This window comes from Bufo bufo, chromosome 2 (assembly GCF_905171765.1).
Source record: "Bufo bufo chromosome 2, aBufBuf1.1, whole genome shotgun sequence".
Taxonomy (NCBI): Eukaryota; Metazoa; Chordata; class Amphibia; order Anura; family Bufonidae; genus Bufo; species Bufo bufo.
The window spans coordinates 247,882,497-248,026,675 of record NC_053390.1 but is presented as its reverse complement, the minus strand read 5'-3'; the positions used below and the strand labels follow the sequence as shown (position 1 = coordinate 248,026,675).

Below are 144,179 nucleotides of genomic sequence, written 5' to 3'. Positions count from 1 at the left end.
GGCTGTGCCCGGTGATACAATCTTTCTGGCATAAAATCCATACGTTTACCACCACCCATTTGACATCAGCATATATGGGCCATCTTTGGGTACATTGACCTGACTAGTACACGCTGCACCCATGGTAGTAGGAAATTGTTATGTATGATAGCAGCAGGAATCAAGACTATCCTCCACATGTTGATCGACCCCCACCGTTTAAGCTATTTCTTGAGGAAGTCTCCTTCTTAATGAAGATGGACTGGGTAGAGGCGTCTTCCAGGAAGGAGATTCATGTTAAGCAATTCTTTGCATGCTGGGAGAGCTTCATAGATATACTGCCGCTCCAGGTTAGAAGATGCATCCAGGAATGTTTTCAACTCACTTCTTGGTATCAGACGCGTGTCTTACTAAACGATCCGCCAATCTCAGGGATATAATCCTCCTTGAGGGCTCAGCGGGGGGCCCTGAGTGCTTGCTTGGATTCTAACTCCACTAACTGTGGAGGAGAGGTGAACATGTTGGGCTACTGTTATGTTCTATTCACCTTGCGGTTTGCAAGGAGTCATGGTATGGTTTTTGTACTACTAATCGCCCATAATTCATCCCTTCCCCTTTTCCGCTCACCCCCCTTCTAAAAACTGACTGGTGTCGGAAGGTTGACGTAATAGCTCCTATATACTAATCTGATTGTCTATGTTGGGACTTTTACCGAAAGACTTGCTGTAAATGATGCTGTAAAGTACTACTTATCATATCACACTGAATGTACTCCTTTATTATTTCAACCTTAAATAAAAACATTTGAAAAAAATTTACTTTACTGAGTGTCAGGAGGGGGGACAACAGCCGAAGGCACCCCAATCCAAGGATACCAGAACCGACCAAAAGTCCAGTAACCAGAACCAAGCAGAGTTTAGTACAGCAGAGAGAAAGAAAGCATAGTTATTAAGCAAGCCGGTCAGCCCAGCAGAGAAAGAGAGAAAGCACAGTTACCAAGTTTGCCTGCTGGAACAAAGAAAAATCCTGAATATTGTCTGGAATCAAGTTTTCCCAAGTAAAGCTGCTGTTAAAGTTTACCAAGGTCTGGACTCAAGTTATTCTTCATCCCCTAACTCAACTATTCCCCTTTATTTGCTTCGGAGCCTAAGTCGGGGGTCCCGCTGTATCCAGGGAGGAGAACCGTGACTCATATAGGCCACACCACACCACTCGGCATTCGACTAAACCTGGGATGCGGTAGGGCCCTGGGGGGCAGCACGTTGCATTAGTAGTTTACAGTACATTATCTTCCTTCATCTAGCATTGGGTGGACCAGGCACAATGCTGGAATCAGGGGGCTCCAACAAGGTGAGTAGTGTTTTTTTATTTTCAGCCTTTGCCCGGCCACCCATAATTTTTTTTTGAGATCTTCGACAGCCCCTTAATGATGTCATATTCCTTTATTTAGAATGATTAGTGATTGGGACATCTCTAGAATACTCATTGATCAGTATTAAATGACTAATTGTTAAAATGTTAATCATATGTTAAATGACTACCCTGCATGATGAGTATTTTTGTTCATGTGTACACTTTATTGTAAATTGCAAAAACTTTATTAAAATACAACTTGATTGAGTGGTGCAACATGAGATTGTGCAATAAATGTATAATGCCTTTAATGCTTGATAAATAGTGTGTTTTCTGTGGGTACTTGTCAGTATGTGTGGATGTATGTAGCCATACACTATTTGAGGTTCATTCGGACATGGTGATGTCACAGCTGATGGCTCCCAAAACTGACAGCATGGGTTTGAAACGGCTAGAGATGTCATATAATGAGAAGCAGAAGTGCCAGTATCATTTAGCTTCTTGGAGCCTGCCTAGAAGATCACTGGGCTGATGTCCTCACATTTAATTAATATCACTTGTATATAAGTCACATAATATTCAGAATAGATCAACTGCAGTCACACTTCAAGATCAGAATTCAGTGACCACCTTTTAACACAGTAACTACATGTCTGCTATTGGGCAGACTAGATGGGCCAAATGGTTCTTATCTGCCGACACATTCTATGTTTCTATGATTACTCTTAGGCCTCATGCACACGACCGTTGTTGTGGTCCGCATCCGAGGTGCAGTTTTTGCGGCTCGGGTGCGGACCCATTCACTTTAATAGGGCCGCAAAAGATGAGGGCAGCACTCTGTGTGCTGTCCGCATCCGTTGCTCCGTTCCGTGGCCCCGCAAAAAAAATATAACATGTCCTATTCTTGTCCGTTTTGCGGACAAGAATAGGCATTTCTACGATGGGCAGCGTGTTCCGTTTGGCAAATTGCGGAAGGCACACGGCCGGCTTCCGTATTTTGCGGATCCGCAATTTGCGGACCGCAAAAAACTGAACGGTCGTGTGCATGAGGCCTTAAGAAGTAAGGCTAGTTTCACACTAGTGTTGTGACATCCGTCAGGGAACAGCCTGCCAGGTTTCTCTGGATTCAGCATTGCCAGAAGCCACTGCATTCCGGTCCAGCCCCACTAAACTACAAGGTGGCACACAAAAAAGTAGCCTGCCACCAATATCTCCAAATCGAACTGCCTAATAGTAAATCTGGACTCATTGTCCATATCAACCAATCAGAGCTCAGCTTTCATTTTTTCAGAGCCCTGTAAGAGCTGAAAGCTGAGCTCTGATTGGTTGCTATGGGCAACTAAGACAGATATATTATGAATCCGTTTCTTGGTTAGAAGAGGACCAACAAGCTCCACCAGGGAGAAGATATTAAATTACCTGCTGTACATCCTCCTTTTCTCCTGCAGAATCACAGTATGTAAAAAAAAACATACTTCGTAGTTATACCCATATCAGACATTAATGACATATCGCCAGGGTATGCCATCAATGTCAGATAGGTGCACTTGCCACCTCTGGGACCCGCTCCTATCTCTAAAAAAGGGCCCCTGAAGTGAAGAAGAGTGCACATGTGCACGGTGTGCTCTCCATTCACTGCCATGGGAGTTACGTAAATAGCTGAGAGAGTGCACTTGGATATTTTTGAAAGTCCCATATCGGTGATGAGAAATAGTGCCATGCATGCACAGTCACCCGGAAATAGCTAAGCCAAAACATTTAAAATGCTGAACTCTCCTTCACTTTCAGGGGCCCATTCTGGACATAGGAGCAGATCCCAGAGGTGGGACCTACACCTATCTGACATTGATGGCATATCCTAGAGATATCCGATCAATGTCTGAGATAGGAATACCCCTTTGATGGAGTGGGTATGACCATTGTGCATGCTCTGCAGAAGTACACCACCAATACTTGCAGTTAATTTGGGTGATACATACATAACTCTACAGTCTCACTTCAGCAAATGACATTTATCATGTAGAGAAAGTTAATACAAGGCACTTACTAATGTATTATGATTGTCCATATTGCCTCCTTTGCTGGCTGGATTCATTTTTCCATCACATTATACACTACTCATATCCATGGTTACAACCGCCCTGCAATCCATCAGCAGTGGCTGGGCTTGCACAATATAGGAAAAAGTGCCGGCCTCCCTGGTGGCCAGGACCATGGGTGCGCACATAGGCCAGTGCCTTTTCCTATAGTATACAAGCACGACCAGTGCTTTGGGTATGCCATAAATGTGAAGATGGGACAACCCCTTTAATTAGTCGAATAACTCCATACTAAATACTGTAGTTGCAATAGGTAACTCCAGTTGATTTTTGTCCAGGTAGGTACTACTTTCCTTCAACTTAAGTTTCACCAAGAGCTATACACATAACTTACTATTTTAGTCAACTGGGTGCGGTTGCAACTCTAGTCACAGGTTACATTTTTGAATAGCAGTTGCGCCTAGCTTTTGGCCACGTATTGGGAGTGGTGTATCATGGAATTCACAGCTCTATAAGTTATCTGCTTCAGTTATTTCCTTCATAGAAGGAAAATGAAATGTGTCACAAAATAAATCTTCTTAAGATCTATAAGCTTCATTGCATAAGTCCATCCATCCACAAAAGGAAGCAGGCTTATTCCTCATTCACATTCACAGTGTTTGATAATTGATGTCCATCAGTGATTTTGAGCCAAAACCAGGTGCGAGGCTTCACTACTGGTTTTGGCTCACAATCACTGATGGAAATCACTGACCGAACACTGAAGTGCGAATGAGGCTTTAGAAGACTCTGATGCAATTAGTTATAAATGCACAATAATTTCAATATACAGCCATTATTCATCCAACCAATCTTAGGGTCTGTTCAGACTGAATATTTTTTTTGTTCAACTTTATGTTTATTAAGCAATTTTTGGTATACATGAAGAACAGTCTACAGTGACATATTTCAAAGGTATCTTTAAATAGTACAAAAACATAGGCATATAATGCTATTGCACCTACTTATATCACAATAAACAAAACAGGCGAGTATAATGTGCTAAAATAAAAAGGGGGTGGGGTATAAAAAGGAATAAGTAACAAATAGTTCTCTCCTTCGGTCTACAAGTGCAAGTAAATATGATCCCAAAGGGACCAGATCTGTAAAAACCTGTCTACATTCCCTTGTGATAGAGCTGTGTAATATTCCAGTGAGCGTATTTCCTGAATACGGGAGTAATAATTCGCCTTGGATAGAGGAGCAGTTCTCTTCCAGAAAAGTGCTATAAAACATTTCGCCGCGGTAAGTAAATGAGGGAGCAGCCTGGAGATGGGGGAACATTTAGTAGGTACGTAAGTGGGTCTAAAGTCACTGAACAGCCCAGAACCTCCTGTATTACAGAAGCTACCATACTCCAGAAGTGCGACACCAGAGGACACTCCCCAAAAATGTGATAGATTGAAGCTCCATTAGCTGAGCATCTCCAGCATACATTGGGGATAGTCCTGTTTAGGGTGTGCAGCACCTCCGGGGCATGATACCAGTGCATCAGCAGTTTTTTTTGTTTTCTTTATATATTACACAGGATGAACTAGTGAAAGCCCTTGACCATATCACACTCCAAAGATCCACAAAATAAATCTGGGAGGAGAGCAAATCATATATATCAGAGATGAGGCCTTTAGCTGATGTACCTCGTAGGCATATTTTCTCAATTGGGGTAAGAGAAGGTATTAATCCAGAGGCAGTGGCAGAGCGACAATAATGGGCTATTTGTTGGTAATGAAATGCAGAGGAAGAGGGGAGATTATATTCACTTTGTATTTCTGGAAAAGATAATAGTTGGTTTGTTAACGGGTTACGTAGGTCATGGAAACGATAAAGTCCCCTTTCAATCCATGGTCTAGCCCTATGTGTTTCACTATTGCCTAAGTGTGGGGTGAATAGAAATGGTGTAAGAGAAGAATTCAGAGTGGAGAGGTTGAATTTAATCTTGCAGGTTAGCCATAGTGTCACTACAGAAGGGAGGGATAAGTGCTGCCCTAAATTCCACCTCACCTCTGTCCCTGCCTACTTGCACGGCCCGTCCTAACCGACGGCGTACAACTTGGCCGCAGTCCCTCGCTTAGATACGTGCAGGGGCCTAAGAAGATAAGAGGAATACCGTAACAGAGTCAGTCAAGAAAAAGTCAAAGCCAGGAGGTCACACAGGTACACAGGGAGCAATACAATAACGAGGTCAAAACACAATCCGGAGTCAGAAGCCAAGAGGTCACGTCAAATCCAGGGAGGTCATAAGGTCGAGGTCAAAGAACACAGAAATGCACAATAGGAAACTGCTGGTGAGGGTAGCAAGACCAATCACAGGCAACCTGTGGCCAACAGGTTACCTGTTTAAATAGGTCCTTCTGATGGGTCATGCAACGTGGCCAGCGTCACATAACCCGTCCCCCGGAACTCAGAACAGCTGAGCGCCGACTCATCAATATCGGCGCTCAGTTCCCCACGTGCTCGTTGCCTAGGGGATAGAGGACGCCGGCCACGCCGAAAAAGCGTGTGCGGCTGGGTCCTCCGAGCCCTCTGGTTGCAATGGAGATGAGGACGCCGGCCGCGTCCTCGCTCCTCTTCACTAGTGGCGAGTGGGATGCCGGCGGCGCTGCAGAGGGGAAGAGCTTCGCCGGCTCCCTGTTACACAGATTTCTAGTGAAGGTCATGGGACCTAGCAAATTCTGGGGCAAGATATCAGCTGGGCGACCCCAGATCATAGCACTCATATGTATCGGGGCTAACCCGAGTCATTCTGCCTTTGTCCATTTATTGAAGGAATGTAATGTAGTCCAAGAAGCTACCGTATTTTTCGCCCTATAAGATGCACCAGCCCATAAGATGCACCTAGGTTTTAGAGGAGGACAATAAGAAAAAAATATTTCTCATTAGACCTCAGATCAGCAATCAGACTCCCAATGTTAATCAGACCTCAGCTCACAGCCCCACTCAGATCCCCAATATTAATAAGATCTCAGATCAGACTCCAATGTGAATGACCCCCAATCAGACCTCAGATCAGAGCCCAATATAAAGAAGACCCCCAATCAGACCTCAGATGAGACCCCCGTGCCTCATATCAGCCCCCAGCCATATGTGAGCAGCCCCCAGCCATAATTCAGCCTCAGATCACAAAATAAAAAACCCACTTACCTCTCCTGCTCCTGGACGCCACCGCTCCTCACATCTCGATCCTCTTCCTCCTGCTGTCGGCTGTGCTGTGAACTGGCGTGCACAGCGTGAGGTCACAGAGCGCCCTCATGCTATGAGCAGCCTTCACAGCTGACAGCCGAGGACCAGGAAGCGGTGAGTACAGAGCCTTCACCGCTTCCTGGTCCTCCGGTACTAATGAGCAGTTCCATAATGGAAACGCTCATTAGTATTCGCCCCATAATACGCAGGGGCATTTTCCCCCCACTTTGGGGGGAAAAAAGTACGTCTTATGGGACGAAAAGTAGGGTAAGTGTCTGAGATGTGTGGCGTAGTAGTAGAGGGCTATATCTGGTAGCGAGAGGCCCCCTTGGGATTTCTTAGAGGTTAGGACTGACTTAGCAATACAATGTCATTTATTATCCCACATTAATGTGAGAAAGGCAGACTGTATCTTGCGTAGGATCCCCATAGGAACTTTAATTGGGAGCGTCTACCAATGTTGGTGAGTACCAGGGGAAAATTCGCTCCGTATAAAGTAGGATAAGTTGAAGTGATATAGACCCCTAAGTATTATATAGAACAGGTCTGCCAGGAGTAGTTGTAAGAAAGCTGCAAAGCTTTTAATGTTTTAGGTGGGTTATTTAGGGGTAAGGCTTCCGTTTTTGTATTATTTATTTTCTGTCCTGATAATCTACTATAGCTAGCAATAGTGGCATGTAAATAAGTAGCGAGGTGATTGGGTTTGTTAGTGTTAAAAGGACATCATCCGCCAATAAAGATATGGTAAAGGATCAGTCTTTTATTTGGATGCCCTTGATGTTTGGATTTGCCCGAATCCGACCGGCCAGGGGCTCAATACTTAATACATATAAAAGCGGATATAAGGGGCAACCCTGCTGGGTTCCATTTTTAACACGGAAAGCAGAGGAGCATGCGTGGGGCAAATTGACCCGTGCTGTTGGAGTCGAGTAAAGACCTCTAAGTGCTTGTAAAAATGGGCCTTTAAACCCAAATCTCTGTAGCGTATAAAACATAAAGGACCAATTAAGGCGGTCAAAAGCTTTTTCTGCATCAAGACTAAGAAGCAGAGCTTCAGTCGACTCCTTATTAACCACATCAATCAGGTCAATTACTCTTCGTGTATTATCCCCCGCCTGTCGGAATTGGACAAACCCAACCTGATCCTTATGGACCATCCCACTGCTGCCACCAATATGTGATGAATGCCACACCTCGTGCCCGATTGACGTCAACTACGTCGAGCTCACGAGACGTGGTATGGTCACAGGTCTACCAAAAACGTGAAGTTACGCCCTCCAGTGGAGCACGTAAGGTCAGGTTGGTATAGCTTACACACAACTCCTGTCCACGCGGGCACAGAGAGGCAACAAGCTAAGAGAGCCTTTTCACTGCCGCAGTGAACCAGCGCCTCCTCAGCCTGGGTATCTGCCACCAGTTCTCATTTGATATAAGCTCAGTCTGCTAACGGGATTATATAGGGTCAGAAACCAACCCACGGTAGCTTATAACTAGGACGTAGGGATTCGTGATCGAGATACAAGATAGCGCAAGATTAAATTATAGATTTAATCGCTGTATGGGCACACTAGATTTAACACAATATACACAGACAATAAATATAGTGGTCTGAGGTTACAGATTACAGGTTATATGGTTACAACAGGGTTAAGCAGTGTAAAAGTCAGTTACCGGGTAAGATGAAAGTTCCTTTTAGTTGTGAGATGTTCTTTGCTGGAGTCCACATGAAGGGCCATGATCTCAGCTATTTCCTGGGTCCCTCTAAACACATTTGTAGGATGTGACCCCTCTTCAGAGAAAAGACCCGCCTACTTGCTGGCACCAGACTTTTAACCTGTAGCCGGCCCCTCCCCTCCCGGCCTCAGGGAGGGGTCCACTCCCCTCTTCTGGGCTGACAGCAAATGACCCACAAAACCCTTTAGGGTTCATAGCTCCATACCAGAGGGTCACAGGGAGAGGGTTCTAGGACCAATGGACCTACCTGGGTCCGGCTACAAGTAGAGTCCAAACCTGGTACCGTTATGTGGTTTCTATGGGGAGATATGGATACCTTCCTCCCCTGACCTTGTCCCATTAAACAAAGACCATGGGCACGTACCTTGTGGCCACCGGGACACAAATATGTATCCGGTTTGCGCCTGCGATGGCCAGGCGATTCATAATTCCTTATGAAAGGTAGGTGCCAACATGTCTGGGAGGTCTCATTGATCCTGGAAAAGGGCGGATACCCCATGCTGGGGGTTTTCCTGCAGGATTGAGCTTGGTCCCAAACTGGTGGACTGAGGTGTGACCTTCTCCTTGAAGCCTGAACCCCCTGGGGATTTCTTCCTTGCCAACTGACACTCATATGGCGGGGGGTGGGAACTAATTTTGCATGTACACTGAACATGCCAAGAGGTGCATCAGATGACAATCAGGGCTGGGGCTTTGAAGCAGGGCCCCCTGTGGAGTTCACTACCTCCGCTATCTGTCAGCAAATGGGGGTGTGAGGACATGGCTGACAGTAAATATTAATACATATTCCTCACAAGGTTTATTCCCAAATTCAAAAAAGCGCTGTCTGGAGTATCGCAGAAGTTTCTCTGTTTTGTTAAGTGAGAGGTTTTTTAATTGGTTTCTGAGGTCAAGAATCTTCCGTAGAAGATGTTTTGATGGTCTGGAAGCCAGTTCCTGTTCGGCTCGGTGCAGTTCCGCCAGACATTTTCTGTGATGACTATTTTTATCCTTTTTGACCCGAGATGCTGTTGAAATACAACACCCCTGGAGGACTGCCTTATGGGCCTCCCATAATATCCCAAGTGAGGATACTGACGGCTTATTAATCTGGAAATAATTGATTAAGTGAGATCTTAGTTCTTCACTTGTAATTACATTAGTCAGAAGGGTTCGATTTAAACGCCAGTGGGTACGTTTCGGAGAGGAATCTGCCAAATCCAGGTCTATGTTAAGAGGGGCATGATCCGACCAGGTGATAGGGCCCAAAAGTGCTGAGGACAGCAATCGGAGAGTCAGTATGTTGCCAAAAAATAAATCAATTCTTGTATGTGTTTGGTGAGGGTGGGAAAAATAAGAATATTTACATGCAGTGGGATTATCTATTCTCCATAGATAAAGGGAATGTGAATGTATACGTTTACAGAAGCTTCTAGACAAACGGGAAGAGATTTGAAAAGGGGGGTGGAGAGTATGGTTAGTCTATCAGCCGTATCAGAGAAATGGACATTGAAGTCGTCCCCCCCCTAGTATTAGAGCAGAGTTATAGTAGGTCTTTAGGATAGACAGAACAGAAGAAAGAAAATAAATCTGACCTGAGTTAGGAGAGTATATATTGCATAGAGTTAACCTCCTTCCAGACAAAATGCCATTGAGGATGAGAAAGCGACCATTTGGATCGGCCTCTGTCTTTTCAACTTGCAGGGGGCATGTCTTGGCTATCAATATAGCAAATCCCGCTGTTTTGGTTGGGGCGTTTGCCATGTAAGATGTAGGGAACTAGTGTTTTGCAAACTGTAATGACCTTGCCCCTGAAAGGTGTGTCTCTTGGAGAAATATTATCTCCGCCTTAGTCCTATGCATTTCTTGAAGAGCAAGTTTTCTTTTAGAGGGGGAATTTAGACCTTTAACATTTAAGGATAGGAACTTAACCATATTGATCAAGAACAGACCTTAACCACATGTGATGAGGGGGTCTATATTCAGCATCCCACACACCAGGTCTTACCAGGGTCGTCTCCAGGCTGCTCACTTCTCCCACATCCGACCACATACTTATATAGATTAAGCTAGAAAAAAACTTCTGGAGAGCGAAGGAGAGAACAAAACATAAGATAAAAACTAAATCTTAATAAAACCACTATCAGTGTATATCACATCAGTAAACATAGTCTGAATAATATGAGATCTTATCATCTCGATATAGGGTTCTCTTTGGAGTCTTAGTACAAGGCCCATAAGTAATATTAGGCCAAAGACTAATAGGCTCCGCCTCCTGGGGGGGAGCCTGACGGGAGCCACTGAGGACCGTAGTACAACATTAGGAGACATCTAACGAAGGCTCCAATAAGAATGGCTTTTGTAAGTCTCATAAGGAAAATGCTATGGAAAGAGAGAAGAAAGGTTATGTCCTGTGAGGGTGCTGGTCCAACAGACATAATTCCTCGGAGGTGCCCTCTCTTTTGTACAATCGAAAAAATGTATATGATTTAGCTACAGGGAAAAGAAAGAAAATGCATGTTTAAAGAAGGCGGCCCGACAGGTGGATCCTGAGGGAAGGTAGGAGAAGGATAAAAAAGTCAGAAGCATAAAGTAGAAGTCATCTGGCTTTAGTCACATAAGCAGGTTCCCACAAAATAGGGGCTACAAAAAGAGGAGAGAGTGAGTGTGTACCACTGAGGGGATGGCCTGAAATGCTCAACTCCCCTAAGGCGTACCCCTCCTGCATAGGCGGAGGAGTTTGTAAGATTCAGTAAAAGGGGAGAAAGGAGAATGTACTTAAAGAGGAGGTAATCCCAGATGGGGTTTAAGAGAAGACAGAAGAAGGATAGAAGAGTCAAAAGCATGAAGCAAAGACAGACTGGTTATAGGCACAATAGTAAATTATCTGCATGAGAAGTCCTTCTCTGTCTAGTTGGTGAATTCGGTTTTGGTTCCTTTAAGGTTTCCCCTTTACTGTGGGGGATAATATTGCATTTAGGAGTGATCAGAGGGCCGTAGATGTCTCTTCCTTGGAGGAAATGAACAAAAAAGAGACGGAGGTGCGCTAACCTGGCTTTAGATGATCACGGAAGCACGGAACACGGAGGCAATATCCAAAAAGAAGAACAGAGATCCAGCTTCCATGACCATGAGTAAGGATCAGTATGCCATGATCCAAAACGCGTAGACATGGACTTCTTTTTTGGTTTTTAATGCACTACTTTAATAAAAGCTGCCACGGTTTGTATTGGGAGCTGGATCTCTGTTCTTCTTTTTGGATACTTCCTTGGAGGAACTTTCGACCAAGTAGGCGAGATCAGAGGGAATAGTTGAGAGGCGGTCCAATCTGACAGTAAGGTTGTAGGTAGACCCAGTGGGGAGCAAAGAAACGGGTAGATCTTCTGGGAAACGCAGTGTGTATATTCTACCCTCTTTTCTAACCAGAAGACTGAAAGGGTAACCCCATCGGTAGGTAAGATTATGTTTGCAGAGAGAGTCCAACAGGGGTCGGGTGGCCTTTCTTTTCTGGATGGTTATCAATGATAGATCTTGGTATATCTGTATTGAAGTTCCTTGATACATCACTTGACGCATGGAACGTGCTTTGACCATTAGGGGTTGTTCGGGTTCAGAGCTGAACCCGGACATACCCTTTTTTTCACCCAGACAGCCCCCCTGAGGCTAGCATCGGAGCATCTCATGCTCCGATGCGCTCCCGTGCCCTGCGCTAAATTGCGCAGGGCACAGGCTTTTCTGTTTTCAATAACACACTGCCGGGCGGTAACTTCCGCCCGGCAGTGTGTTCGGTGACGTCACTGGCTCTGAGGGGCGGGCTTTAGCTCTGCCCTAGTCGTTTTCCTGGCTAGGGCAGAGCTAAATCCCGCCCATCAGTGCCGGTGATGTCACCGGGGTTCCTGTCAGCCCCATGGAGAGCCCCGGTACGTCACCGGAACTCCTAAAAATGCCTTTGCCCTGTGAAATTTAGGTCAGGACAAAGGAAAGCATCGGAGCATGAACTGCTCTGATGCTCATGTCAGGGGGGCTGCCGGGGTGAAAATTGAGGGATGTCCGGGTTCAGCTCTGAACCCGGACAACCCCTTTAATACTTCTTTGCGGCTGTAATAGTTTATATAGCAAATAATATCTCTGGGGTTTCCCATCCAGGGACTTAGGTCAAAGTGCTCTGTGAGCTCTATCCATTTTAATGGCAGTCTCTGCAGGGCGTTCAAGTATGAGATTAAAGATCTGTTGTCATATGAATATTATATTTTCTTCATTTTCTGACTCCGGGACCCTCTTAACCTCACATTGTGTCTGCGCCCTCTGTTATCAAGGTCCTCCACATGACGCTGAAGGTCTTGTAAAAGGTGGAAGTGGGTTTCGGGTTGTTCCTGTAAATTGCGTACCACTGTTCTAGATTCATTATGGTCGTCCTCCAGCTGGTCTAGGCGCTGTCCTATAGAGTGCACCTCTCTCTTGTTACAGTGTTTAAGGTTAAACAATTCTCTGTGAGTTAAAAGGAGTCTGGCACCAGTTTTTCACGTTCTACACTGCTTACAGTGCCTTCTTGTACACACACACACACACGATCATAACGGTACCTTTGTTGTTTTAGTCCGATTTTCTAAAGCTGCAAAAACAAGGTTTTAATGGTATGCAAATAAGGGCTCGCCTGTGCCCAGGGTCGGCGTTCTGGCTGTAAGTGCCCAGGCCCCTTGGCAATTTGCGCTCCTAATTTCTCCCCAGCCTCGTCTGGCCAGCCCTTTAATCATCTTATGTCATCCTCTCAAGCTCCCAAGATCCCGCACGTGCACAGTTCACCATCGGGCATGCACACTCCGATAACCACTGATGGCATCGACTTCGTTTGCAGCAGTGCACATGCCTGGGCCCGGCGGTGACCTGCCGTGTGGATTTTCAAATCTGCAGCAGGTCAATTATGTTTGCAGTTTTAGCTGCAAATATTATCCTTTTCAAAATAAGGATGAGATCTGCAGTAAAACCACAGCAAATCCACAACAAAAAACGCAATTAGAAATTGCGGTTTTTGGTGCAGTTTGGATGCAGAAACGCACAGATATCTGCAGGGTAATTCTAGCAGATCTTCTGCACACGAGTGCAGGTACCCTAATATTTCATCCTCCTTAGGGCTCATGCGCACAACCATATGCATTTTGCGGTCCACAAAACACGGATCCGCCAAAAATATGGATGACATCTGTGTGCATTCCGTACACAACTGGCCCCTAATAGAACAGTCCTGTCCTATTTTGTGGAACGGACATACAGAAACCGAATGCACACTGAGTAACTTCCGTATTTTTTGCGGACCCACTGGAATGAATGGTTTCACATACGGTCCGCAAAAAAAAGTAACGGACATGGAAAGAAAATACATTCGTGTGCATGAGCCCTTATACTTCTCTAATAATCCACTAGTTACTATGAGCCATGAAATGAACACATTTAGTCCCTTACATGCACTCTAATAAACAGTGGGAAGATTTTTTTTAACAGTGGAGGGGCTCCCTTACCTTCTGCTGTATAGGTTTCATATATAGTCTATCCTCCCCTGGGGTGGATTATAGACATAGCCTAGTTGCTCCTGTAATATAGCTGTGCTCATTTAGGTGTGTTTTAATATTCTCTGACTTGGTGTGAACGTTCTCAGTGAGGAATGCTTAAATACCTAGATAAGAGATCCTCCTTCTCTAAGCAAAGCATATCTGAACTGAAGGTTATACTGAAGAAGCAGGAAGTTTAGATAAGTAAAGCTCCTAACATCTAGAACTAATTTTGAAGGGAACCTGTCACGGTCAAGGAGGCAGTCATATCAGTGATTGACAGCCTTCCCTCTATGACTGTGAATACACATACAGTACAGACCAAAAGTTTGGACACACCTTCTCATTCAAAGAGTTTTCTTTATTTTCATGACTATGAAGGCATCAAAACTATGAATTAACACATGTGGAATTATATACATAACAAACAAGTGTGAAACAACTGAAAATATGTAATATTCTAGGTTCTTCAAAGTAGACACCTTTTGCTTTGATTACTGCTTTGCACACTCTTGGCATTCTCTTGATGAGCTTCAAGAGGTAGTCCCCTGAAATGGTCTTCCAACAGTCTTGAAGGAGTTCCCAGAGATGCTTAGCACTTGTTGGCCCTTTTGCCTTCACTCTGCGGTCCAGCTCACCCCAAACCATCTCGATTGGGTTCAGGTCCGGTGACTGTGGAGGCCAGGTCATCTGGCGCAGCACCCCATCACTCTCCTTCATGGTCAAATAGCCCTTACTTTCAAAGTTTTCCCAATTTTTCGGCTGACTGACTGACCTTCATTTCTTAAAGTAATGATGGCCACTAGTTTTTTTTTACTTAGCTGCTTTTTTCTTGCCATAATACAAATTCTAACAGTCTATTCAGTAGGACTATCAGCTGTGTATCCACCTGACTTCTCCTCAACGCAACTGATGGTCCCAACCCCATTTATAAGGCAAGAAATCCCACTTATTAAACCTGACAGGGCACACCTGTGAAGTGAAAACCATTTCAGGGGACTACCTCTTGAAGCTCATCAAGAGAATGCCAAGAGTGTGCAAAGCAGTAATCAAAGCAAAAGGTGGCTACTTTGAAGAACCTAGAATATGACATATTTTCAGTTGTTTCACACTTGTTTGTTATGTATATAATTCCACATGTGTTAATTCATAGTTTTGATGCCTTCAGTATGAATCTACAATTTTCATAGTCATGAAAATAAAGAAAACTCTTTGAATGAGAAGGTGTGTCCAAACTTTTGGTCTGTACTGTATGTCAAACACTGATAGGACCACCTACTTGTCTCCAAAACCCAGAATGAGCAGTAATTTACATGAATGAAAGGATAGGATTGTGGAACATCTAAAATCCCATGGATTGCAAGATGAAAAACAACATGGGTTTACTTCAGGGAGATCATGTCAAACAAATCTTATAGATTTTTTTGACTGGGTGAATAAAATAATAGACGGTGGAGGTGCAGTAGACATCGCATATCTAGATTTTAGTAAGGCTTTTGACACTGTCCCACATAGAAGACTTATCAATAAACTGCAGTCATTGAGCATGGACTCCCATATTGTTGAGTGGATTAGGCAGTGGCTGAGTGACAGACAACAGAGGGTTGTAGTCAATGGAGAACATTCAAAACAAGGTAATGTTACCAGTGGGGTTCCACAGGGATCTGTACTGGGACCGATTTTGTTTAATATCTTCATAAGTGATATTGCAAAAGGCCTCGCTGGTAAGGTTTGTCTTTTTGCTGATGACACAAAGATATGTAACAGGGTTGATGTTCCTGGAGGGAAACGCCAAATGGAAAAGGATTTAGGAAAACTAGAAGAATGGTCAGAACTCTGGAAACTGAAATTTAATGTGGATAAGTGCAAGATAATGCACCTGGGGCGTAAAAACCCAAGGGCAGAATATAGAATATTTGACACAGTCCTGACCTCAGTATCTGAGGAAAGGGATTTAGGAGTAATTATTTCAGAAGACTTAAAGGTGGGAAGACAATGTAATAGAGCAGCACGAAATGCCAGCAGAATGCTTGGATGTATAGGGAGAGGTATAAGCAGTAGAAAGAGTGAAGTGCTTATGCCGCTGTACAGAACACTGGTGAGACCTCACTTGGAGTATTGTGCGCAGTACTGGAGGCCATATCTCCCGTAGGATATAGATACTCTAGAGAGAGTTCAGAGAAGAGCTACTAAACTAGTACATGGATTGCAGGATAAAACTTACCAGGAAAGGTTAAAGGACCTTAATATGTATAGCTTGGAAGAAAGAAGAGACAGAGGGGATATGATAGAAACTTTTAAATACATAAAGGGAATCAACTCGGTAAAGGAAGAGAGCATATTTAAAAGAAGAAAAACTACCACAAGAGGACACAGTTTTAAATTAGAGGGGCAAAGGTTTAAAAGTAATATAAGGAAGTATTACTTTACTGAGAGAGTAGTGGATGCATGGAATAGCCTTCCTGCAGAAGTGGTAGCTGCAAATACAGTGAAGGGGTTTAAGCATGCATGGGATAGGCATAAGGCCATCCTTCATATAAGATAGGGCCGGGGGCTATCCATAGTATTCAGTATATTGGGCAGACTAGATGGGCCAAATGGTTCTTATCTGCCGACACATTCTATGTTTCTATGTTTCTATGTAATACAAGGTTTACTGAACCTTTTCCCAGAAAACTGTATATCAATCTGCTCAGCTCCTCCTGCTCTATACCGTGCTTGCAGATTGCACTGCATTTGCATGGTGACAGGTTCCCTTTGAAGCAGTGTTCCTCAAATCCAGTCCTCAGAGCCCACCTCCTGGCCATGATTTAAGAATATCCCACAAAATGAATACCTGGGGTAAGTTCTGATGCATGGACACTAATTATATATCCTACTTAATAGTAAGTGTAACGGACCGTTTCCGCAGACAAGGGGTTAAAATCCGTTTAGGCGATAAGCCCCTTTCTGAGAGACAGGCACAGCTCCTGCAGGATACACCAAACTCCCGAACTGGATACAAAGTAGCACTCCAAACTGGAACCTCACGAATAGCTGCTAGCAGACGAACAGGAATCAGCTTACACTTCTGGCAATCGGTCTTCTAACAGCATACAGTGAATCCCCCCAATAACGAGACAAGGCTCTGTGTTGAGGGTCAAGCAGTGGTCTGAGGTGCTGGCACACCCAGCCTGGTTTTTATTACAGTTGTTGCAAATACAGGTCCGCCCACAGGGGTTTGAAATACAGCCAATCAATATGTTACAACACATACAATGTAAGTACACGCCCCTAGGGGACCAGAAGGAAGACTTGTGACATAGGACAGATATGCAGCACTGTAGGATACACAGAGACAATACATCCCCACAATGCATTATGGTTTCCTCCTCTCTGTCCCGGAGACAACCGAGGCGTAATCCAATTATCTCTCAAGACAAAGAGAAGTCACCAATACACATGCGCAGACAACAGGACAGACATCACCCTTTAAACACACAATGGGACAATGGCACAATAGAAACACACCCAGCATTTTCCTCCCAAGCTGACAAGTTACACTTATTATAAATTGTTACAACTTTGTGAGTTTCCATTGGCCATACATATAACTTACATTAATTTAAACAGTATAACTTGGGGACAAACCTATCCAAAATTCACTTGAATAGGTTCAAGGGTTTAAAAGTTAGTATATAGCCCATAATCCTGGGGCAAGAGGCCAGCAGCCATGCCCCTCCAAAACCCAGTGGCGAGGTTGGTTCCGCCACAGTAAGGAAATCCTGAAGTATGACTGGCAGGTGGGCCCTGAGGACTGGAGATGAGGAACACTGCTTTAAAGGACAGAACTTCTAAATTCAAACCCAAACTAACGTAAATGCTGTTATATGTGCAAACTATCTGTTGGTATTGTAAAACTTATTTCCCACAATATTACATGCATATTTCTGGGTAATGACAGAACTGACAGAACGGCAATTTATCTACCAGCTTTCCAAATGAAATTCAAAAAGGAGGAGTTTTTTTCAAGGACTGTAAGGAGGCAATCAATATGGGTCCATTAACCTGTTGGGGACATATGACGTACCGGTACGTCATGATGTCCTGGTACTTAAGGACACATGACGTACCGGTATGTCATGTGTAATTCAGATCACCGCCGCGCGGCCAGCGGTGATCGGAACTGGGTGCCTGTTAAAATTAATCAGCAGGCACCCTGGGACAATGCGCGAGGGGGATCCTGTGACCCCCCGTATCGGCGATCGTCGCAAACCGCAGGTCAATTCAGACCTGCGGTTTGCGGCTTTTACGGGTGGTTGCGGCGGGCAGTCGGCGGTGCCATCGGGTCCACGTGCGGCTGTAATGGGGACTCGATGGCATGGAAGGCAGCGCGATGCCTTCCTTAGGCATCGGCGCTGCCTTCCGGTGAAGAGCCTGTGAGATCCAGCCCCCTGGATCTCACAGGCAGGAATCTGTATGAGTAATGCACACTGTATTACTCATACAGCTAATGCATTCCAATACAAAAAATAAAGTGAAAAAAAAGTTGAAAAAATAAAGTCACCCCCCCAAAAATCTAAAGTTTCAAGTAAAAAAAAAATAAACGTAATTTCCCCCAAATAAAGTAGCCAAAAATTGGTAAAAAATAGGGAAAAATAAAAAAGTTGACATATTAGGTATCGCCGCGTCCGTATCAACCGGCTCTATAAACATATCACATGACCTAACCCCTCAGATGAACACCGTAAAAAATAAAAACTGTGCTAAATAAACAATTTTTTTGTCACCTTACATCACTAAAAGTACAACAGCAAGCGATCAAAAAGGCGTATGCCCACCAAAATAGTACCAATCTAACCATCACCTAATCCCGCAAAAAATTTGCCTCTACCTAAGACAATCGCCCAAAAAATAAAAAAAACTATGGCTCAGAATATGGAGACACTGAAATATTTTTTGGGTTTTAAAAGTTTGTGTAAAACTTCAGTAAATTAAAAAAACTATACAGTGGGGGAAATAATTATTTGACCCCTCACTGATTTTGTAAGTTTGTCCAATGACAAAGAAATGAAAAGTCTCAGAACAGTATCATTTCAATGGTAGGTTTATTGTAACAGTGGCAGATAGCACATCAAAAGGAAAATCGAAAAAATAACTTTAAATAAAAGATAGCAACTGATTTGCATTTCATTGAGTGAAATAAGTATTTGAACCCTCTAACAAAAAAAGACTTAATACTTGGTGGAAAAACCCTTGTTTGCAAGCACAGAGGTCAAACGTTTCTTGTAATTGATGACCAAGTTTGCGCACATTTTAGGAGGAATGTTGGTCCACTCCTCTTTGCAGATCATCTCTAAATCCCTAAGGTTTCGAGGCTGTCTCTGTGCAACTCTGAGCTTGAGCTCCCTCCATAGGTTTTCGATTGGATTAAGGTCCGGAGACTGACTAGGCCACTCCATGACCTTAATGTGCTTCTTCTTGAGCCACTCCTTTGTTGCCTTTGCTGTATGTTTTGGGTCATTGTCGTGCTGGAACACCCATCCACGACCCATTTTCAGTTTCCTGGCAGAGGGAAGGAGGTTGTCGCTCAGGATTTCACGATACATGGCTCCGTCCATTTTCCCGTTTATGCGAATAAGTTGTCCTGTGCCCTTAGCAGAAAAACACCCCCAAAGCAAAATGTTTCCACCCCCATGCTTGACGGTGGGGACGGTGTTTTGGGGGTCATAGGCAGCATTTTTCTTCCTCCAAACACAGCGAGTTGAGTTAATGCCAAAGAGCTCTATTTTGGTCTCATCAGACCACTGCACCTTCTCCCAGTCACTCTCTGAATCATTCAGGTGTTCATTGGCAAACTTCAGACGGGCCTGCACATGTGCCTTCCTGAGCAGGGGGACCTTGCGAGCCCTGCAGGATTTTAATCCATTGCGGTGTAATGTGTTTCCAATGGTTTTCTTGGTGACTGTGGTCCCTGCTAATTTGAGGTCATTAACTAACTCCTCCCGTGTAGTTCTAGGATGCTTTTTCACCTTTCTCAGAACCATTGACACCCCACGAGGTGAGATCTTGCGTGGAGCCCCAGAGCGAGGTCGATTGATGGTCATTTTGTGCTCCTTCCATTTTCGAACAATCGCACCAACAGTTGTCACCTTCTCTCCCAGCTTCTTGCTAATGGTTTTGTAGCCCATTCCAGCCTTGTGCAGGTCTACAATTTTGTCTCTGACATCCTTGGACAGCTCTTTGGTCTTTCCCATGTTGGAGAGTTTGGAGTCTGCTTGATTGATTGATTCTGTGGACAGGTGTCTTTTATACAGGTGACTAGTTAAGACAGGTGTCCTTAATGAGGGTGACTAATTGAGTAGAAGTGTCTAACCACTCTGTGGGAGCCAGAACTCTTAATGGTTGGTAGGGGTTCAAATACTTATTTCACTCAATGAAATGCAAATCAGTTGCTATCTTTTATTTAAAGTTTTTTTTTCGATTTTCCTTTTGATGTGCTATCTGCCACTGTTACAATAAACCTACCATTGAAACGATACTGTTCTGAGACTTTTCATTTCTTTGTCATTGGACAAACTTACAAAATCAGTGAGGGGTCAAATAATTATTTCCCCCACTGTACATATTAGGTATCGCCGCGTCTGTAATAATATGCTCTATAAAAATATCACATGACCTGACCCTTCAGATGAACACCGTAAAAAAAAAAACCTGTGTAAAAAATGTCATTTTTTGTCACCTTACATCACAAAAAGTGGAATAGCAAGCGATCAAAAAGTCATATGCACCCCAAAATAGTGCCAATCAAGCCGTCATCTCATCCCGCAAAAAATGAGACCCTACCTAAGATAATCGCCCAAAAACTGAAAAAACTATGGCTCTCAGAATATGGAAACACTAAAACATGATTTTTTTTTGTTTCAAAAATGATATTATTGTGTAAAAGTTACATAAATTTAAAAAACTATACATTATAGGTATCGCCGCGTCCGTAATAATATGTTCTATAAAAATATCACATGACCTAACCCTTCAGGTGAACACCGTAAAAAAAAAAAAAAAACGGTGTAAAAAATGCCATTTTTTGTCACCTTACATCACAAAAAGTGTAAAAGCAAGCGATCAAAAAGTCATACGCACCCCAAAATAGTGGCACTCAAACCGTCATCTCATCCCGCAAAAATCATACCCTACCCAAGATAATACCCAAAAACTGAAAAAACTATGGCTCTCAGACTATGGAGACACTAACACATGATTTTTTTTGTTTAAAAAATGAAATCATTGTGTAAAACTTACATAAATAAAAAAAAGTATACATATTAGGTATCGCAGCGTCCGTAATAACCTGCTCTATAAAAATATCACATGACCTAACCCCTCAGGTAAAAAAATAAAAATAAAAACGGTGTAAAAGCAATTTTTTGTCACCTTACATCACAAAAAGTGTAATAGCAAGCGATCAAAAAGTCATACGCACCCCAAAATAGTGGCAATCAAACCGTCATCTCATCACCAAAAAAATGAGCCCCTACACAAGACAGTCGCCCAAATATTAAATAAAACTATGGCTTTCAGAATGTGGAGACACTAAAGAATCTTTTTTTTTTTTTATGCTTTGTTATGTAAAACTCAAACAAGCAACCAAATCATATTTGGTATTGTCGCGTCCATGACAACCTGCTCTATAAAAATACCACATGATCTAACCTGTCAGATGAATGTTGTAAATAACAAAAAATAAAAACGGTGCCAAAACAGCTATTTCTTGTTACCTTGCCTCACAAAAAGTGTAATATAGAGCAACCAAAAATCATATGTACCCTAATATAGTACCAACAAAACTGCCACCCTATCCCGTAGTTTCTAAAATTGGGTCACTTTTTTGGAGTTTCTACTCTAGGGGTGCATCAGGGGGGCTTCAAATTGGACATGGTGTCAAAAAACCAGTCCAGCAAAATCTGCCTTCCAAAAACCGTATAGCATTCCTTTCCTTCTGCGCAATGCCGTGTGCCCGTACAGCAGTTTACGACCACATATGGGGTGTTTATGTAAACGACAGAATCAGAGTTATAAATATTGAGTTTTGTTTGGCTGTTAACCCTTGCTTTGTAACTGGAAAAAAATTATTAAAATGGAAAATCTGCCAAAAAAGTGAAATTTTGAAATGTTATCTCTATTTTCCATTAATTCTTGTGGAACACCTAAAGGTTTAACAAAGTTTGTAAAATCAGTTTTGAATAATTTGAGGGGTGTAGCTTCTAAAATGGGGTCACTTTTTTGGAGTTTCTACTCTAGGGGTGCATCAGGGAGGCTTCAAATGTGACATGGTGTCAAAAAACCAGTCCAGCAAAATCTGCCTTCCAAAAACCGTATGGCATTCCTTTCCTTCTGCACAATGCCTTGTGCCCGTACAGCAGTTTATGACCACTTATGGGATGTTTCTGTAAACTACAGAATCAGAGCCATAAATATTGAGTTTTGTTTGGCTGTTAACCCTTGCTTTGTAACTGGAAAAAAAATATTAAAAAGGAAAATCTGCCAAAAAAGTGAAATTTTTAAATGTTATCTCTATTTTCCATTAATTCTTGTGGAACACCTAAAGGGTTAACAAAGTTTGTAAACTCTGTTTTGAATACCTTGAGGGGTGTAGTTTCTAAAATGGGGTAACTTTTTTGGAGTTTCTACTCTAGGGGTGCATCAGGGGGGCTTCAAATGGGACATGGTGTCAAAAAAACTGTTTAGCAAAATCTGCCTTCCAAAAACCGTATGGCATTCCTTTCCTTCTGCGCAATGCCGTGTGCCTGTACAGTAGCTTACGACCACATATGGGGTGTTTCTGTAAACTACAGAATCAGAGCCATAAATATTGAGTTTTGTTTGGCTGTTAACCCTTGCTTTGTAACTGGAAAAAAATTATTAAAATGGAAAATCTGCCAAAAAAGTGAAATTTTATCTCTATTTTCCATTAATTCTTGTGGAACACCTAAAGGGTTAACAAAGTTTGGTCCTTAAAAAGTGGGTTTTTGAAAATTTCTGAAAAATTTCAAGATTTGCTTCAAAACTTCTAAGCCTTGTAATATCCCTAAAAAATAAAATGTAATTCCCAAAATGATCCAAACATGAAGTAGATATATAGGGAATGTAAAGTAATAACTATTTTTGTAGGTATTACTATGTATTATAGAAGTAAATTGAAACTTGGAAATTTGCTAATTTTTTAAAAATTTGGTAAATTTAGTATTTTTTTATAAACAAAAATTATTTTTTTTTACTCCATTTTACCAGTGTCATAAAGTACAAAAAACAATCTCAGAATAGCCTGGATAAGTCAAAGCGTTTTACAGTTATCACCACATAAAGTGACACTGGTCAGATTTGCAAAAAATGGCCTGATCCTTAAGGTGAAATATGGCCGTGTCCTTAAGGGGTTAAGGGCCTTCTGCCCATTCCTGTCTATTCTACCTATTCTTTCACTTTTAAAAAATGCCTTATGAAAAAAATATTTCAGTAAAACTGGGGAGATTGATTTAGTGATGATGACTGTGAATCTGCATCACAAGACAATTTTTGGACTTGGAGACACTGGATGTCTACAGAAAATGTACATCATATTTTTCAACAATTTTTTTTTACTTCTACAGACAATAACCGTAGAGGCTGATATGAGGTGACTATAAATATTTCGCACAGAGAGGATATGGACAGATTTAACCGAATCACGTTATAAATAGAATTAAACTAAGCATAGGAAACGAACGTGACTTAAAAATACCTTTAATGTGAAAGTAATGGGTATTGGTACAACGGTACCTATTAGCTAACAATATGTGATGTAATCCTCCAAGGGAAATATATTAATAATGGTATGGCAACGGGAAAAAGATAAAGATAAATCAGAGGAGGAGGATAATCAGGGGACCACAGGGGATACTATCCCTGTAATGCCCTAACCTATCCTCAGCCCAGGGTTGCCCCCTAATGGTGGAGGTTCCCTGTCCCCGTGCCTAATCCTAGAATATCCCTGTTAAAACCCTATAGAAGGGGAACATTACAAATAATCAAAAAATCAGATAAGGAAAAAGGATGATACATAAATATAAGGATAATGTCTGGTGTGCCACAGATAATCATACACCAACACTTCCTAAGACGAAAAGAAAACCCCTACGCGTTTCACCTAAGGCAAGGATCATCAGAGGGTGAAAAGGATAACACAGTAATGAAAAAATGATAATATAGATTTTTACTTAGCTCCCCGTCCGGATACACGGAAACATTGGTCTAGGCTGAATAATGATATCCTAAAGGTATCAAAAAACACATGTCATCCAAACAGTGCCATACAGAATGATGCCAGGTGACATACCTTAGATTACTTACATGCTGCCAAGAAATTGATAAACCAATGCTCCAGGGAAGCTGGGGAGCTGCCCAGCCTATTACAAACCATTTATATTCTATTATTCCCGTCGCTGTACTGAGATCCGGACGCCGTATGCGTCACTTCCGGTGCCATGGAACGCCCTGGTGGAACGCATCACCTGTCTGCGCGGCACTTTCGGTGCTTTGGAACGCACTGTGGAACGCATCAGTCGATTGTATGCGATCGGGAGGTCCCAGGGAGGCGCAGTTAATGCGCATGACTGAGACTTAAAGATGCGATCCCAGGTATTGGGCGAAGAGGCTATCTTGTAAGGTAACTTAAGCAGACACTGCCTGATGAATGCAGTGTCATCATGAAGGCCTATATACACTGCGTGCAGAATTATTAGGCAAATGAGTATTTTGACCACATCATCCTCTTTATGTATGTTGTCTTACTCCAAGCTGTATATGCTCGAAAGCCTACTACCAATTAAGCATATTAGGTGATGTGCATCTCTGTAATGAGAAGGGGTGTGGTCTAATGACATCAACACCCTATATTAGGTGTGCATAATTATTAGGCAACTAATAAATGGCAAAATGGGTCAAAAGAAGGACTTGACAGGCTCAGAAAAGTCAAAAATAGTGAGATATCTTGCAGAGGGATGCAGCACTCTTAAAATTGCAAAGCTTCTGAAGCGTGATCATCGAACAATCAAGCGTTTCATTCAAAATAGTCAACAGGGTCGCAAGAAGTGTGTGGAAAAACCAAGGCGCAATATAACTGCCCATGAACTGAGAAAAGTCAAGCGTGCAGCTGCCAAGATGCCACTTGCCACCAGTTTGGCCATATTTCAGAGCTGCAACATCACTGGAGTGCCCAAAAGCACAAGGTGTGCAATACTCAGAGACATGGCCAAGGTAAGAAAGGCTGAAAGACGACCACCACTGAACAAGACACACAAGCTGAAACGTCAAGACTGGGCCAAGAAATATCTCAAGACTGATTTTTCTAAGGTTTTATGGACTGATGAAATGAGAGTGAGTCTTGATGGGCCAGATGGATGGGCCCGTGGCTGGATTGGTAAAGGGCAGAGAGCTCCAGTCCGACTCAGACGCCAGCAAGGTGGAGGTGGAGTACTGGTTTGGGCTGGTATCATCAAAGATGAGCTTGTGGGGCCTTTTCGGGTTGAGGATGGAGTCAAGCTCAACTCCCAGTCCTACTGCCAGTTTCTGGAAGAGACCTTCTTCAAGCAGTGGTACAGGAAGAAGTCTGCATCCTTCAAGAAAAACATGATTTTCATGCAGGACAATGCTCCATCACACGCGTCCAAGTACTCCACAGCGTGGCTGGCAAGAAAGGGTATAAAACAAGAAAATCTAATGACATGGCCTCCTTGTTCACCTGATCTGAACCCCATTGAGAACCTGTGGTCCATCATCAAATGTGAGATTTACAAGGAGGGAAAACAGTACACCTCTCTGAACAGTGTCTGGGAGGCTGTGGTTGCTGCTGCACACAATGTTGATGGTGAACAGATCAAAACACTGACAGAATCCATGGATGGAAGGCTTTTGAGTGTCCTTGCAAAGAAAGGTGGCTATATTGGTCACTGATTTGTTTTTGTTTTGTTTTTGAATGTCAGAAATGTATATTTGTGAATGTCGAGATGTTATATTGGTTTCACTGGTAAAAATAAATAATTGAAATGGGTATATATTTGTTTTTTGTTAAGTTGCCTAATAATTATGCACAGTAATAGTCACCTGCACACACAGATATCCCCCTAAAATAGCTAAAACTAAAAACAAACTAAAAACTACTTCCAAAAATATTCAGCTTTGATATTAATGAGTTTTTTGGGTTCATTGAGAACATGGTTGTTGTTCAATAATAAAATTAATCCTCAAAAATACAACTTGCCTAATAATTCTGCATTCCCTGTAAGCTGGGGAGATATGTGGATTAGAATAATAACACACAAATAAGGCATCATTAGTTTAATTAGGATACCAGGATATAAAGAATATATACAATAACCTCAAAATTCCGAGGGGATATAAAATCCAGTACTCGTACCTAAAGATAAGGCGATTTGATATACTATCGCCTATTACACAATGATGCTATTTCGCATCGATGAAACCAGTTACAGGTCAATTATCCCAGTGACTGATAATTGATCATAAGATTTACCGGGCACAAAGATCGTAAAAGTATTTTTGAATCAGATAAAGCAAGTAAATGTGAGTCTTTAGTTTAGACCACCAGGTGATTGGGAGCGGAAACTGTAAATCTATTCCGTCTCCTTTTGCAAGATTTTTCTATCCCAATCACCTTTTCTCGGAGAGGGGGGGACAGTTTCCAGGGCCGCGAAGGAGATAGATTTCAGGTCTCCATTGTGATGTTCATTGATATGGTGGGCCACAGGGGTGTCGTTCAATTTGACAATGTCATTAATATGCTCACAGATTCTTCTCCTGAGCTCTCTCTTCGTTTTGCTGACATAATCCTTTGGGCAGGTACACTGGCAAATATAAACGACACCCATGGACCTGCAATTAATGAAGTCCCTGATGGTATAGGATCTTTGCGTGGTTGAACATATCACAGTTTTTGTTTTCTTAATATAATTACATGCTTTGCAAAAGCCACATCTGAACATCCCCGTTGGTTTTCTATCTAGCCAACTACCTTCTTTTTTGGGGCTCACATAATGACTATGGACCAAACGATCCCGAAGGCTTCTACCCTTCCGGTAGGTAACCTGTGGGTATATATTGATGGCGCCTTTTAGTTCGGGGTCCATAGTGAGAATGGGCCAATAGGTACGAAGGGTAGATAAAACTTCTTTATTAGCAGTGTCAAATGTGGATATCAAACGAATCAACTTATTATCTTTTTGATCTTTTAATTTGGGGACAAGGAGATTTTCCCTGTTACTTGCCTCCGCCTGTCTCAAAGCATCTCTCAAAAGACCCTGTGGGTAACCCCTTTGTGACAGTCTATTCTGCAACTTTTTAAGTCACGTTTGTTTCCTATGCTTAGTATGAGGTGACTATATATGGCTGATATGAATATATATGGCTGATATGACATGCTATATATGGTAAGAGTGCCATATCTGGGCTGAGCTGCAGCCTCTTCATCAGCACCCTACCAAAATAGCAGGTAGACTGATATTTACACCATAGTACTGCATGGGGTAACTAACATACACTATATGGACACAAGTATTGGGACACCTGTACATTACACCTACAAGAGCTTTTATGACATCCCGTTCTAAATCCATAGGCATTTATATGGAGTTGGGCCCTCCCTTTGCAGCTAAAACAGCTTCTACTCTTCTGGGAAGGCTTTCTACAAGATTTTGGAGTGTGTCCGAGGGAATTTTCTGCCCATTCATCCAGAAGAGCATTTGTGAAGCTTTCACTACCCCAAACCTGGGGGTATATGCAAATTGTTATATTGTTATGTATTTTTCATATTTTGACCATACCTTCCAGTAAGAGATATGGTTGGCAAATGGTTGGCAGGAGGAACAGGGCTAACCATCCTGTTCCCCTCCTCTTGGTAGGAGTGGACTGGTCCTGCTTCCTGCCATCAGGGGGAGTTGCTGATTATATACAGAGAGAGTGGAAGCAGACTGCAGAGCTCCTGCTCCTGATAGAGACTTTTCCGAAGAGACCAATTCATTTCCAGTCTCAAGCAAATACTTGAGAGACCAGACAGCGGGATGAACAGCTAAAAACTGCATTACTGACACTTCTGTAAGGTGAGGGATTAAGGCTCAGACACCCATCACTCAAGACTACCATTAGGCCAGTTAAAGCTCAAGTCTAGACCTGATAGTGGACATCTACACCCCCAAGTTCTAAGTTGAAGCCATTCAACCTGCCTCCATACATCCTTACTGGTGCCAGAAATTGCACTTTGAATCCACTGCTATTGAATGTACCAGACATTGCAGTACAACAGGACCTTCCTCCGCGGTTATACTGCTCTTGTGCAAGATGGCGTAATATGAAGGCGTCATCACCTTATGCCATCTTGCACAGGCACACTATACATTTACAGATGCTGGGGCTCCCAAGCACACGATCCAATATTATCCCAGCTAACGTATCCTAGCCATAAGCACTGAGGAAGGTCCTGTTGGACCAAAAAGTCAGTTTTTAATATAAATTGTGGTGTTCTCGGGATCCATTATACATATTTGGATAGTTTTTTGGATGTTGATTTCACAATAAAAATATATATTAGCTACATGGAACCTGAGTGCTGTGAATTTTTTAACTATATTATTGATTGACTGACAAGTCCTTCGGAAGTACCAACTTATACAAAAATGTAGACCTCAATCTTTATTAACTCCTCACTTCCCCTAGCCAAGTTAATATAATGATCCGATGCGCTCACTGTTAATTAACGCTGGGAGCATCAGGTACTTATATACCTAGCGGGTAACTGCAGGTGCCCTCTTGAATTCTATTGTATCTCTGTCCTCAAGATGGTGATACAGTTGAATGTTGTGGCAGGGCATGGGTGTTCATGCTGTTCCTTGAATGCCATTATATGTGGCAGTGTACAAATGGTGCAGGGGCACAGGCCGCTCAGGCTGGAAAAGGCCTGTGGCCTTTACCAGAGATGGTGACTTGGAACAGGACTCAGGTGTTTTTTGTTCTTTCCTTGACCACTTGGGGAGCATACTGCTGGAGTATTATAGGGATCATTATTAGAGGAAGTCCAGGCAGCCCCTTAATTTTCATATCTTAATTAAAGACAAGTGAGGACAAAATGTGATAACTATTGATGGCCACCACTGAGGGACAGCTTCTAAGGAGGTATTTTGTGCTGCATTACTGAATTGTTGACATCGCCTACTTGTGCTGGTCCCATCTACTTGTGTTGGCCTTATCTGGTGGGGTTTCCCCGCTTTTTGACAATTTGAACCTACGTACGGCCATTTAAATTTTTTTATTTTTTCAGGGTCACCTTAATTTCCAAGTCTGCCCTGAGAACAGCCACTCTGGAACAGAAAAAGGCCTTCCCAATACTGTTCCTACAAGGTTTAAAGCTTTCAATTGTCCAAAATGTTTTAGTAAGCCGAAGCATTGAGATTTCCCTTCACTGGAACTGAGGGGCCTAGTTTAATCCCTGAAAACCAGCCCTATAGCATTATCCCTCCACAACTGTACAGTTGACACAATCCAGTCAGGCATGTTGTTTAGGCAGTAGGTGTGGAACCACTCTGTCAACCATTTAACCATTTAAGCTAATTCTAAGGTCGTTATCCTGGCTGTCCCCTGGTTTTCAGCCTTTAGCCACTTTAGAGGCTACCTCCATAAGTAGTCTCTTTGTGATTGAAAGCTGACCCACGGGAGCCAGAGACCCATATACAGAGCATAGAGGGGTCAGACAAAATTGTAGTCATGGACAAGTCGAAGTCAGGGCTGTTGGACTATGTGCAATATGGTAAATAGTCTGAGGTCAGGACGGGCAGTGAAGGGTCAATACAGAGGTTATTCATGGTTCAGTTCAGGCAGAGGAGGGTCAGAATCCAGAAAATGGGGGCCGACGATGTAACAGAGGTAATATTATCCTGCCATTTTCCATATCCAGAATCATCCATCAGTCTGCCAGATAGGGGTGTGGGATCCATTACTGCACAGAACACATTTCCACTGCTCCAGAGTCCAGTGGTGACGTGCTTTACACCACTCCATCTGACACATGGCATTCTGCTTGGTGATGTAAAGCTTGCATACAGCTGCTTGACCATGGAAACTCATACCATGAAGCTCCTGGCTCAGAGGTTTTATGCTGATGTTAATACCAGAGGAGGTTTGGAGCTCTATAGTTATTGTCAGCAGAGCATTGGTAACTTTTATGCACTATGAGCCTCAGCACGCGGTGACCCCGCTTTGTAACTTTACAGGGTCTGCCACTTCATCGCTGAGGTGCTGTGGTCCGTAAACGCTTACACATTACTATAATACCACTCAATTTTGATCGGCGAATATCTAGGAGAGAATACATTTCAATGAGCTCTTTAGAACAGGTCATTCTTTCACAAATGTTTGTAAAGGCAGACTACATGGTTAGGTGCTGGAGTTTATACGTCTGTGGCAATGAAGCACCTGAATTAATTGATTGCGAGGTGTGGCCCAATACTTTTCTCTCTAAGCAACATACCGATACATACAAAGGAATTCCCGTGTTACATTGTATAAATGGGATGTACATTTTTCACAGTAAGCATGTGGTTTCGCTCAGTGTGGACATTTGTCATGCACAGCAACTTTCATTGTGACTGTATTTTGTAGGTTTTTTGTATTCCGTGATCCTATAATTAGGCCTAGTTACTTCATCCCCCTTACTCTACAGTTTCCCAAAATTACCTTTTAGTTATTCTGGGTATGGACTGTCTGGATACAAGAAACCTATGTTCCTGTGTGTAGTCCAGTGCCTAATGCTTCATATTTTTATTGGACTCATTCAACCAAGAGCAGTGCAGTCATGTGTCTACAGAATGTGTCATCTGACCACATGGACATGGTAGCACATGGACACCTTGCTATGTAAGCCGTGTACCGGGGTGGGCTTCCCAGGATACAGCGAAGTCACGAACGAGGAAGCAACTCCAACTCTAGCTTTTGCCAAAACAGAATTTTAATAAAACGTGGTAATGAACACAACCACAAATGCTGGGAACATAAAATAAATTTACATACACGCAGCCCGAAGGCTGAGACCCCTGTGCTGCAGAGCATGGCGCCCTCCGATGGATGCAAGAGGAAAATGCTGTAATTTACCTACTGGCGGGCACAACTAAACTGCCACACCTTACCTGTTATTACCCTAAAAGACCAAGAATCACTGTATGGGTGTGCGGTACGGGCTAGCCTGCGGTGCAGCACAACGGCTTACAAACTTACACAGATCTACAGTATTCACCCTCCCATAGCTGGTCCTGTAGCACGTGCCTGAGTATTCCTTCTGAGCCAAACTCCAGCCTGGCTTGAGTTTGTGGGAATTTTATCAGCTCTCCAATGAGAAATGTCACTTTAAAGAGGACCTTTCACTAGTTTAAAAACGAACTATATCAGTGGGCAGAGCGGCGCCCAGGGGTCCCCCTGCACTTACTAGTATGTCTGGGCGCCGCTCCGTTCGCCCGGTATAGGCTCCGGTGTCGGCAGCTCCCTCTGTTGTACGGGGCGGAGTTTTTGTATTAGGGTTGTCCCTTGCTGCAGCGCTGGCCAATCGTAGCGCACAGCTCATAGCCTGGGACTTGTTTTGTTTACCAGATTTGCACAAATTCTGCCTGCTCTGACCCTGTCTGTTCTGGCTTCCCCGACCTCGTCTTGTCTCCGACTACAGTTTTACCTGATCCCGTGGTGCTCTCCCCATGGGTCAGCAGCCACTGAGCACAGACTACTCCAGGAGGTATTGGCCTGGTGGTTCCCCTGCAGAGATACAGGGAGAAAAACAGAGGACTAGCAGGGCAACGTCCTGAGGAGTAGCCTCAAGTCAAATCTGTTCAGTGGATCCACACTGACTACCATAATACTGGAGAAAAAATATTATGTTTAGGCTACTTTCACACTTGCGGCAGAGAGATCCGGCAGGCAGTTCCGTCGCCGGAACTGCCTGCCGGATCAGGCAAAATGTATGCTAACTGATGGCATTAGTAAGACTGATCAGGATCCTGATCAGTCTTAAAAATGCCTGATCAGTCGAAAAAATGCATTGAAATGCCGGATCCGTCTTTCCGGTGTCATCCGGCAAAAACGGATCCGGCATTTATTTTTTCACCTTTTTTTCAGTCTGCGCATGCGCATACCGGAACGACGGATCCGGCATTCCGGTATTCTGAATGCCGGATCCGGCACTAATACATTCTTATGGGAAAAAATGCCTGATCCGGCGTTCAGGCAAGTCTTCAGTTTTTTTAGCCGGAGATAAAACCGTAGCATGCTACGGTTTTCTCTTTTGCCTGATCAGTCAAAACGACTGAACTGAAGACATCCTGATGCAAACTGAACGGATTACTCTCCATTCAGAATGCATGGGGACATACCTGATCAGTTCTTTTCCGGTATAGAGCCCCTGTGACGGAACTCTATGCCGGAAAAGAACAACGCAAGTGTGAAAGTAGCCTTAGTTAAGGTTATGAATAGAACTCATAACGTCTAGCTCCATTCCAGTGTTCTAGTTTATTTTACTACTAATTTCACAAGAAAACATGCCTAGAAGGGATATAAGTGGAAATCAAATAGTCCCCTACTCAAGTATGGTTGACATCATCCACAACATTGTTCCTTTTCACATCTCATTAAAGGGGTATTTCCGACTGCTTAATTCTGATTGCCTATCCCAGTCATCAGTATCTGATCCGTGGGGGTCTGACACCCGGGACCCCAGGCGATCAGCAGTTTGTAGAGATCACAGCATACCCTATGCCAGATGATCTTTGATCACATGACCGAGGAGCAGCTCAGTACCATTCAAGTGAATGGGGCTGAGTAGCAATACCAAGCAAAGCTGTTATACAATGTATGGCACTGTGCTTGGTAATTATCAGATAAGATACTGATGACCTATCTTGAGAAAAAGTCATCAGTATAACAGTTTGAAAACCCCTTTAATGACCTCAGTTTGACATACGCCAGGAAAAGCTCTTATGGAGACCTTAGACGTATACAACTGTATAGGAATATACATCGCCCATAGGGCCCCATTGTAAAGAAGTGTACAGTATACAGTGCAGTATACTTTTTTGACTGGATACTGTTGTATAGATTAGCATTTTGTACTATGCTATTCCATGCTTTTTCTGCAGTATTCCGATGTATAAACAGCCCAATGGAGGCCAAAAGGTCACATTTTTGGCCTCTGCTGGGTTGATGGAACCCCACGGACACACCTAGTATATATACCAGGAGCTTCTCCCAGCACACACACTGGGCGGAGGCTCTCCACAGGGCCTGATGCACACATAGGGAGGTTAAAGACATTCAGAATATTTGGAATGTTAACAACATACGTGAAAAGATATTTTGTCATTATCCATATAGAAAATATAGTTAGAATGTTATCTCCCATGGAAAAAAATTGAAAAGTTGTTATGAAAAGGAATTTAAATATAATTATTTATCATGTCGGATGAATTCAATGGTCATTTTGACTAAATTATGACATCTACAAACGGAAAATGCAAATGTGATCGCACACTACATCCAGCACTCTGCCCTCCATGCTGGATGAGACATTGGTTTATATTTTGGCCAAAGCATAGTAAGCCACTCACCGCGTCAAGGCTGTCTCATGAGTGGTCCCTAACTCTTGTTCCTACCTGTTCATGGGCCATGACAGCCACATAAAATCCAGGGAATGCAGGTCAGCATGCAAGCCAAGTACACTTTGCTTGTAACCCCGTCCGGTGCCATTACAGCTTTCATCGGATCCAGGGATGCAAGTACCAACATGCATGCTGAACCCACCATATACTTCTCCTGGAGCCAGATGGCTAATGGTAGGTTCTATACAAGCAGACTCAGTTTTATACTGACTTTAAAACCAGCCTCAAGGACAGATTAACTGGTCAGGTGTGCAATGACTCCAAGGAGATCGCCACGCCTCCAATATATACTACAAAGAAAAAAATAAGGGGTTGGGTCAGCACAACCTGCCTGTAGGTGCACATCACTATGGCGAAATACATATACAAACGGAAAATGCAAATGTGATCGCACACTACATCCAGCACTCTGCCCTCCATGCTGGATGAGACATTGGTTTATATTTTGGCCAAAGCATAGTAAGCCACTCACCGCGTCAAGGCTGTCTCATGAGTGGTCCCTAACTCTTGTTCCTACCTGTTCATGGGCCATGACAGCCACATAAAATCCAGGGAATGCAGGTCAGCATGCAAGCCAAGTACACTTTGCTTGTAACCCCGTCCGGTGCCATTACAGCTTTCATCGGATCCAGGGATGCAAGTACCAACATGCATGCTGAACCCACCATATACTTCTCCTGGAGCCAGATGGCTAATGGTAGGTTCTATACAAGCAGACTCAGTTTTATACTGACTTTAAAACCAGCCTCAAGGACAGATTAACTGGTCAGGTGTGCAATGACTCCAAGGAGATCGCCACGCCTCCAATATATACTACAAATAAAAAAATAAGGGGTTGGGTCAGCACAACCTGCCTGTAGGTGCACATCACTATGGCGAAATACATATACAAACGGAAAATGCAAATGTGATCGCACACTACATCCAGCACTCTGCCCTCTATGCTGGATGAGACATTGGTTTATATTTTGGCCAAAGCATAGTAAGCCACTCACCGCGTCAAGGCTGTCTCATGAGTGGTCCCTAACTCTTGTTCCTACCTGTTCATGGGCCATGACAGCCACATAAAATCCAGGGAATGCAGGTCAGCATGCAAGCCAAGTACACTTTGCTTGTAACCCCGTCCGGTGCCATTACAGCTTTTATCGGATCCAGGGATGTAAGTACCAACATGCATGCTGAACCCACCATATACTTCTCCTGGAGCCAGATGGCTAATGGTAGGTTCTATACAAGCAGACTCAGTTTTATACTGACTTTAAAACCAGCCTCAAGGACAGATTAACTGGTCAGGTGTGCAATGACTCCAAGGAGATCGCCACGCCTCCAATATATACTACAAAGAAAAAAATAAGGGGTTGGGTCAGCACAACCTGCCTGTAGGTGCACATCACTATGGCGAAATACATATACAAACGGAAAATGCAAATGTGATCGCACACTACATCCAGCACTCTGCCCTCCATGCTGGATGAGACATTGGTTTATATTTTGGCCAAAGCATAGTAAGCCACTCACCGCGTCAAGGCTGTCTCATGAGTGGTCCCTAACTCTTGTTCCTACCTGTTCATGGGCCATGACAGCCACATAAAATCCAGGGAATGCAGGTCAGCATGCAAGCCAAGTACACTTTGCTTGTAACCCCGTCCGGTGCCATTACAGCTTTCATCGGATCCAGGGATGCAAGTACCAACATGCATGCTGAACCCACCATATACTTCTCCTGGAGCCAGATGGCTAATGGTAGGTTCTATACAAGCAGACTCAGTTTTATACTGACTTTAAAACCAGCCTCAAGGACAGATTAACTGGTCAGGTGTGCAATGACTCCAAGTGTTGAAAGTGTTGAAATACTGCCACCTGTGCCACAGTTCAACTGTATAGATGTCCTGAGGACGTCAATACAGTTGAATTCAGGAGGGCTGCTGGCCAGATGAGTAGGAGAGAATCAGATCATTGTGTACCCAGCTTGCGGCCATGAGGTGGGTTTGGGTGGCCCTCCTAGGCATTGGCCCTCTGGTAAATTTCCCTGCAGGGTCTATGGCCAATCCGCCCCTGAGAACGAGGACTTCAATTTGTGGCTCTACCTACAAGGTGCAGATGCAGAGTATACTTTTATTAGTTAAATTGCAACATGTTTTTTAGGACCCTTCATCAAGCATTAACATAGTGAATCAGCTCTGTTTATAAGGTGGAAAAGAAAAAAATGGAACAGGCTAAGCAACCCTCACAACACGTAGTAACCTGATCAAGTGAGACTTGCTTCTGAAATAGCGGTCTCTATGGAAACAGGTATGAACAGTTACATTACCAAAGCATGGTTCCTGTAGTTTGTGTATTACTCAGTTTATTATATTAGTTTAGTATACTGTATTTTATTATTATATGTCTATATTTGCTGTTTGATGCCCTAGGTAGATTAGGCCAACTCTCCCTTTCCCCACTTTGAATCAATTCAAAACTAACTTATTTGAAAACTAATCAGTGATCATATAGCGGTCATATACCAGGTATATAAAGGGGATCTGCTGATTATTATACTGTAAGACTGCAAATAATTCAAGAGAATGCAGTACTGATCAGATGCATTCACAGGCAGAATACAGGGTCAGACAGGTCCACCAGAGGATCCACTGGTGGGCCCAGACTCTGAAGTAATAGTGGGCCCCAAAAGTCCAGAAGAAAAAAATATTTGAAGCTGCCTGTGGAGAGAATCACTTACTACTAGTACTATTTTTTTTTAATCAAAAAACCTATTAGACATTATTGATGATATTAGGGTTGAGCCCTGAGAAAAATTTCATCTGGTAGCCCCAAGGAACCCCAGTCTGACACTGGGAGAATATGTAACAATTGCACCCAGTCAATTACATGTCTTCTCTGTTTGGCGGTGTTTTCTGTGTGGTGTTGTTTCCTTTTCTCCTCCATCTGACCCAGACCACCATGACGACTTTACCTAACTGACCAGAGCAGACCGTCAAAATCAATCAGATACCAGACTAGACCTTAAATGGAACAGACCCCAGACTAGACCCCAAAATTAATCAGACCTGAAAATTAATTCAGAGAACAGATCAGATATCTAAATTTTATCAGACCCCTGGCAACTAAACAAACCATGTTGATTTATGTATCCTGAGAACATTTTTATTTGGAAGCAAAGATAATAATTTTCTTCAATAATAATGTAATTGTCACGGGGTTCCGAAGGTGCACTCGGTCCCCCATTGCCCGCAGACCTGTTGCTTAGCTTTTGGAATGAGGTTCTGTGTTTGACCTCATTCCCAGGGCAGCTTTACTAGCTGGGTGGCTCCCTGCTCCTAGTCTGCCTTGAGCGCCGAGCTGATCACTCGGTGCTCGACTGGTTGGTCTGTCGGTCATGTGACGCTGGCCACGTCACTTGACCCTCACTCCCCACTATAAATACAGGCAGCCTGCTGGCTACAGGTTGCATGTTAATTTTTAGGTTCCTGGCTATTTGTTGGACTGCTGAACACTTACCTGATCCTGTTCCCTGACCATCCTTTTGCCTGCTCCTCCTGTACTGCGCATCTGTCCTGGTATTGTGACCTCGGCTCCCACCTGACTACTCTCTTAGGACTCCTCTTGTACATCTCTGCTCTCCTGGTATTTATGACCCCGGCTTCTCCTGACAATTCTCTGCTTGCTCCATTTGTACTTTGCAGCTTTCCTGGTATTGACTCGGTCCGTTCACGTCCTGTTGTTTGTCTGTCTGTCATCCCTGCACTTATTCCAAGTTAGGGATTGCCGTCCAGTTGTCCCCTGTCATTAGGACTCGCGAGGCAAGTAGGCAGGGCCAGGGGTGAGGGTGGAGCGCAGTGGTCACTTCGCTCCCCCCTGTGTGTGTGTGTACGCGACCCTTACAGTAATTGTACTAACATAACAAAAATGTAGGTGATGCTTTTTTTTAACTAATACTTCCCAGAAGGGTTCAAAAGTGGGTCAATTGTGCTGTCAGGATAACTGAGATGACGACTGCAGCAGAAAGAGAACCTCAAACTTAATAAATAGTAACGAACCTCAAATTCAGCTTCTGTTATCTGTGGCTTTAGATCAGGTTTGAACCAAGTAGCCCTCTTCAGTTTGGGCATTACCGCATTTGGCCCTGACGCCGGTTGTTGTGTGCATGATGCTCCTTCCTTTTACACTTAAGTTTCTGCCTACTGTATATTTATAGTATGTCTAGCATTAGAGTAGGTGCACACTTGTAATTATATTGAAGTAAGGACGATCTTCTCTCTGGCATCTTATTTTCGGCTGATAATTGGGGAGTGACTGTGTGGTGCATATATCTGGTTTACAGTAAATGGACTTGCGCATCTTTTGTGCATGGTGTTAGTGCAGACTGTGCAGGAGACCACCGTCTGACATCTGCTTCCTTGTCAAAGGGTCAGCAACACCAGCAAGGGCATTTTTGCATGGTTATCCATAAGAAGCAGAATGGGACAGAAGTGACAGCCCTCCCCTGTGAGCCTTGTGCACTAGATCGTACAGAGGATACAGCTTTTTCATTGGGAAGATTTCATCTCTATATTTGCTGCTGCCACCATCATCCCAGCACCTAGATCCTTAGTTCTCCTCACCTATACCTGGGGGCTCCAGGACTTCCAGTTCACCGAAAACCTCCATGGGTTGGATTCTGCCTGCAGTGCTGGCTCAGGCACCCACCAGAGAGTTTGAACTGTGGCATCAGTACATTCAGGGTCAGTGGCTTTTAGGGAGTAGAGGTTCCTCTTTTGGACTGAGGAATCCAATAATGTTTTCCTACCCAAATCTCAGATTTCTGGTCTCATCTTACAGCTCAGAAAGCTTATCATAGCAACCCTGAGCTCAAGAGCATGGGAAACCCAACATGGGCGGTCCAATAGATGTGGAAGTTGAAATACCTTCAGGTGGACGTCAACGGGAGAAACTGCCCAACATCTCAGCTTGTCTGAAATTGTACATTGGTGAAATATTTCTGGACTGAGAACATCCATAATACAGTGGGTACTGAATTAGTGTATAGCTACTCAATGTATTTTACTTATTTATATGGCACCAACAATATTCCACAGCACTGAACATAGTTATCATCACTCATCTGTCGTCATTGGGCAGGGCTTACAATCTAATGTCACCTATCGATGTTTTGGAGCATAGGAGAACATACAAACTCTATGCAGATGTTGTCCTTGGTAAGATATGAACCCAGAACCAAGCGCTGCAAGGGATTGGTGCTAACCACTGAGCCACCGTGTATAGGTGTGGGCTTGTGGTTTCTAATATCAAATAATAGTAAAGTCCTCTTAGTTGTATAAAGAGTTATTAAAACATGAGAAAAATGAAGGGATTTTCAGGGTGTTGATACTGATGACCTGCGATCAGCTGTTTGAAGACCTCAAAGCTTACAAGGGGGGTTTGTTCTGCATTTCTATGTTTCAAACTCTTACAGGACATCTGCCACCAGTTTCTTCGCATTAGAACAGGCTGAGCTTAGACCTGACCACTGGTCAGGAGAATCGATCTGATGATCCATCCCGATAAGCGGCCGCATTCAGGGAAAAATGAAGTTTTAAAGTGAACCTGTCACTGCCCATGTCTGTTTTAGTAACTTCTATCATTCCCCAAGTAATAACAATTCTGGGGCATCTATTCTCATTACTCTGTGTTGTGCCGTTCTTCTGCTATTCTTGCTAGAAGTTTATGGATATAGGTACAGATGGGTGTGTGTCCCTACACAGTCTGACAGTATCCAATCAGTGCTGCCAGTGTTAGACTGTGCAGAGACACACCCCCAGCTGGTAACTCCCATCTGTACCTTTGTCCGTCAACTTCTAGCAGGAATAACAGAAGAACGGCACAACATAGAATTATAAGCATAGATGCTCCAGGATTGTTATTACATGTGGAATACAAGTAGTTACTAAAACAAATGTCAGGAGAGGTGACCGCTCCTCTTTAAAGCCTCTAGGAGCAACGCGGGTGTTGCTGCTACTCCTAGACGATCCGTTCTCCTTGCTGCTCCCACGCCCCCTGCACCATGATTGACAGGGCCAGGCTATGTGAACATCAGCACGTCTGGGCCTGACTTCTCATAAAGTCTCCCCCTGCTCCGTGCAGGTCAGTAACTGACGCAGTGCAGGTAAGGGGCTCGTCAGTGGAGCAGACGCCAGACTTTATGATAAATCAGGGCCAGGCACAATGACCTTCAGGGGGCGCTGGGCGCGGCAGCAGACAGATCGGATCCTCTAGGTGTAACGGCAACGCCCCCATTGCTCCTAGAGGCTCATTTGCATATATTAAAATGTATTTTTTTACTGAAATGCGGCCACGTATTGGGATGGGAGGAAGACCTAGATCAATTCTGCTGACCAGCGGTCAGGTCTAAGGTCAGCCTGTTGATGCTATGAAACTGGCGACAGAAGCCCTTTAATAAAAAATATCTTATTAAAAGAAAAATAACAGAACATTGTAAAATATGTCATTGACAACATTCTAATAGTTGGTTCTTATGTTTCAGTTATGAAGGTACATCATATGTAGTTATGGGTTATTCATTTACAGTGGGGATGTTTGGTTATCTGGGTTGGGTCGTCTACTGACATAGTAAAGTCATTACCTTATATTATAAACTCCTCGGTACATGTCTTTTGTCTTGTGTGCAGCTATTAGGTTCTATACTGTACTCCTGTCTTGATACAGAAGTGACAGATGCCCTTGTTTTAGGGGTTGCTCGGTAGATCTGCCCTCAGCTATTCGGTTATATACGGTATCCAGCTTGCCAGCCATATCAGTGAATTAGCAGATAGTGTATCTTGCAGGTGCAGCCTACAGACCGGGGATTACATGTATTTACAGTGCTGTCCCATTGGTCTACATTACAGAAGGCCTTTGAAGAGAGCGCCCCAGTTGTGGCAGAACATAGGGGGCGCTATAGGTTATTGCTGGCTGAATGTGCTTTTAGTGGAGGGTTTCATGGGTCGGGTATACTATTTGCAGGTGCTCCCCCGTACTGAGGTGTAGGACCCTCTCACTTGGCCATTGACACGGCTCCGGACCAGGGCAGACAGCGGGGGGCGGGTCCGTCCTGTGTACTCGCTCCTCCTCATTGGCTGCTCGCTGTAGGCTGGGACAGGCTCAGCCAATGGCAGGAGGCCGTGAGCCCAGTAATGCAGCAGCAGCCTGGTCTCCTCATCCCTAGGAGTCTATTGTAAGGGAGCAGCACAAAGAGCGCACTGCACTGCTCACTGCATCTGACTGGAGAGCGCCGCATTGTGGAAGATGAGCACCAGCATCAGGTACAAGAGCAAGCTGCTGAAGACAGGTGAGATGGGGCCCCTGGGTGCGGGGTGGGGGGCCCGTCTGATCGCATCTCTGACCTGTCTGTTTCCTCTCTCCCCTCTCTCTGCCGGATTCCGTGCGGCCTCTCTGGTCCCCCACAGATGAGAAGGAGGTAAGGGCCCCCGTATTGTGCATGCTGATCGCAGACAGGTATACACTACATGGCATCAGGATCACAAGCATGGCATCGGAGGAGCTGCCAACCATGTCTGGATGATGGCACAGGGAGGGCTGTGGAAGAGCCGGCTTCTTCCCTAGCATTACGGTGCCAGCCATCTCTGGGGCTAGTGGCCTCCTACAGCCCTGTTCTGTAGGAGTGAGGGGAAGCTGTCATCTGGACGAGGATTTAACCCATTCATCATCTGTTAGGGGAGGGAGCAAGACTGGGAGGGATTCAAGCATTCCTAGGATCACTCATCCATGTGTACACAACATGATGGTGGTAATCATAGTGTGTACAGCTATATCTATCGATATCTATTTCTTTATTATACTCACTTATATAGCACTACTATATTCTGCAGCACTTTACTATCTATCTATCTATCTATCTATCTATCTATCTATCTATCTATCTATCTATCTATCTATCTATCTATCTATCTGTCATCTATCTATATATATCTATCTATCTATCTATCTATCTATCTATCTATCTGTCATCTATCTATCTATCTCATATACTATCTATGGCTACTTTCACACTTGCGGCAGAGGAATCCGGCAGCCAGTTCCATCACCGGAACTGCCTGCCAGATTCGTCAAAACATATGCCAACTGATGGCATTTGTAAGACTGATCAGGATCCTGATCCGTCTTACAAATGCATTGAAATGCCGGATCCGTCTTCCCGGTGTCATCCGGAAAAACGGATCCGGCATTTATTTTTTTTTATTTTTTTTCGGTCTGCGCCTGCTCAGACCGGAAGGGCGGATCTGGCATTGTGGTATTTTGAATGCCTAATACATTCCTATGTAAAGAAATGCCGGATCAGGCATTCCGGCAAGTGTTCCGTATTTTTGGCCGGAGATAAAACCGTAGCATGCTTCAGTATTATCTCCGTCCTGATCAGTCAAAAAGACTGAACTGAAGACATCCTGATGCTTCCTGAACGGATTGCTCTCCATTCAGAATGCATGGGGATAAAACTGATCAGTTCTTTTCCGGTTTAGACCCCCTCGGACGGAACCAGGGGCGTAGCTATAGGGGGTGCAGAGGTAGCAGTCGCTACCGGGCCCAGGAGCCTGAGGGGCCCAAAGACCCTTGTGGTGCATAAGAAGACACCAGTATCATAGAAATTGCATGCTGGTCAAGTTACACCTCTGGCTGGAGGGAAGGGGTTAGGTCAAGAATTTGGTATGGGGGCGGGGGGGCCGTTTAAATTTTTGCCTCGGGCAAGCACGAAGGCTATGTGCTTCCTGCCCCTGGCCACAAAGCACTGAGGGACGGGGGGCCCCAACCTGAACCAGGGCCCATGAGCCTTTAGCTACGGCCATGGACGGAACTCTATGTCGGAAAAGAAAAATGCAAGTGTGAAAGTACCCTATCTATTATCTATCTATCTATCTATCTATCTATCTATCTATCTATCTATCTATTATCTATCTATCTATTATCTATCTATCTATTATCTATCTATCTATCTATCTATCTATTTATTATCTATCTATCTATCTATCTCATATCTATCTATCTATCTATCTATCTATTATCTATCTCATATCTATCTATCTATCTATCTATCTATCTATTATCTATCTCATATCTATCTATCTATCTATCTATCTATCTCATATCTATCTATCTATCTATCTATCTATTATCTATCTCATATCTATCTATCTATCTATCTATCTATCTATCTATCTATTATCTATCTATCTATTATCTATTATCTATCTATCTATCTATTATCTATCTATCTATCTCTATCCTATGCACAAACGTATGTTTACACCCCTTTCATCGGCTTTATGCTGCCCTCTCCGAGTAGTGACGGATATGCTGATCTATTATCTGGTCTCTCATGACCTCTTTCACTCTTCATGGATGTGTGCTGTGTTCTCCCCAAACTGCACAAGGATCCATTGACTTTATGTGTTTGTTAACACATCATTGGTTTTCCACTGACTAGGATCAGTGGGGAAACAGCGGGGACATGCACTACTTTGCTCCATGATACAGATCAAACATGCCCCTTGTCCATAAAAACCACCGACAGAACACAGATGGCATCCCTACTCTGTCAGTGGTTTTCACTGGCCTTTGGTAGGAGAGGCTCTGGGAATCCTTATTCAGCCTAGCAGACGACAAAAAAACAGAGCCATAGCAGGATATTTATTAAAACTGGCTTAGGTGCCCATAGCAACCAATCAGATTCCACTGTTCATTTTTCTGAGCTCCTTTGGAAAATGACAGCTGGAATTTGATTGGTTCAGTCAGTTTTCCTTTACAACAGTTTTGATAAATCTGCCCCATGGACATCTTCACAGATAAAACACTGACTGTCATCATGGATGTCACCACTGACACGGATTTGTGAGAGATGCCTTAGGCTACGTTCACATCTGCATCGGAGGCTCCGTTCAGGGCCTGGGTCATAGAGTTTGTTAAAAATAGCGGAGAGAAAAGTCCTACATGAAGGACTTTTTTCTCTTGTAAGAAAAAAAGTTCTCCCACATGGAAACTTAACAGATCCCATTGGTATCCTAAAGTTTAGGCTTCATTCCTGTCAGTTATTTATCGAATCCGGCACTTCTGTTATTGTCATTCTTCTGCTACTAAAATGGAGTATAAATATCTATCGCTGATGTGAAGTGCCCTCAGTGGTTGCTGAGAACCAGCGTTATAATAATCCTCTCATCTTGGGCCTGAGAAGAGTAATGGTTATTCATGAGTGCTCAGCCCCCCCCCCCCTTGCTCTATGGGAAAATACTGTCAATCATCAGCACGTGGGCGGGGAGAGCAGGAGCTCATGAATATCCGTGACTCTTCTCAGGTATCTGGGACTCTTATCCAGACCTGGCCTGCGAAGATTATATTGCTGATTCTCAGCAACCACTCGCTCATGAGTGACAGACCGCTGAAATAAGCATGTCTGTCACTACTCTATACTCGGCAGTGTAAAGTTGATGAGAGGTTCCCTTTAAATCAACAACCAGTAATATTTGCCTCTATGATATCTATATATATATATATATAGTATACAACCTACTATCATCACTGTGTGCAGTAGACACAGAACATATACACACAGAGTAGAATTCCTTATAGATGCGTACCACCCTACAGGGTCCTTGTATACCGCACTGCCATGTACATGAGCCCTAAGGGGAGATTTATCAAAACTGGTTTAAAGTAGAACTGGCTTAGTTACCCATAGCAACCAATCAGATTCCACCTTTCATTTTCCAAAGGAGCTCTGATAATTGAAAGGTGGAGTCTGATTGGTTGCTTTGGGCACCTGAGCCAGTTTTGATAAATCTCCCCCTAAGTGTCTTCTTGATGCATGTGCATACCAGATTGGGATGTAGGCTTCTGTATACCGCTGACCGTCTGTGGATGTCACATCTCAGGAATGTCTTGGATGATGTGAGGATGTAGTGATTGACGTGCAGACAGCAGGGCACTCACACTTGGTGTCCTCCAGTCGGATACAGGTGGCTTGGTGTTGGAATTCTAGTACTAATATAATGCATGTGTTGAGCAGAAGCTCCAGACCATTTATCATTTGCAGGAATGTGAGCCCTTCAGCTATATCACTCATGAAAAGATTGTGATAGGATCAGGACTGGGTGATAAGCACCAAATCCCCTGTAGCAAAGTCACATTATATTACTTTACCAAGCTGTGTAAGATCGGTGGCTTGTGGTGTGATGCCAGGGTTTGATGGCGTGGTCCCTGAGAAATCGTGCGTTTCCTTCTTCTAATGCATCGCTTCTTATAGTCCAGAAGAAGCACTGTCAAATAGTTCTGCTTCCAAGTGCCACCATAGAACGACACCGTTTACACTGCCCCATAGTCTGCTTTGTGGGCAGCATCTCTCTGAAGGAACTGGAGACCGCTGATTTGCCTTTTCTGCCTCCTTAAGGGCTTGTTCACACCACCGTATGTCTTTTTCAGTGTTTTTCGGGCCATTTTTCTCGGATCCGTTTTTCAGTTTTTTTTTTCAGTAGTGTTTCCGGTTCCGTTCCGTTTTTCCGTTCTGTTTTTCTGTATGGCATATACAGTATACAGTAATTACATAGAAAAAATTGGGCTGGGCATAACATTTTCAATAGATGGTTCCACAAAAACTTAACGGATACGGAAGACGTACGGAGTACATTCCGTATGTGTTCAGTTTTTTTGCGGACTCATTGACTTTAATGGAGCCACGGAAGGTGATTTTTGGGCAATAATAGGACATGTTCTATCTTTCAACGGAACGGAAATACGGAAACGGAATGTATACGGAGTACATTCCGTTTTTTCTGCGGAACCATTGAAATGAATGGTTCCGTATACGGAACGCAAAAAACGCCCCGCATACGGAACGCAAAAAACATTAGTGTGAACAAGCCCTAAAGGGGTTTTCCATTCTAGATATTGATGGCCGATCCACTTGAGTGGGAGCTGAGCTGCAGTTTTTCTGCTTCTGGCACTGCACTGTGTTTCTTTCCTGGTAATGGGTGGCTGCTGAGAACAGCTGATTGGTGGGGGTGCGAGGTGTCTGGCCCCCACCGATCAGATGTTGATGGTCTATCCTGAGGATAGTTCGTCAGTAGTGTTGAGCGAACCCCAACTGCAAAGTTCGGGTCCGTACTGAACTTTGGGAGTTCGGGTACGCGGACCCGAACCTGAACTTTGCAGCAAAAGTTCGGGTTCGAGTTCGGTGTTCGGGCACTTAATAAAGGTTGTTGAAAGGCTGCAGGGCAGCCAATCAACAAGCTTTTAAGCTGTGGGCACTTAGAAGCCATCACAGCCATGCCTAGTAATGGCATGGCTGTGATTGGCTGGTGCATCATGTGACCCAGCCTCTGTACAAGCTGGATCACGTGTATCTCCGTCCATCAGCTATGAGTAGTGCAGGGACAGGAAGTAGGCAAAGTGTTAGGAATCTCATCTGGCTTTTTATTCTGTGGGTAACCTATAGTGGGGGTTTTTTGTGGGTGCAATGCACCATCTTTGCACCCCTGGCACAGAAATATAATAATTAATCTGGCTGTTAATTCTGTGGGTGACCTATAGCGATTTTTTTTGTGCGTGCAGTGCACCATCTTTGTACCCCTGATACAAAAATATAATATTTAATCTGTCTGTTAGTTCGGTGGGTGACATATACCCATTTTTTGTGTGAAGTACACCTGCACTGCATCCGTGACAGGGAAATTAATATAGTTAATCCATCTGTTAGATCGGTGGGTGACATATACCCAAAATAATAATAATAATGCACCTCAACTACTCAACTATCCACGGTGGCTCAGTGGTTAGCACTGGTGCCTTGCAGCGCTGGGGTCCTAGGATCAAATCTGACCAAGGACAACATCTGCGTGGAGTTTGTATGTTCTCCCCATGTTTGTGTGGGTTTCCTCCCACAATCTAAAGACATACTGATAGGGACCTTAGATTGTGAGCCCCACTGGGGACAGCCCGATGCTAATGTCTGTAAAGTGCTACAGTATATGTCTGCGCTATATAAGTGCGTAAAATAAATAAATAAACTATCCTAAAACAACACTATAAAAAATTCCTGTTTGTCCTGCATTTAAAGGGGTTTTCCGGGCTTTTACTATTGATGACCTATCCTCCGGATAGGACATCAATATCAGATTGTCTCCCTTCTCTCTTCCTGTCCACCACTGCTTTGCCATAGCAATCTGATATTGATGACCTATCCTGAGGATAGGTCATCAATATTAGGCTGCGTTCACACGGGCGAGTATTCCGCGCAGATGCGATGCCTGAGTTGAACGTATTGCACCCGCACTGAATCCCGACCCATTCATTTCAATGGGGCTGTTCAGATGAGCGGTGATTTTCATGCATCACTTGTGCGTTGCGTGAAAATTGCAGCATGCTCTATATTCTGCGTTTTCCACGCAACGCAGGCCCCATAGAAGTGAATGGGGTTGCGTGAAAATCGCAAGCATCCGCAACCAAGTGCGGATGCGGTGCGATTTTCACGCACAGTTGCTAGGAGACGATCGAGATGGAGACCCGATCATTATTATTTTACCTTATAACATGGTTATAAGGGAAAATAATAGCATTCTGAATACAGAATGCATAGTAAACTAGCGCTTGAGGGGTTAAAATAAAAATAATTTTTTTTTTTAACTCACCTTAGTCCACTTGATCGCGCAGCCGGCATCTCCTTCTGTCTCCTTTGCTGAACAGGACCTGTGGTGAGCATTAATTACAGGTAAAGGACCTTTGGTGACGTCATCACATGATCCATCACATGATCTTTTACCATGGTGATGGATCATGTGATGACCGGAGTGACGTCACCAAAGGTCCTTTACCAAACATGCGCGCATTACAATGTTTTGCACTCGCTCGAAAAAATTGCGGGTGTTCCCGCAACGCACCCGTACATTTTCCCGCAACGCCCGTGTGAGTCCAGCCTTAAAAGCCTGGAGAACCCCTTTAATATTTCACCTGTCGGATCCGGAAATCCGTATGCAAACGGTTATCTTTTTTTTCCGGATCCAGATACGGATCCGTTAGACTTATTCATTGAAATACCGGATCCATCTTTCCGGTATCATCCAGAATAACAGATCCGGTATTTAATTTTTTCAAAGCTAGAAAGAACTGCGCATGCGCATAACAGATCCGGCATTAATATATTTCTATGGAAATTAATGCCTGACACGGCGGCAGTGTTTTGGAATTTTGTCCGGTCAAATACCGTACAAGGGACGAAACGGAAGACATCCTGATGCATTTTGTCAGGTCAAATACCGTACAAGGGACGGAACGGAAGACATCCTGATGCATACTGAACGGATTGCTTTCCATTCAGAATGCATTGGGTTAAAACGGAAGCGTTATTTTCCGGTATTGAGACCCTTTACCGGATTTCAATACCGGAAAAGAATAACACTAGTGTGAAAGTACCCTTAGACAGATTTTTAATGCAGACACATTAGTAACTCTGGGTCTATGTGTGAACCCACTCTGAAGGGGTTTTCTCATTACTACATAGACGTTTTCCCGCCTTGGATCGCTGGAGTTCCTGATATTTAGGCGTAATCTATTTCAATATAAAAGTGAAGTGGTCACTCTTTTTCTACTGTTACACGTGGATTACATGTCTCTTACTAATACATCTTTAGTTCAACTTCTGGGCCATTTTCTAGATTTACGGATGGGAATACCCGGACAGAAAACAGAAGGCAGAATGATCTATCAGTAATCTAGAAAATAGCCCAGATGTTGAAATAAATATGTATTAGTAAGTGACATATAATCCACATTATTTCAACTGTATACTTGTGAATCTTGAAGGGGTTGTGCGGTTTCCCATACTGAGGACCTATCGTCAGGACAGGTCATCAATATCAGATCAGTCGGGGGCTGACTCCCGGCACCTCTGCCGATCAGCTGTTTGAAGAGGCCGGTCACGTCACATTAATCTGTCACATGGCCCAGGTGCAGCTCAGTCCCTTTCAAGTAGGCCTGGCATGCAGTACCAAGCACAGCCACTATACGATGTACGGCGCTGTGCTTGGTATGCTGTAAGGAGGCAGTAGTGCCCACTGGAGTGCCACAGCCTCTTCAAAGAGCTGATATTGAGAACCTATGTTTAGGATAGGATTGTACTCCCAGAAACCAACCTTAGGGTATGGTCACGCACAGCACATTTGTTGTAGACATTTCTGAGAGTGAAAATGTGTAAAATACATGTAAGGCCGGGTTTATGTCACTGTTTAGCCACCGATTAGCTTTTCGTTCTTGCGATCTCTCAGAAGAACAGAAAAAAAAAACATTCGTTATTTTGAGCATCATATATGATCAGTTTACATCGGTTTGTGTCACTTCTGTCAGAGATCCGTTATTTTTGAAAGGAGAAAAAGTTCTGCAAAAAGTACTTTTTCTTCCATCAAAAATAACGGATCTCTGACAGAAGTGACCCAAACTGATCATAACTGATGCTCAAAATAACGAATCCTTTATTTAAAAATCTGTGTAGATAACGGGCACTCAAGTCATAGGGTGTTGCATCAAAAAAGTTTATATAAACATATCATCATAGCATTAAAATTTCCATAGTTAATTTTAATGCTATGATGATAGGTTTATATAAACTTTTTTGATGCAACACCCTATGACTTGAGTGCCCGTTATCTACACAGATTTTTACTTTTCGCTTGTTTATTGGGGTAAACATTTACGTGAGCACCTGATCCTATCTGGATTGGAGGTGAGCCGCCCGTTTACATTTTACACTTTATTTAAAAACATTTTCTCTTCTTCTGACAAAAGAACGGAAAGCTAAACGGTGATGTGAACTTGGCCTGAATGTTTTTTTTTTCAGAAGCATGAAAGTGGATTTGTACAAACCTGACTCTCAGTTGTGTACATAGAGAAGTAAGGGGCCCCTTAGCAAGGATCAAACCAGGCCCCCCCCCACACAGGACAGAAGGGTTACTGCCTAAACCCCTTTTTAATGACCCTTGGGCCATTTTTCCACTGCCTCATTTGCTAAACGTTGTTCCTTTAGGGTCCATTCACACGTCCGTAAGTGTTTTGTGAATCTTCAAATTGCGGATCTGCAAAACACGGACACTGGCAATGTGCATTCCGCAATTTGCGGACTGCACATCGCCGGCACTATAATAGAAAATGCCTAATCTTGTCCGCAATTGCGGACAAGAATAGGACATGTTCTATTTTTTTGCGGAAACGGAAGCACGGATGCGGAAGTGCGGATCCGCAAATGCGGATGCGGACAGCAGAATCCGGCCCCATTGAAAATGAATGGGTCTGCACCCGTTCCGCAAAATTGCGTAACGGATGCGGACCCATTTTGCGAACATGTGAATGGACCCTTCTCCTCTTGATCTCGAAGTTCTCGGTCTCTTCTTTACTTAATGATGAGTTGTGGGCTAAAGGACCTTTGGTGACGTCAGATCACATGCTCCAACGTCACCAAAGGTCCTTTAGCCCACAACTCATCATACCGGGAACTTCGCGAACAAGAGGAGAAGGTGAGTTTATTATTATTTTTTTTTTTTTTTAACCCCTCCAGCGCTATTTTACTATGCATTCTGTATTCAGAATGCTATTATTTTCCCTTATAACCATGTTATAAGGGAAAATAATACAATCTACACTACAACTAACCCAAACCTGAACTTCTGTGAAAAAGTTCGGGTCTGAGTACCAGTGTCGGTTTTTTATCACGCGCGTGCAGAACACATTGCACCCGCGCGATAAAAACTGAACATCGGAACGCAATTGCAGTCAAAACTGACTGCAATTGCATTCCTACTCGCGCGGGTTTGCCGCAACACACTGGGACGCATCCGGACCTAATCCGGACACGCTCGTGTGAACCCAGCATTATAGTGTCTGTGATGTGCGGATCCGCAAATTGCGGATCGCACATTGCAGGTGTCCGTGTTTTGCGGATCCGCAATTTGCGGATCCGCAAAACACTTACGGACGTGTGAATGGACCCTTAGAGGGTAGAGTCCTGACCAAGTTTCAACTCCAGTAGAGGAGGAGATCATCCCAACTAAGACTGGGCCCCCTCTTGCCCTGGGCCCCATAGCAGTCGCATGGTCTGCCGCTATGGTAGTTACACACCTGCTGTATGGAACAGTCTCATTTCCAAATCTGCTGCATGTAAACATAACATTAGAGCAAATGTCTCCAGTATTTGATCCTGGATACCCCAAGGTAGAACATCCTAGCCATAGAAGTAACCTGTGAGAAAGGTCCTAGTGGACCGAAACGTCCAGTTTGATAGATTCTAAAAATGCCCTCAAATATATCATATACAACTGCAGGGATCTCGAGTCTCCCGGAGGTTCAGGGAGTCTCCCGCTATTAGATAGCGGCTCCCTGACACCCGCATGTGAGACAATATATCCCGGAAAGGTTTACTGATAGCAGAGCAGAGAGAGAAGAGAAGTGACAGGACAGAGTTTAGATTACAGGTTGAATTAACCCTTTAGGATCAAATTGGCTTCTCAAGGAGATATATATGTTAAGGCATCCCTTCTTCTGTCTCATTCAGTAGCTATATGACTATTGAGAGAGATGTGTTTTTTTTTTAATACATTTACACATTTAACCCTCCATTTTAATTATATTATTTACCCCAGTGTTAAATTCACACCCCCTGGATGCTTGATTTTTTTTCCTACAGTGGGGTAGATAATTACACACAGGGTTTTAAAGAATAAACTTCCTGACTCAGACCAAGAGCCGACTCAGCGAGTCAGCAAGTGAATCGAAGCTTCCGTCATCCGCGCATGCGCAACCTAAGCTTCGGTTCACTTGTTTCTTGTCAGCTCAGCGAGTGAACCGAAGATTCGATTCATGAATCGGTTCATTTGAAAGATCCGAACTTCCCATCTCTAGTTTACTCGCAGTAAACCTTTCCGGCAACCTGTAGCAGTGTCCCCTTCTCGGCGCGTGCGCACAGTGCAAGAAGAAGCCAATGCCAGCAGTCCGCAATGGCGCATCAGGCTGAGCCTGTGCGCACGCGCGGGATCTCAAAGAGGGAGGGAGAGGCGGCACTGAGGAGTAGAAGGCAGCGCTGGGCACAAACGGCGATGCCTGCGGCCAGGCACCATGCATCCACAGACCTCCCCTGCTTGGGCACCTTAATTCAATGATTGACAGGTTAGTAAAACCTGTTTTTCCGCAGAATAAAGCCACAAATAGCTTTTATAAGGCCACCTTAGAAATCAGAATGCTGCCCCGGACATGAGCATATGTTTAGCTCACAGGGCTTATAGGTGGTGACAGAATCCCTTTAATCATATACATAAATATGATAATTTGGGGCAGGGTAATGAGTCTAGTCCTCCACACCATAGAGCAAAGTGTGCAGATACTGCATATGTTTGGAAAATGTAATAAAAAGTTTGTGAAAGAAAAAAAAAGAAAACCTCCCTGAAATGAGAAGTGCACCTCCCTGAAATGAGTTTTTGCAGGTTGGGATGTCTGCAACTGGATCATTCTTTGGTTGAAGTGAAACATCTGAATTGTAGCAGCAAAAACGCCATAAAAACTCTATGATTCCAGCCTAAAGATGTACCAGATTCATCACAGTGGCTCAGGCCGGATGATAAATTTGGTGCACTTTTGTCTATCTTTATACCACTTATTGGTTGGCTTACTTTGCAACAAAGGTTTGTGACAAATTTTTGGTTCAAAATGGCTCATCTTTAGTCATGCCCTCTTCCCAAGTCACATCCTTTCCTGCTAAACCGTCCAAGGTGCAGAGAATTCTGAGGTGCACCAAATTGCTCCAAAAATGTTGCTCCAAATTTTGGCCTCAATTTATGCCAAATGTGGGCCGCTTTTTCCTGATAATTGACCCGTATGACCACACAGTGTGGTTGTGATGCGGCTCTTCTGTGGTGGAGTGTTGCGTGGAAGTGTGAGCCACAGCGGGCTTTGATTAAACTGATGAAGACCGCACTGATCACTTGGTCTGCCGAAATACTGGCGGCCATTAAAAACATTGACTAAACAGTGCATTTCTAAACAGTTTCATTGCGGCTCCTATGACTGAGCTGCAATCGACTGTAACACTTCCACATGCTGTATGGGGTCGTCGTGCCCTAAATGTTCAGCTGCTCAGACAACAAAGTAATGTCGGCAGCAGGTCGTTCTGTGTAAACAGGGATGTGCTGCCAACAAACAATGAATCTGTAGGGGGATGTACGACTATAAATTCTTAAGGTGGATTTATATTGGCAGATTATCGGGAACGAACGTTCCTGAAAATCGGCCCATCTGAGGGTGCAGCAGATCACCAGATGAACGAGCAAAGCATTGGGTGATCCGCTTTCATCGGCACCTTAATTATCGTTTCTGGGCAGCAGATTGTGCTATCTAAACAGCGATCTGCTGCCCAGAAACAATGCAGATGTATGAGGATGAGCCATCACAGTTGCCATCCTTCATCCTCATACTGTGGAGGTGATCGCTGCATGTAGATGCAGTGCTTCATCTCCTCTTAACCAGCAATTGACTCGTTCCTTCCCGACAATCGGCTTCTCCTCCGCGTGTGTAAGTGCACCTTTCTGTACTCGGCTATCTCATGCGCTCTCATAGAAATGAATGGGGCAGAGGCTTACATTTCCGACGAGCCGCTCCGTCCATTTTGGAGGGCTCCACAGGTTACGCAGCCCCTGCTCTCTTGATCGGTGGGGGTCCCAGCGGTAGGAGCCCCCACCGACCTGTAGATAGAGGATAACTTCCTATTATCGGAATACCATTTTAAGCCAGTTTTTCTTTACACCAGTTTTGATAAATATCTCCCCCAGGATGTCTTACCACTAAAGTTTTCTTCACGCCGCTTTTTTCATTATAGAGAAGGTGTTGGAAGATGCCAACAGCTCCAGCATGCTGTGTTTTTGAAAGGAAGCAAGAAAGACAAAAGCACTACCCAATGAACACAAAGTAGCAAAAAATAACCAAACTTGTGTGCCCTGTGTATCATGTTCCCATAGACCAGGAATGGCCAACCTGTGGCTCTCCAGTTGTTGTAAAACTACAACTCCCACCATGCCCTGCTGTAGGCTGATAGCAGTAGGCTGTCCAGGCATGCTGGGAGTTGTAGTTTTGCAACAGCTGGAGAGCCTCAGGTTGGCCATCCCTGCCATAGACCTTCTGCTAACATCTGGAGCTGAGGCTATTGCAGCAAAAATTCGAAAAAAAAATAAAAAAAATCCCAAATCCTTTAAAAATGCAACAATTTCATGACACTTTTTACAAGGCCCAAAAATGCCAAGAAAAAGCTACAGCTTTAGAAATGATACTTACTAGATGCAGTGAAGCTAAGCAGCCTGTGATACTGTGATGGGTGTGGTGCCCCCGACTAGCCCGTGAATGCTCCCCAGCACACCAGCCCTCCTGCTTACATTGGCAGAGTGGGCCGGGATGGAGCTCCATAGATCATTGCACATATGGTGCTGACACATTATGTACGCCGGGAACATTTTGTATGTAAATAATTGACAAAATGAAAGCGGTTGCGGGATAAACATGGTTTATGTCTGTCTGTTCCACAGCGTTGTTATCATTGGAGGCGTTAGACCTTTCATAGTGTTTGATGGGTCAGAGCGGCTGGTCCTGATTATCCAGCCAGTGCTTGCTGTATATCTGGCGGGGCTGCATTACTCAACCACTTGTTTCATTGTAGTATCTGGAGAACAGCCGGGTAACACCTAGACAGCTCTGCTGGGGCACGTAGTGGAGTCAGACATGTTTTTATTATCAGTATTCTAGAGAAAAGGATATCTACCTTATTATAGGTTACCACCTGTCTTCACTGTACATTGTTATAGACAGTGAAAGAAGATTTCTCAATGCTTTTCCAAGAGATGACTATGAATTCTTTGATGCACAGATTTTTCCTTTTCTGGCAACTTCAGGTAGTGTGTACACAAAATAAATCCTCAAAGTTCATTTATTACCAAAAATAGCCTTCAAGATCTACAACTCAACCACACCAACGATTCATTGGACTATTGTGCACATGAGGCTCTCACAAGTCACCTCTGTACAGTCCATAGAAAATGCAATTTGGACAATTTTATTATTATTATTATTATTATTATTAATAAAGCTCCATTCATTCCATGGCGCTGTAGATATGATAAGGGGTGTACATACAGTACAGACCAAAAGTTTGGACACACCTTCTCATTCAAAGAGTTTTCTTTATTTTCATGACTATGAAAATTGTAGATTCACACTGAAGGCATCAAAACTATGAATTAACACAGGTGGAATTATATACATAACAAACAAGTGTGAAACAACTGAAAATATGTCATATTCTAGGTTCTTCAAAGTAGCCACCTTTTGCTTTGATTACTGCTTTGCACACTCTTGGCATTCTCTTGATGAGCTTCAAGAGGTAGTCCCCTGAAATGGTTTTCACTTCACAGGTGTGCCCTGTCAAGTTTAATAAGTGGGATTTCTTGCCTTATAAATGGGGTTGGGACCATCAGTGGCGTTGAGGAGAAGTCAGGTCGATACACAGCTGATAGTCCTACTGAATAGACTGTTAGAATTTGTATCATGACAAGAAAAAAAGCAGCTAAGTAAAGAAAAACGAGTGACCATCATTACTTTAAGAAATGAAGGTCAGTCAGTCAGCCGAAAAATTGGGAAAACTTTGAAAGTAAGGGCTATTTAACCATGAAGGAGAGTGATGGGGTGCTGCGCCAGATGACCTGGCCTCCAGTCACCGGACCTGAACCCAATCGAGATGGTTTGGGGTGAGCTGGACCGCAGAGTGAAGGCAAAAGGGCCAACAAGTGCTAAGCATATCTGGGAACTCCTTCAAGACTGTTGGAAGACCGTTTCAGGGGACTACCTCTTGAAGCTCATCAAGAGAATGCCAAGAGTGTGCAAAGCAGTAATCAAAGCAAAAGGTGGCTACTTTGAAGAACCTAGAATATGACATATTTTCAGTTGTTTCCCACTTGTTTGTTATGTATATAATTCCACATGTGTTAATTCATAGTTTTGATGCCTTCATAGTCATGAAAATAAAGAAAACTCTTTGAATGAGAAGGTGTGTCCAAACTTTTGGTCTGTACTGTACATAATACAGAAAACTGCAATAAGCATGAACAAGACGAGTTACAAACTGAAGGAGAGAGGGCCCTTCCCTCGAGGGTTTACAATCTACGAGTAAGGCTTTATCTTGCACTTTTTTTTCCCGTTTACGATCCGTTTTTGCATTCAGTATACAAACCGTATACGGAACCATTCATTTCAATGCATTCCGTTTCCGTATTTCTGTTCTGTTCAAAGATAGAACATGTCCTATTATTGCTAGAAGTATAAATATAAATATATAGGGCGGCTCACTAAAACCCAAGGAATGGAATAAGGTGCTCTATCCAAACAGAGCGTACCCAACGCTTGTGTGAAAGGAGTATTTAGAGAAAGTATAGGGATGGCACTCTAGTCATAGGTAATGCATGTAAAAGAGTATTTTATTAGTAATAACTGGCTGGTTTGTGCCGGCTATTGGCAAAAGGATAAAGTAATAAATAATAAATAATAATAAAAGTTGTCTAGATATGTGGTGTTAAACCTAGGTAAAAAATAGCGATCTCCTGGAAGTAAAAAATATAGACAATATAATATCAATGCACAATTTGTGGACTATATGACAACAATGCATAAAAAATGAAAAATAGATTGCTGGCATAGATCAATACGTGGCTAGTCTCTGTCAACCAATATGTGTATAGTTGGTGACAGATCCCAGGCACACAATGACGTTCTCCTTGGAGGTAAAAAAATGTAGAACAATAAAATAACAATGTATATTATATGGTATCAATGCATACAATCAGGTGATGGTGGTAAAAAAAGGAATCAAATGATAATATAAAAGTCAGATGGTGATAAAATGTCAAGTAAACCTATCTGAGGTAGGTATAGGTATCAAGTTCGATGCTGTCATATAGGGAACAGATATATGTGAGATGGGGGCCCTCCTTTTTGAGGGAATTGGTATCCAATCTGAATTTGCCTCCTTTGTTTCAGATGGATGGGGTATTTCACCTCCGATTGATGGTTATTTGTTGCAACAGTTATCCAACAGTAAAGTACTGCTGTTTGGTACGTTACCCTCCTGTAGATGGGACGTGGGTTGGTGAGCGGCTCCTGGCGGGCGGGTGGCGTCCACGTGTATTCTTCCCGCTCAGAATCTTTGTTCTTGCTTACGGAGCTGTATGCTCAGTCCGTCTGTTGATGTGGCTGTTCGTCACTTCCGGTGACGTCACCTGTGCTCGCTGACTCTCCCGCTCAATTCACATCGGCGTTGCACGTGGTATCCGATGGCGGGAATATGAAGCTGCTGCTTTATTTCAAAGTTTAAGGGTGCTCCGGAGCTGTTAAGGATTAGGACCCTTTCAGTTTTTGCTAGCTTGGTATGGGTATGGCTACCTCAAATTACCCCATACGCGTTTCGGAGCTTCCTGCTCCTTCATCAGTGGGAATGGGTAGCCTTTTTTCTTTATCCTATATATATGGTCTTAATTGGATCAATTGGGATTCTGGGGGCGTGGTTATGGACCTTAATTAACGGTGTTTAGTAACACTTGTCCTGGAATTGCAGGAGGAATGGATGAGGTTCAGATGAAACAATGTGATGCTTATGAGGAGACGGACAGGATACGACTATATTCTGTCTCAATATGTCATTCATGATATTTGTAGTTTAAGAATGAGGATAAGAATAAAAACAAAATAAAATTCATAAAATCTGTGTAGTTCTGTGTGTATCAGTACACTTTCATATACATCTGAATATACATATATACATATCATCAGCTTATAGAGGAGTCCATACATTGTATTACGAAAGTAAAATGAATATAAAAACTCTAGGTTGGGAATATTATCAACAGTATTGGAAATATTATACTGAAGATGGATTTGCAAGTATTATGGTTCCCTAGTTCCATAAATATATATAAAGAGCAGGATTGGGGGTCCAGGGATTCTTTAGTTGGATGGTTGTTGTTTTTATTTTTGTTGGGGAGGCTTCTGTCTATATTGTGGTGTGTAAGTGTATCTGAATAAGAACGAAAACCCACAGATAGAACATATGGGTGGGGTGCCCCCTCTGTGATCAGGAGTCGGAGTCAGGCTGTCTACCAGCATTCCGACCCCTCCTCCCAGGTGGGCCCCTCCCCCTTATCCACTTTTCACTCTCCACATCCACTACCTTCCCTCAATCATCACCCTCTCCTAATCTGAAGTGACTACTCAGATACACTTACACACCACAATATAGACAGAAGCCTCCCCAACAAAAATAAAAACAACAACCATCCAACTAAAGAATCCCTGGACCCCCAATCCTGCTCTTTATATATATTTATGGAACTAGGGAACCATAATACTTGCAAATCCATCTTCAGTATAATATTTCCAATACTGTTGATAATATTCCCAACCTAGAGTTTTTATATTCATTTTACTTTCGTAATACAATGTATGGACTCCTCTATAAGCTGATGATATGTATATATGTATATTCAGATGTATATGAAAGTGTACTGATACACACAGAACTACACAGATTTTATGAATTTTATTTTGTTTTTATTCTTATCCTCATTCTTAAACTACAAATATCATGAATGACATATTGAGACAGAATATAGTCGTATCCTGTCCGTCTCCTCATAAGCATCACATTGTTTCATCTGAACCTCATCCATTCCTCCTGCAATTCCAGGACAAGTGTTACTAAACACCGTTAATTAAGGTCCATAACCACGCCCCCAGAATCCCAATTGATCCAATTAAGACCATATATATAGGATAAAGAAAAAAGGCTACCCATTCCCACTGATGAAGGAGCAGGAAGCTCCGAAACGCGTATGGGGTAATTTGAGGTAGCCATACCCATACCAAGCTAGCAAAAACTGAAAGGGTCCTAATCCTTAACAGCTCCGGAGCACCCTTAAACTTTGAAATAAAGCAGCAGCTTCATATTCCCGCCATCGGATACCACGTGCAACGCCGATGTGAATTGAGCGGGAGAGTCAGCGAGCACAGGTGACGTCACCGGAAGTGACGAACAGCCACATCAACAGACGGACTGAGCATACAGCTCCGTAAGCAAGAACAAAGATTCTGAGCGGGAAGAATACACGTGGACGCCACCCGCCCGCCAGGAGCCGCTCACCAACCCACGTCCCATCTACAGGAGGGTAACGTACCAAACAGCAGTACTTTACTGTTGGATAACTGTTGCAACAAATAACCATCAATCGGAGGTGAAATACCCCATCCATCTGAAACAAAGGAGGCAAATTCAGATTGGATACCAATTCCCTCAAAAAGGAGGGCCCCCATCTCACATATATCTGTTCCCTATATGACAGCATCGAACTTGATACCTATACCTACCTCAGATAGGTTTACTTGACATTTTATCACCATCTGACTTTTATATTATCATTTGATTCCTTTTTTTACCACCATCACCTGATTGTATGCATTGATACCATATAATATACATTGTTATTTTATTGTTCTACATTTTTTTACCTCCAAGGAGAACGTCATTGTGTGCCTGGGATCTGTCACCAACTATACACATATTGGTTGACAGAGACTAGCCACGTATTGATCTATGCCAGCAATCTATTTTTCATTTTTTATGCATTGTTGTCATATAGTCCACAAATTGTGCATTGATATTATATTGTCTATATTTTTTACTTCCAGGAGATCGCTATTTTTTACCTAGGTTTAACACCACATATCTAGACAACTTTTATTATTATTTATTATTTATTACTTTATCCTTTTGCCAATAGCCGGCACAAACCAGCCAGTTATTACTAATAAAATACTCTTTTACATGCATTACCTATGTCCTATTATTGTCTGCATAACGTACAAGGATAGGACTGTTCTATCAGTGGCCAGTTGAATGCACATGCACAATTTTTTCAGCGGTTTTTATATATATATATATATATATATATATATATATATATATATATATATAGCAAACAAAAAACAGTAGCAGCACACCACTATATGCGCTAAGAGCTTCTTCACTGCTTTGCAGTAACTATATGGCGTCATGTATTTGACCCTGTTCACACATTCACCTGTTCACTTAGTCTTAGCGCATATAGTGGTGTGCTGCTACTGTTTTTTGTTTGCTTTATTATTGCCGGGTAGCTTGCACCTGCGATTTGTCTCAGGAGGTGCTGTTCCGTTTTTTGATATATATATAGTATAGAGGACTGGGCATCCTCTGTGGAGCTTGGCGCTCCTCGCCCATCCCCCACCCCTTGGTGCTTTTGATCAGAGAAACGGTGGAGCTGGACATTCCGTGTTGGAGTGGGTCCCACCTGATGAGGGGCGGCCTTGCCGTCTGGTGGGTGGGCCCGACATATTTTTGATCAATGATATGCGCTAAGAGCTTCTCCACTGTTTTGCAGTAACTATATGGCGTCATGTATTTGACCCTGTTCACACATTCACCTGTTCACTTAGTCTTAGCGCATATAGTGGTGTGCTGCTACTGTTTTTTGTTTGCTGTATTATTGCCGGGTAGCTTGCACCTGCGATTTGTCTCAGGAGGTGCTGTTCCGTTTTTTGATTGAGATATATATATATATATATATATATATATATATATATATATACACAGTATATATCAATATAAAAAATTTTTACAACTGTTTCAGTTTATTTTTAATTTGTAGCATTTGACTCATGAATTTTGTCTGCTGTTTTGGTAGTCCTATAGAGAATGCTGTGGGAAAAACAACCATACCCAGAGCATTCTGAAGAAAAATGTCACAAACGCTAAAAACACTACAAAAAAAGCCAAGAACAAAAGACTTTTCAGTAAATAGATGGCTGCAGAATTTTTTCCAAAACAATAAAATGCCCAGATAAACGCAATACATGAATGAATCTAGCCTTGATAGACCTGTCTGAGATCCCTGAAACTAATGACACTGTCCAAGCCCTACTATAATAATGATGATGAAGCATGGTGTCAAATGTAACACGTTTCTGGGTTTGTGCGGAGGTGATGTCAGATATGATAACTGTAGTATGCTATTCCAGAGCAACCTGCCTAGCAGCAAACTATCCCTTGAAGTTGTCTTCAGGGTGTGATAAGTTTTTGTCTTGTCATAGGTTTTCAGTGCAGATGTTCGCACAATCCTGTAACCTTCTTATTGCTCTTTTGACAGTTGCTAGAGGGCTGCTGCGCCCCAAGTACTGACATGTCGGATGCATTTTGTAAAGTTATACCAGTAGCATATTACTCCTTGTTTAGAGTAGGTTCACACCTACAGGTTGCCCACAAACTGTAATAAGATTCTGCGCGCTTTCTGGCATGAGTTTTTTTGCTGGACAACCATTGCATTTTGCCGGAAAGCAGCCAGAACATTCTCTGCCGGAACAGTCTGCAGGAGTTCACCGAATCTGGCCTGCTGTTCACTGCCGGACCCCATTGACTATTGTAGGATCTGGTGGGGATCCAGCCGCTTTCTGGCATGAGTGCTGGATTTTGGCTGGACAAAAACCATTGCATGCAACAGTTTTTGTCCACTCGAAAGCCAACATTTTGCCAGGAAGCAGCAGGATCCCATTATAGTCAATGGGATCTGCCGGTGAACAGCAGGATCTACCGAATAACAGTCTGCTGGGTCAGTTAAATGGAGGTGTGAACCCACCCTAACACTACAGTTTATTATCTGCACCATGATCGATCATTTAGCTTGATAATTAAAGTTCCTGAGGACTTTTAGGCTAGGTCTACACGACGACATTTTGTCGCACTGATGTCGCGCGACAATTTTTATAATGATTGTCTATGGTGTCGCACTGCGACATGCTGCGACTACGACTCGACAGTCGCAAAAAATCCATTCGACATGGATTATTCTGCGACTGTCGCATCATGTTGCATTGTGACACCATAGACTATCATTATAAAAATCGACACATGTCGTCGTGTAGACCTAGCCTTAAAGATTGCCGTCCCATGGCTCATATGGTAGGTACCCCACAATAGGCTGACCACAGGGTACTTGCTGCAGGGCAGCCAAATAATGACATCTTACACATGGGAGCCACAATGGAAATAAATGAACTTTTATTATTATCAGGGCCACTATCTGAAATTTTGGAACCCTGTACAACGAGATTAGTCATGGCCCTGGAGCACGGTCATCCCCTACTGAGGAAGCTCCAAAGGCAATGACTTGCGAGAAGAGCGGCTGGCCTGATTACTTAGTCACCTGTACTACGCTGTCCTGCGGACCACCCTGCTCCTTTATCATGTCCTAGTGCTGTGGGATGTAATGGGGACCATCCAGTTTCATTTACGGAAAATGAGCGTGCCCCATTTTCACAAATTAAGAGTTGTTTCCAGATCTTACTGTAAGCTCCGACATATTCTAATGGAGATTTTTAAGACTACTTATAAAAACAATTTTTAGTAGTATTTTTTACTGGTTTAATTGTAGTGTGAGCTTGAAATATTTAAAGGGGTTGTCCCATGAAAAATATTCAACCTTTTCCAAACCAGAATCTAGATATGAATCCTTTTATATTTGGATAGTATAGCCACTAAGGTATTCAGTGTGGCAACGCCTGCCGTTTGATCTTTTCCTTATATCTCTGTGCACGTCACTGAGTTGGTTGCACAAGCTTACTTCCATTTCTCTATTGCCATCAGCAGTATCTACTATTAGTAGCTGTGACGGTTACAGGGAGAGAGCTGTAGCAGAAAGGACATGCCTCCTGAGAAAGAACACCCCCTTGAGCTGCCAATAAAATAATCTATCAGAGCAATTGGAGCAATGAGTGGGGAGATCTCTGGATCCATGTGAGGTACGGGGCTGGTTCTTGCTTTGTTAGGCCTCCTGCACACGACCGTATGGCTTTTTCAGTGTTTTGCGGTCCGTTTTTCACGGATCCGTTTTTTTGTTTCCGTTTGCATTCCGTTTTTCCGTATGGCATATACAGTAATTACATCGAAAAAATTTGGCTGGGCATAAAATTTTCAATAGATAGTTCCGCAAAAACGGAACGGATACGAAAGACATACGGATGCATTTCCGTATGTGTTCCATTTTTTTGCGGACCCATTGACTTGAATAGAGCCACGGACCGTGATTTCCGGGCAATAATAGGACATGTTCTATTTTTCAACGGAACGGAAATACGGAATGCATACGCAGTACGTTCTGGTTTTTTTGCGTAACCATTGAAATGAATGGTTCCGTATACGGAACGCAAAAAACGACCAGTAAACGGGGGAAAAAAACGGTCGTGTGCATTCGGCCTTAGAAAGAGATTGTCATGATGTCTGATTTTCATTTAATTTAATAATGAGATAACCCCTTTCATTAATGATGGTGACCATGTCCCGTGCACACTTCGGGTTATATAGTATTCACATAAAGATAGTAAACCCTTCTGCTTGTACCCAGATGCTTTGCATTCTGTACATGGGTGAAGTAAATTCTGTGTTGTGTTGGTATGATAACAATGTAGGCAGCATGGGGGCCAGTGTGGGAGAGAGAGCATACGTGAGGTGACGGAAAGTGCTTGACTCCAGTCTGTGCATATGTTTATACACGGAGGTCTGGTCTTTGTAGAGTTTCGCTTGGTTTCTATAGTTTCATATTCTTAATTCTTGGGCCTCAGCTATCATGCAGGTGAAAGCTTGATAGTTGAGATAGTTTCATTTAAGCTTGGCGGCGGCTACTGGCATTGACACTCAGTAAGGTTCCACATGTCTGTGGGTAAAGTGTCACTTTGGTAAAATTGCCTGTGGAATACAGTATTGGGGACGTTTATCAAACTGGTGTGAAGTAGGACTACCTTAGTTGCCCATAGCAACCAATCAGATTCCACCTTTCATTTTCCAATGGAGCTGTCAAAAATGAAAGGTAGAATGTGATTGGTTGCTGTGGGCAATGAAGCCAGTTCTGCTTTACACTAGTTTTATAAATGACCCCGTATATTTCTAAAGTCAGCGATGTATGTAGATATTATATTAAAGTCAACTAGCATGAATATTTTTCTTAATAAGTACAGGAGATAGGGCAGCAAAACAGACTTGGGGCTCGAGCACACAAGCAATAGTAAACTCACATGAGTTCTGTCAGTAAAAAACCTGATGTGCCGCCCCATTCAGCTTAAATTTTTTTTGTTTTGGTTTTTCCACTTGATTGTCAGTTTTGATCAGTTTTCATATGTTTTTCATATGTGTGAAAAAATTTGAAAAATAAAACATGGCGTCTCCCATCAACCATTAGTGAGAAACGGAAAGTTCTTCCATGTTCTTCAGTTTTTTATCATTGACTCACTGACTGGAATGGGCAAGCCCTGCATGAAAAATGCAACATACGCATTTCTTTCCGTTTTTTCACACAGGCTCATTTGTTTCTATAGAGTCCTTCTCCTGTGTAAAAAGCAAAGAATAGAACCTGCTGCATTTTTTCACAGAGAGCAATATTGGTGAGAATAAAACCCCACGTGCATAACCCCAATAATGGGGGAGATTTATCAAAACTGCTGTAAAAGAAATCTGGCTTAGTCGCCCATAGCAACCAATCAGATTCCACCTTTCACTTTTCTGAGATCCTTTGGTAAATAAAAGGTGGAAGCTTCCTGTAATGGATCAGTTTTCACTGCGGGCGCTGTCTGCTTTCAATGCGTGTGTGCATGAACCCTTAGGCCTAGTTCACACAGTTCCGTGTGCATTCCGCATCACGGATGCGGACCCATTCACTTCAATGGGTCCGCAAATCCGGAATTGCGGAACAGCCGCACGGAACGGGACCCCTCGCAAGCACTACGGAGTGCTTCCGTGGGGTTGCGTCCCGTACTTCTGTTCCGCAAAAAGATAGAACATGTCCTATCTTTTTGCGGAACGGGCGGATCGCCGGACCCATTAAAGTGAATGGGTCCGCGATCTGATGCGGCTGACCTACGGCCGGCGATCGTGCATTGCGGCCCGCAAGTTGCGGGCCGCAGCACGGGCACGGGTCACACACGTTCGTGTGAACTCGGCCTTAGACTGGGTGCCAGTTAACTCTTTATTTGCTGGACAGGATACAGTAAACAGATATAAACTGTGATGACTTTCACATCTGCGTTTCTGCTGAATCTGTCAGGGGATCAGCAAAAAAGCATCCGGTATATAATACAACTGTCTGCATCCGTTCAGAACGGATCCGGTTGTATTATCTCCCAAATTAACAAAACGGATCTGGCACTATATCCATTGTAAGTCAATGGACGCCGATCAGTTTTTTTTTTTTGTCTGAAAAAATGGATCCGGCAGCATTGACTTACATTTTGTTTCATGTCGGATCCGTCTTGCAGCGTTTTTGTGTGCGTCATGGTAACGAAACGGAACAAAACTGTAGCGTTTTCCTCCGGTTTTGAGATCCTATGACAGATCTCAATACCTGAAAGGAAAACGCAGATGTGAAAGTAGCCTAAAACAGACTAGACGTAAGGCTGGATCCATCAGAAGAACGGGAACAAAAATAAAACGGACTGTTAAAAAAAAGATCCTGTAAACAAATATTTTATTGGCAGTAGTAAATGTTTGGCACAAAATAATAGTATTCCTGTTTTATTGTTAATGCTATCTGACGTACATTACTTTTTTGCCATGACAGCATGCAGTAGCTGGAAGGTGACAACACAGTGTAAGGGCGCATTCACACGACCGTATGTATTTTGTGGTCCGCAAAATGTGGATCCGCAAAAAATACGGATGACACCTATGTGACGTCCGTGTGGCACCTGTTTTTTTTGGGGGGCATCCATTGTAACAATGCCTATACTTGTCCGATAAATGGACAAGAATAGGACATGTTCTATCTTTTTTCTGTGGTTACGGACCAGGCATACGAATGAGATGAATGGATCCGCTTCCTATACGCAAAAAATGTGGATCGGATACGGACCAAATCTGCGGTCGTGTGAATGCACCCTAAGTTCTGTGTTTTCCTAGTGTGTGTTGTCAGCACCGCTATTTTGTATAAATCAAGGTTATCCTTTGAATCACTAGACCTGGATGGGTTACGGTAATAAACAATGGTTTTACAGCCTGGCATACTTCTGAAAAATAATCTGCAGCCCATCCATTCATGTTGGTATAACCAGAACGTCTGCACTTATGCCCACCGTTATCATGAACTGCTGCTTTTGATATTGTACACACACAGCCTCTCCTCTGTACAGGTTTGAATTACAGTGAACATTTTAATGGAATTTGTGACGTTATGTGACTTTTTTTTTTAGAGAAGGTAGGATTTCCTGGCATTCTTTCCCCAGTATATAGATATATAGTAATCCGCTTTCTAAGTTGTCACCCCTTAAGAATGCACTACATAGACTTCCTTAACATCATTCATTCTCAGATGTGCTCATGGGATGAGTGCAAAAGGCAAAACACGCCTCACTTCAAGGAAAGTAATTATTGTACCTCCACTAGTGCTGTGCATAAATAAGGGCTCGTTCACACGACCGTTGGTGTCCCGTGCCCGTGCTGTGAACCGCAAATTGTGGTCCGCAATGCACGGGCACCTTCCGTGGGGCAGGCGCATGGGGATCGCAGACCCATTCACTTGAATGGGTCCGCGATCTCTCCATTCCGCAAAAAGATAGAGCATGTTCTATCTTTTTGCGGTGCGGAGGCATGGAACGGAACCCCAGAAAGCACTCCGTAGTGCTTCCGTAGTGTTCCGTTCCGCATCGTTTCGCATCTCCGGATTTGCGGACCCATTGAAATGAACGGTGATGCGGAATGACAGCGGAATGGTGCCAGTGTATTGCGGATCCGCAAATGTGGTCCGCAATACGGGAACGGGACACCAACGGTAGTGTGAACGAGCCCTAAGACCTAGTTCACACTTCAGTGATTTGGTCACTGATTTTCATCAGTGATTGTGATTCAAAACCAAGTGCAGGTTGGAAGCTCATAACTGGTACAAATCTTTCAATTAGGCCTCATGCACATGAACATATTTTTTTCCGTGTCCGTTCCGTTTTTTTGCGGACCATATGCGGAACCATTCATTTCAAAAAACAAAGTTACTCCGTGTGCATTCCGTTTCCGTATTTCCGTTCCACACAAAAATAGAACATGTCCTAATATTGTCCGCATTACGGACAAGGATAGGACTGTTCTATTAGGGGACAGCTGTTCCATTCCGCAAAATACGAAATGCACACGGATGGCATCCAAATTTTTGCGGATCTGTGTTCTGCGAACTGCAAAATACATATGGTCGTGTGCATGAGCCCTTATACCTTACCTTTCTGTAGGATCTAATTCTGGTATCGGCTCATGATCACTGATGGAAATCACTGACCAAATCACTGAAATGTTAACTAAGGCTGGTTTCACACAGGCGTTGCGGGTGCGTTGCGGGAAAAGATGCGGGTGTGTTGCGGTAACATACGCGATTTCCCCCCGCGAGTGCAAAGCGTTTTAATGCGTTTTGCACGTGCGTGAGAAAAATCAGCATGTTTGGTACCCAGACCCGAACCCGGACTTCTTCACAGAAGTTCGGGTTTGGGTTCAGTATTCTGTAAATTTTATTATTTTCCCTTATAACGAGGTTACAAGGGAAAATAATAGCATTCTTTAATACAGAATGCTTAGTAGAAGGTCAATTGAGGGTTAAAAAATAAAAAACAAATTAACTCACCTCCTCCAATTGATCGCGTAGCTGCCGGTCTCCTGTTCTTTCTTCAGGACCTGTCAAAGGACCTGTGGTGACGTCACTGAGCTCATCACATGGTCCAATCACATGGTCCATCGCCAGGGTGGTGGACCATGTGATGTGCCGTCACCACAGGTCCTTTAGCCGGCAGCTCATGATTAAAGAAGTAAGAAGAGATCGGCAACTACGCGATCAAGAGGAGGAGGTGAGTTATTTTATTTTTTTAACCCCTCCAGCCCTATTTTACTATGCATTCTGTATTCAGAATGCTATTATTTTCCCTTATAACCATGTTATAAGGGAAAATAATAATGATCGGGTCTCCATCCCGATCGTCTCCTAGCAACTGTGCGTGAAAATCGCACCGCATCTGCACTTGCTTGTAGATGCTTGCGATTTTCACGCAGCTCCATTTACTTCTATGGGGCCTGCGTTGCGTGAAAATCGCACAAAATAGAGCATGCTGCGATTTTCACGCAACGCACAAGTGATGCGTGAAAATCACCGCTCATGTGCACAGCCCATAGAAATAAATGGGTCCGGATTCAGTGCGGGTGCAATGCGTTCACCTCACGCATTGCACCCGCACGGAAATCTCGCCCGTGTGAAAGAGGCCTAAGGGTCCATTCACACGTCCGAAATTTAATTCCGCATTTGCGGAACGGATTTGCGGACCGATTCATTTCTATGGTGCTGCCCGGACACGGAATTGCGGACCCGCACATTTCCGGGTCCGCAATTCCTATCCCCAAAAAAATAGAACATGTCCTATTCTTGTCCGCAATTGCGGACAAGGATAGGCATATTCTATTAGTGACGGCAATGTGCGGTCCGCAAAATGCGGAACGCACATTGCCGCTGTCCGTGTTTTGCCGATCCGTGTATCCGCAAAACACGTTACAGACGTCTGAATGGAGCCTAAGGGATGCATAAAGGGTTTCATTACCAGTAAAACTTTCTCCAGCATCGGACTGGCCCACCAGCAGGATCCTCCCGCTGATACCATAGTAAGGTCAAGAAGAAAGGACACATTTGGAGCTGCCTTTGTAGACAGTAACTTGCCGCTACTGTCTATTTCCTTGATTCAAAACCTATTAAACTTTATTGATGATATGTGGGTTGGGCCCCGAGAGTAATTACCTCTGGTGGGCCCAAGGAACCCCAGTCCCTCCCTCACTTTCTCTAATGACTTCATATCTTCAGAATAGAAGCTGTCTCCATGTTACTTCTTAAAAATTTTAATTTGCTGCAATTATAAAATCCATAGCAACAACTATAACTGTAGAGGTAAGCTGAGAAACATTTCATGGTTGCAGGGTTCTTGAAGGAAACCAGTTTTTTTTTTTTAGGGCAGGGCTCAGGGAGAAGTGTTCTCCAGGTGGTTCCCCTCTGGTTTCTTCCCACCCAGTTTAACTGGATTGACAGATTTCTCATCCTATATGCAAATACGGAGAAAGCTGTGTCAATCTAGCTGGGCCTGATGGGGAGAAACCTGCACACGACCGTATGGCTTTTTCAGTATTTTGCAGTCCGCAAAAAACGGATCCGCAAAAAATACGGATGACGTCCATGTGCATTCCGTTTTTTGCGGAACGGAACAGCTGGCCCCTGATGGAACAGTACTATCCTTGTCCGTTATGCGGACAATAATAGGACATGTTCTATCTTTGAACAGAACGGAAATACGGAAACAAAAGGCATACGGAGTACCTTTTTTGCTGATTCAATGAAATGAAGAGGCTAACTCGTTTTGATGCTTCCTGTGGTTAGGACTGCATAAATCTTCTGACAGGTTCCCTTTAAGGGGGTTTTCAGCAGTTTTAGATAGCAGGCATATTTTGACTGGCGTAGTGTATTGTTTTTGGCAGGGAGCTGGAAAAATTGTCTGCCGGAGAAAAAATTAGATATGAGCTGGAAAACCTGTTGAGTAGAAGAGCTAGGTGGATGTTCATACACTGCATACCAAAATACTGTGAATGATTTATCATTGGTGTGTTTGATAAAAATATAGAAGTAAAAAAGAAAGTAAAAATTAAACTATGGCTAGTAACATCTCCATGGAGAAATGGATGCCCTTCTTCCACGTACCAGCAACGTCCATTTTAGATGTGATGTGTAAAAGGCGTCATCCATGATTTCCAGGAGACACCGTTACTATCCCAGATCTAGGCATTCGCCTCATTTCCAGGCTTTCTCTCCATGTCTTATGGATTAAGGGATCCCCACATCCAGCTGCATCTCTTCCTATGGTATGAACGCACACCCAGTAATTAGCGGGGCCACATTACTACTGCCGTTACTCTTTGAAGTCGGCCACTTGTATACAGTGTTATTTATTTGGGAAGTCATTGTTCCTTTGGAAATACTGCCAAGGGGAAGGAAGTAAGCTTTCAGCTCTGCAGGTTCTGCATTCCTCTTGCCGCCACTCGGGGAATGCATGTCTGCCGTCAGAGGAATCTCTGTAGATGTTATGTGCTTTGGGTTGCAAGCATTTGCATATATAAAGTGGTAGAAAAATGTCATTTTGTGTAAATTCTAGATCTTCCACCCAAATAGGCATGAACTCGCCTCAGTAATGGTACATCAGTAGTTCAATCTTGAACAGGATTTCCATTGTGCAAACGTTCACAAATTCAGATAGGTGTAGCATGTTAGGGGTCTTTGCAGTTACAGCGTGCTAACCTTCAGCAAGAACAATGAGTAGAGAATTCCCGCTGGTGAAGAGGGTTTAGCACGGGGTCCTACTTTATTGTTTAGACTGACCTGTTAAGGCCTCCTGCACACGACCGTTTTTTTCCCCCCCCGTTTACGGGCCGTTTTTTGTGTTCCGTATACGGAACCATTCATTTCAATGGTTCCGCAAAAAAAAACGGAATGTACTCCGTATGCATTCCGTTTCCGTGTTTCCGTACTTTTTAAAGATAGAACATGTCCTATTATTGCCCGCAAATCACGTTCCGTGGCTCCATTCAAGTCAATGGGTCCGCAAAAAAACAGAACACATACGGAAATGCATCCGTATGTCTTCCGTTTCCGTTCCGTTTTTTGCGGAACCATCTATTACTGTATACTGTCTATGCCATACGGAAAAACAGAAACGGAAACACAACGGAAACAAAAAACGGAACAACGGATCCGTGAAAAACAGACCTCAAAACACTGAAAAAGCCATACGGTCGTGTGCAGGAGGGTTAATGAGTTGTTGAGGTTATTTCGGTCGTGGGAATTCCTAATAAGTGTATTTTTTTATTTTTTTTTTGCTTTTGCACAATAAAATGTATTTTATGAAAAAGAATTGCTTATTTATTATTATTTTTTGCTAGCTTTCTTTTATTAAACCCATTAGACTAGGCCGCCTCATTTTTACAGCAGAGTAGTCTAAGAGCTGTATGGGTCTCCTGTGCAGCGGAGATTGGGGGTTTAGCTCTCACATGAGATCTTGGCAGTTTAACCCCTTAGATGCCATAATCAATAGTGACCACGGCATTTAAGCGGTTTAGAGGGAGGGGGCTCACTTTGTCTCCCATTGGAGCCCCACTAATAAAGGTCCCAGGCCTGCCGTCAGTATATCAATATCAGGCTGTGCCTTTCTGTTGCAGCGTGCTGGTGCCTATAAGTATGGCACTGACAGTATAATACTTTACACTGCATAAGCAGTGCAGGGTATTATAGAAACAATCCAAAGATCACCTGTTAGGCTACTTTCACGCTAGCCTTAATGTCCGTCATAGGGTCTCAATACCCGAAAAAAAAATATTCAGTTTTGTCCCCATTCATTGTCAATGGGGACAAAACGTGACTGAACAGAACGGAGTGCTCCAAAATGCATTCTGTTCCATTCTCATACCGGAAAGCAAACCGCAACATGCTGCAGTTTGCTTTCCGTCATGGGATGCGGAGCAAGACGGATGCGTCATGACCCACAATGCAAGTCAATGGGGACGGATCTGTTTTCTCTGACACAATAGAAAACGGATCCGTCCCCCATTGACTTTCAATGGAGTTCATGACGGATCCGTCTTCGCAATGTTACAGATAATACAACCAGATTCGTTCATAACGGATGCAGATGGTTGTATTATCAGTAACGGAAGCGTTTTTGCTGAACCCTGCCGGATCCAGTAAAAATGCTAGTGTGAAAGTAGACTAAAAGTCCTCTTGTGGGCCAAGGAAATTATTTAAAAAAGTTTTTTTTTTTATTAAAAAAATATCCAAGTTAAAAAATATAGCTATTTACAGCTTTAGTTAAAGGGGTTGGTGGCATATCAATAGGATATGCTACCAATGTTAGATAGGAACAGGTCCCAGAGGTGGGACCCGCACCGATCTCCCAAATGAGCCCCTTAAAGGGAACCTGTCACTGGGATTTTGGGTATAGAGCTAAGGACATGGGTTGCTAGATGGCCGCTAGCACATCCGCAATACCCAGTCCCCATAGCTCTGTGTGCTTTTATTGTGTAAAAAAAACAGATTCGATACATATGCAAATTAACCTGAGATGAGTCAGAGCTTGAAAATATGACTCTTCTCTGGTCACACAAGTAAGATATGACTCTTGTATGTTAATTTGCATATGTATCAAATTTGTTTTTTTTACACAATAAAAGCACACAGAGATTTGGGGACTGGGTATTGCGGATGTGCTAGCGGCCATCTAGCAACCCATGTCCTCAGCTCTATACCCAAAATCCAGGTGACAGGTTCCCTTTAAAGTAAAAGAGAGCTCTACATTCACTTTTGTGGGAGTTCCAAAAGTTCCAGGGCAAGCGTGCTTAGCTATATCCGGAACTCCCATACAAGTAAATGCACCGCCACCTCTCCATTTACCTCTACGAGTGTAGGTTTCTCAAATCCCCACCAAAAACAGCAATACTGACAGTGAGTTTTTACATTACATATAAATTTTGCAGTGTTCATTTTTTTTGACATAACATAACTGTACTCTCTGGGTAAGTACGATTACAAAAATTCCAAATACATTTAGGCCCTGATCAGGGGCATACATAGAAATCACTGGGCCCCATAGCAAGAGTCTGAATTGGGCCCCCTAACCCTGCCCACTACCCACCCCTTGCCCATCCCATCTCCTGTTCTGCCAATAAAGAAATGTATACATATGTTCGTACGTATTCGTACCGACCTAGAGAATGAAGGGCACAGGTCAGTTTTGCAGCAAAAGGAATGCTGTAGGAACAAAACCCTGTGGTATCTGAATCTATGGGACTCCTGTGGCTATTCCACAAAAGTTTTATCTGCAGTCCTATGTAACACTACAAATAACACAGTGATAACTCTCTGAGTACAGATAATGTGGTAGATGTCACCTGTAGTCCTACGTAACACCACAAATAACACAGGGATGGCTCTCTAATTACAAAAAATGTAGTAGTGTTACCTGCAGTCCTATGTAAAACAACAGATAACACTAGTGCTGATAATGTGGTAGTGTTACCTGCAGTCCTATGTAAAACCACAGATAACACTAGTGTAGATCATGTGGTAGTGTTACCTACGTCCTTAGTGTGCCTTCCTATGTCTCTCCCACAGACTCCTTGCTGGCGGTGCTGCTGCCTCCTCTTTCTTCTTCTTCTTCCCCCGCACAGAACGTCCTGATGCAGCAGCTCCAAGACATAGGAACACTATGGTGATGGTGACACACAAAAGGGGAAACACATACATACAATAAATATGATCACCAACATATTTCCTCCCCAAAAAAATGAGTATATATATATATAGGCACATATAAACACATGCATGCATAGATAAATATAGACACATATACACACATGCATACCTAGAGATATATATAGACACATATATACACATATATATATATATATATATATATATATATATATATATATACACACACATAACAAACACAGATTGTTCACTTATCTCTGCAGGAGAGAAGCAGTCAGGAGGCACGGAGGAGGAGGGGGAGCACGGAGGAGGAGGGGGGCTAATATTAACATTAGCCCATATCTATGATTAAACTGTCTGTGCAGAGTAGGGGGCGGGGCCTTCTATGCGCTCCGGGCCCCCCTTTGCCGCAAAGGAAAACTTGATTAGTTGACCATAGCAACCAATCAGATTCCACCTTTCATTTTTTAGAACTTCTTTTTGAAATTGAAAGGTATAATCTGATTGGTTGCTATGTGCAATAATGTCAGTTTTCCTTTCTCCATTTTTTTTTTTTACATTTTACTAGTTTTGCACAATAAAAACCCCTTTAAAAAAGAAAATGTTTTTGCATCGCCGCATCCCACGACCCACGACTTTTTTATTTTTCATTCTAAGGAGCTGTGTGAGGGCTTGATGTCTGTGGGATGACTTGTTTTCATAACACTTTTTGATCGCTTTTTATTCCGTTTTTTTGGTGGTGAATAAGCAAAAAAGGCAATTCTGGCATTTTGTTTTTATTACTGCGTTCTCTCAGGAGCGTCCTACCTCTGCAGCCACAAAGCCCAAGCTGGACTCTTGGAAAACAGTATTGTCCTTTTCTGCTTGAATCCACAGAGGGAGGGCTGATCAGAGGGAGGGTTAATAAAAGTTATATAGAAAACTGAATGAACAAAATTGGTTGTGAAGTTGGATTAAACTGATTCAATCTGATTCATGAAATTGATTTCAGTCAACCATTATTTACATGGGTTGGCTCCTGAAGACCTCTCCCTTGTCCATATGCACTATTAGGGCATATGGACTTTGTAGAGAAGTCCCCTGCATGGTACCCCTCTGTATGAGCCAGAACGAGGGTGCTCTGTAGGTGTGTGAGCTCTATGTGTAGCCACTTCATATAAAGGACCATTGGATACGTGTTCATTTTGAGCTACAGGCCTTGTGTGGTTGACTTCTTCTTCGGATGAGAATGATGACGTTCCATTGAGGTTCTTCTTTCCCCCCAACCAATGTGTCACACAAGAGCTGACTGGGTGAATGGCTTCCTTTTTTTCAGCGGAGGCGTCCATGCATTAGGAGTCAGGACACTCGGAGCACCTGGCTGGACTGTGAGGCAGCTTTGTGTCTGGGTTCTGTGCCTGTTACTGCAGCTGCTCTGGTCGTATGCAGTGCCTGTCACCCACAGCCCCATAATGCTCCAGCGTTACAATGTCAGGCATTATTTGTGGCCAGACTTGTTCTCTATGCATGTGGGTGAATACTAACAATACTGAGTGATAACATTTCATACATTTCTCTGCTTATCCTGGCATGCTGATGATCTCCGGGTAATGCAATACATTGCATATGGATGATCCTCCCAAGGCTCCCTGTAACCCGTACATTACCGCCTACAAGCCATCAACTTCTGGTTCCTTGCCAGAGCTACTCCTACACCACGAGTTTCAGGAGATGCCACCAACCTCGTCTTAAGGTGTGCCCATTGGTGTGAGGGTAGGGTGTCATCTGTTAATCCCCAAGTAACAATGTCTTCTCATTAGCGCACAGTTCTTTATAAGCTCTAACAATCCTGACTACTATGTTAGTGGGTCAGAGGGTCACTTGATGAATATTTTATTCCGTTGCTCATAGCTTTAGTGCAGTATAGCTGTCAGTCACTGGGGTTTGACATTCATTTATATCCACCAAGGACTGCTGCTCTATGGGCATGAATGATCTTTATTGTGATCATTCATCCCACATAGAGGGTAATTTACTGCAGAGAAACATAGAATTTTTTTGTGCCGCATAAGCATTTGCGCTGGCACCTATACACGGGCCAGTTATCCGGATCAGCGTACAGATGAACATTTCTTTCCGATAATTGAGCCAGTCATCTGCCCATGTAATTTGGCCTTAAAGCCGGGCATACATGTTCAATAACTGTCAGCTGGCAGCTATTCCTCCTGACCCACCCATATATATGCACACTTGGTTTGACTGAGCATGCATGTGTTGGGAATAATGACAGCATCTGCATGTTAGATCAGTGTTCCTCAAGTCCATCCCTCAGGGCCCACCTGCCGTTCATGATTTATGGATACCCCACAGAATGAATACCTGTGGTAAGTGCTGGTGCGTGGACTCTAATTATACCGCCTGCTCAATACTAAGGAAATCCTTAAAACATGACCGGCAGGTGGGTCCTGAGGACTGGAGTTGCAGAACACTTTGTTAGATGTTTTTGTGGTCTGGCCAAAATCGGCAAGTTCAGCGGACATTGTATATGGCCAAACCCAATTCTATATTGCTAAATACATAGGGGGTCATTTATTAAAACTGGTATTTTAGACGCCGATCTTAATATCCCCTATAGCTGGTGGTGGATCCGCTAAAGTTATGAAGAGTCGCCGACCTCTACATAACTTCAGCGGATCCACCGCTGCTTCTAAATGCAACTTAGGCGTAGAAAATGATGAATGGGACATACCTGCTGGTCTAATATAGGCATATTTCTGGTTAGTAAATTACCCCCATAGTGTAAGCAGTGAGGAGGTGGATATCATGCCTACACCCCCTCCATTGACTCTTCTTATACCATTTTTGAAAGTCATGTTGTTTAATCTCTTGCAGACAGCAGGGTTTGATGGATTCGGAAGTGGTTTGACATTGGGCTCCCATGAGGGCCGCCCTCAGACTCTTGCCACGGTAAGAAGACTCGTGTCCACCTGCTCCTTGACTCTGGGTCATTAGTTTGACACAGAAAGACCTTCACCTTGTTCTGAGCACCTGTTCCCTCTCTGCACAGTTTTCCTTTTTTACCCTAGGTTGTAATGCTGCTTCGGCATACAACTGTCTCCTTTCTTCTCGCATGGTGTTCACTACTATCTTCCCTAGTCTTCACTAAGTCCTCACCCCACTTCCTAAATTTTCCATGTGTATAGTTATCCTCAGTTACCCTCCAGTGGTGATGCGTACCCCCCACTAATGTTCTATCTTTTCTGCTCCTGTTAGCTAATATATATTTTATTCTGGCTTGCTGCTAATTTACTGTGTCTACTGTACAATGAATGTTACTCTCTTGCAGTATACCATTTATACGGAGTATCGTACAGTGTCTGTGCCTGTAGAAAGTAAAATAGGTCAAGAAGTAGTAGATGGGCTGCTTTCTAAATGCCGATATTTTAGTTAACATAGAGCTGTATTTGAAAGGACTAGACCAAGTTCTGAATGTGTTGAACTAGAGAGTACAAAGGTGGTAGAATTTTTAAAAAAAGATATTTTGTTTTTCTATTTGGCAGTACTATGCTACTGAAAATTTTATGTAAAATATTGTCCGTCTTTAGCACAGAGAGAAAAATCCTACATAGATAGCGATCTTTTGTGCAATCTCTGGTGTGAGGAAGCGATGTTATCTGTTAGTAAAATAGTAGATTGTAGAATGGGGATAACAGTTTGACAGCTTTATTGTTCTCATGATAGGCCTAGATAAAGATGTCGACAGAAGAGCATTGTACTGATCAGTGTAGTGGGTGATGCTCTGATCACTCATCAATAGGGATGAGCGAATCAACTTCGGATGAAACATCCAAAGTCGATTCGCTTAAAAATTTGTTCTATAACTGTACGGAGCAGGAGCTCCATACAGTACTAAAATGTATTGGCTCCGATGAGCCGAAGTTATTGCTTCACGAAGTCTCGCAAGACTTCGCGAAGCAATAACTTCAGCTCATCGAAGCCAATACATTCTAATACTGTACGGAGCCCCTTCTCCGTACAGTATTAGAACAAAGTTTTATGCAAATTAACTTCAGATGTTTCATCCGAAGTCGATTCGCTCATCCCTACTAATCAACCTTCCCTCTCTGGTCTCACTAAATGGTCTGAATGAGAAAGTCAAGCGAGGATGTTTGCTGTGATAAAAGTGCAGACAAACGAGGAAGTTTTCAAGAGCGAGGACAGGAAGTAGAATACATGGAATGAAATTTGTATCGAGAAAATTATCCACGAATTTTGTGTAAAAGCAAAATAAAACACATTCAAATATAGATGGTAATGTCCCTTTAAGCTTATATGCATACGTAGGTGGCTTTAAACGGGCACGCCTAGTATAAAATCACAGGAACTCCTTGTGTCTCTGCATGGTTCCCCAATGGGTGTTGTATGTGGAATGTATTCTCCTCTGGAAGTAATACTCCTAGGGGAGAACATTGTAGTAACATAGCTTAAGGGAGTTGGCCACTTTCTGGTTATTGTTGACCAATGTGTTATATGGCACTTTCTAATATAATCTATGTTAAAATTCTGCACCATTTTCTAGATTTCTTAAAGGGGTTCTGCACTTGTTCTGTTGGGAGTTTAGTGCAGCTGAAGTGTGTTTGAATAGAGGAGGCATCACATGGAGGCAATTTGCCTTGTCACATGACCCTCCATCAGCGGCCATCGTATGGACAGGACCTCTATGTGGACAGCACAAAAGACTTTGTAAACAAGAAGGCATTCCTTATGAAATATAGAAAATGCCACAGAATTTCAACAAAGGCGTGCCATATACACATGTCATAAACACATTGGTCAACGATAAACAGTGGCCAACCCCTTTAAGATTGTAACATTATTATTTTTTCTGTTGGATTTGTATGTATTGCAAAACCTTTTTATGTTTCCATAAAAAACTTGGATTCATATTGCATACCTCCTAACTTTCTAAATGAACAAAGAGGGACATATTTGCGTGCTGCAGCAAATTTTTTCTGCACTAGGCTACGCCTCTAACTCCACCAAACATACCTATGCACCTAATCCCAACCAGTGGCGTGCCTAGGGTGTTTCACACCCGTCCCCCGCCACCCAATACTTGACCACATACCTCTTACATCCAGGGACATCTCCTGTCATGTAGACCTTCTCTTTCCTCTTCTCCTCCGTTAGACCGCCATGACAAGTTCTTTCTGCTGCATCTCGTCTCTGCAGAGTTTGTAACACAGAGACGTTAGATTTCTCAGTTTTTCCATCAACCTCCCCATCCTGCTGCCACCCCCAATACTGTGCACGTTGTGCTCCTCAATGTCCCAGGTACTATACTGCTGAAAATATAGTGACCTAATAGACATAATTGGGGTCATTTATCAAACTGGTGTAATGTAGAACTGGATTTCCAAAAGAGCTTTCAAAAATGAAAGGTGGAATCTGATTGGCTGCTATGGGCAACTAATCCAGTTCTATTTTACACCAGTTTGATAAATTACCCCAAATGTCCCTTTAGTGTCCACAGCAGCTATAATGTCCCCTAGAGTTCCCCCAGTAATATTGTGCTCCAGCTAATAATCCCTGTATAGTGTATCCAGAAATAATAGAATTTCCCCTACAGTGCCTCCCCAATAACAACGCCCCCCATGCTGCCCCATATAGTAATTTCCCCCCACTGCCCCCATAGTAATTTCCCCCACACTGCCCCCATACAGTAATTTCCCCCACACAGTAATTTCCCACACACTGCCCCATATAGTAATTTGCCCCACTCTGCCCCCCACACTGCCCCTCCACAGTAATTTCCCCAATAACAACGCCCCCACCCAGTAATTTCCACCACACTGCCCCCCACACAGTAATTTTCCCCACACCCACACAGTATCCCACCATAATATTTTTCCCCCACATGTCCTCCTGTGTGCCCTCCCACATGTCCCCCAAAGTTGGCACATAAAATGAAAAAATAAAAAAAATAAAAGCTAAATACTCACCTGCGCTTGCAGAGGAGAAGAAGGGGCGCACACTTCACTGTGCTGCTGCGTCCCAGCACAGGCGCACGCGATGACGTCATCATGCTTGCCTGCGCTGGGATTTCACTACTGCATAGGCCTCAGGACTACTAGGCCTGAAGCCTATGGCGGTGATCGGCAGCGGGGCATGGAACTATGCGCTCCCATGCCCCGCCGCAGTATGTGGACATTAGCGCTCCAGCAATGAGCGTTTCCAACTGTATTGATGGAAGCGCTCATTGCTTCTGGCACCAATTATGCCCAGCTGTTCCCACAATAATATGCCTTGTTATGTTCCCCCAGTAATATTCCCTGTTATGTGCCCCCAGTAATATGCCCAGCTGTGCCCCCAGTAATATGCCCAGCTGTGCCCCCAGTAATATGCCCAGCTGTGCCCCCAGTAATATGCCCAGCTGTGCCCCCAGTAATATGCCCAGCTGTGCCCCCAGTAATATGCCCAGCTGTGCCCCCAGTAATATTCCCAGCTGTGCCCCCAGTAATATGCCCAGCTGTGCCCCCAGTAATATGTCCAGCTGTGCCCCCAGTAATATGTCCAGCTGTGCCCCCAGTAATATGTCCAGCTGTGCCCCCAGTAATATGTCCAGCTGTGCCCCCAGTAATATGTCCAGCTGTGCCCCCAGTAATATGTCCAGCTGTGCCCCCAGTAATATGTCCAGCTGTGCCCCCAGTAATATGTCCAGCTGTGCCCCCAGTAATATGCCCAGCTGTGCCCCCAATATTATGCCCAGCTGTGCCCCCAGTAATATGCCCAGCTGTGCCCCCAGTAATATGCCCAGCTGTGCCCCCAGTAATATGCCCAGCTGTGCCCCCAGTAATATGCCCAGCTGTGCCCCCAGTAATATGCCCAGCTGTGCCCCCAGTAGTATGCCCAGCTGTGCCCCCAGTAGTATGCCTAGCTTTGCCCCCAGTAGTATGCCTAGCTGTGCCCCCAGTAGTATGCCCAGCTGTGCCCCCAGTAGTATGCCCAGCTGTGCCCCCAGTAGTATGCCCAGCTGTGCCCCCAGTAGTATGCCCAGCTGTGCCCCCAGTAGTATGCCCAGCTGTGCCCCCAGTAGTATGCCCAGCTGTGCCCCCAGTAGTATGCCCAGCTGTGCCCCCAGTAATATGCCCAGCTGTGCCCCCAGTAATATGCCCAGCTGTGCCCCCAGTAATATGCCCAGCTGTGCCCCCAGGATTATGCCCAGTTAGGTGCCCCCAGTAATATGCCCAGTTAGGTGCCCCCAGTAATATGCCCAGTTAGGTGCCCCCAGTAATATGCCCAGTTAGGTGCCCCCAGTAATATGCCCAGCTGTGCCCCCAGTAATATGCCCAGCTGTGCCCCCAGTAATATGCCCAGCTGTGCCTCAGTGATATGCCTAGTTATGGGCCCCCAGTAATATGCCTAGTTAGGTGCACCCAGTAATATGCCCAGCTGTGCCCCCAGTAATATGTCCAGCTGTGCCCCCAGTAATATGCCCAGCTGTGCTCCCAATAATATACCCGATTATGTGCCCCTCACAGAAAGTAAAAAAAATAAACACTACATACTTACCTTGTTCCTAGCAGCAACAGCAGGACATCGGCTGCTCTAGTCTGTAAGGGGGGAGCCTCCCGCACAGACCAGAGGTGTGGAGAGCCAGCAGCAGGGACGAATGATGGAGCAGGCAACTGTTTCTGAAGCAGAGACAGCTGCCAGAAAGCGGGATATCGCTCCCCCGTACCGGGACAGCCGGACAGCCACTGCAATGTGAGACTGTCCTGCCGGATCCGAGACGGTTGGGAGGTATGATATGGAGTTACAGGAAGGGTCCTTGTGTCTCTGTTGGTGCCATATTCTGCTCGAGAGCTGTAATATGGCCGTTTATATGGGGCCTAAGATCAATTTCACTATACCATATGAATGGTCATTAGTTTTATTGGACATGTATTGACTTTGTAGAGGAATAAACCCTAGCTTTGGGTTTTGCAGTTTGGAAAGAATCTCTTAGAGCACATAGCACACCTATGTGGGGCTTGCCTGAACATACAGTGGGAAGGTCTGCAGCAAAAGCGGAGAAAAAATGCATGTATTGTGCGCTTTTTTGCCAGGAAAACTTCACCCTCTTCATTGCAAACTGTGAAATCCACAGGATGCAATTTTTGTATGCATATTGTGGATGAGATTTAATAAGGTCTCATCCACTTTGCTGGTAATATACAACTCTGTGTATTTGCAGCATGAAAATCCGCAGTGGCAGATCCATAGCCATTCAGTCACGTGTAGAAAAAGCCTAAAAGTTATATTGACTGCAACCATTGTGAGTAGAATGCCTGTACCATGCAACAAACATAGAACTAAAATGGTATGCATGCTGCATAAAAAAGGATTGTGTTTTTTGCTAGGCAGTTTATGTAATATGCCCTGCTATGAAATTTTACTATAATACAATAGCAGTTATTTCCATAAAGAACACATGGGAGAAAATGTCAAGACTACTCAGGTCTGTCTGTCTATCCTATGTACAACCATGGCCAAAAATTTTGAGAAGGACACAAATTTGGGTTTTTCACAAAGTATCCTGCTTCAATCTCCACTCCATTTCTGCCATGCCACAAAATGATTTCAGTGATCTTCTGGTTAGAACAGGAGAAAGTATTAACAATACTCTGTCATTCTGATTTAATTAGAAGAGAAGACTGTTTGCTTTAAACCCCCCGTGCTTGAAATAATTGTCTTCTTCGGTTAACCATAGTTATCTCCAAAGAAACATCATTGCTTTGCATCCAATGGGCAGAGAAGTTCCATTGCCATGAAAAAGGCTTCAGGGTGCCCAAGAAAATCCATCTAGTGCCATAACAGTGCAGTTCTTCCTCAGGAATGGCATTGTAGGCATTTGGAGCATGGCCTGGTGTCAAGTAGCATCCAGACGTTGAAAACAAAAGTAAACCACTCAATCTAGCGCTGTCTGGCAGGATTTAAGTAGACATCATAAGAGATGTTTAGAAAGAACTTTATTCTGGTTCTTTAACGTGTTTCGAGGACAGAAGAGCCCTGTTCGTCAGGACAATATCTGGTGTCAAGAAGAGCAGCAAAGCAAAGACACATCAGGGACGGGCCTCATGCACACGACCGTTGTGTGTTTTGCGGTCCGCAAACCGCGGATCCGCAAAACACGGATGGCGTCCGTGTGCGCTCCGCAATTTGCGGAACGGCACGGAAAGCCATTAATATAACTGCCTATTCTTGTCCGCAAAATGCGGACAAAAATAGACCAGGTTATATTTTTTTTCCGGACCACGGAACGGCGCAATGGATGCGGACATCAATCTTTTGCGGTCCCATTGAAGTGAATAGGTCCGCATCTGAGCCGCCAAAACTGCAGCTCGGATGCGGACCAAAACAACGGTCGTGTGCATAAGGCCACAGGCTGACATTTTAGCAGGGAGTACAGGGATTGGACTGCAGATGACCGGGATACATTAATTTTTTTCTGATAAAGCCCCCTTAGGACTGTTTGGGACATTTAAAAGAGTCCTATGTCATGCCAGCAGTAAAGCATCCAGAGACCATTCATGTATGGGATTGCTTCTCATCCAAGGTAGAGGGCTCACTCACCGTTTTGCCTAAGAACATTGCCAGGAATAAAGAATAGGATCCAAACATCCTCCAAGAGCAACTTCTCACAACCATCCAGGAGCAATTTGGTTATGAACAATGCTTTTTCAGCTTCGTGGAGCACCATGTCGCAAGGCAAAGTGATAACCAAGTGGCTTGGTGAGCAAAACATTGACATTTTGGGTCCATGGCCAGGAAACTCCCCAGAAACTCCCATAGATACCTGTCGGTCAGTCCTCAAAAAAAACAGGTGGACAAACAGAAACACAGAAATTGTGATAAGATCCAAGCACTGATTAGGCAAGAATGGGTTGCCATCGGTCAGGATTTGGCCCAGAAGCTGATATTGAGCATGTCAAGGCGAATTGCAGAAGCGCTGAAAAAGATGGGTCAACACTGGAAATATTGTGTCTTTACATAAACTTGATATATTTCTCAATAAAAGTTATGACATGCTTTTAATTGTACTTCAGTATACCATACAGACAAACAAAAGATCTAACAAAAGATTTAAGAACACAGAAGCAGCACTTTTGTGTCAGTTTTAAAACATTTGGCCACAACTATACTCTATTTTTCTGTAGACAAAAAGATATTTAGCTATGTAGAACACTATGACGGTAATGTAACAGTGCTGCCCTCTATAGTATGATAATTGCATTGCGGCAATAGAAGAAAGAGACCACAAAGCATACAGTTTGAATATTTAAAGCATGAGATGTAGATACAGTAGACCAGAAAGTCTAAAGTATTTATTGTATAGAAAACAGAAAAGGTTGTGGTGCTCACCAGGCTTTATGCACACGGGAAGCACGGATTGCGCTGGAAACCAAGCGCCAACATCCAACTATGGCAAAAAAAAGTGTACAGACCTCCAGCTTCATCCATGATCCATGAGGAAGGATCAGGAATAATCGATCCGAAATGCGTAGATGTGAACACACTGTCGGTTTTACTGCAATATAAAGAATAAAGGCTGTCACTGTATGGAAGCTGGAGATCTGTACACTTTTTTTGCCATAGTCTAAAGTATTCATACTCCTTGAACGTTCCACATTTTTTCACGTTATACCCATAAACTTAAATGTACCGTATCTTATTGGGATTTTATGTGATAGACCAAGACAAAGTAGCAAGTATGTGAACCTCCACCCCAGTCTCAAGTATTTTGCAGTCTCTACCACGCTTTTCTCTAGGATTGACTTGTATTTATCTCCATACATCTTCCTATTAACTCTGACCAGGTTCATTGTCCCTGCTAAAGAAAAGCCTCCCCACAGCTTACTGCTGCCACCACCATATTTCATGGTGGGGATGGTATGTTCAGAGCGATGTTCAGTGTTTTCTTCCACACATGGTTTTGCATTTAGGCCAAAAAGTTAAACTTTTGTCTCATCTGACTAGAGCACCTTCTTTCACATGTTTGCTTTGTCCCCTACATGGCTTGCGGCAAACTGCAAACGGGACTTCTATTGACTTGCTTTCAAAAATGGCTTTCTTCTTGTCACTCTTCCATAAAGGCCAGATTTGTGGAGTACATGACTAATAATTGTCCTGTGGACAGTTTCTCCCACCTGAGCTGTGGATCTCTGCAGCTCCTCCAGAGTGACCATGGGCCTCTTGGCTGTCTCTCTAATTAGTGCTCTCCTCACCTGGGCTGTCAGTTTAGGTTGGCGGCCATGTTTTGCTAGGTTTGCAGTTGTGCCATACTCCTTCCATTTTCGGAAGATGGATTGAACAGTGCTCTAGAGCTCGGGAATTTTTTTTATTTTTTATAACCTAAGCCTGCTTTATACTTCTCCACAACTTTATCCCTGACCTGTCTGTTATGTTCCATGTTTTTCATGATGCTGTTAGACCACTATTGTTCTCTAACAAACCTCTGAGGCCTTCACAGAACAGCTGTAGTTATACTGAGAATAAATTACACACAGGTGGACGCTATTTACTAATTAAGTGACTTCTGAAAGCAATTGGTCACACTGGATTTTATTTAGGGGCATCAGAGTACAGGAAGCTGAATACAAATGCACGCCACACTTTTCAGATTTTCATTTATTAAAAAATTTAAAAACCATGTATCATTTTCTTTTCACTTCACACATACAGTACTTGCTACTTTGTGTTGGTCTATCACATAAAATTCCAATAAAATACATTTAAGTTTGTGGGTGTAACATGAAAAAATGTGGAAAAGTTCAAGGGGAATACTTTTTTCAAAGCACTGTACGTATTACATTACCATAGGATAATTTATAAGATTGATAACATGGGTTACTCTACAGGGTACATAATACTGTTCCTCTATTCCATGATTGGAGAGAAGAGATGGGCTGACATTCCTACAGCATCCAGGCATCCCATCTCATCACTGCATTAAGAGAATACAGCTTCTATAAAAGGTGCCTAAGTATAGAGGATGGAGTCCGAGAGAGACAGAAACTTAATTAGAAAGTGCAGGGTGCCATGTCAAACGTTTGAATAGGGGCTCCCCTTTAAATTAGACCCCAGACCCTTAAAGGGAACCTGTCATCAATTTTTTGCTGCCCGTACTAACGGCAGCATAAAGTAGAGACAGGTGAGTTGATTTCAGCGGTCTGTCATTTAAAAGTTAACAGTAAGTGGTTTCCGAAAACCAACATTAAAACATTAAAAGAATTGAATTTATTTAGTCTTGAGAAGAGACGTCTAAGGGGGGACATGATTAACCTATACAAATATATAAATGGGCCATACAAAAAATACGGTGAAAAACTGTTCCATGTAAAATGCCCTCAAAAGACAAGGGGGCACTGCCTCCGACTGGAGAAGAAAAAGTTCAGTATCCAAAAGCTTTTTTACTGTAAGAACTGTGAATCTGTGGAATAGACTTCCTTAGGACGTGGTCACAGCAGGAACAGTGGACCGTTTTAAAAAGGGTTTAGACGAATTCTTAAAAGTAAACAACATTAATGCTTATGAAAACGGGTATATAGGGTCTTTGTGACTTTTCAGGCTCATTCGTGCAAAAGTTTTATTAATACGCTTTCCAGCACCACCTACTACAGATTTGGAGTAATTTGGACAGAATTTCAGTGGAGATCACTTTTGTGACATAATTCTAAAGTGAGACTGCATGTCAGAGATCCCCCTGGGGTACTTTCACTGAAACATTGCACTTGCACCAAATTTATTATTACGGTGCACCATTTTCATAAATTTGACGCAGGCGTGCATACTCTTGCTTGTCATACTCTTGCTGGCCCTTTGTGCTCTGTTGTGACCACTAGCCCCCAATGACGATGTGTCATTTACATCACGTGGCTGCATTATCCCGTGGCTAACTTGGGTGAACGCCATCACCGCTGATAGCCATTGTAATAGTCTGCCACGTGACACATTGTTACTGCAGTCTAGTCATTGCAAGCACACGGTGAGAAATGGTGACACAAATGATACTACAGACTTACATATTAAGAGGTTGACAGGGGCCAGGTGTCACGGACGTATGTAGACATACGGACATCCCAGCGACAGTGAGTGGTAGGAGATCTGTGAGACTGGCAACACGTGGTTTGATCTGACAGGTTTTCCTTGTGGATTAATAGGTGTCTGTGTTGTTTCTGGTAATGGCCACACCTTTGCCTCCAGGTGTTGCTTATGTGGTCATATAACCTTCCTTATTTATAGTTGCTTCTCCCACTATGCTGTGCGGTTAATAGCTTCTGTGACTGTGGATTGTTTGTGGTTGGATCTCGGCTAAGTTCCTAGTCCTTCCATAGCCTCTTTGAAGTTAAGTTTTTCCTTTCCCTTTTGTATTTTGTTTGGGTTCTGTGTGTTGCATTTCCCTATTGTTTGTATTAGGCCTGAAGTAGACTCCTGTTCGTCCTTCCTTTTGAAATAACAGGTAGTCTCGTCCCTGGCATTAGTACCAGGGTCCTATAGGGCTAGATAGGACTCTAGGTATTCCTGCGTATGAACTCACCTACCTTTTGGGGTCTGTTCATACTGGTAGTCGGTCAGGATTTTGGTTAGGGTTTTCACTAGGAGGTGTCCATCTTCCTTCCATAGTTTTCAGGCCTGATTCCCTGTTTCCCCCTTCCCTCCTATGCCGGTGTGGTGTTTCCCTCTAACACCGAAACGTGACACCACGGCTCTCTTTTTCTCAGCGGTTTCAATTCTGTGATTCGCTTATGTAGCCTTACATGATAAAATTCTACCTGCAGCTGCCACTAGGAGGCTCTCTATATGGACTTATACAGCCACCAGTGAACTCAATACTAGCTGTACAAATCTGTATGCAGTGAGCTCCCCCTAGTGGTTGAGGGACTCCCAAATGCTCTGTGCCCTTGAGCAGGATCTGAGTGACCAGTCCGCCTCTGAGACTCTTGAAAATGAAATTAAAATAAACATTTCTCATGACTTGTAGATTGTTCAGGCTCTAATGACCTCTAAAATCAGAGCCAATAAATCATACTATGTATATAGTCATCACTATTGTGTGTGGGAAAATGCAGCTGAGTTCTAAGTGTGTACTGCGGTCTATTTCATATTAGGAATGTTGCTATTTGCAGTGCATTTATGTCAAGCAGGATATATTAGAAATGGAACTAGTTCTATTTTTTTCACTTTAAAAGGCTGGAGTCACAAAAGCAGAACTGAATCCAAAAGGAAGGAAATCTAGAAAGCAAAGACATACTCTTCCACCACTCCTGAAAGCTGCATGTGTGAACCCAGCCTTGGTCTTGGCCATCTGGTTAATTGCTAGTCTCAGGATGATACTGCTAAAAGGCACCAAATATTTTTCTAGAATGTTAACTAGAGTCTGCCCATTATATATGGCAATTCAAGTGGGAAACCAGAAAAAACATCTGAACATCCATATTGTATAGCATAGAAAGTTCAGTTGTGGAAAAATAGCAGAACCTTTCTGAGATGGAGGATATCGGGGGTGCACCACCAATGAGGCCAGGTGAGGCCTCAGGCAGCACCAGGTAGGAGCAAGAGGGGGGCAGCGGAAGGGCCATGGGCAATGAGCGCTTTCATTGCGGCAAAGGGGATTAGGTTAAGAAATTGGCATTGCGGTGGGGGGGGGGGGGGGGGGGTTCAGTTTTCGCCTCAGGCAGCAGAAAGGCTAGGTGCACCCCAGGGGATATGACTGTTTATGTTAAGGATCACTGGTTTCCCATAGGCTCCTTTGTTAAACAGGACCTGTCTGTTTGTATTCCCTGGTGCATCTTTTTATTTAAATCTGTGTTGTGCCATTCTTCTATTATTCCTGCTAGAAGTTTATGAATCAGTTGCCCAAGTTGGGGTTCCGCACAATCTGACACTACCCAGTGCTGCCAGTGTCAGACTGTGCAGGGACATCTCCTTCCCAACTGGTTACACCCAGATAGACCTTTATTGTAGACTGCTGGCAATCCATTCATACATTTCTAGCAGGAATAATAGAGGAATGGCACAACACTGAGTTATAAGAGTAGATACTCCAGAATTGTTATTACATGGAGAATGTAAGTAGGTACTAAAACAGATACGTCAGGAGACGTTAAAAACGTATACAGCTCAGTGTACATATTTACTGGATGCCTCTGTATGGAATAGCGTGGCAGACTGTGCCATTCCATACAGCCGAAAAAAAGGGTATGCCAAGGTATACCAGCTTGATGGAGGCCAAAACGGCCATTCTTGCAGTCTGTGTCAGGTCAATGATACATTAGACATATGCGCCAGGCACGTTCCACTGCAAACTGCAGTATGAAAGCAGCTTAGGGCCTATTTCTCACTTTGCAGATTTGTCTGTGCTTGCAGCAGTCACCTTCAAACCAGCTCCAAGACAATGCTTTATCCTTAGTTGGCTGCCAAGACCTAGTGACCCACTTGTGCCCTGTAATAAGCCACACTACCTAGCTTCCCGCATGTAGCGATCTCTATCTGTGCCAATCCCTGCAATCTGCGGCAAGAGAAATGTGTAAGGCGGAATTGATCTCCTCTATCAGGACAGATGTGGACCTTATCAGGACTCCAGGACCCTCGAGATCCGCATGTTCCCCTGTCATAGAACTGTGAAAAGTCTTTTTTTTTGTTGGCAAAGTTGGCAAAGTTTCCTTCTAGAGATAGAACATAGATATTGTACCTGCAAATAAAATGCCTAATATATATTAATAAAATATTCTGCAGAGTCACTTATAGATCTGACATCTGGGAGAGGCAGAATCCTCGTCACCCTCTGATAGTGCTGGCTAGGACGTTAGTTTAGTTAGTGCTGCGGTCAGGTTCTGTGGGGTTAATGGCCTCCTTCCTCCTCTGTCTCTCCCTGCCTTGCCTGCTGCTAATGTTCTTTCCAATAGGAAGTTACAGGAAATTCCAGAGCGGAGGCTGGGGAGGGCAGTCACACATGCTGTCCCTTCCACACACATACATATGGTTGTGGTCAGCGGTGGGAGGGGATGGATGGGTGTGTGTACTTGGCGAGGTAACTCTGTGCTAGCGGCTGTTGCTGGTGGGTATGGATGCCATCATAATTCAGGAACTTCTGGCCGAGAGATTGCTGTCTCCCACAACTCTCACACAGAGAACGTACCCTATGAAGCTGAAGGTAACTAAAGGGGTACAACCAGCAGGGCAGTGGGTGACAAGAAATAAGAGCTTGGGTCTGCTTATTATATATGTCCATACGTATGGTTTTGTATGGCATAAAGTTAACTCTTTAAGTGCTGTAGTGTGAACCCCCTGTTCCGGGGTTTCAGTGTGAGCACTACTGGAGAACGTCTATGTCCATGGATCTGCCAGGACTGTGTAACTTTGCTAATAAATAACTAGAGAGAGATAGGGAGTCATTTGTTGTGTACAGGAAGAAGGGGGGCCACAATGTGACATGGGGACTACAAAAAAACTGAAATGAGAGAGGCGCACAAAGAATGCGGAGGGGTAAGGCAGCTAAGAGACAGAAGCCAGGGTGAAGAAGGAAATGAATGGGATCGGTCGAGTCCAGGAGCTTGTACATTGTTGGGTATAGTTCCCATAGGCACCTCTTCTGCAGAGAGAACTGGAAGAATGAAGATGTTTAAGGGGAATACTGGAGATTATTAAATTATCATTCTTATAGACAGACTGTGAAATGATCATATATATATCAATACTGGACGTAGAAAATGAAGAAAAATTCTGTTACGCGTTTCAGACCATAAGTAATTTTCGGTCCTTCCTCATGAGTGTCATGAGGAAGGACCGAAAATTACTTATGGTCTGAAACGCGTGACAGAATTTTTCCTGTGATCTGAAGATTTTAATAACCGCAAATAAAGCTACTATTTTTTGCTATCTTGGAGCCGGATTTTTCTTCATTTTCTACTGCCAATTATCTTCGCATCCAGGTGCGCAATCCGTGCTCAGCTAGTGGAGGGGAAGGTGAGAGCTGCCTTATGTTTTTCTTGTGACATATCAATACTGAAATATTAACATGGCCGCCGCTGTACTTGTCCTCCTTATTGCACGACCGCAGTGAAGGGCTTGTGTGGAGCTGTGGTCGAGCATGCTCCCTGCCGCTCCAGTCCATGTCTATGGAGCTGATGACAGCTAAGCCCAGTACCCTGCTGTCTCCACCGGACCCATATACTGTAGTTTGAATGGAGAGGCAGGGTGCATGCTCGACCACTGCTCCATCGCATTTGTGCTGTAAGGAGGACCAGGACCTCCAGCAATCGGACATTTATCACCTAAAATTTTATTACGGAATACCCCTTACGTAGGTTTTTATCTTTGACATGCTATCAGTTAATTTTTGTGGCAGTTTTGCAGAAGATGTAGTCCCTTTTTTAATCTCTGAGACCACCATGTTAATTTAACGCTGATTTATTTGACCCTTTATCAGAAGATAGTCTTAGAACGCTATTAGAAATTTGGCCATCTCCATTTTGGATATTCCTAGATATATTTGAGAATGAGGTGAATACAGCTGGACCAACAATTTCATGGACACACTGGGGAGACTTATCAAAACTGGTGTAAAGGAAAACTGGCTTAGTTGCCCATAGCAACCAATCAGATTCCACCTTTCATTTTCTAAAGGAGCTCTGAAAAATAAAAAGTGGAATCTGATTGGCTGCTATGGGCAACTAAGCCAGTTTTACTTTACACCAGTTTGATAAATCTCCCCAAGTATTTCCAGATTTTGGTGGAAACTTACACAGCTGGTGGTTGCTAACATACATCTTGGGGATGTCAGAACAGGCATTTTATCTTTTAAAGCAGTCTATCACTTTTCTGCATGATCATTATGATTATTTCCTTCCACAGGATCAAGAAAAGCAATATGTTGGGTTTGCAACGTTACCCAATCAAGTCCATCGGAAATCTGTGAAGAAAGGGTTTGACTTCACTCTGATGGTGGCTGGTGAGATGATCCATCCTACATTACTGTACAAATTAGCAGTGTCCGCTAGTAAAGGCTTCCTTACCCATAACCGTTATTGTTTCATATGCTTCTGAACAATGCAACGTGTAAACGTCATTGGGGGAGATTTAGCAAAACTGGTGTAAAGTAGAACTGGCTTAGTCACCCATAGCAACCAATCAGATTCCACCTTTCATTTTCCAAAGGTGCTTTGATTGGGCAACTAAGTCAGTTTCCTTTCCACCAGTTTTGATAAATGACCCCATTATTTTGGTTTTCATATTAAATGTTTTCCATAAAGTACATTGCAGGAACGATATACCGGTAACCATTATAGTATTTCAGAATAGATAAAGGATCCGAATATTGGACGGTTTAACAATAAGCTGCTGTCCCATAAAGCAAATGATTTTGTGGCAGTATGAATGATGTTGAATATGTCTGACCACTGACTGAGAATGAATGACTAGTGTGGTTAATATGCCTTATGAAAATCCTCAGTACACATAATCGTCAATGATCAAAATTACGAAGAATACTAAAATGTTTGCTCATTAAGGGCTGTTTCACACGAGCGAGTCCATTGCGGGAATCACGCCCCGTGTGCGAGTGTAATCCTCTGCTCTGGATTGCAGGAGCGCACGGCATTATCATGATTTATAATGCTATGTGTCTCTGCATGGCCTTTTTTCCACAATCATAGTGACATAAAGCTGTCAGTATGATTCTGTAGAAATAAGGTCAAGCAGAGACACATAGCATTATAAATCATGATAATACCGTGCGCTCCTGCAATCCAGAGCAGAGGATTACACTCGCACACGGGGCGTGATTCCGTCGTGTGAAACAGCCCTAAAGGGTACCTAAACAGCCACGTAAAGGTGCAGCGGTGCTTCTTAAGCCTCATGGACATGTCAGTGTTCCACGGATGTGTGCTGTAAGTGTTCTCCACGGACAGCACACGTCCCCATTCATTTTATTGTGTGTATTCACACATCAGTGTTTTAGCACGGTCCGTGGGTCAGTGTTTTTAGCACGGATGCATGCCCTATTTTGTTCACGGATCCATCACGCCCATTATAGTCTATGGGTCTGTGAAAACCACAGATGCAACACGTGTGCCATCCGTGTTTCACGGATCATTAGGAAGAGATGCTTTAAAAATTATTTTTGAGCTGTTCAGTGTCAGTGAAACACGGACAGCAAAAAAACGGACACACGGGCAGCTTCACGGATGCATCACTGACCACCTACTCACGGATTTGAGCACGGACACGGATGTGTGAAATAGGCTTTAGAGTGATATGCACCTTCTGCTTGCATCGGCTCTGCTCTGCCGTTGCAGCATGCGGAGCACGGATCCATAGCAAGTATATAAGATCTGTATTTCGCAGAGATGATGTAAGCGGGAGGTGCAGAGTGCTCTGAGAAGCGCCGCTGCGTCGTCTGTGCTTTGCATGAACTAAGGATCAGGCACCTGCAGGTACTGTTGAGGCCTATTAATCAGCCACTAGCGGTGATGTGCATGTAGATGGCGCATCACATTTCAGCAAATGGTAAGGTGGGAACATGTGGCTGTCTGCTCTACCACAGAGTTCAACTACACAAAGATGAGAGTGACACTTGGCGCTTACATGGGAATCTCATCCTTTCATGGTGGGTCCCACCATATGAGTGGGCCTGGAGCTGACAACACTCTGTACTGTACGAACGATTGCTACACTGACGTAACCACATACATTTTAGACGTATTGGCCGCTACAGTCTTTCAAACTGGCCACTCATGTTCTTGACGCTGGGCCAGGGACAAACAATCTTTCTGGGAAAATGTTTCAAAGAAAGTTCATTCGTAGACTAAAACTTTTTAATAAGAACAAAAGAACTTTCTTTCGACTATTAGAACCATGGCTAACTTTTCCTGATGATGGTGTGTCATTGGTCACCCAACAAACATTCATTATGGTTAAATTGTCTATTTTTATCAAGTTTAGTCTGATGTGGGGGGGCACCTTAAGATCCATTAAAGGGTTGTCCGGGTTCAGAGCTGAACCCAGACATATCCCCTTCTTCCCCCACTCAGCCCCTCTGACATGAGAATTGGAGTATTTCATAGTACAATGCTCTCCCTTGCCCTGCACTGAGTAGTGCAGGGCAAGGGATTTTTCTGGAGATCCAGTGACGTACCGGGCTCTCCATGGGTAAGCTAGGCGGAGGCTTCCGCCTAGCAGTGAGCCCGATAATGTCACTGGCAACAGTGGGCAAGCTTTAGCGCTTTTCTAGCCTGTAAAACAGCTAGGGCAGCGCTAAAGCCCCCCCATCAGTGCCAGTGTAAACACAAAAACCCCTGCACAGCGCAGGGCAAGGCAGAGCATCAGAGCATGAAATGCTCCGATTCTCATGTCAGAGGGGCTGAGTGGGGGAAGAAGGGGATATGTCTAGGTTCAGCTCTGAATCAGGACAACCCCTTTAAGGCAAACTAGTCAAACTAAGTGTGAGATCAAGATCTGTCTCAAAGGCCTAATTCACATGAACATAATCTACAGCACACGGACTCCTAGTATTAAGTGGTGATATTCACTCCTCTGTGCTGAGACATCAGGCCTAATTTTTATTAAAATGTTGATTTACTAGATATTAGTGAAAACTGGTTTTATAAACGTTCTTATTTCTTGTGTCTTCCAGGTGAATCCGGCCTAGGAAAATCTACCTTAGTGAACAGCCTGTTCCTGACAGATCTCTATAAGGACAGGAAGTTGCTTAATGCAGAAGGTACAATCTTTTCCTTAATTTGTTTCTCAAAAACATGTTACATGGTGTACACATTGTGCTATTCTATTTTGTAGTCACAGACATTGTATCATCCCGGCTCATACGTTTGCTAGAGATTTCCTTCTGAGGTGTGCATTGGAGTAAGTAAGGAGGACTGAGTGATAGAATCTTTAATTCCCTTAATTTGCCTTTTGTAGAGTCTTTGATGGAATCTTGCCATCATGACTTTCTTTTATTGTGATTGTATGTGTGGCTTGCCAGTTCATCACCAGGTGTATCCTGGCAAGCCACACAGCGTCCTTAAAACAGTTCATAAGGCGCCAGGCCTCCTGGATAGCTTCAATGGTATGGTTCACATGGAATAGTCCGTAAAGCACGGCGGTGTGCTTCAGGCTGCTCCTGGGAATAGTGTCTCTAAGTTCATTTTCTAGGGCATCCAATAAGGCTTGCGCAAACGGGCACTGCCAAAAGAGGTGCAAAGGAAGGGCATTACCTGGTGTTGCATGGTCCACGGGCATACATTAAAGTTCTCAGGGACAGGCCCCCCTGAATGGCCATCCATGCCAGGTCTTTGTACCCATTGGTTAACCTGCTAGAAGTCAAACAGCCTCATCGGTTGCAGCAGGGAGCCCTGGAATAGACACCATTAAGTCCTTTGCTTGGATCAGCTTGTGGATAGTCTTGGGTTTCCACAAGTCGGGCTTCAGTCCCTCCATCTGGTATCCCCTTACAAACTTGAGAAGGTCCTGGTAGTACTAGTGGATGGGATGTCCCAGTTGTAGGGGTAGGAGCTGTCCCACTACAGAGAAGACATGGACCGGCCCGCCGAGCCATCTTCCTTCGCTGTCAGAGTCCTGCGGACACAAAGGCTGCCCGCAGCAGAGTGGGCCACATGTAGTACGGCACCCTGTTACAGATCATGTGCCATAAGTAAGATTCTTGTCATGGGGCCGTCACACATGATCAAAATTATTCACAATCATTGGATGGCACATAGTATTTCAGGGCAGCCCCTTGCCATTCTAGTTAGTCCTCCTGACGAGTCGTACTACACTCGAAATGCGCATCGAGGCTTGAGGGAGCAGTCACTGTTTTGGGGGTAAGCGATTTTTCATGCACATTATCGATGGCACAAGGTTAGATTACTGGTTGTTAGAGGGCATAGTCATAACAGTTTCCATATATTAGGTACACGTGCTAGCTATTACATTGTCTCCAGCATTCATGGGTTGGTTCCTCGTTTGGCTGAGAGCATAGGCACTGATATGTCATAGTAGCGGACTGCTTTGCTATGTTATGTAATTGTGAATGATCTTCAGCCTACCTAATTATTCATGGTTGTGATTAAAGTGCAGATATTAACAGCAGTGTTGTCCCCTACTTTTCAGGGTTTTTCTGCTCCCTTTATTATTGGTAACTTGTTTCCTGTTTATAATTTGTTTTTGTTTTGTTTGGGTTTTTTTTTGGGGGGGGGGGGGATGTCAAGTTGTTGATTTTAATTACATCTATTTAATTAAATATATTTTTTATGGAAATTGTTGGTGCTGTTTTTGTTTTTTTCAGTAATACTAAGATGGATATATATACGTAGCCAGCTGTATACCTGAAATCAGAATAGTCTTGCAATAATTTAGCAAATTGGTGATTTTTATTATAAGGACTTTTCATCTATAACAATCATATCTAATTTGATCAAAGGAACTCTATCAAGAGGATATATGCCTTTTTTTAAAAAGAGCATCTATGAGAAACACATTAGTACAGTACAGTAAATGCGTTCATCTTTTCATCCCATTAGACTGAAAGAGACCTCTCTTTTGCTTACGGCACACACCCTCAACTTGTGGCCTCAATGGAAATGTGAGACCCTGATCAGCAGGTGCCTATGGATGCTCCTAGTTAAAGGGAATCTGTCACCACCTGTCACCCTGCCTAAAGTAATGCATAGTGTCGCCGATTCTAAGGATATTTTTGAGTAAACCATGCCTTCTCTTTCCTTTACTCTTGAATATTCATAATCAGAGGCTGCTGGGCTGGTGCATATCAGAGCAGATTGGTGGCCTCATTGGTGCCTATTTGCATAACAGGACTGCTGAGCTTGTGCACATCATTAGGAGGACTGGGGGGGGGGTGAATTTAGGATCACAGAGGGGATTAGAAGGTGAGTTTTACAAAAGTAATTATATCTTCAGAATGGTGGAACGATGGTGGTGACAGATTCCCTTTAAAGGGTTGTACCTGGTACCACATTTCTTCTGAATAGATTAGGTGTGATTATTATATGACTCAGGGCGGCCTTGTTTGATTCATGCAAAATGCATGCAGATAAATGGGTAAATTTATTGTTAAATTGATAATTTGTAGTCACATTGAATTGAGCTGGTTTTGTATGATATGTATGTGTGGTTGATTATCAGCCCTATATAGCTGGACCTCTATGTGACACCAACATTGGTCCATCAAGCATTGGTATAAATAAAATGTGGGGGCATGAGTTGCAGTAACCCGTTGGTCCCTGCGGCCTCTTTTACATAAGAGGACAGAAGTGGTTCTTTTTAATCTTCTGCCTTATTGCTGTGTGTAGTACATTTACTGATATACTTGTCTACATTGACCACATGGTGTTACACCAGTTTGGAAGTTGACCGTACACAAATCTCCTATAACCAGTACTGGGTTGTGTTTATGGCCTGGGTCAGTGTGGTTGTGGATAGAAAATAGCTGACTCCTACCATAAGGGCTGGACTTAGGTAGGATGTTGTCTGTGAAGAACTGAACATTTTTATTTACAATGTACCATATGATGCCTAAAGAGCAGTTCCTTAAAGGGGTTGTGACAAGGCCACCAAGCAGCATATGACCCAGTCAGCACTGCGGCGATCATTGGCTGCAGCAGCATACATGACCCCCGTCCATGCCGGAAGTTTACACGTGGGGCTAAGCAAATTGATTTGTACGACTCAATTTATATCATGAAAAGGTCTTCACCTGTGAGGGGTTGTCTCTGCTGCTGAAGCTCTCCCTTGCCACTTGATTGACAAGACCAGACAATTCACTGAGCCCTGCTAATCTTGTGCCTGCACCTCTGCTCCATGTAGCGGCGCAAGAGCAGAGGCTCTGCTTCTGATTCCGGAGCAGCAACTGTGCATGCCTCGCTGTCAGTCAAGAGTCCGGTGGGAGTTTCTTCAGCATCAGGGATAGTGCCTTGGAGGTGAAGAACTCTTGTTGATGAGACAAATGAATTTGCTCATCTCTAGTCCAGAACACAATAAACGCAGCAATGGACCAAAGAGGCCAAAACCAAGAAGTGGGCAGCAAGTAAGTGCTTCCCTTCACAGGGGCAGGAGAACAAAGTTTTATCAAGCTGGGCAACCCCTTTAAGGCTGGCCCTGTATACCGTATGTGTCAAGAGTGTATACATGTTCCTCCATTTCCTGAACTACCTGATTTTCTGCTATGTTCTGCTTGCTTCACTCTAGAAAGGATTAACCAAACAGTAGAGATTGTGAAGCACACGGTGGACATTGAAGAGAAAGGGGTGAAGCTGAAGTTGACCATCGTGGATACCCCTGGATTCGGAGATGCAGTGAACAACACAGAATGGTAAGAGATCCGCCCTCGGATTAGTGTATAGCATTGCATATAACCCTTCTAATCTAACATGCCTGTCTCCCGGAGCAGCTGGAAGCCCATCACTGACTACATAGACCAACAGTTTGAGCAATATTTCCGGGACGAGAGTGGACTGAATCGAAAAAACATCCAGGATAACAGAGTGCACTGCTGCTTGTACTTCATCTCACCTTTTGGACATGGGTGAGGAGAACGCCGTATTTCAGTGTGGGATGCATCCTGTAAACTCGGTGATTAATTGGATAATGATGGCTCCATGTATGAAAACTAGGGTAAATTGCAAGGGTGGAGTTGCCATGGTAACCGCTCAGATTCCTAGCATTTTAAAGGAAGCGTCTGGTAGGTTTCCATGGTTAACACCACATCTCTCAGCATATACATCTATATTTTTTCTGGGGGTGTAGATATGTCACAACACTAGAAATATTCTGTTATTCGCTAATTCCAAAGCTGGAATATATATATATATATTTATATATATATATATGGCAGGTGTAGAAAAATGCTGCAAAGTAAAAATGCTTTCACTAATAGAAGTGTTAATCTCTTATATTTTTTATATGTGTAAAAATGAATTTCTGTCTGTTCTTTATGTGCTTATTTCTCTCTAGGATGTATCATTCTTGAGATATTTCCAAAAAAATACAAATATGGCACTATCACATGTATTACATGTAGGTCTTTCACTCATGTCCTAACTGACATACACACAATAAATTAAAAAATAGAAGCTCTTAGCGCACATTTTGGATCAAACGTGTGTCGGGCCCATCTACCAGGCGTCAAGGTGGCTTCCGCAGATGGGTACCTAACACTAATATACCGCCTCTCTTGGACTTACCTAAGCCTACAAATGTCAGGGCAGTGCAGGAACCAGCTACATTTATACTCTGCTCAGAAGCCCCAGGCAGATGGGCGTTGCTCAGTCTAAATCGAGGCGCTAATATATACTACAAGAAGATACAGACTAGCACATTCATAATCATAATCACAGGTGCATATCCATCAAGCAAACATGGTTGATAAAAAAATGGCTGCACAGGTAGGTATAATACCTCTTTAATCTAGAATGATCCCCATTTCTCAATTCTATTGTTTGCATGTGAAATGTTGTGCAGCCATTTTTTTATCAACCATGTTTGCTTGATGGATATGCATCTGTGATTATGATTATGAATGTGCTAGTCTAAATTTTCTTGTAGTGACATGCACACATGACCCTTATCGGCCAATAGAACCTGGCAGCCTTCGCCTCACTGACATACACACAGTTTTACACCAGGTTTCCATAACAACTCAGCCATTTTTCTTCACTGTTATAGGTCACTGTTAAGGGGACGTGGTGCTGTAGAGGTCACTGTTAAGGGCGCCAGCCGCTGTTGAGGTCAATGGTCCGCTGTAGAGGTCAATGTTAAGGGGCAGGGTACTGTGGAGGTCACTGTTAACGGTGTGGTGCACTGTGGAGCTCACTGTTAAGCGTGCAGACACTGTGAAGGTCACAGTTAAGGGGGCTGTGGAGGTCACTGTTAAGGGGGTGGGCCGCTGATGAAGTCAATGGGCCTCTGTGGCGGTCAATGTTAAGGTGAGGGCACTGTGGAGGTCACTGTTAAGGGGGTTGTGCACTGTGGAGCTCACTGTTAAGCGTGCGGGCACTGTAGAAGTCACATATAAGGAGACAGGTGCTGTGGAGGTGACTGTTAAGGGGGCAGGATACTGTGAAGGTCACTGTTAAGGGGTGGGGTACTGTGGAGGTAACTGTTAAGGGAGCGGGCCGCTGTAGAGGTCACTTTTATGGGGTGGGACGCTGTGGAGGTCACTGTTATGGGGTGGGGTGCTGTGGAGGTCACTGTTATGGGGGATACTGTGGATGTATTTTAACCACACACACAAACTTTAAATGGAATAGTCAAAATATGTGTGCGAAGCCGTGCCATCCTGCTAGTAGTTTATATTTATCAATTAACAAAATGCAAAGTAAATGAACAAAAGAGAAATCTAAATGAAATCAATATTTGGTGTGACCATCCTTTGCATTCAAAACAGCATCAGTTCTTCTAGGTACACTTGCACACAGCTTTTGAGGCAACTTGGCAGGGAGATTGCTCCAGACATATTGAAGAACTAACTACAGATCTTCTGTGGATGTAGGCTTGCTCATTTCCTTCTGTCTCTTAATTTAATCCAAGACAGACTGAATGATGTTAAGATCAGGACTCTTTGGGGACAATGTCATCACTTCTGGGACTCCTTGTTCTTCTTTACGCTGAAGATAGTTCATAATGACATTTTATGTTTGGGCTCAAGAATAAAGTTAACTATTAACATTTCTATTTTTGAAAGCATTCTTACTTTGCAGCAATTGTCCACGCCTAAAACTTGTGCACAGTACTGTGTAAATCAATCATACACCATTTTTAGAGATCCAAAGTTTGCATGACTTCGATCAGATGACAGATATGATACAAAAGACATCTGCAGGTGCTGTAGGTGTCAATTGGAGCACATTCGTTTCCCCCTTAGGATCTGTTGTATATTAAATAATGCATATACTGTATTTATTTTCCCACAGTAGAATCCATTACATCTCCACTGTTAATGTTGCAGAGAAGCCGTGTGTGGCATCCCTGGGAGCACATGTACATCACGCTGATATCCCCTTAAGTATCCATTAGCTGACCTCCCTCTGCTTTCTTTCCATTTGTATCAGGCTGCGGCCAGTGGATGTGGCTTTCATGAAAGCTCTGCATGAAAAGGTTAACATTGTTCCTCTAATTGCCAAAGCCGACTGCCTGGTACCCAGTGAGATCCGGAAACTGAAAGACAGAGTGAGTTTTACAAAAATTAGACTTCTTAATGTGTTAGTTCTTTTCTATCAGTTTCCCACTGCATTTTGATGGATGCAATATAATTGCTGTGAGAAATTCTGTTAATGGAGGAAAATAGGATCATAACAAATCAAATGAATCATGTTGGATCCGTAAAAACAAATTCCTAATATCGGAGTAAACAGAGCCTCAAAAGTGTTCTACAGTTTTTTTTATTGGCTTTTTTAAGGGTACTTTCACACTAGCGTTACTTTTTTCCAGTATTGAAATCCGGTAAAGGGTCTCAATACCAGAAAAAAACGCATCAGGTTTGTCCTAATGCATTCTGAATGGAAAGCAATCCGTTCAGTATGCATCAGGATGTCTTCCGTTCCGTCCCTTGTACGGCATTTGACCGGCCAAAATACTGCAGCTTGCTGCGGTATTTTTCCTGGCCAAAACCCTGGAACACTACCGCACTTGCCGGATCTGGCAATAATTTCCATAGAGATGTATTAATACCGGATCCGGTACCAAGTGTTGCGGAAATTGCCGCATTGCCGTATCCGGTTTTCCGGTCTGTGCATGCGCCAGGACATAGGAGGAGCTATTTTTGCTTTTGATCTTTGAAAAAAATACCGGATCCGTTATTCCCGATGATACTGGATGAGACGGATCCGGTATATCACTGGATCTGTCTAACGGATCCAGAAAAAACATATTTCCATTTGCATACGGTTTGCCAGATCTGAACAACGCTGGCGTGGAAGTACCCTTAAATTTCCACCCCAGCATGCCTGTAGAACATCCACATTTGCCTGCTCCCAGCCGCTTCATTCTGGCTTCCTTCAGTGGTCTTCTAGTCCCTGTTTCCCATTACGTGCGCTGCTGCAGCCAACTGGCATCAGCAATGACATGTCCCCAAGAGGAACGTCACCTCGCGGACCGAAACACCAGTGAAGGAAGCCAGGAAGGTGGAATGCATCGGTGGGAGGAGGTAAGTATAGGTTTTTTAACAGGTACAGCAAACTGAGATGGAAATTTTTTAAAAAGGGAAATAAAACTGGACCGGTGGTTTTCCACCCTGTACAAGGGGAGCTGAGCTGCAGTGTGCTGCCACAGCCACTACGCAGTGGATGGAATCTTCTGTCTTCCATTCCATCTACTGTTCTGTTTCCAGTGCTGGCAACTCCCGAAAACAGCTGATTGTGGGAGTGCGAGGTGTCGGACCACTACTGATCTGATATTGAGGACCTGTCCTAAGGATAGGTTATCAGTATTCACAGGCTATATACCCCTTTAATGGGGTTTTCTGGGATATTACATTGATGACGTGTTCTTGGGATATACCTTCAATGTAGGATCAGTTGGGGTAAGATCTATTAACCCTTTCTGGACCTCCATGGAAATGTACAAGTCTGTTTTTTTAAAAATGGTGCCCACTCTCGGTGCCATAGCCACTGGGTTTCTGCTGTTTCATACAGCAGACACCTGGGGCTAATGCCTGTGATCAGCGATAATGCCAGTCGCAGACATTTAACCACTCTGTGGTCAAATGGTAATTTTTTCCAAATTTATTTTTATTTTTTTCCCCCAGTATTAAAACACAAGAAAAACTGTATAAATGGGGTATTGGTGTCATTGTACTGACCCACGTTCACCAAATAGGGAACGCCATAAAAACAAAACCCATAAAACTATGGTGGAATTGAGTTTTGTTTTCAACCCATTTGGAATTTTTTCTGGCTTCCCACTACATTGTATGATGTCATCAGAAAGTACAACTTGTTCGGGAAGGCAGGGAGTAATAAACGAAAACTTAAAAATGGAAAATCGCAGGGAGCTGAAGGTGTTAAACCACTAATCTTCAGCAGAATAAAGAGGAAGCAGTACTAAAGTGCTGCAGACCCTTCACTTCAGAACCCAGCACAACAACTTTTTTTAAACTGACAGATGGTCACGTGTGAGTTCGGGTTGAATTGTAAGATGACTGCCACACTACCTCAGTGTTTCTCTTAGGAAGCAAAATGGCTGAAATTAATACATTCTGGTATCATCCGTAGAGCCTTCCATAAAGCTGTCAGATTTCTTTGCATTATGTTGTCATGTTAAGATATATTTCTATGACTTACTTATTATTAACCGTGATACTCTCCTTTACTCAGGTAAGAGAAGAGATTGAAAAGTTTGGAATAAAAGTCTATCAGTTCCCAGAATGTGATTCAGATGAAGATGATGACTTTAAACAGCAGGACAAGGAGCTGAAGGTGAACAGTAGAAGATTGGTGGCCCTCTAGTCTTCTTTCTGCCTTTTCTTAATAATGTATTACAGTACATATTATGTTACACTGTGCTCTACAGACTGTTTATGATTGTATATGAATTTATGTAGTTTTCTGTTGCAGGAGAGTGCACCTTTTGCTGTAATTGGAAGCAATACAGTGGTAGAGGCCAAAGGTCAAAGGGTACGAGGTCGTCTCTATCCGTGGGGCATAGTGGAAGGTAAGTTAGAAATTCCATCAAAAAGTATCTTTGACCATGTTTGCAGTTGCATGCAAGGTAATGGGCCTGGGCTGGAATACTAAGGATGGCCACTATACAATGTACAGCGCTGTGCCTGTGGTTTGCTCACTGGAGCACCAACAGCTGATTGGTAGGGATGAGCGAACCCGTGGAAGTTCGTGTTTGCCGAACTTCAGGTCAAAGTTTGGGTTCGGGACCCGAATTTGACCACGAACCCGGACCCCATTAAAGTCAACAGGGATCCGAACTTCAGTTTATTATTTCCCGTTATAACATGGTTATAACAGAAAATAATAGCATTCTTAAGACAGAATGCTAAAAAAAAAAGGGCATTGAGGGGTTAAAAATAAAAATAAAAACTCCCCACATCCACTTGATCGCGCAGCCGGTATCCTCTTCTTTCTTCTTTCTGCAGGACCTGCAATTGGACCTGCTATGACGTCACCGCGCCCACCACGTGGTGAGTGCGGTGACGTCATCGCAGGTCCTTCTATCTTCATTCAGCAGGACCTGCAATAACATCACTGTCATCCTATGGGCTGCATCTGGCTCAAACTTAATTTTGTTTAAAAGGCATCTGTCAGCAGATTTGTATCTATTAAACTGGCTGACCTTTTACATGTGCACTTGGCAGCTGAAGGCATCTGTGTTGGTCCCATGTTCGTATGTGTCCACATTTTTGAGAAAAATTAAGTAGAAGCTCATTTTCATATATTAAAACTTCATTTTTCTCAGCAAACAGAACCAACACAGATGTCTTCAGCTGCAAAGTGCTAATGTAACAGGTCAACCAGATTCATAGGTACAAATCTGCTGACAGATACCCTTTTAGGGTCCATTCACACGTCCGCAACTGTTTTGTGGATCCGCAAAATACGGACACCGGCCATATGCGTTCCGCATTTTGCGGACAGCACATGGCCGGCACTATAATAGAAATGCCTTTTCTTGTCCGTGGGTGCTGACAAGAATAGGACATGTTCTATTTTTTTGCAGGGCCGCGGAACGGAAGTGTGGATGCGGACAGCACACGGTGTGCTGTCCGTATCTTTTGCGGCCCCATTGAAAATGAATGGGTCTGCACCAGTTCCGCAAAATTGCAGAACGGATGCGGACCCATTTTGCAGACGTGTGAATGGACCCTAAACAAAATTAGCCTGCTGCAGCCTGTACGGCTCTTAAGAACAACCAATTCTCTCACAAATGTTTGTAAAAGTAGACTTCATGGCTATAGGCTGGAATGTATACACCTGTGACACTAGGACTGAAGATACATCTGAATAGAATGATTAAGAGGTGTCCCCCAATACAGTGTATGTACAGTTGCAAGAAAAAGTATGTGAACCCTTTGGAATGATATGGATTTCTGCACAAATTGGTCATAAAATGTGATCTGATCTTCATCTAAGTCACAACAATAGACAATCACAGTCTGCTTAAACTAATAACACACAAAGAATTAAATGTTACCATTTTTTATTGAACACACCATGTAAACATTCACAGTGCAGGTGGAAAAAGTATGTGAATCCCTAGACTAATGACATCTCCAAGAGCTAATTGGAGTGAGGTGTCATCCAACTGGAGTCCAATCAATGAGATGAGATTGGAAGTGTTGGTTAGGGCTGCCCTGCGCTATAAAAAACACACACCAGTTCTGGGTTTGCTTTTCACAAGAAGCATTGCATGATGTGAATGATGCCTCGCACAAAAGAGCTCTCAGAAGACCTACGATTAAGAATTGTTGACTTGCATAAAGCTGGAAAGGGTTATAAAAGTATCTCCAAAAGCCTTGCTGTTTATCAGTCAACGGCAGGACAAATTGTCTATAAATGGAGAAAGTTCAGCACTGCTGCTACTCTCCCTAGGAGTGGCCGTCCTGTAAAGATGACTGCAAGAGCACAGCGCAGACTGCTCAATGAGGTGAAGAAGAATCCTAGAGTGTCAGCTAAAGACTTCCAAAAGTCTCTGGCATATGCTAACATCCCTGTTAGCGAATCTACGATTTGTAAAACACTAAACAAGAATGGATTTCATGGGAGGATACCACAGAGAAAGCCACTGCTGTCCAAAAAAAACATTGCTTCACGTTGACAATTTGCACAAGAGCACCTGGATGTTGCACAGCAGTACTGGCAAAATATTCTGTGGACAGATGAAACCAAAGTTGAGTTGTTTGGAAGAAACACACAACACTATGTGTGGAGAAAAAAAGGCACAGCACACCAACATCAAAACCTCATGCCAACTGGGAAGTATGATGGTGGGGGCATCATGGTTTGGGGCTGCTTTGCTGCGTCAGGGCCTGGACGGATTGCTATCATCGAAGGAAAAATGAATTCTCAAGTTTATCAAGACATTTTGCAGGAGAACTTAAGGCCATCTGTCCACCAGCTGAAGCTCAACAGAAGATGGATGTTCCAACAGGACAACGATCCAAAGCATAGAAGTAACAACAGAATGGCTTAAACAGAAGAAAATACGCCTTCTGGAGTGGCCCAGTCAGAGTCCTGACCTCAACCCGATTGAGATGCTGTGGCATGACCTCAAGAAAGCGATTCACACCAGACATCCCAAGAATATTGCTGAACTGAAACAGTTCTGTAAAGAGGAATGGTCAAGAATTACTCCTGACCGTTGTGCACGTCTGATCTGCAACTACAGGAAACGTTTGGTTGAAGTTATTGCTGCCAAAGGAGGTTCACTCCAGTTATTAAATCCAAGGGTTCACATACTTTTTCCACCTGCACTGTGAATGTTTACATGGTGTGCTCAATAAAAACATGGTAACATTTAATTCTTTGTGTGTTATTAGTTTAAGCAGACTGTGATTGTCTATTGTTGTGACTTAGATGAAGATCAGATCACATTTTATGACCAATTTGTGCAGAAATCCATATAATTCCAAACGGTTCACATACTTTTTCTTGCAACTATATATACACTGCACACAGTCCTATCCTGCTTTGCCCACCCCTAAAAGAATGCCATCAGTTAAGGTTAAGAGCGCATTGCACAATGTATCTATGGCTATGACTGTCACATTGTTTATGTGTGTTTGTATGCATGTATCTTTGCATTTGTCACAGTGTGTATGTGAGTGAGCGTATAAACATATAACAAGATATTCCAGCTCACCGCTCCACTACATAGTCGTGCAAGGAACCCCGGACTAGGAAAACAATTGTAGAAAAAAGGAAAAAAGATCCAGGATGGAAACTATGGATAAAATCCAATTTCTTTATTGTAGTCTTTTTATAATTCCATAGGCTGACGAAGTATGTTGCGGTCTACGTGTTTCGAAAATCTGTCTTACTCATGACCATAATGTGTAGCTAAGTTCACTGGTTTTAAAACCCTTACTCACTTGAGACACACCTACCTCTCCATGTGTTGAATAATAATTAAATCAGGGACGAAGGTGTGTCAAGTGTCAAAATATAATACTACAGGCAAAAACAGAAAATCACTGAGAATGGTGCACTACAATGGTAAATGTAATTGACAATATATGGCTAAACCCTCACGCTGATATTAAAATGAGACTTTCACCGATTCTTAGATCAAGAACATACCAGAGCCCGCGCACCCCGTCAAGGTCTCTCAAAATGGCACGGGACCTAACGCTAACCTACCTATGCCGTATGGACAATTTATGATAGGTGCATAAAGTCCAACACACAGCCAGCAGCTCCCAGTTACCTCCAGCGTGAAATCACACATACAATGGGAGGAGGGAGGAGGCTGTGAGTCCCACCTATAACGGGCTCATGTGACGCAGGCTGCCCAGGTGCACCTGAATGTTACCCATAGATCAAAATCAAGGCACATTAAAACCTGAGGTTGCCCTACCTCCAGGCATACATATACAGACAAAATCACTAAATAAAGTGGTATAAAAGGCAAAAGATGCTCAAGGCCCCAAATGATGTTGCGCATTTTTACCCGGGGGATCAAATCCTGCCCATGTGATCTAATAGCAATCCCCAGCAAAAATGCATACAATGGAGGATGTCAGCAGCGGACCACATGTACGACAAAAAACATCCTACACAGGTCTTAAAAGCAGAAAATGCTCAAAACCTAATATGCTGTTGTGCATTTCTAACAGGGGGAGCAAATCCTGCACATGTGATACTTTGTTAACAGCAATCCCCAGTATGCCTGGAGGTCGGGCAACCTCAGGTTCGAATATGCCTTGATTTTGATCTATGGGTAACATTCAGGTGCACCTGGGCAGCCTGCGTTACATGAGCCAGTTATAGGTGGGACTCACAGCCTCCTCCCTCCTCCCATTGTATGTGTGATTTCACGCTGGAGGTAACTGGGAACTGTTGGCTGTGTGTCGGACTTTATGCACCCATCATAAATTGTCCATATGGCATAGGTAAGTTAGTGTAAGGTCCCGTGCCATTTTAAGAGACCTTGACGGTGTGCGTGGGCTCTGGTATGTTCTTGATATAAGAATATATTGGTAAAAGTCTCATTTTAATATCAGCGTGAGGGTTTAGCCATATATTGTCAATTGCATTTACCATTGTAGTGCACCATTCTCAGTGATTTTCTGTTTCTTATAGCCCCATCCGCACATTTGTCTTACATGTGGTCCGTTGCGGGCATCCTCCATTGTATGCATTCATTGCTGGGGATTGCTGTTAGCAACGGATCACATGTGCAGGAATTGCTCCCCAGGTTAGAAATGCACAACAGCATATGGGGTTTTGAGCATTTTCTGCTTTTAAGACCTGTGTAGGATGTTTTTTGTGGTACATGTGGTCCGCTGCCGGCATCCTCCATTATATGCATTTTTGCTGGGGATTGCTGTTAGCAACGGATCACATGGGCAGGATTTGTTCCCCCGGGTAGAAATGCGCAACAGCATTTGGGGTCTTGAGCATCTTTTGCCTTTTAGACCACTTTATTCTGTGATTTTACATGCAAAAACAACACCATACAACGGGGAATATTAATAATCAAAGATGAGGTCATGTCTATTATTCTTACCTTCTGGGATTCTAGTGTGTAGTAAGAAGATCCAAAGAGATTCTTGGTTATAGAGCAATCTGTTCAGATCCCCTCCTCTCACTGGTTTCTTAACCCTATCAATGCCCATAACTTCCAAGTCTGTTGTATCCCCTCCATGTATGTCTCTAAAGTGTCGAGACAACATAGAGACAACTTTTAGTCTAGGAGACAAAACAGTAGATATAGTAGGTGCTCGTTTACTCACTACTTGGATGCCCGGTTCTAATATCCGTCGTAAATTGTCATCCTGGTTTAAAATAGGTAAATACTTCAAAATAATATTACGTATTTCATTAAACTGCCTACTAAAGGTGGTTACTACTCTCAGTTGTTTATGTACTTCTACTTCACTTTTCTTTTTTCTTTTAAAAGTAATGAAATTTTTTCTGTCTATGAGTTTCACCTTATTTTCTGCCTGTTTTAGTAAATCTTCACTATAACCCCTTGCTTTGAGTCTTCTTTGTAATTTGTAATACTGCATTCTCTGACTTAAACACAGAGTCCTCTGAACAATTACGACGGATCCCATTGATTACATGTTTAGGGTGACATGAGGATGCCAACAGCAAATTATTTCTACTTGTATCCTTCCTGTAGTTGCTGCTGACTACCTCATTCCCTCTATTTGAGAATTTGACGTCATGAAAAGAAATATCCTTGGCTGCTATTGTGCGGGTAAACTGAAGATTCATTTCATTTTTATTCATATACCTCACACAGTTTGAGAAATTCCCTTCTGTGGAGTTCCAAACCAAAATAATATCATCAATAAATCTTCTGTACCACACAATCGGGGACAGAAAAATAATGTCCTTGGTCAAGAGGTACTGTTCCTCCCATATATATATTTGCAAACGAGGGGGAGAATTTAGCACCCATTGATACTCCCCTCGTCTGTAAATAAAAAATCCCATTGAAGGAGAAATAGTTATGGCTCAGCAGGAACTCCACAGACATATAGAGAAACTTTTTCAAAGCAGCACTATATTTACTGTAAAGATCTAAATGTCTTTTCAAGCTCTCTAAGCCCAAATGATGTGGGATCGAGGAGTAAAGCGACATCACATGTCACCCATCTGTAGCCCTCCTCCCACACCAAGTTACTGGTCAACTCTGACACATGTTTTGTATCTCTCAAATATCTTGGGATACATTGTACAAGGGGTTTTAAATAGTGATCCGCCCATGCTCCCAAACGTTCTCCTAAACTCCCTATACCTGATACAATTGGCCGTTAGGGGGAGGGGGGGGAGCTTTTTGTGTACTTTAGGGAGTGAGTAAAAAATAGGGGTTATCGATTTGTTTACTAGAAGATAGTCTCTGAGTTTCAAATGGAGAACTCCTAGTGAGACTCCCTCATCTAGCAATTTAGATAGAGCTGAAGCAAACTCCCAAGTAGGGTCTGATTTAAGTACTTTATATGTAGATGTATCCCCTAGCAACTCCTCATTACATTTCACATATAAACCTGCATCTAACACAACTACACTCCCACCCTTATCTGATTTTTGGATTATTAGATCTTTATTTTCCCGCAAATTACTGAGTGCTCATCTCTCCTGTTTAGTAAGGTTATCCTTCAAAACATTTTTTAGTTTCAATTTTTTTTTCACTTTTCGATCCAGAGCTACTAAATCCATCTCAACTAGCTCCTGAAATGTATTTAAAGGGGGCACTCTGGAATTTATAGGGTTGGGGATTTTGAAACCCTTCCCCCAATCATCTGTAACAAGCCCTGATTCACATTGAAGAGCGGACAAAATGCAATTACAGCATTGCTCTGACAAATTAACCGGTATTACATTAATGATGTTATCACCTTCCTCTTTTGGTTTGTTACCATTTATTTCAGGGCAATCCCCAACCACATCAAAATGTCTTCTAACTGTAATATTACGCGAAAATCTACTTACATCCAATAAAGTGCGAAATACTGTACAGACCAAAAGTTTGGACACACCTTCTCATTCAAAGAGTTTTCTTTATTTTCATGACTATGAAGGCATCAAAATTATGAATTAATACATGTGGAGTTATATACATAACAAACAAGTATGAAACAACTGAAAAAATGTCATATTCTAGGTTCTTCAAAGTAGCCACCTTTTGCTTTGATTACTGCTTTGCACACTCTTGGCATTCTCTTGATGAGCTTCAAGAGGTAGTCCCCTGAAATGGTCTTCCAACAGTCTTGAAGGAGTTCCCAGAGATGCTTAGCACTTGTTGGCCCTTTTGCCTTCACTCTGCGGTCCAGCTCACCCCAAACCATCTCGATTGGGTTCAGGTCCGGTGACTGTGGAGGCCAGGTCATCTGGCGCAGCACCCCATCACTCTCCTTCATGGTCAAATAGCCCTTACTTTCAAAGTTTTCCCAATTTTTCGGCTGACTGACTGACCTTCATTTCTTAAAGTAATTATGGCCACTCGTTTTTCTTTACTTAGCTGCTTTTTTCTTGCCATAATACAAATTCTAACAGTCTATTCAGTAGGACTATCAGCTGTGTATCCACCTGACTTCTCCTCAACGCCACTGATGGTCCCAACCCCATTTATAAGGCAAGAAATCCCACTTATTAAACCTGACAGGGCACACCTGTGAAGTGAAAACCATTTCAGGGGACTACCTCTTGAAGCTCATCAAGAGAATGCCAAGAGTGTGCAAAGCAGTAATCAAAGCAAAAGGTGGCTACTTTGAAGAACCTAGAATATGACATATTTTCAGTTGTTTCACACTTGTTTGTTATGAATATAATTCCACATGTGTTAATTCATAGTTGTGATGCCTTCAGTGTGAATCTACAATTTTCATAGTCATGAAAATAAAGAAAACTCTTTGAATGAGAAGGTGTGTCCAAACTTTTGGTCTGTACTGTATATCAAAATCATACATCGGAGAAAAGGATAACCCCTTTCTCAAGAGACTTAATTCTGCACTAGACAAAATGTAACTCGATAAATTGAGAACTTCGTCCTCTATTTCTGTTTTGGTGAAGCCCTCCTCGGGTATCTTGTGTTTTGACCGATGTTTATGTCCCGCTCTCCTTGTTAGTTTTTTTTACTTGTTTTCATGTTGTTCCAATGGATTTTGATATTTAGTGTGGGGTTTTTTCAATTCATCTTTATTTGCATTATTTTATTTTTATCCTTTTATTCATGTTCTTTGCAGGTATTTTTTATAGATTGTTTAGGGGTAACATTCACTGACAAATCTCCTTCCTGTGTGGAGGTAGTTGATTCAAAGGAATGTTCAGTACTTGTAAAACTGACTCTACGTTGAGAGAGTTATTATTTTCATCTTTTGTTTTATAAGATGGATTTTGGTTCATCTGAGTTATTTTTTTTTTCCATGTATAGGTCTCTTTTAAATGTAGATTCTTAAGTGTTCATTATTTTTTCCTCTAGCACATTCATTTTTTTCTTTTAAAGTATTATCCATCAACTCCTCTTTTTCTTTGACCAGTAACAGAGTCTTGTATTGTCCTAAAGTTTCTAAAAGTTTCTCTTCCTGTTCAACGATCAGATTAATAAGCTTTAATGAGCATTCTGATAGGGCAGCATTCCAGTCCTGCATGAATTCTGGTGAATAAATACATGTTGGATGTTTCTTCAATCGCGAGCCGCTGGGAATCATGGATTTCTCCAAATAAGACTTGAGCGTTTTAACATCCCACCAGATTCTCATCTCTTTTGATAGTAAAAATTCAAGTTCCCGCATCTGTGACTTTGGATCTTCTTACTACACACTAGAATCCCAGAAGGTATGAATAATAGACATGACCTCATCTTTGAATATTAATAGTCCATGTTGTATGATGTTGTTTTTGCATGTAGTATTATATTTTATGATGACCCTTGACACACCTTCGTCCCTGATTTAATTAATATTCAACATATGGAGAGGTAGGTGTGTCTCAAGTGAGTGAGGGTTTTAAAACCAGTGAACTTAGCTACACATTATGGTCATGAGTAAGATAGTGAATGAGCATATATATATGATATATGTGTGTGTATGTGTGTGTGTGTGTGTGTATGTGTGTACTATGCAAGTATGTCTACATGAATGACTGTTAACCACCCTTTTTACAAATTTCTGTGTATACTCCTAGATGATTTTTGGGAGGACACCGATTATGGAATTTCTTCTCTGGAGCCCATCTCTGACCGCGCATATCCTACAAATAGCCCCCAGTAAGTCAGTGTAGGTGGAGGCCGATTGTGTGCAGAGATGACCTTAAACACATCGCATGTTAGAAAAAAACAGGATTTACAGAAGCTATATTGAAAAGCCCTAAAACAAAAAAGAACAATTCTGCTTTCATTTCAGCTGTTTGATGTACGAGCGGCTGAGCAGTATTTCTAGGAACAAAACGCAGATCGCTGCTCTGATTACAGTGGTGATGGTCGCACTTCCTCTGCTTCTCATACACACATTTCTTTCACAATGAATTAACCAGCCTTTGTCCCCTGCCAGAAATGATTACAATATCTTCACAGAACTTCTTGTGCTAAAGATCTTACCCGTTTGAATTATTTAAAGGGCCAGTACACCTAAAAGCAGCATGTTATAAAAATGCTGCTATATCTATATAAAAAACTCTGAAGGGTTCATCATTGGAGATATGAGAAATAAAGTTATGTTCATGGAGTCAAATATATTTATGGATATCCTATCTGTAATCCCTTTGAAACACATTACAGTTCCCCTCTCTCTAGCCTGACATGGCTGATAACAGGGATTAAAAGATTTTCTTTAACCATTCAGTAAATATAGAGAAGATATGCTGCAGTATATTATGTTGTCATCAGTATTGAGATCACTCACACTTCTGCCTACCCTTGCTTGTATTCACAGTGGAAAACCAGGGACATTGTGACTTTGTGAAGCTTCGAAATATGCTGATCCGGACTCATATGCATGACCTGAAGGATGTTACATGTGATGTGCATTATGAGAACTACAGAGCCCAGTGTATCCAGCAGATGACTAGGTAAGGTTTAAGCAACATACAAATAGATATGTATATATATAAGTCGAGTCACATTATTATGACTACCAGCTAATATCTAGAGCAGGCATGCTCAACCTGCGGCCCTCAAGCTGTTGTAAAACTACAACTCCCACAATGCCCTGCTGTAGGCTGATAGCTGTAGGCTGTTCTGGCATGCTGGGAGTTGGAGTTTTGCAACAGCTGGAGGGCCGCAGGTTGAGCATGCCTGATCTAGAGTAACCGTCGTGTGCAGCATAGATAGCAGCTAGATGGGCTGGGAGTGACTCAATAAGGTCCTGGTAGGTTGTCTCAGGTATCTGAAGCCATTCTGACTGCAGTGCATCTCACCGCTGCTGGAGGATCCACAAAGCAAACATGACAATCAAGGTGGTCCCACAGATTCTTAGGCTACTTTCACATGCGTTTTGGCTTTCCGTTTGTGAGATCCGTTCAGGGCTCTCACAAGCGGTCCAAAACGGATCAGTTTTGCCCTTAATGCATTCTGAATGGAAAAGGATCCGCTCAAAATGCATCAGTTTGCCTCCAATCAGTCTCCATTCCGCTCTGGAGGCCGACACCAAAACGCTGCCTGCAGCGTTTTGCTGTCCGCTTGACGAAACTGAGCCAAACGTTTTCTCTGACACAATCTGGCTCAATAGAAAACGGATCTGTCTCCCATTGACTTTCAATGGAGTTCATGACGAATCCGTCTTGGCTATGTTACAGATAATACAAACGAATCCGTTCATGACGGATACCTGCTGTTGTATTATTGTAACGGATCCGTTTTTGCAGATCCATGACAGATCCGCCCAAAACGCGAGTGTGAAAGTAGCCTTAGTTGGGTTCAAGTCTCGGGAATTAGAGGCCAGGGTAGTACTTCGAAGTCTTGGTCATGCTCTTCAAACTAATTTCAGACTTTTCTAGCCATCTGACATGTCGCATTGCCTTGCTGGAAAATCCCATACACTCCGGGGAAGACAATCAGCATGTTTGGGTGTACATGATCCGCAAGGATGGATTCATACCTAAATCAGTGCCTTCTACATGGATGATTGGGCCAGGTGAATGCCACATTCCCCAGACCATAACGCTGCCACCACCAGCTTGTGTTCTTCCAGTAATGGTTATGGAGTGTTTGTTCTCTGATGTTTCTTGCCTGACTTGCCAACGTCCATCCGTCCAATGAAGCAGAAAACATGACTCATCGGAGAAGGCAACCCTTTGCCAGTCAGAGGAGGTCCAATTCTGATACTGCCGCGAAAATTGAGGCCTTTTCTGCCGGTACAACTTTGTTAGCAGAGGTACAGTGACCGTCCGTCTGCTTCAGAGCCCCATACGCAGTAGGGTTCTCTGAGCTGTTGTTTTAGACATGTCTGGTAGCCTCCTGGTTCAGTTTGGTGGTGAGCCGCTCCACTGTAGTGTGTCAATCCATATCCTCAAGCACCTTCACACATAAATGGCATGTGCTGCTCTCCAGTTTCCATGTTGGTTATTCGCGATGGTGCCATTTGTCCACGGTAGCATTCTGTGCAGTTTCAGAAATACTGCTACCCTTGGCCCGAAAGCCAATAATTATCCCTTTTTGCAACTCTGATAGATTGCCCCTTTTCACGCATGACAGCAACATGGAATATGTGTGCAGACAGTATATGGCACACCTTTATATACTCACCATGCCTGCTCATGACACGTGACTTCCTTCATGAGCTACATGCTGCCAATGTCGAAAGTAGGAAGTGGTCATAAGAACGTGACTCGACTGTGTATATATTATATATTGTATACTAATATATATATATATATATTTTATACTATATATTATTATATATGTATGTTCATTTTGTGCATAACTAATTGTGCTCATTTTCTACTAGATTAGCAGTCATTAAATCTGAAATACAAGTACGATTTTCAGCATTACAGATATTATTCTTATGTGTATGTCCTCAGAATGATTTTCTAGTATTTCTATAGTAGTATGCTTAAATACTATACTTATTGGACTTTTTCGGTTGGATTAGGAGGCTATATATGACTATTAATGCAGTCAGGGGCTACCCCTCTAATCAGATTCCTTTTGGGTCCATGGATTGTTTTCCTGCCTCAAATGATGCAACATTAGATTATTGGAGGCTTTCCATTATCTATATATCTGCTAACAAGCAGACTTGTATTTTAGACTTAGTGAGCATACACTCCAGGGAATTACTAGCTGCATTAATCATCTTTGTGACTTACAAAAAGTAACCCAGTAAAACATTACTTAAGTGCGTTTGGATTCATTTTGTGAAGTAAATTTAGCATTGAATGTACCCCAGACTCACCCAGGTTGCCATTAAATGCCATTTGATTAAGTGCGACAACCCCTTTAATGTGCAAAGCCAACTTAACAGGGTCACGCAACCACTTTCCGAACATTGATGGCCTATTTCAAAGGATGGTAATCAATGCTTTAATCCCCAAAAACTCCAGTATCTTTCTTGATCTCACCACTGGTCTTCTTTCCATGAGTTTTATGCCTTGAAAGGGGTATTCCAAGATGTTAATATTGATGGCCTATCCTTAGGATAGGTCATGAATATCAGATCAGTGAGGATCCAACACCCTGCACCCTTATCGATAAACTGTTTCAAGGTATCTCTGGTGCTGGAACTACACAGCTCCTTCCATAGTGTAAGTGGATTGAGCTGGTAATATCCTGCAAAATTCGTGAATTTTATTTGGCCAAAATCAGGAGTCAACCCTATAAGGAGGAAAAGTACAAAGGAAATTATTTTCTTATTGCAGCAACAAGCTGTTCATTTAAGAAATTAATTATACAACATAAATAATACATAATAGTTAATATTTTTATTTTGAAGCAGAGTTGGAGTCGGTACATTTCTACCAACTGCAACACCACCCATGAAGTGCCCTTGATAAAATGTTTGGGGCCTTACCACTGCTTTGCCCTATTCTAGTGAATTTAACTACAGTACAATACTGAGCTCATATACAAAACTTGTGCTGTTTCCAGAAAAAAAAGCAAATCATTTTTTGTTTGGACACATCAGTCCAGTTACTCCGGTTTCCTCCCACACTCCAAAAACATACTGATAGGGAACTTAGGTTGTGAGCTTCATTGGAGACAGTGTGTTGCCAATGTCTGTAAAGTGCTGCGGAATACGTCAGCGCTATATCGGGGCGTAAAATAATAAATAAAGAAAAATGCTAGCTCAAGATGTATGACATGCAGTACACACAAGTGTCTATTTTTTTGCTTCTGGTATTTTTGTTCATCAGGTGCCATTTTTTGCCTTTCTTGCTTCTTTTTAAAAAGCTGTTGGCATTTATTCAGGCATTTGCCAACACCTTTCTCCATGGAAGAAAAACGTTACAAAGAAAATAGTAGTGGCAAGACACACTTAGGGCACCTGCACACGGTGCAGATTTATGTTCATAAAATCTGCATGAAGTCTGCACCAAAACCACACAAGAAACACATAAATCCGCACTATTTATTGCATATTTGTGCAGTTTTACAGCACTTTTTGGTGCCGATTTTTCCACAGATCTTACCCTTCCGTTGAAAAGGGTGAAATCTGACCAAGAAACAACAGTTGACATGCTGCAGATTTCAAAATCTGCGCGGCAGGTCAATTTCCGCACCTAAGAAAAAGTGTACATGAGATTTGTCTAATCACATACACTTTGCTAGCACTGTATCATACGGTGTTTTTTTAAATTAATTTTTTTAAACTCGTTTTATTAAAGGAAAACAGCACAAGTATGGTACATACGAGACATTGGGATTACCCACGCAGGGGCCAATGGTGACATGCAAGATTAGCATAGTTACATAAATACTAATGCATGCTGGAAGTCTGGAATAGAAGGACACATAATAATAGCTGGGGTTACAGGTAGCTTGCAAGTATGTGAGGGACACCGTGTCAGTTATAGCACTGTAAGCGAGGCGATCCCGCCGTTGGTAAGGTGGGAAATCAAGGAGGGTCATCAGTTGCCGAGTACATATGTGTTGTGTGCAGAGTCAGCGGCGATGAGCACCAATCCCCCCAGACCTTATGGAACTTTTGTGGACAACCTCTGTGCTTGTAGACAAAATTCTCCATAGAGACTGCATGGTTTACTAGGGAGATCCACTGCCCTCTTGTGGGATGTCTATCCCCCATCCAGCGCATGACTATGGCCTTTCTGGCAAGGAACAGCGTCTCCCTAAGGAAGACCCTGTGGTAATGTGACCAGGACTCCTCGTCCAGGACCCCCAGTATACACAACTTGGGACATAAAGGTAAAGTCACAGGGACCATGGTAGAGAGGACCTCCAACACTGAGGACCAGAACTGGCAAATGGGCTCGCAGTCCCACATCATGTGCCAGAAGTTAGCGCCATCTGCATCGCACCTGTGACACCTAGTGTGTGCAAGTCTTCCCATCTTATGTAGCCTGGTGGGGATGAGGTAGCTGCGATGTAAGATGAACAACTGCACCATTTTATTATTTATAGAGGGTGACACTTTAGTCGGGACTATCAAAGCCTCCTCCCAATCTTCAGGAGTCAAAGAGGGTATTGACAGCCTCCACTTATCCTCAACCGCCATGCGACAATTAAGTGTGTACAGCAATGAAGCAATGCCTCTTGGCCCCTGAGATCTCAGAACCCCAATGATGGGGTAGTTAGATATGCTCCTTTCCGCACCCTGGAACTGCGCCTTTAGTGCATGCCTCAGCTGAAGATATCAAAAAAATAGAGTGCGAGGTACCTGAAATTTTTCCAGGATCTGTGAGAATGAGCGTAACTGATCACTCTCGTATACGTCTCCCAGTGTTAGGACACCATGGCGTCTCCACTCAGATACCCCCTCCAACTGTGCCAGGTGAGGGAACATGAAATTGTCCCATATGAGGACTGCATCAGGCAAGTCTTTGTATACATTTAGCTTAGAAGCCTGCCAGACCTGGTGTGCTAATTTGTGGAGTGGGAGGAGGCCTCTGCGCAGAGGGCCGGAGCCCTCGAGGACAGGCCACAGCGTGGATACACGCAAGTGGTCATGTAGGTAGAACTCAGCATTGGGCAGTGAGGTATTCGTTATCCAATACCTCAGGAACCTTAATTGACTCGCTATAAAGTAGAGAAAGAAGTCTGGGAGAGACGCTCCTCCCTGCAGCTTCGATCTCTGTAGGACCGATAGTGAGAGCTTCCTTCTGGCCTTGCCCCAAACAAATGAGGCGATTAAAGCGTGAATGCGCTTGAAGAATCCCCGGGGTACCGGTGTGCAAGCATGGGACAGTAGGTATAGGCCCTTAGGTAATAGCACCATTTTTACGAGATTCAGTCTCCCCATGGTGGACAATAGGTGGGCTCCCCAGGTCCTCATCTTTTCTTGGAATACAGATTCTAGAGGTTCAATGTTCAGGGTGTAAGATAGATGCGGCTCTTTCGTAATTATTACCCCTAGGTACTTAAATCGATCAACTACAGGCAGGTCGTGGCGATGCGAGGGCCAGTCGTGTGGCCAGAGGGGCATAATGGCAGACTTGGCCCAGTTTATGTACAGACCAGAGTACCGACCGAAACGTTCTATGATCGTAATTGTTCTGGGAAGAGTCACCTCCGGATCCGACATAAACAAGATCAAATCATCCGCGTACAATCCTATTCTGTCCTCTCTACCACCCGCACTGACACCTACATATACCTGATCTTGTCTAAATCTAATGGCCAGATGTTCTATTGCTATCGCAAATAATAAAGGCGACAGTGGGCATCCCTGTCTCGTGCCTCTGTGTAGGGGGAACTTGTCAGAGTGACTACCGTTGAGATGAATGTTAGCAGTGGGGTTCTTGTACAACGTTTCAATCCATTTGATAAATTTGTGGCCAAAGCTCCTAAGCGCGGCCATCAGGAAGGGCCATTCTAGTGAGTCGAAGGCCTTGGCAGTGTCTAAAGAGGCCAGGGCCCATCTTGCCTTCTTGGATGCGCCTATCTGCGCAACAACCTGGGCTCTCCTAATGTTGTCGGAAGTGGATCTGCCAGGCATAAAGCCAGATTGATCAGTGTGAATCACTGACATGATCACCTTGTTCAATCTATTAGCCAGAATCCTGGTCAGGATTTTATAGTCCAAGTTGAAAAGGGAAATTGGACGATAAGATCCACAGCGGGTCCTTGTCGGGTTTCAGAATCACTACTATTGTGGCGTCGTACATAGATCATACGGTGGTTTTTCTACATGAAAATCTATGTGGGAAAAAACGTGCGTAATCCGCACTACGTGCAGACACCCTTGAGAATGCCACAAAAACCACAGGAGGCCAGTGCAAAACTTCTAGATCCTAAGACAGCTCCCTTTGTTCTCTTTATTGGTAAGTCCTGTCCTGTGCGAATAAAGTCCATGGATCATACATTTAGAAAAATCCTGACCAATATAATTTATATAATCGCACTAGTGTAATAACAGAGCCCATATAAGCACTAATCTTATAATCCTATTAACCTATAGCGTGATACATATTCAAGTCTAAATTAGTACATTTTATCACTTTTTGTCTTTTGAAGGCATGAAGAAGTTTTGAACCCAGCAGAAAGGTTAGGGTTAAACTTAAGTCACATTTTTTTCACTGAACTTTGGCATTTTACGCTGTATAATATTTTTAAGGGTACTTTCACACTTACGGCAGAGTGATCCGGCAAGCAGCTCCGTCGCCGGAACTGCCTGCCGGATCTGGCAATCTGCATGCAAACATAAAGCATTTGTAGACGGATCCGGATGTGAATGTTTGTCATCCGGAGAAACGTTATATATATTTTTCACATTTTTACCGGAAGGACGGATACGACATTGCGGTATTTTGAATGCAAATTATGGCAAGTTTTCAGGTTTTTTGGCTGGAGATAAAACCGTAGCATGCTGCGGTATTATCTCCGTCCTGAACAGTCAAAATGACTGAACTGAAGACATCCTGATGCTTCCTGAACAAATTTCTCTCCATTCAGAATGCATTAGGATAAAACTGATCAGTTCTTTTCTGGTATTGAGCCCCTAGGACAGAACTCTATGCCGGAAAAGAAAAACGCTAGTGTGAAAGTACCCTAAGGTGGGATTATAAAACGCTTGTGTTCCTACTAATATGGTGTCTGTTTATATCTTAGAGCCAAATATCTACTTCCCTTACGTCTGAACATGGTCTAATTCTCTCTTGTCTGTCTGCTATTTCTGGAATAACTGTAAATGACTTCTACCAAAAAGAGGAGCTGTCACCTCTCCTGACATGTCTGTTTTAGTAACTACTTGCGTTCCCCATGACTGTCTCTGCCAGCACTGATTGGACAGGGTCAAACTCTGGGAATTCGTTCAAATTTTTTTTGTAGAAATAATAGAGAAATGACACAACCTACAGTTATAAGAGAAGATGCTCCAGAATTGTTATTTCACGTGGAATAGAATTATTTACTGAAGCAGAAATGTCAGAAGAGGTGACAGGCCCTATTTAAATGTGAAGGAGTTTTACACTGATGAGCTATCCTCTGGATAGGTGGGGTCTGACACCCGGGACCCCCGCTGATCAGCGGTTTGGAAAGGTAGCGCTGCGGCCTTCTCTCAGCTTTCACCAGGCCATGGGACATCACATTTATCAGTCACATGGCCTAGACGCAGCTGCCATACCATACAATGTACGACGCTGTGCTTGGTTTGCAGGTAGAAGGTCACCGTGCTACTGCCAGCGCGGTGCCTTCTCAAACAGATGATCGGCAGGGGTCCTGGGTGTCGGACCCCCACGATAAGATACTGATAACCTATCCAGAGGTCAAAAATGTAAAACTCCCAGAAAACCCCTTTAAGTGTTTGGTTGAGGACTTTATGCAGTTATGCACTATGCAGGGCCTCTCTAGAAGTGAGAAATGTGCTCTGTTCTTTTTACGGTTTAATACATTTTCCATTAAAAATATAATAAAAGTAAGAACGCACAGCACCCGCACTGAATCCTGACCCATTCATTTCTATTGGTCTGTGTACATGAGCGTTTTTTTTTCACACATCACTTGTGCGTTGCGTGAGAATCGCAGCATATTCTATAGTCTGCGTTTTTTTTTACGCAACCCTGACCCCATAGAAGTAAATGGGGATTCAGTGAAAAACGCATTGCATCCGGATGCAATGCGTTTTTCACTGATGGTTGCTAGGAGATGTTTGTAAACCTTCAGTTTTTTTTTTCACGAGCGTGAAAAACACATTAAAACACATTGCATCGGTGCAGAAAAAACTGAACGCAATCGCAGACAAAACTGACTGAACTTGCTTGCAAAATGGTACGAGTACTTTATAGGCCTCTTTCACACGAACGATACGGATTGTATCAGGATGCATTCAGGGTGTGTTCAGCGAATCTCGCACCATTTTGCAAGCAAAAGTCAGTTTTGTTTGCAATTCAGTGTTTCAATTTTTTCCGCGCGAGTGCAATCAGTTTTGATGCGTTTTTCACACGTGTGAAAAAACGGAAGATTTACAAACAACATCTCCTAGCAACCGTCAGTGAAAAACGCATTGCATCCGGACGCAATGCCTTTTTCACTGAAGCCCCATTCACTTCTTAGGGGCCAGGGCTGTGTGAAAAACCCTGAATATAGAACATGCTGCGTTTTTCAGGCAACGCAGAACTGATGCATGAAAAAAACGCTCATGTACACAGACCCATTGAAATGAATGGGTCAGAATTCAGTGCGGGTGCTATGCGTTCACGTCACACATCGTGTGAAAAGGGCCTTAGGGTTCTTTTAAAACAACTCTTATACAATATGTCTTGTCTTTTGCAGCAAACTGACTCAGGACAATAGGATAGAGAGCCCCATCCCTATCCTTCCTCTGCCAACACCTGACGCTGAAACAGAAAAACTCATAAAAATGAAGGATGAAGAGGTAAGTAGTATGTGCCTGCCGGGATTTTGGCAATCAGAGTAGGAAGCTATGAGATCGGTCTTTCTTAGAATAGTTATTTCTTCTTCTCTGCCTTCCAAGAGCCATAAGTTTTAAATATTTCATCCACATCCAAATTATTTTTAATGGCACTGTGTAATTTACCATATTTTGTATTAAAAAAAACTGTAAAAAAAAACAAAAAAAAACTTTGTGTCGTGAAATGGAACAAAAAAAATATTTTGACAGCATTCACTATGCTCTAAAAACGACTGCGGGTTAGTACGTTTACAGCGGTACCAAAATTCTCCATATTTCCATATTCTGACACCCATACCATTTTTTTTATTTCCAGAGCTGTGCGAGTTTTTTGTTTTTTTTGTCGAGTGTGGGATAAGCTGTAATGTTATCATACATATGGCATTTTAATTACTTTTTATTCAGCACATCTGCCATCTTTATTTTTTTTATGTTGATAAATATTTTTATATTTTATTAGTTCTGACATTTGTATGTGGCAAAACCAAGTATGTTTATTTTTTATATTTTTTTTTTGGATGTGGGTGTGAATTTAAAATTTTAATATTTTTCTGTTTTTTCTTATATTTTAAAAAACATTTTTATTTTGGTACTGTAATTTTTACTCCCCGTAGAGGACTTGAACATGTTATCATCTGATTGCTTGTATCATAGACTGCAGTGTTTTGGATTTTCACAGGCATCCTATTAGGCTCTGATGAAGGCAGCTTACTATGGCCGTCCTGGGAGCCATCACAAGGCCCCAGGCTGTCATAGCAACCGATTAGAGCCCCACATTTTTCCAATGGAAGCTTCAATCGGAAGTCAGAGGGAACCCCTCCAATCCCTGTCATTGTGCGCAGGTGTCAACTATATTACACAGCTGACACCCACCATGTATTAGCTCGTGAGCCTGCTCCATACATACCCTGCGCACCTAGGATATATTGATTTCTACTAGGGTTGTCACGATATCAAAATTTTAATTTGATTTCTATACCATAAAGTATTGCGATACTCAATACCATTCGATACCACGTGAAAAAAATTTAAAAGCCGCGTGCATTCCGCATTTTATGGAACGTCCGTCCCATAATCAAATGGTCCTATCTTATTTTTTGGGGGGACAAGGTGACTAAAAAATGGCGAATTGCGCAGTTGTTATTTATTTTTTTCTGTGACGGCGTTCACCGCATAGGAGATATTTTTAAATATTTTATTGGTTTTGACTCTTCGGACGTGGCCATATGTAATATGTTTATTTATTTATTGTTTATATGTTTTATACGTAAAATTGGGAAAGGAGGTGATTTATACTTAATATTTTGGTAGGGGTGTTTTTAACCTTTTTTTTTTACTTTTTATTTAATAACTATTTCCCCCTAAGGGGCTAGAACCTGGGATCTTTTAATCCCTTGTCCTATTCACCCTGATAGAGCTCTATTAGGGTGAATAGGACTTCATACTCTCCCTGCTGCCCTGTGCTTTGTACACACAGCAGCAGGGAGCTTACCATGGCAGCCAGGGCTTCAGTAGCGTCCTGGCTGCCATGGTAACCGATCAGAGCCCCAGAATTACACTTCTGGTGCTCCGAACACAACTGCCACTGCACCACCAATGAAGAAGGGGGAGGGGACCTTGTGGCCACTGCCACCAATGATTTAATACTGGGGGGATTGGGGGCGCACTGCGCCACCAATGATTTAATACTGGGGGAGTTGGGGGGGGGGGGGGTGCACTGCGCCACCAATGTTTTTAAACCATTAATGCAGATACAGGAGTCGGGTGCCGGCTGCAGAATCACATAGCCGGCACCCGACCTGTACGACAGGGAGCTGCGATCAGCGACAGTTAACCCCTCAGGTGCCGCATGGTAAATGGTACATCCCGGTATCGAATCGATACTGGTACAAAAGTATCGATTGGGTATCGATAATTCGATACCCGGTGCAACCCTAATTTCTACTTTTAATGTTTTTGAAGGCTTGTCTTCTGTTTAGGGTCCAGTCACACATCCGCAATTTAGTTCCGCATTTTGCGGAACGGAATTGCAGACCCATTCATTTCTATGGGGCAGCACGATGATCTGCCCGGATCCGGAATTGCGGATCCGCACTTCCGGGTTCGCAATTCCGTTCCCGAAAAAAAATAGAACATCTCCATGGATCCGCAAAACACACACGGACGTGTGAATGGACCCTTAGGCACAGTTAAATTCATGTGGACAGAAGTCCCATCTGTTCTTAACTCCAGAAAAACAAGACCTATAGATGTCAATGTCTTATTAGCTGAGATTATTTACAGCATATAAGTACCGTTTACACTGAGTTGATTGATCCACATTTTTTCTAGAGTCTTGGAGAGATTGGTTTGAGGTGATCAATAAAGGACACCTGTAACCTGACTTAGGTTCGGGAAAGTTGTAGTTTGTATTTAATGCCACTTGGTGGCACACTGGTTCACAGTGCTTCAGTTTTTATGCTGGCAATTTGCATTAACTCTGGATTGTTATGAACAGTGATCAGATGAATTGCCATAAAAGTTCACTTAATAAATAAAAAATGTCCACTGCATTTCAGACCTGCCACAAAATGACCTGCTAATATAATTTAATGATCTCCTCATTAGCTCAGGAGAAAGTGTTAACAAAGACAAGGCAGCTGATATCACTGTGTCATGCTGATTCAATTAGAAGAGCAGACTGGTTGCTTTAAAATAGGGGTGGTGGTGTGTAAAATTCTTGTCTTCTTCTATTAACCATGGTTACCTCCAAGGAAACTTGCAGTCATTATTGCTTTGCATCAAAAGGGCTTCACAAGCAAGGACATTGCTACTTGTATGACTGCACCTAAGTCAACTATTTATCAGATCATGGTGGGTAGCACGGTGGCTCAGTGGTTTGCACTGGTGCCTTACCTCTACATGTAATTTGTATGTTCTCCCCATGTTTGCGTGGGTTCCCCTGGGTTCTCTGATTTCCTCCTACACTCCAAAGAAATCTTCCAAGCGAAAGTTCTCCCAACGATCCAGGAACAATGCACAAACACAGATATTACGATAATCTACAAGTACTCTTTAGACAAGAATGGGTTGAAATCAGTTAGGATTTGGCCCAGAAGCTGATGCATGCCAGGGAGAATGGCAGAAGTCTTGAAAAAGAAGGTTCAACACTGGAAATATTGGGGCACATTTACTAAGACCGGCTTTTTATGCGCTGCTGTTAGATTTGTCTAATTTATGACGAACTGTGCGCCTTGTCATAAATTAGACACATCTGTGGCAGTCCTTGCACCTGGCATAAATACTACGACATTTACACCTGTTTCCAGGCGTAAATGTTAGTAAATTTGCCCGGCCTGGATTCCTGGCCCCCATCACGCCCAGCTGGCGAACACGGCATAAAGCCGACCATGCACCTAAATATTGTCTCATGGCCGGTTACAAAAGGGGACTTGCAGCTATTTTATGCCTAAAATAATCGCAAGTCACTTAGTAAATGTGCCCCATTGAGTGTTTGCATAAACCTGATAGATTTGTCAATAAAATGTAAAAAAAACACTGACTGTACTTCAGTATACCTTAGAAACATCTGACAAAAGATCTAAAAACACTGACGCCGCAGCACACCATGAAAACCAAAATTTGTGCGAGTTTCAAAACTTTTGGCCACAACTGAAGTTACAGCCCATGGGCATGAGGGAGGGCGGTTTCTGGAAAAAGGTAGACACATAATCCCTTTAAACCTTCTCATGGACAAGCATACTTTTTATCAAGTCACACAATGCTATAACACTTCTATTCATTGCTCATCTTGACAGTTGCTGGCCAAAAGTTGTAAGGTTGGCAGTTATGATATCTAACCTACCCCTTAAATGGATCAATGTGTATAAGGCCCCTTTCACACAGGCGAAAATTCAATGCGGGTGCAATGCATGAGGAGACGATCGGGATGGGGACCCGATCTTTATTACCGTATATACTCAAGTATAAGCCGACCCGAGTATAAGCCGAGGCCCCTAATTTTACCCCCAAAAAAGGGAAAAATTATTGACTCGAGAATAAGACTAGGGTGGGAAATGCAGCTATAATGCAGAGTGTATGTGTATATAATTCACACACTCTACATTATATACACACATCTGCAAGAGGGCGACTCAAATTGATGGGAGTCTGACTCTGACTCCCTGTATTTAATGCAGAGTGTGTGCATTATATACACACACACTCTGCATTAAATACAGGGAGCCATCCACAGATCTCCCCCCTAAACAGTGCCATCCACAGATCTCCCCCCTAAACAGTGCCATCCACAGATCCCCCCTAAACAGTGCCATCCACAGATCCCCCCTAAACAGTGCCATCCACAGATCCCCCCTAAACAGTGCCATCCACAGCTCCCCCCTCCCCTAAACAGTGCCATGATGGCACTGTTTAGGGGAGGGGGGATCTGTGGATGGCACTGTAGGGGGATCTGTGGATGGCACTGCGATCCACAGATCCCCCTACAGTGCCATCCACAGATCCCCCTCCCCGACGCTCACAGCAGTATATTTATAAACTACCGTAATCAGTAACTACTTTAACTTTAATCAACAGTCATCGCTCATTGCTGAGCTCTTTACTCTGATTATTTGGATATGGGATATTTTACCGGTACTTTGTCTTAACTCCGGTAATAGCAGGCAGTGCGGGGGGCGGCGCTCACTTACTGACGTCACGCGCCTGCTCCCACTAGGCGGCGCAGGCGCGTGACGTCAGTGAGTGAGCGCCGCCCCCCGCACTGCCTGCTATTACCGGAGCTAGACTAGACTCAAGTATAAGACGAGGGGGCTTTTTGAGCACAAAAATATGTGCCAAAAAACTCGTCTTATACTCGAGTATATACGGTATTTTCCCTTATAACATGGTTATAAGGGAAAATAATAGCATTCTTAATACAGAATGCTAAGTAAATTAGGGATGGAGGGGTTAAAAAAATAAAATAAAAAATTAAACTCACCTCATCCACTTGTTTGCACAGCCCGGCTTGTCTTCTTTCTTCTTCTTTGAGGACCTGGGAGGAAAAGGACCTTTGGTAAAGTCACTGCGCTCATCACATGGTCCATCACCATGGTGGTGGACCATGTGATGGACCTTGTGATGAGCGCAGTGACGTCACCAAAGGTCCTTTTCCTCCCAGGTCCTCAAAGAAGAAGAAAGAAGACAAGTTGGGCTGCGCGAACAAGTGGATGAGGTGAGTTTAATAATTATTATATTTTTTTTTTTAACCCCTCCATCTCTAATTTACTTGTATAAAGCATTAACTATGTATAAAGAATGCTATTATTTTCCCTTCTAACCATGTTATAAGGGAAAATAATAAAATCTACACAACACCTAACCCAAACCCGAACTTCTGTGAAGATGTTCGGGTCTGGGTACCAAACATGCCGATTTTTCTCATGCGCATGCAAAACGCATTAAACAGCTTTGCACTCGCGCGGAAAAATCATGCATTTTCCCGCAACGCACCCGCATCTTGTCCGGCCCTCACACGTGACGCCCGTGTGAAAGAGGCCTAAATGGTGGTGTGGTTTAATGTCAGCCTGACACTTGTGGGACTGTTCATCCTGGAGGCAGAAACAATGGAGGAAAAATTCCTTGCAAGGTTATTCCCCTCCCTAAACAAGATCCATAAATAACTAGATCAGTCAAGGTGCATGCTTACTACTATAGGGAGCAAGGAATAAATGGCATCTCTGGCACTACTGATCTTTGGGAGAAAACAAAGGATTTGGCATATTGGCCTTTTAGCTTTCCTCCTATAGCAGGCAGATGTTCATACAAACCAGATTGTCAGTGGATCCGGCCAAAATTTGTGGTCTCCGCTGCAAATGATCAAATGTGTAAGGCCTGATTAAGTTTTAGTGTAAGATAATGTCTAAAGGCCCTATTACAACTACTGATTCTGAAGTTGATTGTCGGGAGGGAAGCGTTCCTTCCCTGCTATCGCCTGCTCAGTAGCGGAGCAGTCCTCTGCTATTACATGCAGCAATCTCCTCCTCAGTATAGGGAGGAGTGATTGTTATGCCATCATTGTTCCCTATACTGAATTATTGTTTGCTGGAAGCAGATTGTGATTAGACGGCAAGATCTGGCGCCAGCAAACAATGATTTATAAACCTGTTAAAAGACTCCAATTACCCGACGAACAAGCGTTTTCTCGTTCATCAGATAATTGGTGGCAGTATAATAATCACAAACGAGCAATGCTTGTTAGCGATTATCTGCAGGTATAATAGAGCCTTTAGGTTGCTGACCTATACCTGTTATTTTGCTGTGTATAAATATGTATTTCCTTTATCACATTTCCATTAGCCCTGTAGATGTGATTTATGCTATTGTCTTTATCTGATCCCATCTTATCTCCTTCCAGCTGCGGAGAATGCAAGAAATGTTGCAGAAAATGCAGCAGCAGATACAAGAGCAGTGAGCATCCCACCTCGATGGCACTTACCCCTCACATTTCCTGCTTCCCAACCTGTCACTACATGGACCAGTTTGGAGATGGATGTGGTACCCGTGGACTCATTGCAGTATCTTATTTATTGTCCTTAATACCCGTCCAATATGAACTCCTCCCCCTGTTGACCCATCACGTTTCTCCGGAACATCCCTTCATGGAGCCAAGCACATATCAAGCAGTTACCGTCATGTCCATGCCCAATGCATCAATGAGTTGCAGCAAAACCATCTTTTTCGCCATATTTGAGTGTTGTCAGGACTGTTGCAAACATGTATTGGAAACAGCGCCCATGGACATACTGGGTGATCATTTCTAATGTATCCTGCATCTTCCACAAGGCTCTGTCTAACACAGAAGGGATATTTATCGGGAAGGGAGGCGGCTCAGTAATTGTTTTCTACCTACACCATATCCCTGCTCGACAAGAAGCTTGTGTTTTATTTGTACAGTGTTGCAGTTTCTTGGACTCAGGACTTCTTATTTTTTGTTGTTTTGCTGTACCAATGTTTACTTGACCAATAGCCTGCTACATATTAGAGCGCACCAGAGGATGCATTGCCTGGACAGCAGTGCAAAGGATGCACAGCGCCTGCACTGGTTTTCTAAGCGTCTAGTCATCATGGGACATCATTAGCTGCAGGTAAAAGGGAATAAAGCCCTCGATTTCTCTCACTTTGGTTAGACTGCGTTCCTCCAATGAGGCTATGGTGCTGTTGGTGGATATTGAAATTAAAGAGTTAAGCTTTTTTATTTGGGATCTTTTTCTCAGTTTTTTCTACAAAAATACATTATCATAACCTACATTATTATAACCTCATTGTGTGGACACAGCCTTTCACTTATCATAAATTCATATCTTAAGATGTTGATTCTGATGCCCTTAGGATAAGTCATCAGTATCTGATCGACGGGGGTCCGACACCCAGGATCCCCACCGATCAGCTGTTTGGGAAGGCACAGGCGCTCCTGTGAGTGCTGCGGCCTTCTCCGTGCTTACCAAGCACAGCGCTGTACATTGTATAGTGGCTACGCTTGGTATTGCGCTCAGCCCCATTGTATACTTATACAATGTACTGCGATGTGCTTGGTGAGCTGTGAGAAGGGCCGGTGCCTTCTCAAACAACTGATCCGCGAGGGTCCCGGATGTCGGACCCCCACCGATCAGATACTGATGACCTATCCAGAGGATAGGTCATCAGTATTAAAATCACCCCTTTAAGTAGATCCAATGGGGTATGCTTTCATGCAGCAGTTGTCTACCAAGTTATTAATGAATGCATATTATGCTGTTTGCCTTACTAAATACACATAGTTCTGTAAAGTAGAAAAGCCATCTGCGGCCTCCATATCCACAACCCCCTTCACGCTTCCAGTGAGCATAGAACGGCCTTTACTGTATTCATGGCTGTGGCTGGAAAGGACCAAACATATCAATATCGTTCTAGTACTAAAATTTGGGGCTTATCACATTCCTAAACATATAGCTCTTTGCTTTGGCTTGTGTTCTTCTGCATCTATGTCAACATAGGAATCAGATCTCGGAGCATTTTCTTTTCTTTGCCACACTATGAAGTACTATGATAGGAGTTTGGAGTTTGTAGGTAAGGTTGTATTCACATGGGCATGTGCTGCATGGTCAAAGTCCATGCAGCCAGATTGCACACCTTATATTACAAGTTGCTGTTTTGCAGTATGGTTGTGGAATCTGTGGCTTGTAGAGATGTCACACTTAAAGGGGTTGTGCACCTTTGTTTTATGTTTTTTCGGCAAACTGCACCACCTGGGCAGACATGTTATGGGGAGCATACTTACTTGCTTTTCAGGTGCTGACTCTCTGATCCTTCACTCCACGGCCTTGGCTGCTCAGCTGGGCTCCCTAAGTGTAAACCTCCTGTCTGACATGGTTGCAGCCAATCGCTGACTGCAGACAAATGGTCACGTGACGGAAGGGGAGCAGGTCACTGTTGCAGGCAGAGATTGGGTACGGCAGTGTCAAACAGGAAGTTTACATCCAGGGAGCCGGGCTGAGCAGCCAAGGCCGTGGAGGAAGGGAGCCAGCGACAAAAAGCAGGTAAGTATGTTTCCCTTCACAGGTCTGCCCAGGAGGGCAACACTCCCCCCCCCCCCCCCCCCCCCCCCCAAAAAAAAGTGCACACCCCCTTTAAACAGTGTGTATCGCCTGTAAAAGATGTACTGCCAAAAACTGCTTTGCAAAACAGTGGTGATACACAACTTTGTGGCACTGTACCTGCCTGTGTGACCCTAATTGTTGTAGAAATGGCTTCTCCACGTTCCATGCTATCACTTTCAGAAATTTACTTTCACTTAGCAGAATTTGAACTGCACATTCTCCTAAATCATGACGTTCCAATGGATGTTTGTTTTGCGTTTTCCAAATTTTATGGAGAATTAGTGAGAATGATTGAGTTTTCTTCCTATCAAGTATCTGTGGTCGCTGTGCCGTCACTTTACGTGATGAGAAAGCGGCAGCGTGGTGGATTCTGATGGAGGTTTTCAGCTAATTTTACCCTTTGCACTGCAAATCTGCATTCAGATCCACAGTTAAAATTGTGTGGTGGCTTTGTCCATGGTTTAAAATTATGCCATGTGTTAATCCCCGCTGAGTATTTACTCATGCCACTCTGGCCAATGCATCAGATGGGTATTCCAATCTCAGCCATGAATGACTGAAATGGCAGAATACCACGAGGCCTTCAGTCAGGAGTTAGTTAAATGAGGTTGTTTAAGTTTTAATAACTCTGGCAACCCCTGTAAATTGCCTACAATAACAAAAGAATGGACACTCATCCATTTTTTCCCCTGCTTTTTCCTGCACTGATCTTCAATCCTTGCCACTGCTCTTTGTTTTTCTGGCTGCAGCGGCGATGTTCTGCGCACACAGGTCACCACTGCAGACATTCACTGGCCTCAGCAGTGACGGCCTGTGTACTGCCGAGGCCAGTGATTGGCTGCAGGGTGACCTGTGTGCATTGAATGTTACTGTTGCAGCCAGGGAGAAGACATCAGCCACAGCTCATTCTGGTCTCTTTTCCCCTGCCACAGCTCTGCGGCGGTGTGCTGTTTGTCCCCTAAGCATTTCAGCTTCAGCAAGGCCTGTTGCCGCTTCCCCACTGCAGGAAAAAGCAGGGGAAAAAACGGATGAGTATCCATTCTTTTGTTATTGCAGGCCATTTACAGGGGTTGCCAGAGTTTTTAAAACTCAGACAACTCCTTTAACTAACTCCTGAGTGAAGGCCTCACGGTATTCCCCCATTTCAGTCATTCATGGCTGAGATTGTAATACCTGTCTTATGCATTCTTTTGTTATTTTAGTCCCACCCCTTTAAGGAGAAGAAATTGTGAGCTTCGTATCACAACATTAGCTATATGCACACAGCAGTGGAATTACAGAGACAAACGATTCTTTGCACTGCAGGATGTGTGCACACTTTACATACATATCACATTTTCTCCATGAACTATGCAGTTACAGATTCTAGGTCTACCCTGCTGGGTGTTTTATATGCATACCGACATCCACCAGTTTCCTATTGGGCAGTTTATTTTGCCTTTAAATTAGTTCTCCAGTTTCATAATGCAATTTTTTTTAAATCTGCCCAAAGTACCCTAATCACAGCAAATTTTTGTCCCATGTACCTGTTTCTCATGCCAGCACTTTCCTTCCCCTGTTCTCAGCATCACCATATCCTGGCTTTGTTTGGTAATGTTTCTCAGGACTTGCTCCACCTGCCACAGTCGTCACACCCCCTACAACACCCTCCCCCCCTCTCCATTTTAATTAGGTGGAGCAAGCCATATGAAAAATTTCAGACCAAAGCATGTTGGGATTGGTTAGAAACCCAGCAGGAAGTGAATGAAAACAGGAAGTTCTGCAGGTAAACATCCAGTCAGGAGGAAGTGATGCTGAGAACAGGAAAAGGGAAGCGATGACATGAAAAACAGGTATATGGGACAAAAATATGCAATGTTTGGGGTTCTCTAGAAAGATTTTAAAAAAATAATTATGAAAGCACAATCCCTTTAAGAGATTTATACCTATATATCTGACAGGTTTTTTAAGTATTTAAGGAAAGAGCTAATATCCTTTTAAATGCAAGGTATGTGCAAATATGGAAATTTCACATGTAAAAATGCTCCTGATTATTAGGACAATATGCTATTGCATGTCCCCCTCAGTTTAGACTCGCCGATGCACTTTTTATGAAAACTAGGGCTTCTTTCACATTTGCATTATTGCTCTCCAGCAAAGAACAGCCTGCCAGTGGTCTCTGCATCTGGCGTTGACAGATATTACCGAAATGCCCGTTGGCCCCATTGCCTATAATGGAATTAGGCGGAGATCTGTCCGCTACCTGGATTCTACGTTGCAGAAGTTTTTGTCCGGCTGAACCCCAGTATATTTGCTAGGTAGTGGTTGGATCTCGACCGGATCCCGTTATAGTCAATGGGGCTGGCGGACATTGCGGTAACATCTGGCAATGCCGGATGCAGAGCGCACTGGCAAGCTGTTCTCTGCCGGAACAAAAAGGTATAGGTTAAACAGGAGCATGTGATTAATTTCTCCACATTTACAATTGGTTAGGGAAGGCAAATTTATAAAGAAAAAAAAAAAAAAAACTGGACCTGCCCTTAAAGGAAAAACGTTTGTCTCTCTTTAGTATCCTGGTTTTAAAAAAATTATGACCAAAAACTATATGTGTGAATCTAGCCTTAAAGGGTTTTTCCGATTCTGCAAAGAAGGATTTCTGCTTGTAATCATTCCATAAGTCCCTTCATTATTTACTTCCAGAGGATACAAATCTGTCCTGATCATGTGATGGACACGGCTAGTTACGGTACAGTTGTCACCTCAGCTCTACTCATGTAAACCTCGCCTTTTAGGCAGATACGGTCAGATTAATTAAAAGTGAAGCAATTTGTATGATGTACATGAGATATACAATTTTATACGGTCTGTGACTTAAACAGCAGATATCTGTGACATATCAGCTGCCCATGATGGGCAAACAGTGGCGGGCACTGATAATTCATGAGAAATAGGCAATGTGTATGACCAGCTTGAGTGGATGTCACAAGCATACATTTATAATATTGTACTTGTGCATTACACCGGCACCCAATATTAATAATTCTGCCCTATAGTAGAGAGTCTTGAAAAACTGGATGGGAACTAACATCTCAATGTCTGTTCCTTACTGCTGATAATCCTAATTTTTCTGTAATAGACTAATGATGTGACATTTATTATCCCTCTTCTTTTATCTCAACCAGTCTAGACTCATCTATAAGAACGGTTATTTGAAGAATAATAGGAACATAAAAGTCATAAATTAAAAAAACTGTTTAATATTGGAACTGCTGCGATTTTTCATGGTTGTAAATATCATTAATAGACACTCATTAGTCCCACATTCCAAGTTGATGCCTTGGTTAACCATCGCCTATGGCCTCAGCTGGTAGATCTGTAGGGAATGAAGGGGTAAGCAAACCCACTGCCTGTTTATCTGGTGCCTCTGTCGCCTTATATGTAAGGTGGAAACTGTGCCCTACTGTACAACTGTCTAAAAGTAACCCGCCTCCTACAGTGCATATCCACCCAGTGATTATTTTGTTATACTGATTGTTGCTGTAATTAATGTTTACAACCTGAGAATCCTAATAAACCCACAAAATATATGTTCCTGTGTAATTTTCCAAATACACACTCCGTGATTGACAATTAAAACATAATGGAAACCTATGAAACATGAGAATGCAAAGCTTGGTAGAAGAGTGGGGCCGTCATTAATCCATTGTGATCTTTGGGGCAATCCAGCAGCAAGTGTTCAGTTTCCCTGCAGCGCCTTCACAGGGCAAACAAAGCATTGCAAAGTTCTCATTGCAATGAATTACTTGGCCTTCCAGAGCGGGAGACACCCTTTTAAACTCAGAATTCTCTAATGTAGTATTTTAATATTGGCTTTCTATATCACTGCTCCTATCTTTATGGTAGACATTGAGTTAAACCAAATCTTGTATCAGACTAGGCTACCCTGTGTAAGGGCAGCATAGTATGGGTTCTCGCCCGCTCTCACATGAGCCAAAACAGCACAAAAAATGTTGTGCCGTTTGGCTAATACAAATAACTTTTTTTTAAATACACTGTCACATAGTTATGAGTCCGGAGGGAAGCATGCCGCGGCCCGTCTTAAAGGGGTTGTACCATCTGACACAATGGGGGCATATTGCTAGGATATGCCCCCATTGTCTCAGATGAGAAAACCCCGTTAATGATGATTGATGACTGTATGCATTGTATCTATTGTGGGGTTTCGCTCTGGTAGATAGGGTAAGCGGGTGCAGTACAGAGGCAAAATACAAGTTCTTAACTCAAAACGTCAGTGTTTATTCACAGTTGAGGCAATTGCACAAAACAGCACGTAACTTTGCAGTCTTGGTGTTAATTCACACACAATGGAAAGTTCTTATAACACAAGTCACCTTGCTGGCAATTCTGCCTCCAGTAGTCCACAGCAGGCTTTAGGGGGCCTGTTTCCCCAGCATGCGGCTCTCAGCCCTCCAGCACGCACAAAGCCTCAGATCCCAAAAACAGAGACATCTCTGCTGAGCCCAGCTGCCTATTTAAGGACAGCCAGATACTGCCAAAACCCAGACCGGCACTTAAACTCTGGTCTGGTATTTGACCTCACCTGGCTGGAAACCAGCCCAGCCGCACATGCTGGGAGGAAAATACCTGCCTTGCCAGACACAACCCCTCACTGTGTCACACTGTACACACAGAAGCCTCTCAATTACTGTGAGGTAGGTGGGAGGAGGCAGGGGGAACACTCCCCTCCTGAATACACCAAACTCATAACTATGTGTCTGGTTTATTACAGTATTTCAGCACTCTTGTTAGCCAAATGGCCTAGTATTTTTGTGCCATTTTGGCTAAGAGCAGAAGTCTAATAGGTTTGGGATTAAAAAAAATAGACCTAGTGATGGCTAAATGGCTCAAAAGGCAGCCAAATAAGTGAATTTCTTCATGATCTTTGGGGCCCACTATGGTATGAGAACCTGGGCCCATCAATATATATATTGATGTGACCATCAACACTGCATTTTATTACTTAAAAACAGTAAACAATATAACTTTGATGCAGGCTTCCCCTCGTGCCTAATGGTTAGTTTTAAATCCATCATTGTGATCTGTGTTCTATCTTCATATAATGTACTGTAAGTCTTAAAGGAGCTGTGTATGAATGAACCCTGGAGAAAAAGCTCCATGGTCACAATTCACAGCTCTTTTACTTACAGTAGGTTCAGAACTGCACATACTATACATACAGTTTGATGAATATGTTTCATTATGTACCTTGTAGATTGTGGCAAATACTGTAATATCAGTTTGAACAGTATCCATCATGGGATAGAGAAATGTTTTTTTTTAACACAAATTGTGCCTAAAGGAGGAAGTGGTTGGAAGATGAATGTGACAGTCCTACATTCTGTAATATCATCAGCGGAGTACAGAACATCTTCTGGTTTCCTACCATTAACCACAGTTATCACATAATGTCTCCATGTAAAGAATATCCTTGTGCTACATACAGTCAGGTCCATAAATATTGGGACATCAACACAATTCTAACATTTTTGGCTCTATACACCACCACAATGGATTTGAAATGAAACGAAGAAGATGTGCTTTAACTGCAGACTGTCAGCTTTAATTTGAGGGTATTTACATCCAAATCAGGTGAACGATGTAGGAATTACAACAGTTTGCATATGTGCCTCCCACTTGTTAAGGAACCAAAAGTAATGGGACAATTGGCTTCTCAGCTGTTCCATGACCAGGTGTGTGTTATTCCCTCATTATCCCAATTACAATGAGCAGATAAAAGGTCCAGAGTTCATTTCAAGTGTGCTATTCACATTTGGAATCTGTTACTGTCAACTCTCAAGATGAGATCCAAAGAACTGTCACTATCAGTGAAGCAAGCCATCATTAGGCTGAAAAAACAAACAAATCAGAGAGATAGCAAAAACATTAGGCATGGCCAAAACAACTGTTTGGAACATTCTTAAAAAGAAGGAACGCATCGGTGAGCTCAGCAACACCAAAAGACCCAGAAGACCACAGAAAACAACTGTGGCGGATGACCAAAGAATTCTTTCCCTGGTGAAGAAAACACCCTTCACAACAGTTGGCTAGGTCAAGAACACTCTCCAGGAGGTAGGTGTATGTGTGTCAAAGTCAACAATCAAGAGAAGACTTCACCAGAGCGAATACAGAGGGTTCACCACAAGATGTAAACCATTGGTGAGCCTCAAAAACAGGAAGGCCAGATTAGAGTTTGTCAAACAACATCTAAAAAAGCCTTCACAGTTCAGGAACAACATCCTATGGACAGATGAGACCAAGATCAACTTGTAGCAGAGTGAGGGGAAGAGAAGAGTATGGAGATGGAAAGGAACTGCTCATGATCCTAAGCATGCCACCTCATCAGTGAAGCATGGTGGTGGTAGTGTCATGGCGTGGGCATGTATGGCTGCCAATGGAACTGGTTCTCTTGTATTTATTGATGATGTGACTGCTAACAAAAGCAGCAGGATGAATTCTGAAGTGTTTCTGGCAATATTATCTGCTCATATTCAGCCAAATGTTTCAGAACTCATTAGACGGCGCTTCACAGTGCAGATGGACAATGACCTAAAGGATACTGCAAAGGCAACCAAAGAGTTTTTTAAGAGAAAGAAGTGGAATGTTATGCAATGGCCAAGTCAATCTTCTGACCTGAATCCGATTGAGCATGCATTTCACTTGCTAAAGACATAACTGAAGGGAAAATGCCCCAAGAACAAGCAGAAACTGAAGACAGTTGCAGTAGAGGCCTGGCAGAGCATCACCAGGGATGAAACCCAGCATATGGTGATGTCTATGCGTTCCAGACTTCAGGCTGTAATTGTCTGCAAAGGATTTGCAACCAAGTATTAAAAAGTGAAAGTTTGATTTATGATTATTATTCTGTCCCATTACTTTTGGTTCCTTAACAAGTGGGAGGCACATATGCAAACTGTTGTAATTCCTACACCGTTCACCTGATTTGGATGTAAATACCCTCAAATTAAAGCTCACAGTCTGTAGTTAAAGCACATCTTGTTCGTTTCATTTTATATCCATTGTGGTGGTGTATAGAGCCAAAAATGTTAGAATTGTGTCAATGTCCCAATATTTTTGGACCTGACTGTATGCAGTTATATCCTGTTTAATGAAGGTGTGCTCCATATGGCTCTACGACGCTGAAACATCAAACCGTAAAAGCCTCGGTGAATGGTCTAACTTATCTTTACAGTACAGAGTAATACCACATCAAACTGGTATTCACTAATTGGATGCGATCGGTTCTGCTTGGCTTTCCTCGGAGTGGTGCAGTTAGAACAGTAAGAAAGCAGCAGTTGCTGCGCTCGACTATAAGGACACCACCCAGGAAAGCACGGACTGGAACTGGAAACAGCAGCTCCACAGTAGTAAATGGAAAACAATTGTAAAAACGTCCAGCTTCAACAAAGGTGACAATCTTTATTAGATATCAAAAGGTGCAGATAAAATCCATAGTCCAGAAAGACAGTGTCTACGCGTTTCGGACCTCTATTCATGACAAGGACCAAGCTAGAGAGGTCTGAAACGCGTAGACGCTATCTCTCTGGATTATGGATTTTATCTGCACCTTTTGATATCTAATAAAGATTATCAGCTTTTCGAAAAGCTGGACGTTTTCACAATTTTTTTCCAGTTAGAGCAGTACGGACTTATTAAATTTCCAAGAACCGGTATACCACTCTGCTCAGTTTTTCAAAAAGTTCAGAGTGAATCACAGCCCAAAATGGAGGGAGCTTGGTACTACAGCGCTGCTCCCATTGAAGTCAGCGAGTTCCCTCCGCTAAAAGGTTGGCAGTGCTGTGTAGTTCCGGCACCAACCTCCAGTGACAAAGCTTCACCCCAACAGCTGGTCAGTTTGGGTACAGGGCCTTGGACCCCTGCCAGTTAACTAGTGATGGCTTATCCTGAGGCTATCACTTAGTAAATGATGGACAATTCCTTTAATTTCTTCTGTGGTGGCGGCACTGTTGGGAGATTTATCAAAACTTGTGTTAAAGGAAAAGTAGTTTAGTTGTCCATAGCAACCAATCAGATTCCAACAAAAAAATTTTAGAGCTCCTTTGGCAAATTAAAGGTGGAATCGGGTTGTTATAGGCAACTAAGCCAGTTTCCTTTACACCAGTTTGATAAATCTTCCCCTAAGGCCTCATGCACTTGACTGTGTGCTGGCAGTGCCCGTATTGTGGCGGCAAACAGCAGGTCTGCTATATTCATGCACCGGCCGAGTGTGCACTGTGTCATGGATGTGGACCCATACACTTGAATAGGTTTGCAATCCGGGAGATACGGCGCCCTGTGGAACGGAGCCATGAGCGGAAGCCCACAGAACTACCGAGTGCTTCCATGGGTTTTCTGTCCATGCCTCCGCACGGCAATAAAGTAGTGCATACACTACATTTTTGGGGTGCAAACCATCGGATGCAGATCGCGGACCCCATTCAAGTGAATGGTCCGCGGTGCATGGTCGTATGCATGAGGCCTAACTGTCAGGTTTCTCCATGGATAAAAGCTGATGGAAGGGGTCCTTGTGATCTACTTATTGTTAAGGTAGCCTTCTAATCAACTAACCATCCGATTTGTCGGCACTTTCCAAGGTACTGCCTATGTTTGTCAATGGCATATACGGTGCATACAGTATCCAACAGATAAAATATAATTTATACCAAAAATAGAGACGCTTCCTTCATTTTCAGGCTATTTCTGGTTAGCATAATCGCCTCTGCCCATTGCTGCGTAACCCACAGTGGGTGTGACCCTTGGAGGAAAGGTTTGAATGCTGTTTCCTGCCTTGGTTACTTTTGTACACTTCTGTCGTCTTATCATTCCCTGACACTTTGCTGTTATCATACAGCTTAGGTTCAGCAACGTCATCACCCACGCAGCGACTGTGTCCCTCGGGACTGCAGAATCCCAATAGCACAGGGGTAAGTCTACTTAATTCTTTGCCTTATTCTATTTGCGTAGTATTTCAGAAATGATACTACTAGAGACCCTAATTTATTAAGTACAAATGATAGGCACTAATAAATCCTTTTACAATATTTCCTAACTTATCAGAACTAAGATGGTATGAAAATTATATGCAGTACTGAATATATCAACCACATAGAAGAATTGTACCACGTTCTATCGGATCTCATAGTACTGAGATATCTTCCCACAGCAGCATTGCCTCTGGACAGGAGAATATCTCCATTATGTGGTTGCAGTATGGAGGCACCATACAGTGACACACAGACCAAACACTCCATGTGCCTGCTCGTTGTATGCATGAAGCCCTAGGGTAATATTTGTTCATAGAACTTTTTTTTAAAAGCTTGCACTTGTCAAGTATGTATGTTTGATATATGGTTGTGAACTGTATCTCTGACTTGTCAAGGTAATTGCTAGTTGTTTCATTTGTTCTTCCTTCACTGAGAAATTACATACTGTACATATATATACAATTCGGCCATGGTATGTAGCTACCATAAACAGTACTTTACATAAAAACAACAGTTCCACAGTGTTTTTCTCTTCTGTACTGTAAGAAAACTGAAAACAGCCAAAGCCAAATACCACATGCTTTTTTTGCGGTCCTGATGGATTTTTTTTTTTTTTTTTACAGGGATACTTTTTTTCTGGGTCTGCATAAAAAATAAAGGCATGTATCAAAAGTGGTGTCATTTCATTTAGTGACGTGAGAAATTTATGACTGCATTTGATTAAGTTTGTTACAACATGCGTTAAAGCATACCTCTAGTTATTGTAGTATAACTTTGTAGTATATTTTGTTAAAAATTCTTCTATCTGCTTTAATTAGGCTTATTTGCTCTTTATTGCTTTTAACGTTAAAGGGGTTATCCCATCTTAGACAATGGGGGCATATCGCTAGGATATGCCCTCATTGTCTGATAGGTGTGGGTCCCACCTCTGGGACCCGCACCTACAAGGAGAACGGCTCGGCTATTTCCGTCGGCCCTATAGAAATGAATGGGACCGGTGGCTGCGCATGCGCGGTGCTCTCCCATTCACTTCAATGAGAGAGGCGGGGAGCTGCGCCTGGTGGTGGACGTACCCCGGGAAACCCGGGGTCCTCCAGCCACACCTTTCCCCGGCTCCATTCTCCTTGTAGGTGCAGGTCCCAGAGGTGGGACCTGCACCTATCAGACAATGGAGGCATATCCTAGTGATATGCCCCCATTGCCTAAGATGGGATAACCCCTTTAAGGTCTATGGAGAAAGGAGGGGGAGGGGGGGAGGCTGCTGGATGGGAAACACTAACTACAGCTTCTTAGTTCTAGACTTAGGCTACTTTCACACTAGCGTTTTAGTTTTCTGTTATTGAGATCAGTCATAGGGGCTCAATACCGGAAAAGAACGCTACAGTTTTGTCCCCATTCGTTGTTTATGGGGACAAAACTAAACTGAACAAAACGGAATGCTCCAAAATGCATTCCGTTCCATTTAGTTGAGTTCCCATACCGGAACATGTAGTTTGCTTTCCGTCCTGGGATGCGGAGAAAGACGGATCCGCCATGACCCTCAATGCAAATCAATGGGGACTGATCCATTTTCTCTGCCACAATCTGCCACAATAAAAAAAACGGATCCGCCCTCCATTGAATGTCTTGGGTATGTTAAAGATAATACATAACAGATGCAGATGGTTGTATTATCAGTAACGGAAGCTTTTTTGCTGAACCCTGCCGGATCCAGTAAAAAAGCTAGTGTGAAAGTATCTTAGCACTGACTCTGAATCTTTTTGCAAAAACTGTTGACACTAGTCATAAATTTTTTGTGGTCCTGCTAGATTTTTTATTTTTGGGGGGGGCATACTTTTCTGGGTTTGTTCTGCATCAAACACAAGGGGCCACCTGTATCAAAAGTGATGCCATTTCTTTTAATGATGTAAGAAATTAATGACTGCCTTTGATACGTGCATAAAAGCGTACCTCCAGTTATGATACAACTGTCTATAAATGAATAGTGCAGGTAAATTTAAGAAACTTTCTAATATATTTTGCTAAAGAAAAATGCTTCTATCTGCTTTAATTAGGCTTCTTTGCTGTTTACTGCTTTTAACATTGAGGTTTATGGAGAGAGGAGGCTGCTGTATGAGAGACACACAAACTACAGTTTCTTAGCTCTGCTAGACTTAGCACTGATCCTGCTATATTTAGTAGGATAAGGCTAGGTCTACACGACGACATTTGTCGCGCGACATTTTGTTGCACCAATGTCGCGCAACAATTTTTATAATGGCAGTCTATGGTGTCGCACTGCAACATGCTGCGACTGCGATGCAACAGTCGCAGAAAATCCATTCGAGATGTCGCGTCGCAGTCGCAGCATGTCGCATGTTGCAGTGCGACACCATAGACTGCCATTATAAAAATTGTCGCGCGACATTGGTGCAACAAAATGTTGCGCGACAAATGTTGCAGTGTAGTTGTGCCCTATCTGTCGCGCGACTTATTGTCGCGCAACAAATGTCGTCGTGTAGACCTAGCCTAAGGCTCTAACACTCTTCTGGGTAAGCTAATAAAAACTAGTTCGCAGCCATCTCTTCATCCCTTCTCTGCTCTCCATAGACTTTTGCATGTGAGGCTAGAGATGGAGATGAACCTACTAAGGCCTCATGCACACGACCGTATGTATTTCGCGGTCCACAAAAACAGATCCACAAAAAATACAGATGACATCCGTGTGCATTCCGTATTTTGCGGAACGGAACATCTGGCCCCTAATAGAACAGTACTATCCTTGTTCGTAATGCGGACAATAATAGGACATGTTCTATTTTATTACAGAACGGAAATACAGACATACGGAAACGGAATGCACACGGAGTAACTTCCGTTTGTTTTGCGGACCTATTGAAGTTAATGTTTCCACATACGGTCTGCAAAAAAAAAACAGAACGGATATGGAAAGAAAATACGTTTGTGTGCATGAGCCCTAAGGCCTGTTCCTTGTGCAGCATAACTAACTTGTTACTTTTATTCTCTGGGTTGGTAAGAGTACAAGGATGCCAAATCTGTATACGCTGCTCAAAGAATTAAGTAAACACTAATTACACATTGGATCTCGATGAACAAAATGTTCAAGTTTGAAATATTCAGGTAAATCTTTACTGATATAACCTGTGTAATTACAGTATTTGAAAACACAATCATGAACCATTTGAGGGCTTTGATTCCAAATCTCCCCGAAAATCAAAGTAAAAAATTCAAATTTACACAGTCAATTTGTCTGAATTTCATCATAGCAGTTCATAATGTGACTTAGTAGTGTGTATGGCCCCATTTGTTTGTGTGCATTCCCTACAATGCCTGGGCATGCTCCTGATGAGACTACAGATGAGGAATCTCCTCCCAGACCTTGATCAGGGCATCGGTGAGCTCCTGGAGAGTCTGTGGTGCTCCTTGGTCGGTTGGAAGCACAGATATAGAATGTCCCAGAGGTTGTCAAAAAGATTCAGGTCTGGGAAACATGAGGGCCATGGAAGGAACATGGAAGTTTGTGCAACTCTCCAAGCATATGCCTCTCTAGACCATCACTGACCCACCACCAAACTGGTCATTCTGGTTGACATTGCAGGCAGCATAACATTCACTATGGCGTCGCCAGATACTGTCACATGCTCAATGTGAACCTGCTATCATCTGTAAAGAGGAGGGGTTGCCAATGGTGGGCCTGCTAATTCTAGTGTTGTCTGGTGAATGCCAATCGAGCTGCATGGTGCTGAGCTGTGAGCACCGATCCCACTAGAGTACATCCAGGTCTCATGTCACTCCCATGAAGTCTGTTTTTACCAGTTTGGTCAGAAACACGCAGACCAGTAGCCTGCTGGAGGTGATTTTGAAGGACTTTGGCAGTGCTCCTCTTATCGCTGTCGACCGGAATATTTTTTCCGTTATACATAACGAAAAATAAATAAAACGAACCGTTATTTGTGCCCATAGAAATGTACAGTATTAGGACAGAGCAAAACGGCCTCTTAAAGGCTTCCATTTTGTATTCCGTCCTAAAATTCCATTATATTCTGTTATAACCCTGTTATAACGGAACAGTATAACGAAATTACTAGCGCTGATGCAATCCCGCCCCAAACGATAAGTTGAGGTGTAGCGGCTATGTAAATGAGCAGTTGGTAAATTTGCAACATAATCTTAAAAGCATACAGTATTTATGCTGAAACAAAGAAAACAGAACAGCACCCAGAGGACCGTCCTAACCTTCTTATTTCATTTAAACAATTTCGAATTTTGATAATAGTGTCTCTTTGAGCTCAGTGTTTCATGTGCATGACTAGATTACTCCCACAGTAAATACATTCCTCGCTACAGACTTGTGAATAAATACAGACCCAAAAAATAACTAGAGACACCAGAACCTACAAAATAATTACAGACCCGACATCAGACCCCCTAAAGAAATACAGATCACAGACCAGACCTCAATAAATTCAGACCCCAGAATACAGACCCCTGAGTAAATACATACCCTGGACTAAAATGTAGACCCCAGAATTTAAATAAAGAGAGACCCCAATATAAATACATACTTCTGACCGGACTCCAGAATACAGACAGGTTTCAGATCAGACCCCAAAATAAACAGACCCTTAAAATAACTGCAGATTCCTAAACAAAAACACCTTCTAAATACAGACCACCTAAATCAGTTTAGCCCCCAGACCTAAACAAATACACACCCTAGGCTACATCTCCTACAAACAGACCCCCTAAACAAATACAGAGCCCAGGCACTTACAAGACGGCTTATACTCTGTGTAGCTTAACAGCTTCTCTCACTGGCTTGAGGACCTGACGTGGTCGAGACTAGAATGGAGTAGTTGAAAGGAGGTCC

General features: G+C 43.1%; 2 protein-coding genes and 1 long non-coding RNA gene across 9 annotated transcripts in view; 2 read left to right on the top strand and 1 right to left on the bottom strand.

The window, feature by feature from the left end:
• Nucleotides 1-40,651: 40,651 nt before the first annotated feature.
• On the top strand, nucleotides 40,652-129,148 carry SEPTIN5 (septin 5). 6 transcript variants are annotated; one of them, XM_040416332.1, is made up of 14 exons: nucleotides 40,652-40,891; nucleotides 41,010-41,020; nucleotides 75,876-75,950; nucleotides 90,879-90,975; nucleotides 93,658-93,744; nucleotides 97,224-97,347; nucleotides 97,426-97,560; nucleotides 100,085-100,202; nucleotides 102,347-102,448; nucleotides 102,587-102,683; nucleotides 112,582-112,717; nucleotides 119,280-119,309; nucleotides 121,536-121,638; nucleotides 128,069-129,148. In XM_040416332.1, the coding sequence occupies exons 1-14, from the start codon at nucleotides 40,849-40,851 to the stop codon at nucleotides 128,123-128,125; spliced, it is 1,215 nt and encodes a 404-aa protein (XP_040272266.1). In that variant the 5' UTR covers nucleotides 40,652-40,848; the 3' UTR covers nucleotides 128,126-129,148. The 6 variants fall into 6 exon arrangements, with proteins under 6 accessions (XP_040272266.1, XP_040272267.1, XP_040272270.1 ...); XM_040416333.1 differs by lacking the exon at nucleotides 119,280-119,309; XM_040416336.1 differs by lacking the exon at nucleotides 75,876-75,950 and having other exon boundaries at nucleotides 40,653-40,891.
• LOC120988693 lies at nucleotides 48,857-55,872 on the bottom strand. The gene is made up of 3 exons (XR_005776166.1): nucleotides 55,860-55,872; nucleotides 55,780-55,782; nucleotides 48,857-48,994 (listed from the first exon to the last, which is right to left on the bottom strand). It is a non-coding gene; the product is annotated as an uncharacterized LOC120988693 (long non-coding RNA).
• A 9,953-nt stretch (nucleotides 129,149-139,101) lies between the features above and the next one.
• Nucleotides 139,102-144,179, top strand: part of GP1BB (glycoprotein Ib platelet subunit beta) — a 9,771-nt gene continuing 4,693 nt past the window's right edge. Inside the window, exon 1 of one of the 2 annotated variants that reach the window (XM_040416330.1) lies at nucleotides 139,102-139,249. The gene's annotated coding sequence lies outside the window, so the exon portion shown is untranslated. Of the gene's footprint in view, nucleotides 139,250-142,302; nucleotides 142,322-144,179 lie in introns of those variants that run through there. The other variant, XM_040416331.1, reaches the window with a different exon arrangement.

Bases quoted from the DNA above. Each gene is read 5' to 3' on its own strand.
- SEPTIN5 (XM_040416332.1), top strand. From the start codon at position 40,849: ATGAGCACCAGCATCAGGTACAAGAGCAAGCTGCTGAAGACAG. The intron at 100,203-102,346 runs GTGAGTTTTACA...TCCTTTACTCAG, and splicing joins TCCGGAAACTGAAAGACAGA to GTAAGAGAAGAGATTGAAAA. The intron at 102,684-112,581 runs GTAAGTTAGAAA...TTGTATTCACAG, and splicing joins TCCGTGGGGCATAGTGGAAG to TGGAAAACCAGGGACATTGT.